Source organism: Grus americana, chromosome 8 (assembly GCF_028858705.1).
Source record: "Grus americana isolate bGruAme1 chromosome 8, bGruAme1.mat, whole genome shotgun sequence".
In the NCBI taxonomy this organism is placed as follows: Eukaryota; Metazoa; Chordata; class Aves; order Gruiformes; family Gruidae; genus Grus; species Grus americana.
The window spans coordinates 16344387-16488565 of record NC_072859.1 but is presented as its reverse complement, the minus strand read 5'-3'; the positions used below and the strand labels follow the sequence as shown (position 1 = coordinate 16488565).

Here is a 144179-nt window from a genome sequence, read left to right as displayed (position 1 = left end):
TGGAAGATTGGTTGACTGATGGCTATTAAAAATGACAGTTGACATGCAGCCCTCATCTCAGGAAACCCATAAATCACTGGTTGCTCAAATTTGGTGAAATAAACCGGAGGAGGGCTCGTGCTCCACGCTTCTCTCCCGGTGCCTGGACCCCCATGACTGACTGCCACAGAGACAGGGCACAGCGTTGGCCTCACCCTGGAGCCGGTGCTGTATGTCTGCTCCTGTGTCCAAACGTTATTTACAGGGTCAAATGTAGAGGTGAGAAGTTATTGTCTCCTCATTTATATTTCAGCTGGGAGCCTTGCAGTTATTGCTAATGTTAATCCAAGCCAGGTTTGCGCTGGCAGTCCCGCTCCAGATGTGGTCCCCCCTCCAGACAGGGTAAATAACATTGCTCCACAGTCTTAAATGTAGCCTCTGCAGCTGAGACATGCACAGAGAGTTACGGCTAGTGGAAATGTACCTGAGCACTGCACTGTATAAATTTTCACTACCCTCAAGTATAAGTTACTTTAGACACATAGTAATATCTATAATTAAAATGCTCCCTTGAAGTAAATAATTAAATGAGGATTACAGTTATGAGCCACAAAGTGACACGGGTGACAGGCTTACCTTAGTAGGACAATTAAACTGTAAATTAAAATTAAACTTCTCCATGAAATTAGAATATTATGTAAGGTAATTATCTAAGAGTAATAGGTTAGGTCTGTATACCGCATCAATAAATCCTTTCAGAGATCTCCAGAAAACACATTTTCTACTCAGTTGTTTTGTGTCTGTGTTTTATAAAATATTTCCTAATCCAAATGGGAAAAAAAAGCCCAAAGTAGATTTACGATGTTCTTTGGCAAAATTGGTATTATATGGGAGATTTTTTTTTTAAATGTAGTAGAGATATTGACCCCTGTGAGAGTGTTTGCTGATGGAGAGAGGTTTGTATGCCTGACCAGGGTTTGGTTATGGACCTGTTCAGCGTTAGAAAGAAACGGTGCCATCTTTGCTGCTTCTCATGTGCTGTGTGAGTGATAGATGCTTCTTGTTATTGGCACCTTTGTGCATGCTTAGAGATTATTTAGTACCAAATTACTTAATTATATTATATATTTTACATTTGAATTTTTAAAAAATTTTCTTCACAAAGTTAAAAGACAAGCTTTGTTTTATTTTGTTTTACAAGAATAAATTTATTCTCCACGTAGGAAGTGACCATAGATCTTGGCAGTTCCTAAATCAAGGAGTTATGAGCTATGCAAAATGTTTTCTAAATGGTACAAACATTTCCCACCCACCCCCACCCCCGGTATTTTTTTTTTTTTTTGAGCAGATCAATGTTGTAGAAAACACTAGTAGTAAACAAAATGTTGGGGGGAAAAAAGGTGTTCTAGTTCAAATTCAAAAGACCCTTTCTGAAAAAAATGCGCTGACTTTTAGAAAAGAGGAAAAAAAATTAATTTATTTTCCAAGAAAACTATGTTTAAAAATCACTGTAAATTAATGCTTCAGCTAAAAATTAGAAAAATAAGATTATTGTATAAATATAGTGAATAGAATGAAATACAAGTTAGCTTTAGACGAAGTGGATTTATTCAAATAAAATTCAGGACTTCTGCAGGCAGTGCCTGGGTACCTCTCATGTTAACTTCAGGGCCCCTCCCGGAGGTACAGAAGCATTTGGCTCTGCCCAAGGGAGGAAGGCAGCGTGACTTTTGGGGTGCAGTTGGGGCTATGCCTGTGTGTTGATGGCAAGATTTAGCACAGCCTTTCTTGGATTAATAGTCCTTCCTTGTGTAAGTACTCTGACTTAGTTCATAGAGTTATTTTTGTGAGTAAGAATGTTCTGAACGTGTAAAGGATCTATGTACTTAGGTCCTCAGCAGCTTACTGGCTTGTAACCTCAGTTTGTGGTCGTCGCAAAGCATGGCCAAGCTGGGCACTGCCTTCTTGGGAAGGCTGCGCTGCTGAGGCTTGCTGGTATCCAAGCAGCTTTGCTGATGTTGCTTGTCGCAAATGTAGAGCTACTTAGATAATCCTTTGTGATATGCTACACTTGCGTGGTGTGGGGCTTTTTTAATTTAAAGTTTTATTAAAGTAAATAATCAGAAATTCTGAAATGATTAAAAAAATCAGATTCTGATTAGTGTCATTCTATATCCTTTGATAAGGTGACAATTTGAATCATGCCAGCCTGTTAAATCAGAGCATCAAAACATCACAAAATGTTTTTCATATTTTATTTGGTCTTTTTATGCTGTAATTTTTAATCTCTACTTCTAATATTACATTTTACTCAATTTATTAAGACGACAAACAAGAAACTAATTTTGATGGCTTTGTTACTCCTCAATTCAGGGAAAAAGGAACAGATTTTTTCATCTTTGAATGTACAATCTTAAAGCCTGGAACAATTTATATTGGTTTTTAGATACGGTACTCTGTTTAGTAAAATATTTAGTGCTATTATGATAGTGTAAACCATTAGACTGCAATTACACTAACACAGCACAGAGACTAATAGTTCTGTTGGAACACAACAGTGATGCATGATTGCCCCATTAGGATTGCAAGTCTTGAAGCACTGAGGTTATTAAAAAAATTAATCACTGTTACAGTCTTGATTTTGTTAGATTGTAATAAAAATATCTTATTTATGGAAATAACTACTATTGTGTCAATCTCTTAAAGAAGCATTAAAAAAAAAATCCTAATAAGGATTCTTTGGATTATGATTATGAGGTCTTTTGCCTTGCTGCAGCTGGAAATCCAGAACTTCATCTGTACTTTCCCAAAAGTGTTATTTAGGCAGGTTGTACTGAGGCGTGTTTTCAGGACTTAAATGGAGCTGTTTTCACAGGTATTTGAGAGCAGTGTTTTAAAGGTTGTGAAAAATTTTAAGTCATATTGCTGTCTAAATATTCTTTTTCAAAAATACCCAAACATACACCCAATATAGTCACATAATTTCAAAGACAAGTATAGATGAAAGGTAGGAGGAAATATTTTCTTTTTTGCTACCTTGTTTAGCTTTTAAAGCATTTAGTAAGAGAGTTTATATACACAGTCAGGTTTTCACAGCAACAGGGGAATAAGAAGCATTTTGAAAATAAAAAGGAGACTCTAAATTTTTTAAAAATGGGATCAGGCACTTAGGAGCTGCATTAACACTGGTAATAACATCTAACAAGTAAAAAAGAAAACGGATTTAATTTCAAATTGCTGGCATTCTTTTACATTTGTGCATGTGGGTGTCAGTAGCATATCTGCCTGTGCTTAATATAATCAGAGAAGAGACTGCAAAATGACTGAACTAGTCACCACTCAGCTAATTGCTGGGGACTAAAAACTGCAAGTATTCGAAGATAATTCTCTCTTCAACAATCCATATACTGAAAAATAAAGCAGAAAATCACTCTCAGCTGACAAATTCATTTGAGAAACTAATTTAAAAGTTTAGAAAGAATTAATTTCTGAGGGTGGAAAGAAAGGCTGAGTTCTGGGCTGAAAATTATTTGTGTGTACTTCAAGAGTAGAACGAGAATGAGTTTTGCCTATGGTGACACACGAGCGATCCTGGGCTTACGCTGGTTTTGCAGGTATGAATACACAGCTAGCTGGGGGACCAGCTGGTGCAAGGGCTGAGCCACCCTCTGCGCACCTGTGGTGCAGGAATGCACCCGTTGCAGCAGCGCTTGGAGAGATCAGAGAAGCCGAGATCAGAATGTGAAGAGTGAGAAAGATGGGCAGATTGAAAGAGTAGAGAAGGCAGGAAAAAGAGAGTGTATGCAATACAGGCAGAAACAGTGTTGTTCCTGACCCTGAATGATTCCTTGTCATGAGTGGTGGATGAAGAAAATTGTTAGGCTTTTGACAGTTACTAGGTATAGTTAGACAGTGTTGTCCATGGTAGCTTGTTGCTCTTGTTTCTCTTCGTCGATGTGTCTTTCACATTCAAAAGTACTTCAGGTCAGTGAAAATACGCTTTAAATTTAGACTGATTAAACATTGTTTAACTTGTATTCTCTGAAATATGTGTAAAACACATATTCTATGTCAACCGTCTGCATTTGCAATTAACCCCACACTTTATGATAAAATTGTGTTTTTGACTAATACTGAATAGGGATTTAAAAATGTGTGGGCATAACTATTAAAACACTGTATTAGTGAGAAAGGGGTGCATTTTAATGCAGAATTAACAAATATGATTCAAGGGTAGGAGGTATTGCTTTAGAGAAATGATACAACTTCAATAAGGCACTTGAAAATAAGACTTTAAAATGTGTTTTAATGTTATAAATTCTTTGAATTGTGTCTGCTAGCTCGATAGCAGTACGTTTGAAGTTAGCTTGTATGAGCTATGGTACAGAAGTGACCTGGACCCTATCTAAGGGTGCTCTGACATGGAGGGATCTTTGAAGTAATGCAGAAATGAGCATGAACCTCTGACATTCGGGGTCACATCACGGTCCCTGGATTTGGACCAGCAGCTGGCCACATCCACCAAGGACCTGCGGGCTTGGGACTCTGCTGGCTGCCACAGAGGACAGCCCTATGGCTGCTAATCTGCTCCAGTAACACCAGTTTCTTTCCTAATGCCTGCAGAGTGCAGGATTCTTGATTCTGGTTCTGCAGATCATGTGAGGCCAGGAAAAAAATATGTAATTGGAAATATGGGAATGGCAGTATTGAAGGAACCTACTTCAAAGAGCTGGAAAAGCTTCAGTGTCTTCCTCCACAAATTCTATTTAAAGAATTCCGGGCAGACTACATCAGTGTACACAACACACAGAGCTGTGATGTTTTCTGTGTGTTTTAGAGGTAAGTTGGATGTTATCTTCCCCCTTATTTGGGATGCTTTCTAACAAGACTTACCTGCCCTTGTGCAATTGTCTCTTATCTAGATAATCTGGAAGAACTGCTATATAAAATGAAGCAACAAAAGTGCTGTGTAAAATGCTTTAAGTTGTGTATTAGCAAATGAACGTAAAAGAGCCTGGTCTAGCCTTTTAGGGCAAATCTGGTTCCTCCTCTGTACCATCTGAAGCACTGATAACTTTAAGTGAAGCTTGGAGTGAGTCTGTACTTTGGCAAGTGGCTCTGGCTGCCTGTGCCTTGGCTTTGGCTGCATCCTCTGGCTGTTGTCCACAGTGGCTGTTGCTGGGCTTTGAAGCTCTCTTCTTAACTGGCCTGTTACGTTTTGCTGCTTAAAATGAACTCTGGCTTTGAGTACTGTTGCTTTCTGAAGCATGATCTTTTGTGGCACTCTTGCAGGTTGGTTTTTTTTCCTGGTTTTCTAGAGGAATGAAGCGGATACAGCCATGCTGGTGTCTCCAGGGCACTCGCTAACCATTGAATGTGTTGCTGCATTTCAACCACATTTGATGATGTGGGACAGAGCTTCAAAGATACCAAGTTTCTCAGAGTACAGCTACATAAATACTGCATAACTGCTCACCTTTAACCAAACATTAGAGAGATGTTACACGTGCCCAATGGGGAAATATTTCTTAAGATGCCAGAAAAACTCAAAAAGGAGCAAAGCCGAAGGCAGCCCAGCTGTTAGTGGTGCTGCTGAAGAGCCGCTGGCTGCCCCGTGCCGTGGTGCTGGCCCTCGGCCGTGCTGCAGGTCAGGCTGGTGCCCCTCGCCTGCTTCCGCCTTGCTGCTGCAGCATCGTGCGGCATCTGCGCAGTGGCCCAGGGTCTTGGGCAGCCGTTAGTGCCCGTCTTGTGCATCCTTCCCAAACGCAGCTGGGGAGATGGCACTGGCCGCTTTGGGACATGCGCTGGCCTGGCCTTAGGGCTGCACAGGGTCTGGAAACTTCCCGTTTTTGTGACGTGCCTCTGTGCTCCTGCCTGTACATGTGGTATCCTTCCCAGGCTGCACGCCATACGCCTGTCTCCTGTGTCCCTGGGGTACTCCTGTGTGCTTTGCTGGTGTCTTGTACTAGCAGAGCTAATCTTAGCACTGTCTTTCTTGATTCCAGTTTAACACAGTTAGTTAGGATTTTTAAGTACTTTGACTTGTTTTTTCTCAAATGCCAGCTGTCAGAAGAACACATAGGTCTCGTGAAACAGGTGCAGTTTTTGAACTGATTTAAAGGAAGAAGGGAGAGACATTTGGTAAATATTAATTGGCAAGCACTGAGTAAGGACAGCAGACAAAATGGAAAAAAAAAAAGGAGTTTGGGACTGCCTCACAAATGGGACTTCTTATTTTTTATTTAATTTCTTTATTTTTTCCTTTAAGAAAAAGGAAAGGGGATGCAGATACCATTTGATTCTGTTTCTGTGGAGCCCTTCATGAGACTGTATCCCTTTGAGTCATTAAGTGGATGGGAGCATTTGTTAACTAGTTGTGTGGCACCTCACAGGCATCATCTTTTTTTGTCAGTGTTGTTCTTGTTTTTGATTCCTTCTGTCTTCTAATATTTGAGAGATGTAGTAAAAACGCTAACACAGCAAATAAACATGGAGATTTTTTTCTCGAAGTAACATATGTTGCACAAAGCTTACCTGAGAACTATTGAACATGAAGTGAATACAGGAGTCACAGCCAATTTAAATGCTACCTTGGTTTTATGACAATTATATTACAGTTTCCCAATCTATGGACCTACCTTGCAAGAAATATTTGTAGATGAAATTTCATGGATAGAGGTAGAGAAAAATGCCCCTTTATTCTCTGATGATGCTGAAGTCTAAAAAAATATTGCCTGCATGGACAAACAGAAAAAATGTTATTTATGCTGGCTGGTATATTATTACACATTTTTTCAGTGCAATTTTTGTTTATTACTGACTGAAATAATGGAACTTTGACATTGGAAAGAAGAACTCTTTGTGTCCAGAAAGCAAGAAGGATGTGGATTACATCAGCTTCTTTCCCCTTGTGACTTTTCTTCGTTTGCGAACTTAATCCTCTGGTATTTGTGTGCTCAGAGTTTCACGTGGAGCTCTTCAACACAATATGCCTGCTTTGGGGAGTGGGAGGAATGGTGCACTTTTAACAAGTGTCCTTGAGGTGGCGAACAACAGGAAGGCATGTTGCCACGCATTCTCCTTTATTTATGCACCTGGAGTGCAAGGTAACCTGCACCAGGGTCTGCCATTGGAGAAGGCACAGCAGTGTCGTGGAGCTCTGAAAGTTCAATAAAAACAATGAAAGACGTGCAGCTTCTCTGCATCTGCTCTGCATAATGGCGACTCTGGTTTTTGCAGTGCTTGGACGCTCAGTCGCCCTGGGATTTAGTGAAGAACATGAAAAACAAGTGCACTTGCTCTACCTACTTCCTGCTGATAGTCTGGAAATGGAGCAAGTCAGAGAGAAATGTAGCTTTTTAGATCATTAAAAATCCATTTTCATTAAAAGCCAAGTATTGCAGTGACATAATTATTTATACATTCATCCCCTGTCTGTCTATGCCTTACAGATAGAGTGAAAAGAGAGCCTTTTCATAGCAGTTTTAAAGCGTAAGTGAAAGAAAAGCATTCTATTTACCTTGAATATTACTTACATGGCATACTTGTTTGGTTTTTTCACACTGTATTGGATGGCAATTACTCTGCATTCTTTCTTTACCACCAGTTCCTTTTGTCCTATGTATCTATCATTTGTTTATATCTTCCACCTATCTATCTGTTTCCTCTTTGTGCTTAGAGTTGGTTGCAAATTATATTTGTGATGCAGGGAGCTTTCAATCTGACTGTCTTGATATTATTTTATGCAACTGTGACTACCGTAAAAATTTGCTTTACTGCCTCTTTTGTGTTATTGATTCAAGCCCATTTCAGAATTAACTTGTTTGGAATGATCTGGCAATGTTGTGTGCCCCAGGTTCTCTCAGGAAAAAATCGTATCTCATAACTAAATGCAATAAAATGTTCAAATATATCTAAACACAGTTATATTTTGAATTTCGATGAAAACCTTATGGAGTCAATCAAATATACAAGGCATGTGTAAGTTTTAATTCTAGGCTTACAAGTATTGTATTGCAGAAAAAAAAGTATTCAGAGACCAACTTTTTCCTAGAGGTCTGTCCCTTATGTATGCTTTATGAAATGCCTAATCACATCATTCATGTTTCCATCCTGAATTGGATGGACATAATTTTGACATTTTGACTGTAGGACTATTTCTGTAATTTGAGATTATTGCCTTAATTCATTTAGGGATTCAGTCTTTCAAATCTTAGTGTTACATTTGTCCTCATGGTTAGGTAGAAATATTTGTGTGCTGACAGTCAGCAGAAAGTGTTTTACAAAAATAAAACTTGGATTGATTGGTCAATTTTGAGCTTTCTGTTACAAATGGAGAAAATTAAATGCTAGTATAAACAAGGAAAATTATAATATGAGTTAATTGTAACATTAAAATGCCCAGGTGTTAGAAATTGTTCACTGATATCAGATCCCAGTCCCGAATTATCATTAACTGACCCGTAAAACCAGTCGTACCCTGAAAAGCTCATCTCTGATTAGAACTTTTTTCAAGTACGCAAAAATGTGAAGTACACTTTGAATGACCCAATAGTTTTAGCCTTTCTATTTTACAGCGATCCAGACTCCTCTGCCCACATGCCCACCATGAAGAGGGCATCTCCTGAGTTGCAGATTTTGGGTGTGGTAGTGTGCCTTGGGCTGGTGACAGAGGCCAGGGAGCCTCCTGGCACCTGCGCAGCCCTGACCCACCTCCCTTCTGCTGCTTGCTGCCTTGGGTCCCAAGGGTGGCCCAGGTGACACTTCATTCCAGGAGCCGATGGGGTTTTTTGGCTGGTGGAAAAAGGCTGTATGCCAGCCACCCTTTAAAATGTTTTGGCAATCATGGATCTGGAATACAAATTCTCCCTTTTTGTTTCCCTTCATAACTTTTTTCTTGACTGGTCTGTCTTAGTTCTTTACTAATCTTTTTATTATCTTTCAGAGTACCGAGCCTTTCTCAAGTGTGTATATTAAATGTGTGGAGAGGAAAAAGCTACCCAGCGTGAGTACAAAACAGATGCATGTATATCCTCAGATGAGTGCATTATGGATAAAGAACTATTATCATTCTTCCCACATTCGCGTTTCTGTCTACTTATGAGATATATACGTGTGCCTTGTTAGCAATGATGTTATAATGCAAAAGCTAAAGTTTTCATATTGGAGGAAACATATATTGTTAAATGAGCTGAGAACATTCTCCCAAGGGTTCGCATTTCTCTTGTATGTGTGAAACCCTACAGAAATAAATGGCCCTATTATTTTAATTGGATCTTTTGGTATTAGAACATCTTTCTTTGTACTGCAGTAAAGAACCTTCTTTTTCTTCCTTCCCTGAAAACGTGAAATGAACAAACACAGCCGATGCATCAAAACATTTATGACTTCAGTGGTAGAAGACTATACCAATATACACAGATGCACATACATAAATTAAATTTATGTTTTATGATGTATCTCTCTATTCTCTCTGAAAATATGCAAATAGGGTTTCTAGTTTTAAAATAGGTATGATTAAAATTTTGCCTTGTCCTTTTGGCTGATACCTTGTTTACAATACTGAAAATGACCAAGATGCTTTAAAAAAAAACCCCAAAACCCCCAAAACACCAAGAAAAAGAGGTACTGGTCTTTAATCAGAACATAGTAGAAATTTTTCAAAAAGGATTGGATCTGTTTAATAAATGAATTCATACATGGGTTCTAATGCTCCTAACAGTTGTGAATAGACTTCAGTTCTTCAAATGCTTGGACTATGTGCTTAATTTGCTCCTATGAGTGTGAGGGATTATACAGTATAATAGATTAAACTTCCATGGACCATTCTAATCTGTTTTGTAGGAGATCACAGAAGTGAGGAACTCTGTTTATCACATTGTGATCAGAAGCACAATAGAGTAGAAAATTTTGTGTGAACATAGGCTTGAAAACTAATTTGTTGGTATGTTTGTTTCCTCTCTTTTCTGCAGCTGTTCAATTACAAACTGTTACTGCTGGTCAGAAAACCAAATATCTATTCTCTAGGGTAGCTACATTGTACTCCAATGTTTGAAGATTTGGTTTCTTTTATAATTGGAATGAAATATTGATTTTATTTTTTTTGAAAGGAATTCTCCCACTCCTCGATGTGAATACTAGTTGAACATGCTCATGTATGTATGCACTCAGTGTTTAATATATGGATACAGTAATGATATAAACCTGAAAACAAAATTAATTGCAATTACAGAGGCAGAACAAATTTTTACCATATAGAAAAGATCAAGGAATGAGCAAAATGAGAAAGTTATAGGGTTAGAGTTTATTGGATTTTCTTGTTTGCTTTTTACCGGGTCTGTTTAAGTTTTATAAGGACAAATAAGCTTTGAGGGGAAAAATGCTTAGAAGTCACTAGATATTGCTGTTCAGCCCTCCACTGAGGGAGGATCTTGTGGCCATTTGTGGGACGAGGACCATCCAGCTCAACTTCAGCAGCTCTAATGCAGGATGAGGGTCTTTGCAGGCGCCAGCCATGCGCAGCTTGCGGAGGGATGCTGGCTTCAGTTATTATTATCACATGCACATGTAACTAACTATCTACTGGTCATATATTTATTACCTAGGAGAAGAAAATACAGCTGCAGTGACAAGCACTGAATTGTCTCAGCTTGAGTGTTTGTCCCCTCAGTGGAAATGATGGATTTTGTTTTTCATCTCTTCATACAGAACGATCTGCTATTTTGAGCAAATTAACGAGATAACTTGCTACTTACAAACAAAGTAGGTCAGAATTGCTCTAGCATAAATTGCAGTAGCTCTCTGGGAATTAGTGCTGCTTTCCCCATTCGCTTCACCGACAACCTGTTTCAGTGTGTGCACACCTCCTGTTGGGTGCTGCTCTCGCTGGGTGCCGAGGGCTGCCCGACCCGAGCCCACTGCTGCAGGGCCGTGTTGCCAAAGCATGGGGTGCCTTGCGGTGCCTAAGCCTTGGCACAGCACGTTGGAGCAAACAGCGTCTTGCAGCTGTTTCCATAACAACACACTTGTTAGAAAATAAATATTTGCTCCACTTTCACAATTGTCATGTTGCTAAGAATTAATTGATATTAATGGTTTTTCCCTCTTTATGTTTGAGAGCATTTTAGAAATAACCCAGAAGTGTTTATGGGACGATGCAGCATCTGAGACCATTGCAGCTGGCTGTGCCTTACCATGGACTCACCCTGTTGAGGAGTGGGAGCTGGTAAAAAGCGCTCTGGTTTTGGTTAAAGTTGGATCAGGTCCTGATCTGCTCTGTAGAGCAGTCTGGGGAACAGCCATGCTGATGGGACTGGGAGCAGCGAGCAGTACAGCCAGTGGGAGAGCATGGCAAGAGGTGGCTGTGGGGTGGGAACGGCTTCAGATGGCCCTTCACTGATGTCCTCTGCCACCACCCCGGCTCTCTGGTGTTCTCTAAACTCTTACTGCCACCCCATGTGGTGCTGACCCATGTCAATCCTCACAAGTGAAATCCCAAGAGTGGGAAATGTACTGTGGTAGTCCTGTAACAGCAAGTGTATGGTGAGCTATATTTTTATAATTTTGGGCTATTTTGGAATGGATAATTACGGATAAATGTATAAAGGATAGTTATTTCTTGTAGTAGTACCTTCTCATTTGAGCATTTATGGACTGTTATTTCTGAATTTTAAGAAATCAGTTCCTTGAAAAATCTGGGAATGCAGCCAGTGATGCAATCATTCAGATTTATGAATCTTTTTGGAATATATGTGATTAGTATTTTAATAGGAAAATTTTCTTGGAGGAGGAAATTTTTGGCTACTTGCTACTGGTTTTCTAGCTGTGTGAATAAAGACTGGTAGAACACTGGCCAGAGGTTCAGCCATGGCAGCATTAGCAACTGCAGTAACTACTGTCATGCAGCATGTTATCAGCTCAGCCATATTTTCTTATCTTGATCTATTCTGCTAGCAGGTCACACTGGTATTACCCAAAGCCCAAATGTGTTTACCTGCTCTGTTTGGAGTCTTTTATATTGTGCCCACCAGGATGGCATCTGTGTGCCATAAATACCATGAGTAGCATCTCTCATTTGTCACGATTCGTGAAACCAATGTTTGTCACCGACGTAAATAAGGGACCAAACACAGCACAATTACCAACACAAGACCTTGTGTCAGAGCTGAGTGCCGTTGCAGTTGTTATTGCATCCCATTCAAAGCAGGGATTACTGGAGTGTTTGAGTCCTTGTCTAACCGTGGTTCATCTTTCAGCATTATTAAAAGTCTCTTATCTCTCAGCTGTTAATCCAGAGTGACACAATACAAGAGCAGCTCTAGAGCAAAACTTCATCCCTAGGAGATCAGGAATAGTTGAGCTGACCCCTGCTGCTAGACAGGCAGTAGTATTTGGCCACTGATTTAAGGGAATAAAAATATGTAAACTGGAGAAAGAATTAGTGACCGCAGAAAAATAGGCCCATTTTAAAGAAGTAGGGCCTTACAGTCTATGTGTGTTTACATTGAATAGGTGATTTATGTAAAGATCAAAGGAAAAGACTTTCCTCTATTTTTTTCAAATCCTGGAAGCTTGTTTAATGCCTAGGTGTGGCTGTTCTTACTGCAGGACTTTTCACTGAAATGCTGTAGATCTTGCAAAAGACAGAGGAATTTGGCTGGAGGAGAATAGGTCTTTGTTTTTGGGAGTCACATTGTTCATACTGTGCAAATACTTTTTGAAGATGGTCAGAGACATTCTTGTAATTTAATATACATAATGAGCTAAGTGAATACTGACCAACTGAGGAAGGTGAATGAAAAGGGCACAGATCAATTTGATAATGATTAATTTGCTTAATGTCAGTCTGGTGCTTTTAAATCTGTTCATAGAGAATTTTTCAATTACATTAGGATTTCTGCAAGAACTAGGATTAGAGAAGATGTATTCAAATTGATGAACTGCCTAACATGCATGGGGCCATCTTTTGCTCTTGTTTCCACTGTCATATGTTTTATGTAGGCTGAGCTTGTAACAAACTGTGCTTGATCCAGAGGGTCTTTTTGTATATGGTTAGAACAAGCCTGAACAATGCTATACAATTAGGCTGGTAAATCAATATGTTGATATAACATAGTAAGATGACATAACGTTAATCTTGCAAGAACCTAAACATAGCTTCTTCAGCACCCAATGGCTCTATCAATGGAACAAAGGAGTTCTTTCTTTAATAATTAGCCTGCTATTTATATTGCTAGTGTAACTGCTAGAGAGAGACAAGGCCACATACCTAAGCTAGTAGATGTTGTTGAATATTGACTTCAATACTGATGTAGTTGGAGGTTGGGGTTTTTTCTGGCCTTTCTTTATATTTGTGTTTTAATTTAACAAATTAAGAAGAAAAGAATGTTTGCATCCTTTCAGGACTTATTATGAACATGAAGCATGGAGTCAAATGGGAGTATCAATAGTGATGAGTGCCAGATGGGCAACAGAATAGTGATGGGATCTGAAGGGCAGTACAATTTACTTTACAAAATGAAGTGCACATAAGGGGGGGGTAATGAATTCTTGTGGTAAAGTGTGGGAGTTTTGAGAACACATTTAAAATCTGTCCTGCAAATGTACTCCTTCCAAAAAGTCTCTGAAAAATGACTAATGTTATATTCCTAGACCAGTTGTGGACATCATACTCTTTTGTCTTTACCTGTATCCATGCCAGAATTTTCCTTGGGGCAGAATCTGTGTCTTTTTCTTTATCTGCCTTTTGATGGAGCATGCTGAAAAATCACATTATGGATAGTGTAGGGGCTGGATAAGGTCAGAACAGGAGGAAAGAAGTATTACAGCAAGGTACGCATTGAATCAAGCCAGATATTACAGTAGGGTACATATTGAATCAAGCCACACAATGCATGGAGAAAGAAAATAAACCCTAAACCATAGGAGCATAGTGTTTCGGAAGGGCCTGTTTGGATTGTCACACCCAGATGCACCCGGGCCACACAGCATCTCAGGCTGGGAGACCCGGGGAGCCTCTGCCCCACTCCCCCAGGAGCCCCAAAGTGCACACCCCTGGCACACCTGGGCTCTGTCATGTGCATTGCTGGTGATGTGGTGGTGCCTTAAAATCCTCACAGTGAGTGTGAAGAATTCCAGCAGGCTAAAGGCCGCCTGGTTGAACAGGTACTGGAGGAGCACCCAGGGGAACCGCTGGACCCACAGGTATTGTAAATGCTGGGAGTGTGAAGAGTGGCCAGGCATTGAGCTGCACTGGGGTCTCTTGAGGCCACACGGCTGTGTTTAACTTTCTCCTGCAGGCCACACTGCCATGTTTAACTTCTTCTGGGGAGCACAGGGACTTCCTGCCCGTCTCCTGATGTAGACGAGTGTACCTTGCCTATACTCAGGCCACCCTGCAGGACGCACTCGGGCCACTCCCACGGGAGGAGAGTTGGTAAGACATGGCTGTGCTGGGCATCATTTTCTGCCCGTTTAGGGACCTGGAGCTCAGACGGCAGAGGAAGGCAGGTGGTAGTCAGGCATCCACCCCAAGGGAGCAGACAATGGGCAGCAGGACAATCGAGAGCTGGCTTATTGAAAAATGAAATGCAAGGAGGGATGGTAGCCCTGCGGGTATGTGCAATCTACGTCTCAAGCAGCAACTCTGAGGGTTATAAACCAAGTCCCGCTGTTGTCAAAGCAGGTTAAATATTGTGTCAGATGAATTGATGGACTCTCAGTAAGTGTTTTAAAGAGAAATTGTGGAAACTTTTCTGTAAAGCACATGAGGCCAGCTTTGCTTATCTCTTCAACAGTGATGCATAGTTGAATTGGCTTGTTAGGGAATATCTAGCCTGAATGTTATCTTTTCAAAGGCTCTTTATTTGGCTTCTAATTTTTATTTCTGTCTACTTGTTTATTCAATTTTGTTATTCTTTTCATCTAATACCTGGATTGTGACATTGGCAAGGAAAAGTAGTGGAGACAGCAAATGAGGTTGATTTGGCATGTATAAGGTGACCTAGAGAGGCAGATTTTGGGGACTGAAATATTACTTAAATATCCCATATTGCACAGTGAGAGCTTTGCTCTTGGCTTAACAGAGCACAGGATGGATACCTAAGCACAGGGCTTTGACTAAATTGAGCTGTTCATGGTCCTTGATAAACCAGAGGAAAAGGTGTGACCTCCACTCTCCCAGGCCTTCTCTGTGCCCAGAGCTGACCTGGCATCAACTTTCTATATTTCAACTGAAATTCATGGGTGGAAAAAGTTCCGCACGTGGCAGGCAGTTGAGAGGACTGTGGAGAAACGTGAGGGAGACTGTTTCTGCAGGGGAGCGCTGCTTTGTCGGGAAACCTGTCTCTGCTCCGCCTGGGACGCCGTGGGCTGCCAGTGCTGCTGCTGCCAAAGCGTGATGGCAGTGCAGGGAAGGTGGTTTCACTTTCTGTGGAAATAAATAAATGGTGTGTGTATTTGTTTTGGGGTTGTTTTGTTTTGTTTTTAGCAGTTCATTGGCTGTGCAAATGTGTGTTAGAGCTATATAGTTAATTCATTTTCCCTTACTGCAAGTACATGTTGGAAAATTAATAGAGAGTAAGTAAAGCAGCAGCTCTCAGAAAAAAGATTAGAAGAAACAAAGGGCATCCTTAAAAGCAAAACATTAATGTTAATAATATTCGAAATGTGCATTGCATGAATTTACATATTTAAGTAATGTGAAAAACAAGGGGGTTTTTTGTGAATTCTTTTGGGTCTATACTTTCTTTTGGTTTATTTTGCTTTTAACTTTCAAAATAATAGGTACCTACTTTCAAATGGGGGCCTCTAAAAACTACTAAATTTGGAGGTGTCCAAGCTTACTCCAGAATGTGTAATTTCTGTTCACTTTTGCTGATTCAAATTTCTGAATGCGGGATTCTTTGTCTTGTACTTTGAAATCTCCTCTTAAAATCAAGCCCTCTGTGACAGTTTCCTTTTTATGCCCAGGATTTGTGCTTAGAAGCACATCCCGACCTATCACAGACATAGGTAAGACAATAATTTAAGTTTAATGAGCCAGATTTCCCCACCTCCCCCAAAGCAGAAGGATACTACTAGCAGGTTTCTATTTTATAAGATGCACATGACTTGTTTTTAACTTGAAAGTGCCCACTTACAAAAATCTTCTATCTTATTCACTAGTGATTTTGTTCCACTGTGCACTGTCATTTTCCTCTTTCTTCTTCTTTGCAACTGCTTTTCTCCATCTTCCTCTTCTTTCTTTTGTTCTACACCCTTTTTATATGTTGTATAGATTTCCCTTCCCTCAGACATTTTTACCATTTTCAAGCATAAAATAGGGCCTCTCTTCTCCTTCTGCAGCTGCGACCCCATCCCCTGCTGTACCAAATTGACACTTCTGCGAGCAGCAGCTCTACTCAGTCACTCGAAGGCTGCTGCTTTCACAAGTGTTGATTTAGTGCAGCAGGGGATGATGTGCCAGCTGTAAAACTCAGACAAAAATAATAATAATAATAAACCCCTATGAAAAATCTTATAATAAGAAGGAAAAATAAAGGGTGGGAGGGTAGGAAGGGGAGCAGAGGTCCCTGGGACGTGGTGGGGTACCTGGCTGCTCAAGGACTGTGGTTACTTAATCTTTGCAAATGCAACTTTCAGACAACAAGATATTTGATATTTTAATTCTTAAGTTATATATTGTATGGTCCATGGGCGTACAGGCTGAATTTCTTAGAAATATACAAATAGTGTGTTGTTGTTTAAAGCACGTAAATGGAGAGTTCCTTCTGAACCAGCCCTGATTTACCCTCAGTAATGTTCCTAGAGGAAATCATTTACAACTTATTGGTGTCAAAGTATTTAATAAGAAGTTGTATTTCTGCTGTAGAACTAATAGGATTCCTTAAAGCTTCTGATGGGCTAGCATTTTCTAACACAGTCTCCAAGCGCTCAGAGTAATGTCTGTTCATCCCTATTGATTTATTCTTGCTACGTTCCTCAGGTATTTTCATAAGGGAAGCAAAGCCCTGGCTTTCCACTCATTCACGGGTTGTGTGGCAGGTGCTTGTAACGTCTGCTCAGGAATTGCATCTGTAGAGATGCCAGCGTGGCCAGGGCAATGCGCTGATATAGCACATCTGCGCGGCACGAGGTCTGTGCCCTCCACCGGTGCTGCTGGGCAGCATCAGGCAGCATGCTGATGGCTTGCTGTGGTGGGAATCTCCCCTCCCATGCAGGACAGCAGCTGTGGCGAAAGGCGCGGGTTTGTCCAGCCTTCCTTAATACCTTGTTGCTGCACAAAAGGGCAAACCCTAACGAGGGGGCTCAAGCTGCTGGATTGAGAAAGGCTCTTACCATACCTTTGATACCTGTGATGCTGAAGCAGCCCTTCGGCAGTCACTAAAAAAAAAAGGAAGAATAACCCTTTTTGATTCAAAATGGAATGGCCCCGAAGTTTTGTTTTGACAAGAAAATGTTGAAAAAAAAATTATTGTATATTTACTGATTACTTTTTTAAAATTTTAATTCTCAGCCACTGACTCATCAACTCAATCATTTCCATGGCTCTGATATTTAACTATCCATCAGTGATCTGGAGTAGTGAATGAAATATGCTATGTGCTAAATATTAGCATTGGTAGTGACATAAACGTGTAAGACAGGATGATAGCAAGATGGACGTGCAGAACATAATTCAGCGTATACTTCCCAAAGTAAGTTCAGCATCTTTTTTTATTGTGTACAAGTCAATATGACAGACTGTAATATTCATTAACACTGTTCACAGTGTCAGGTGGGTTAAACTAAATAGGAATCAGTACTGGAAGATGTGTGGTTTCGACCAGTGATCAAGATCGTAGCTGAACTAACATAGTCTGTCTTGTCAGTGGAGGCTTGAAAGTTGCTAATACATGTGTAACAAACATTATTGTTTGTTTAAATTTGATTATACATGATATTTGCCAGGTATGTGGTGAGAGTGTGGAAATTTTCAAAGACTCCTGGGAAGCCCTTTTCTTATAACTTTTATTTCAGATCGTAGGTTCGGATTGTCTTTACATTAATGGGAAATAATGATATACTTAAAATTAAGCATGTACTTGAAAACTGGTGGATTGAGGTTGTATTTGGAAGGTCTTGGGAAAAATTTCCATCGTCTGAAAAGCAGCTGCTTTTCAGCATTTAAAGATGCTTTGTAATAGACTTTCACAATGATCACCTTTGTAATCTTGTTGTTCATCATATTAATTGAAGAAGCTCCTTTCTGGTAACCTTTGGCTGTTCAGGAGCATCAAAGCACCAAAGGCTGAAGAAACTTAGAAAAGACGTAATAGACCATTCAGTCCATTTTTCTGCCAATGTAAGATTATTTCACAGAGAACATTTTTTAGTGTTATGTCAACTTTCGTTTTTAAAATCCCAAGTGAAAGCTTCCATATCTCTCCTTAAGAGACTATTTCACAGGCTAATACATCTTGCTGTCAGGAAGATTTTCCCGATACTCTATTGAGCTTAAGCTTTTTCTTTCTGTTATTTCTACTTATATCCCTTTCCCTTGATGGCTTTACACACTTCAAATATTTATAGATTATTATATTTTTCCCTTAAGAAGTTGTTCTTGAAACTTTCTTCAGTTTATCAATATCTTTTTGATTTTGAAAAACCCACCTAAGACCTTCTAGGCTGAGAACTACATTTACTATCAAACCATACTACAGTCAGACGCTCACCACAGCATTTTCTTCAGGTCCTTTTTCTCAAGGTCCAACAAATGTAGGAGATTCTAGCTAAGAGAAATCTGACAAGTAGAGTATTTTCACCTGTGATTTGAGAAAGGTCTCTTTGCTTTCTTTCTGCTTCTCAACACACAGCTCCTCTGGCTGTTGTGAATGAGGACCCTCGGCTGCTACTTGGTTCTTAATCTCCCACCTCTTGGTGCTCTGCTTCACAGAAAGCCTGCATCCTTCTTAGTCTTTATAGTTCTGCAGCTCACACACAATTCACTTCATTCTTGTGAAGTGCAACTGCTGTGGTCAGGGCTCAGGATATTTCCAGGGAAACAGAAGGCAAGAGAAGGAGGGTGATGCTCTACTCTAGTCTGAGGTCTGGTTTGGAAGTCCTGGGTTGAATTTTAGCTCCATATTCAGAAGAAACTAAAATACGTCCATGCAGAGAGCTGTAACCAATTCTCAGGTGGGCTTACTAGCGTGGACCAGTCCCATGTTTGCATAGTTCAGTGTTGCAGAAGGGCGGCAGCCTGCGCCAGCTCTGAGCGCAGGCAAGTCAGTGCATCACTGGCACCGAGAGACAGGCTCCACTTCTCTGCACGTCCTTTTCCTGCTGCAGAAGGGAAACAGTAGCAGTCTCCTGCTGTGTGCTGATGGACACTGGTGCTATATGGACCACCTACTCTAGGCAGCTGGAAAAATTTGCTTTCTTTTTAATGCAACTTAGATTGTTATTAGTGATGAGTGTTCTGTCTTGCAAAAAAGGGAAAAAATCTGAAATGGCTTACATGGTATTCAACTGTCATTTCTAGCCTGGTTTTCTAAGGAAATGCTGTCTGTCTGTTAACCTTCTCTAATTACTTTTGAACACAACAGACATTTTCACAGTTGAGTCCAGCAGTGGTAGAGGTCCCAATGGGCCCTGTGTGGTGGCTTTGAAATCAGCCAGGGCACTTTTGGGTGCCCTGACTAGCAAGCATGGTGCACGCCTGAAGGCATCATGGCTGGGTGGCACTGGAAGAGCCCAGGAAAGTTTTGGGGAGGCACTGTGGGGAAGGAGGGCATGGTAGGGAGTTTGGGCACTTGTGGGTGAGTCACAAGGCAGAAAGTAGTGTTTTTCTGTTCAAAGAACTCGAGCCTTTCCTAAGGATTTTTCAGACTGTTAGACACCCAACGCTTGTCTAATTGTTCTACCAGAATCAATATTTAAACTCACATTGATTTCTGCTGACATGCAATGCTTAGGATTCCAGCTGTATTGCTGAACTTGAGATCTCCATGTTTCACAGAGGCTTAGCTGCCACAGCTGTCTGCTGCCTTCTGAAGTTTTGAGCACAGAGTTTCCCCGAGAAGCGTGCAGGGTGGAAACGCCACTCTGGGTGCCCTCGTAGACTTTGTAAGTGCTACTACCTACCAGGCTGCTGTTTCTCCATCTGTTTCACAGGGAAAGCCTGTGCCTAGTGTGCCTATTCCCAGGCCTGCTTTCTACTATCCTCTTCCTTTTGACTATTTCAAAGCATTATCCCTAGATCTTTTAGCTTATTTTATTCCTTTTTGTGCGTCTAATTTCTGGACACTGTTATGTATACTTTCTGCTTATGCTTGCAATATTTTCCAGATTTACATCTTGCACAGCTCTTGACAATGAGATTTGCTGCCTAATATAGACAACTCAGTGCCTTTATTTCTATATTTAATCTTAAAGAGATTGCTTTCAAATGTATTTCTAAAACAGGTATAAAGAACAGTGTTTACTAGCAAGTGTACCTTAACTTCTTTTCATTGAGAAATGGAAGAAAAAGAGTAATGATTTTGCACTTCTGCTGACTACTCTGCTTGACTGATTCACAGGATATTTGCTCTTAACATGTTGTAAGAGTTTAAAAAAAAAAGTGTCAAACTTTTTTTGGCACCCAGCTACAGTAGATCCTGTTAGAAGAAACATATGGCCTCACACTAACAGTGTTAAAGCACTGCTAAAGTATTGCATGCATGACATTGACAAATTTCCTCCAAGCTTTTTGTTTTCTGTGCTATTAAGCATTCAAAGTCCAGTATTTCATTACCACTGATGATACGGAGAGCCTTACTGACATCCTATCCATCTGTTCATAACATGCATTATTAAATGTGAAGCAACTAGTAGGTAGGGGTGCACTTGCCAGCTGTGCAATGAATTCTCAGCAGTTTGGTGCCCTCTATAAATTTTCTAGTATTCTGCCAGTTATTTACAATGGGGATTTTTTTGGTGCTACACATTGTACAGAGAAAAGTTGCTTCAAAAAAATCCTCTATTTTGTTATCCTTAATGTGCAATCTTTACATATAGTTTCAAAAAGCACAGGAGTCTTTTAACATACAAAGACTCTCTCTGATATCAGATCTCACTAACTACAGTTTGGTTGTGTGGGTTTTTTGTGGTGGTTTTTTTTTTTTTTCCCCTCCCTAGGAGCAAATCTGCTGCATTACCTATGAACAGGACAGTAGGGCCCCAATGAGTCACCCTACTTGTATATTTTTGGAACCCAGAGGAATTGGTTTGACTATTTACAGATTATAACAGTTGGTAGTTGAATGTTTTATTTTCATTCCCAGTTGGTACAATATGTTCACAGCTGATGCTAATGGCTTGCCCATTTGATATCACATATGGTCCACTGTTTGGGTCTCCTAAAGCTTTCTTTTGTGGTCAGGCTGCTTTAAAACTCTCATATATTCAGGTTTGTTCTGTCTGCTGGGAAGATGACTATGAAACTCTGAAACTTGGCAGCTGTAGAGAAAATCAGTAATTCTCTTGATAAAGATCCAAAGAATTTGGGTCAAAGTGTCCAAGAAAGAATATATAAAATTGAATATAAACAAATGCCTTAGGTCACATGAAATTTAAAAGAAATATCCTTTTGTCTTTCCTTGTCTTTGAAGCTGTGATTGAGTTACCCTCCAGTGTTTCAGCACCATTGACTGTCATGAGGACTACTTTCAGTAGGTTTTCAGTTGCATTGGAAAACAATTTATGCAGAATTTGTATTGCTCAAATCATTATTTGTGTTTTTATTTGGATATTACTTTTATGGTAACCTTTTATGAAAGAAGATGATCTGAAAAGGCAAAGTAATTTTTCCTTTTGTTTCTAGAATTAAGAGCACAGGAAAAGTGAACTAAACCACTATGAGAACAAAAATTAAAATTACAAGCCTGTCTGAAGTTCTTATGATACACAAGTGTTTATACTGACTCTAAAACATAGCTGATAAAGTCACAATCTCATAAAAAGATTATTTCCAAAACTATTGCATTACCCTCTGAGAGCTGAAATTCTCATTTATTCATAGGAGTAGATCGTAATAGCTCTAATTCCCTGAGAAGTGGGCATTGTATGATAATTGAGCAGGCTAGTACATTAATTGTCCTCCACTTCACCTCTAGATGTTTAACTCCTTATCTAGTCAACCAGCAAATAATAATGCTCACTTATTTGTGCCTTACTGTTCAAATAATTTTTCTGACTGGTTAATTTATTTAAAATAAATCAGAATAAGCCTATTCATGTGGAAGGGACATTGAAATCATGTTAGATTAACATATTAAATGCCATTTATTGGTAGGATAGGCGTTTTATGATTGTATTTTTCAGTCATACAACTTTAACTGAATAACAGTGATGTGATTTTGCATGCAGGAGTATTTATCTAACTAATGGGACAGATTTAGCAGTTCTTACCGCATAGCTACTGCTTTCTTATGGCCTCTCTGTTCTCTGTCACCAATGCTTGTTAGGAGAGTGGGTAAGTGCATGTTGGAAGTGGTGCATGTGCCCACGATGTCTGGTTCCTGTTGCTGGACTGAATAAGGCAACTGGTGTTAGGAGAGAGGCTTTGGCTTGTTTAGTTTAAGATGAAGATGTGAGTTTTGCTGGTTTAGAGTCAGCCCCTGGAAGCAGATTGAAATGGAGCTGAAGTAGGAGCCTTTTCCAAGTGACTAAAATCAGCATTCATCTTGGAACACTCCAGAGGAAACTGATGTGTTCTCTTCAGGGGAAAAAAAACCCCAACAAACCCCAGTGTTTTTGCAAGTGAAACTAGTAGATAAGAAGTAAAATTCTGCTCTCTACTGTAAGCAGTCTCAGGGACTCAGAAAATGGCAGTAACACTTTTAAGAAGTTCACTGACCTTGAAATGTCTTAAAAAAAGACTGAGGAGCTCAAATTATTAATAATCTCAGCAAAGGACTGGCTGCCTGATGATATGGTACAAAGCATTTGTAAGACAAGAGTTGGTCGAAATTTGGAGAACTGACAGTATCTAAGAGAGCTTAAGAAGTTAGCAACATGTTGCCTCTCACAACTTAATAGATAGAAATGGAAGATTATGCAGGATTTCTCATAAATAGCAGAACTAAATGTTAAGAACTAGAAACAATACTGTTGAAACATTATTTTCTTGCTGTTATGTAAACAAATCACAAGCCCACAAGCCTCCAGGAGCAATGACTTGTGCTTTGGCTGGTGGGTGTCTAGCAAAACCAGGGTATCACAATATAAAAGTGGGCATAACTTGGGTATCCTACATACGTGAGCATGTCCTCGGGGTCCATACATATCATGGTTTGGGGTGGCTAAGCCTGTTTTGAGGGCACTGTGGTAGTCTTGGCATGGCGCTGGGGCTGTGCCAGAAGCACTTGTACGTAGCTAGCTATAGAAGAGCAGCAGGGTAGTGTGGCGGCAGCTCTACTGTACTGCTCGATATGGAGGTGGCGTGTCTTGTGCCCGCTCTGACGTCATACTATCAACACCTTGAAGGCAATCACAGCATGTCCCCTGTGTGCTGTGCAGCCTCTCCTTGCCTCTGCTGCATCAGTTCTGGCCTCACTGCAGCCTTGGGGCAGTAGTGCAGGAGGCTCATGCTGAGGTGGGTTTTGCAGCATGTTGTCTGTGCCAAGAGGATCCTGTTAGAAAGAAGGGTTATGCTGACTATGGTCTCTGGCTAATGAGACACAAATTTAGTGGTGAGTGCTTAATAACATTCACCCTTAAGATTTCAAAGCAGCTGAGGACCTGTAATGTTAAAGTTGACACCAAACCTGTGTGGGTTGCCAGACCTATAATGGAAGAGCATGAGCGAGAAGAAACCTCTTGCCTCTGTGTGTTAGTGTCATAGGCTTGGATTGTAAACCTGAACCCATATTTTGAGAGAGAGAAAACAGGGACATCAATTGGGTGTTGTCTTACAGTGCATTTATAAATTATGCTTTTTGTTTCCATAGAAGTTTGTTTTACACAATTAAAAGCCAAGTCATTCTGCTCCAGGCAAGCTCCTCTGTTTAAGAAGTCAGAGTTATCCTCACCATTAAACCACTGGCATTTTGGATCACTCTTCAAACATTATATATAATTGTAAAATCCACATAGTTAATCTCATGAGAAGGAAAGTTTTGCTGATCTATTTTTATTTATGGCTGTCTAATACAGGCTTTGCAGTGCCATCCAACCAATTTTAGGAACGTATGCAAGGACAGGATTATTTCTGATTGGTACTTGGAGAATTATGTGTTTCCTGGGGGATTTTCTTCTCATTTGTTAATATTAATTATTATTAATAATTTTTTTTTTACCGCCTAAACCATGTGAGTGCTCCAGCAGAAGCCTCTTCCTGTGATATTCCCTTTCTCTCTGGAACCATGTAGTGGGTGAGTGGCAGCGTTAGGCACTGTCCTGCCGTTGGGGGCTCCTTCCAAGCATGGCAGCTGCCAAAACCCCTGAGTCCCAGCACTGATGTTTCTGCAGGCAGCTTGTGCTTCTTGTGCCTCCTTAGCTGAGCAGATCTTACCCACCCCAGGCCAGTGCTGAAGCTGTAGGTCAGATCCCTCAAACAGTCACCAAAATACCGTCCTCACTGTCCAACAAATTATTTCCTTCGCAAAGCAATGAGATCTTTGGAACTCTCCAGTAAATATACTTTCTCTTTCTTGTGTCACCAGAGGAAGGACCTGAGGCTGGGGCTTGCTCAGGAGGGGAAGACCATGTGGAAATTGTTTGCTCGACTGCCATCAGCACGCTGTAGAAGGTGAGGGATGGGATGGACTTGATGAAGGCAGCCTTGTCTTGGGAAACAGTTGATGAGAAAAATAGCATCAAGTTATAACTTATCAGCTCTAGATATATTTTGGGGAGTCAGCTCTCCTGAATGGGATTAAATTACATATAGTGTTAGCGCAGAGTCTTCTGCAACAATGTAAATGAGTTGTTAACATGGCACTTCATTGCAATAATAATTCAAAGCTACTAGCAGGCCTGATGGGTCTGCAATAAATGTTTTATTATTTAGGAAAATATACTCTACAAGTTGCAATGTGCCATGCTCATTCATGCTGTAAATCAACAAAGATCAGCAGACTGAATAGCAAAATGAAAAGCTTATTTAGGAACTGACACAAGCTTTCAGATGAGCAGGGATGGCTGAAGTTAACTGCATTCATTTTTCTTTGCTTGTCACAGTTGCCACTTGAATTTCATTGCTAAAGATTGTGGGTAGTTTTGCTTTATGAAATTATATCTACAGAAACAGTATTTGCATTTATATAGGCTTAGTTATAATAAAGTTAAACCTAACACACCCCCTTGCCTCTACAAACAAACAAACCGACCAGCCAACCAGAAACCTCAATGTTAAAATATTTATCCCTCAGTTTTCATAGATCTGAATAGGATTCAGCTAAATGGTTCCCACTGTCTGCTTTAAAGGCCTGAAACTGGTGACCAGGTGAAATGTAGAAGTGCAGAGCTATGGTCACCCCTCCAACTTCAGCTCTCCTGTAAGGCTACCTCTGTCTTCATGTGTATAAAACCAGAGTTTTCTTTAAAAATGTGCTTGATGAGTGGAGAGTGAAGGCACAGATTGGGTGAAAGGGGTGGGAGGCTGGAAATTAACATGGTCCTCATGGCGTGGTGATGAAGTGCCTGAAATTGGCTCTGCTACCATCCTCTCTTGTCTCCTCCAACACCTGAAGACCCTCACTTGAAGTCTGCAGCATGGAAAATGCAGGTGCTGAATGGTTGTCCTGAAAACTGTACATGTTTGAACATGATGTAAAACCCTTTGCAAACTCTGTACGTTGATGTCCTTAGAGAGATGTGACTACTTTGCCTGATCCTATCAGGGGAAGGAGGAACCAGGACGAGAAGACAAGTGAGTCATACCTATGTAGGCTTGAAAAGGACAAGGTTTTCCAAGCCAACTTCAGAAATTATTCCCCCCCCTCCCCAAGAGGACAGAAGAGAACATGAAAATATTTTTGAAGCATTTGCCTGATGATGGCACACCCCTGGTCATGTGTCTCCAAAGGGACGAGCCGCTTTGTGGATAGCAATTCAGTTGGACCTGCCTGATGAGGATGGCAGTGGGGACTGGGCATAGGAGGAGGATGTGCCTGGACCAGTCTGGGACAGAGTAGAGCCTGCCCTGACAAGTGTGCACAAGCCTCTGACCGCAACACCATCCTGAGCAAGCTGCCTGTGTATGGAGGAAACAGCAGGAGAAAAGCCAGCAGGTCTCTGTTCAGGTTTGTGCCCACTGCTGCGTGTGTATTTGAACGTGTATTTGCATGCATGTGAACATTCATGCGTGTACATACACACACAAAGCAATTTTTGGTTTGTTGTATTCATCTGGGAATTTCTTCCAGTTTGGCAGGTGTGTGTGTGTCTGCCAGTGAATGGAGGTTTTTCACAGTGCTCTTGGTTGTGGAGTTATTTAGCCAGCTACAAGGTTCACTGACCATCTCAAATATCAGTTGGTTTGCATCATGTAAATATACCATGATTTTGTTGCGGTGCCCTATGTGCCTGTAGGAGAGGAGCCTAATCCTGCAGCCAGCAAAACTGCCTCTGTGCTGGGAAGGCTGCTGAGACTAGAGCTTGCAAATGATGAAAATAAAATAGTTTTGCTGTGGGAGGTTGTTCCACTGACTTGGTCTTGAACCTGGTGTTGGGCTGTTCAGATGGCATCTCTGGCGTGAGCATCCTGTGGCTGGAAGCAGTCTCCTTGAGGGAGGTTGTCTGTGCTCCAGTGAGTGATCCTGGGTTGGGTATGTTCCTCCAGCCCCCGGGAATACTGGTAGAGGCCCTGCTGCTGATGCTCACTGCTGCTGGGGCGCCATGAACTTCTGCAGCTGGGCAAACCTGAGACCTGAGCATCATGTCCTGCTGAGGAGGCTTCAGGAGCGTTAACGTGAATTTTCTCACTTTCTTGAGTTTTAAAAACTGCACTTTAACTTTTCAACCACAGAAATATTTTAACGATATATGTGATGTGTGAGAATTCTGTGGAAGTGATGTGTTACCTTCCCCAAACTATTTAACTTATTTTGTCAACCGGGAAAGTGCAATGACTTTACTCCTTTGGAAATGTAATAATGAGCGCATTGTTTATAAGAATAGTATCTGCAAAAAAATTTAATTTTGAAAGCTGTCTTAGACTTACTTCAAATAGAATTATCTGAAGCTTTTATCATCATGATCATTTGAAAAAAGGCAAATATAAGTCAAAGCCTCAAAAAGTCACTGAGTCCATAGTGTAGGTTTTGAGTTTGTTTCACAGAACAAAAGTTTTCCTTCTTGAGCCAGCCATTATATGCTAAGGAAAGTCCAATTAAGATGACTGAATTGTAAGTGTCATAAAATAGAGAAGGCAAAGACATTTAATTATAGCTGTGCTGCCAGGTACCAATATAACAAAAGAAAAAAATGTTCACCTACAACGCAAAGCACTGCCTAATACATTTGGTGTAATAAAGAGACAATGTATGGTCTAAACATGCACTTCTAAATAGCTCAAAAAGCTGTATCTTCTGATTTTCATGAAGCTGTTTTCCAATTATCAACACAGTTTAAGTAAAAGCAATACTTTTTAAATATTGAGACCTTTGTTCAACTTTGTTCACAGGTTGAAGAAAAAGCATCATGCATTAAGACAAAAATGTTGCCTAAGGAAATGGATTCGTGACCCAGAAGAATGTATAATTGATGTGTGTGGTTGTCTGGATGGTAGAATAACAATAGCAACCATTAGAGATGAGAACTGGAACCAGTCAGGCAGTGAGACAGGATTGTTTTATAGGTCATCTGGGCTCCATTCAGATCTACAGGTTGCTATTCCTTCTCCATACTTGAAAGCATTTAATGGATTATTATAAAAGGAAAAGGATGGTATGCAATAATGTTTTAAATTGAAGCTCTGTATATATATCACCACTGTGTGACTTCTAAATGAATGCTTCGTTTTTAAAATTCTCCCATGACATACTTGAAAGTTTGCCAGAGCATCAAGGAATTAAAACAATGACTTGACCAGCAGCAAGAGTAAAGGACACTGAATAGTACAGTAGAAACAGTTTTTCTCTTTCATGACATGGACAATAATAAGTAAGAAAAATTCACGAAGAAAGATTTTTTTTTTTCCAAAAGCTGCTGTCTAGCCTCTTTGAGGCAGACAAACTGGTTTTGTTCTGTGTTGTTTCATAATATTAAATTAAGAAAAAAGAGAATTTTGGAAAGAGGCTTAACTGTCAAACAATCAAAGCCAAAAGTGCATAATACTGAAGTCAATTTCAGAATCCCTGCTTGCCTGGAAAATGCTTCTTTCGTATAAAATTTGATACAAGTTAAAGGGTGGAGAATCTTTTCTGCTTTGTTTCACGTGAACATAAAAGTTTTATTCCTGCTTTTAATGGGTAGTATTTTACTAATGTAATGGAACATAATTTTACCAGGTTTCCCTAAGGGAAAGTCATGGCATGATTACACAGGCAGTCCCATCTCATTTAGTATAATGCTTACAATATACATGCAAATATACATAGGCAACTCAAGTTAGAGGTAGATTGAATGGCATTCAGATAATCATAGAGCAGTGCAGATGCTGAAGTAAGTTTTGCAGGAGAAATATGCATTGAATGACTGGTGCCTTGCAGCCACAGAAATAATGTTTCTCTGCGATGCAAGCAGATTCGAGCTGCACCGGACGGAAGTACCTGGCACGTGTACATTTGGTGGTTCAGGCTGAACATCTTAGCTTGACCTCATTTCAAGCCCCAGAGAGAGATGGATCAAGGGGATGGGAACCTTGTGGCTTGCAGTGTCCGCAGCAGCAGGGGCGCCTGGAGAAGGAGCCATCTCCTTACAGGAACAGCTCTCGCACTGTCCCTTGGGATAACTGGCTGCAGGGTGGTGGGATGCAGAGGGGCTCTGTGGGCATGGAAGGAAGTTCAGGCCAGGTCAGATAGAGGCACAGGGTGACAGAGCTGGGAGTTTCAGGCTGACGGAGTTTGGTCTCCAAACTCCTTGCACAGGGAATTTTTCAACTAGGGATTAAATAAATCTTTAATAATAAAATAATGGTTTAACACAATGCAGTGCATATTGCAATTCCAGCGTGTTGGGTGTAAAAATCAAGTAAAAATCTGTGTTATAAGCTAGCATGACAGGTCTTGTGTTTGTGGGAGTTGTAGGCGTGCTTTTTCTGGGGTGGCTTGTGCATTTATGGAGGAGGGACATGTAAGAAAAATGTTTTGAATCTCCTGTTTTCTTGTAGGGGATGATTGAGCAATTTAAAAACAGTCTACTAGTACATGTGAGGGTAGCATATCCCCTAATTCATGAACAATACATAGTCTTTTGCTTCCAGTTTAATTGTTTTTGCTGAATTAATTGCAGATTCCCTTCTCAGATCTGGCTCATATTTAACCTGACGTAGATCACTGTAGCATCACAGAGATCAGAGAAACTGTCCTAAATTTTCATTGGTGAAGTAGCGTAAAAGTCTAGTCTACATGAACCTAGCCTTGACACTGGTTATTTGGAGATGCACGGAGGCGGCAATCGTAACCTGCTTGGAGCCAAAGTGACAGCAGTTTCTAGAGCTCTCTGCAGAACCGCTGGCAGCAGAGCTGCCGCCTCTGCACCGGGTGCTCAGAGCTGCTGCTGCAGCTGACATCTGGATTGCAGGTGTGCGGTCAGCAGTGGGCCTGGCAGCTACTGCCCTGTTTGGGCAGGCAGATCCTTTCTTATCCTTTTTAAGAAAGGTCGAGGAATAACAAAGAAATAATAACAAATGAAGTACAGAAGCTGTCTATGTGAGATTTCTCTGACACTTTCCCACTCTCAGTGCTAGTAGCTCAGATCTGTAGGGAACAGCAATAGATAGGTTAGTGCAAAATATGTTACAGATATATGCCTATGTCTGCTGTGGAGAAAACAGGATAAAGACAGTATTTTAAAAATGAGTTTCTTTTTTTGTATTGTACTTAGTGCTCTCTGCTCCCTGACACATTTGAAGCCAAATGCTTTTTAGCAATCAAGAGGAATGTTTGTTTAATATGTTTTAGCTTTATTTTCTTTGCATTTCTATTTGCTATATCTCAATTACCTACCAATACTCGGGAACATGAATTGTATCAATTTCCTTTTAAGTGTAAAATTTATCATTTGGATAAACTAACACCTGAGTCAGACTGAGAAAGTGTTTGCTCTTCCTTGTTCATTAGTTAGCATTTCATCTGTGAGCCTGGGATGGGTAAATTTCAGAGTGCACCTTATTTAACCTCTGAAAATGTATCCTCTGTTTGGTGACAAGGGGTACCCCAAGGCTGTGCCTGCCCAGCTCAGGCTTCTAGAGGACAATGTTGCCAGATGCTTTCCATCACAGCCTTGTCCCACAAGACTGCCTTGTTTGTCTGTCTTTTCATGTCAAAGGAGATGTTTTCAGATGTGATGTAACACTGAATTCAAGTTTGGTTTCTTTATTTGTTTACTTTTCAAGATTAGCAATAGCTTAGTACAAGCACTGAAGTCGGTGATCCTGTCGGGTGTTCCAGGCTCTGTGCCTGCTGCTGTCATTTTCCTCTGCAGTACAAAGGGATGGCTCTGGTTCTGCTATTTGCAGAACAGCTTTAGCTGGTTTTTACAAGACATTTGTAAACCAAATGAACTGGTAATATGGTTTAATATCAGCCAGAAATACAGTAGGGGAGATTTTTGTTTAACCAAGGCTTGTTCCAATTGCAGGAAAACTAAGACAAATGAAGGAAGAGTGTGAAATAAGTGTACCAAAGCTAGAGTGCTTTAAACTCCTCTGTGGATGATCTAATTCAAAAGAAAAATGGCCTTAGTTCATGGTAGCTTAATCCTCTTTTACAGTGAAGTCAGACCACTTTACGTCTCGGTGAGAATATCCACGCAGAAATTTAACACATTTTAACTTACATACATTATCTTCATGGGTTTAGTTGATTTATCTTAACTTTCCAGAATGATCTTTTGTAGAAAACCCCATAAACATAGATATATGGTACAAGCTGTATTTAAAGCATAGTCATGCCCTTAATCTCATATGGGTTTTATGTAACCATGTTAAGTGATAGGTAAGAACTGCTTTGTAAGTTGTTCATATACATCCTGATCCCACAGGGTAAAGTGAATTCCTTGTGACTGCATTTCCCAGAAGTATTTGGAAAGCCTCAGTATAAGGGCTTGGCATCTGCTTGCATGCTGGGCACTGCAACACCAATGACTCTCCACACACAATTGCAAATTTTGGAATTTTGGGGCTGAGGCTCAACAAAAATAATTCCTGTGATTACTCTTACTTCAGTCTATCCACTATGCTTTTTCAAAGGCCAAAGATAGAAATGATACTACTCACTTTGGAGGAACTTTGCCTAACGTGGTTATAACATCAGTAGAATGATGGAAACATCTCTCAACTTGTGTGGAGAGATTTGATCCATACCTGATGGGAAGGAAGGGAAGAGGAAACACTGAGCAGCCTTTCTTTGGAACAGTTTTCTTTGAGGGAATGACATTTTTAATGCCAGACAAAAGATAATGCCCAATGGGACAAGATAGTGTTGGAGGCATGCAATACTGCACAGTGTCAGCAGAAACCAAGATTTCAACCCCAAGCACAATTACAGGCTGGGCAGAGAATGGATTGAGAGCAGCCCTGAGGAGAAGGACTTGGGAGTGTTGGTGGACAGTAAACTCAACATGATCCAACAATGGGTGCTTGCAGCCCAGAAAGCCAACCGTATCCTGGGATATATCAAAAGAAGCGTGACCAGCAAGTTGAGGGAGGTGATTCTGCCCCTCTGCTCCGCTCACGTAAGATTTCACCTGGAGTACTGTGTTCAGCTCTGGAGTCCCCAGTACAAGGAAGACATAGAGCTGTTAGAGTGAGTCCAGAGGAGGGCCATGAAGATGACTGGAGGGCTGGAGCACCTCTCCTATGAAGACAGGCTGACAGAGTTGGGGTTGTTCAGCCCAGAGAAGAGAAGGCTCTGGGGAGACCTTAGAGCAGCCTTCCAGTACCTAAAGAAGCCTACAAGAAAGCTGGAAAGGGACTGTTTACTACGGCATGGAGTGATAGGACAAGGGGGAATGGCTTTAAACTGAGAGAGGGTAGAGTTAGATTAGAGATTAGGAAGAAATTATTTACTGTGAAGGGTGGTGAGGCAGTGGAACAGGTTGCCCAGAGAGGTTGTGGATGCCCCATCCCTGGAAGTGTTCAAGGCCAGGTTGGATCGGGCTTTGGGCAACCTGGTCTAATGTAGGGTGTCCCCACCCATGGCAGGGGGGTTGGAACTAGATGCTCTTTAAGGTCCCTTCCAACCCAAACCATTCTATGATTCCATGAAGTCTCCTTCTGAACAGATTCTGAACTGACCACCAGGGATGTCCCACGGCAATGAGAGTCCTTGTTGCTGCTCAGCTGACTCAGCTAGCCACCATGGCAAATGGAATGGAAGATGTCACCAGCATGATGCTTGCTCCCTGGATGGTAAGTACCAGCTGTTTCAGGACACCATTGGTAGCTTTGTGAAGCTGCTGTGATCAGGCAGCCCCACAGCCACTTCTTGGCCTTCCATAACCAGTCTTAGTGCTCAGCAAAAGAAAGCAGTGTTATGCTTAGACGATGTTAGGCTGGTGAGTCTCCATGGGCTGTTAGTCCAGCATACTCCAGAAAGGCTGAGTACAGTGGGCTTTTCGTCTCTGTGGATAAAGAATTCCATTACTAGAAAGCTGGGAAGGAGGAGGTAGATATTCAGAAAGATAGCGGGTGCATGAGAAGTGCTGAAGTGGCTGCTGTTTCCCTGGTTGCTGTTCCCAGCAGAGGGGAAGCATGGGCTGTGTGGGCAACATTGGAAGATTTATACTGCTATGCAACCGCTACTGCTGCAGCACGTTGCCTTTTATCTGAGTTCCTCTTGTTGTCACACACAGGAGGTGCAGCAAGCACGAGGAGCAGAGCTCCCCAGTACACCACAAGAGGAGTAAGGAATTCTTTGCAGATTGTTTAAACCTTTCTTTCTTTTTCTGCAGCCTTGCTTGAGCAGTTTATTTCATAGTGACTTTGGCCTGAAGCTGAGGGTACTAATAAAGCTGCTATATAAAAGCATTATTGGTATTTGAGGAATTAAGCCTGTATTTGAGGAGTTAAAGTTTGCCCTGTCTTTATGTTATTTTTTATTTTAGCAGTGTTTGCGTACCATGCCTTTTTGAGTTAATGCCTAACAACTCAAGTCGGCTAAAAGTGTATGGCATTAATGAAACTGTGAGCCACATAAAAGACTAAATTGCTTTTTCTCTTTCTGTAATTGCCGCTACAATAAAAGCTACCTTTACTGTAAAATTTTTCAGGGTTAACCCCTGCAGAGCTCCCAGCTTGATGAAGGAGAAGTGTGATTAGAGGTGTGCAGGGGAGGAAGAGGGGAGAAAACAGCTGGCTAATAGTAATTAGGGGTGCTCAAAGGCTGTAGGCAGCAGAGGGCAAAAGTTGCGACTGTGCCCTCCAGTTCCCAGATGAATTGCAGTGTAATGAGTGAGGGTCAGCCGTGGTCCTTCAGCAGAGCAGCTTTGACAACCCTGCCCTGCTTGCGTCCTTTTCAGCAACCCTGCTCAACATGGCAGAGCGCGACGGGAAGGGGATGGAGGGGCAGTTGTGGCTGAAAGTCAGGAGAAAAAGGGAATGGAGGCTTTTGTATTCTCTATGGCCACTGTTTTGAATAATAGCATACATATTGTGGAGTGAGAGGGCAGGTGGGGCAGTCCCCTTCATATGTGGGTGGGCAGAGGTTTCAGCCAGCAGAGCAAGGGAAGGATTTGGTGGATGTGCAGTATTTCCTATGGGATAGGTATGCCTCCATCCCAGTAATTATGCCATCCCTATATTAATCCTAAATATAAACAAATCTCCTTTTACAGAAACATCAACAACATGTGCTTAAGTATTAGATAATTCACTGCATATCAAATGTTGGCAGTGTAATACATTGCTGAAAGTTAGGGTATATACCAAAGGTACACAGGCATTGGTTTTACAAATCTACTTTTGTTTTTAAAAAGGAGTAAAAATGCCATATCAATATAACCTGAAGGACTGTCTTTGCTAGAGATTGAGCACACTCTTTGTAATATTCCCATGGTCAGACAATGCAAATGCTAACAAACATTGGTGATGAATTCTTGCCCTGCTTTCAGGATCCTATATGATTTCTTCTGTTTTGTTGTTTGGTTTTTTTTTCCTTCCTTTCTTCCTGTTAGAACAGAAAATAATTTTGAGAGCATGGAAAATACAGATTTTAAAAAATGTCTTAAATACTATTTCATCTGGAAAAAGGTTTAGAATAAGTAACCTGCCGTGTTAAAAAGGTTGCTAATTATCTGAATTTCACTGTGGTTTAATTAGCAGCATCTATGGTAGAGCGTGGGAGGTGGTGCTTATCACCTGCCAAGGAAAATGTTGTCTTTCAGAGGAGGGTAAGTGATGTCAACCAAAAACCAGCCTGATTTTAGATCTTCAGTAACATTCCTTTTAAAGTCTTTTGATGGGCAGAGGTGACTGGGCCTTAAGCAATTAAGAGTGTGGAGAACAGAGAGGTACTAGTTCTCCAACTGTCTCTAGCTGGGAGCCTGGGCAGGTCTGAGAGCCACCCGCATCCTCCATGCTTGCTGTGAAAGGAGGTGGCTCTCAGGGTGCAGCTGGATGGGGCACATTGCAGCCAGCAACTCATAGCAATTAAAGGAGAAATTAGAACAAGTGGGAGTGTCAGTTCAGGTGTATCAGACTAATAGTTTGCTATCTGTGAACCAGATGCACGTTAGCAGAGGCAAACTATTTCTAGTAAAGTGTGCTCTGTCTTGATGTTATGCTTTCTTTGTTGTCCTTGTTAGCTGTTTTAATAAATGCAGTCTGTAGTTCTCTTTGAATGTATCTTATAGCGAAGGGAGTTGGACACAGGTAGTGGTCATTTGTTATAGAGAGCTCTGCCCATAGCAGCTGAGTGCATGGAAATGCTGGAATCGTCTTAATGAGGTGACAGGTCTGAGCTGAAAGTTGCTGGGGTCAGCAGAAAGGTGGCATTTAATGTTCACCAATCAAACAAAACAAGGTTGAATCCTTACCTTAGCCTAGACCTAGTAAAGTTTCTGTAATCTAAGATAATAATTTTCTTGCCTGCTCTGTGTTTCCAAACATTTTTATTCTTCCTCCAGAGGTAGAGATGTGGAAAGCTGGTAGCTCGGGTAGGCGCAGTCTGCTGAGATACGTAGTAGTTTGTATTTTAGCAATTATTTCATGTTCCTGAAGGTGTTCTGGGCTGTTTGTTTTTAGAAATGGTAAGTAGTGTACTTAATGTATTTCTGCTTTGGAATGGAGAAGAGTAAAATGGGACATTCATCTTCCATAAACAGGATTACAGACTAAAAGATATTTTGGACTTCTTTATGATGGTGTTCACAATGATTTTGAATGTATTAGGCAAAGCAGAAAAGATAAAAAAGCTAATCTACAGATCAAAAGTAAATTATTTTTCACTGATTCAATCCATGAATGCTAAGCCAAAAAAACCTGAAAAAACTTTTGTGATAAGCACACAATTTTAGTTTATGTAGCGGTACTGCATAGTCTTGTTGTAGTCCAGTTTATTTTTCCTGCACATAGGTACCGGTACTGTGGTAGGCTTTACCTGGTGTACCAGATGGGTCTGTGGAAATGGTGTGAGTGAGACTCAATGAGCCCTATACACCACAATTAATTCCTTCAGGCAATCAAGGAGGTACAGAAACACTATTATCACAGGATGAACTTTTTTTTTTTCCCAAAACCTGTCTGTTCTGACATTCTGATTTTCAAAGCACATTTACAAAACAAACTGAAGAGAAAATCTGCAAATGAAAATTCCTTGTTCTAGGAGATACTAAAGAGCAGGGACCCAACAGAGAGGGGCTGGTTTACAACATTTTGTAATTTTTATATTCCCCTCTTGCTACGTTTTCCCTCCTGTCCGACTATCTGTGTTTCTTTCATTGCTGTCCCACCGGGGTGAGTGACTTCTGTGTGGCTCCCTGTGCTGGGGCCGCTTGCTGCACCGGAGGTGCTAGTTCTTTCCTCTCATATCGTCTAATTGATAATATAACAGCTTCATCCCAGAACATATCTTCCCAACATATTTTTACTGCAATTTTCAAGCTCTTTCTCAGACCTAAAGAATGGCTTATTTGCTTGTGTATTTTTTTCCCCCAACTCTAATAGTTAGTCTCATAAAAGATATTACCTCTCCCCATAAACCTTGGCTCTCTAGCCTGTATATATGTTCCTTGGGGGCAGCAAGCAAGAAAACAACCTCCTCAAGCCTGGAGTTGCCTTGTTAGGAGCAAATTGTAGCCATTGAATTATAGATATAATCATTAAACTACTTCTCTGACCCCATTCCACCCAATTTGAATATGCATTGGACTTGAGAATGGAAGCAAAAGGATTCCCAAGATTTTCCAGTCTGCTCCTGGTTTGAAGGACCCTGTCCTGCCTGAACAGCCAGAAGTCATAGCAGGGAAGGACTTGAGAGCTTTGGCCATATTTTAGTGGGAGGCTACAGGTGGCATAGGAATCCTGCTCAGAGGCAGGAGCCCCAACACCAGCTGGGCAGGAGTCCCATTGTGGCGGTGCCAGCGATGCCCCAGAGAGGCTGGAGGCGTACGGGGACACAAGAACAGTTTGTGCAGTGCTGGTGCCCAGCCCTTCCCCCAGCATGTCACCTGTGGGCGGACGGGGGCAGAGAGGGGTACAGCAGGGCCGTGCCCATGGCTGTCCTCAGGGTCACCATTTATGAGAAGCATGGCTTTGCTTTTATAAATGTATTTATTGTGGGGGACAGGGTGCCCTCCATATCTGTATTCGCGGGCATGATTTTCTTGTGGGAAGTTGGCTGTGGTATCGTTTGCACAGCTCTTGGCCTTTGGGTGGAAATACTTGTGGGGGTTTTCCCCTTACGTAAGTTGCATTGACTATTTCGAGCTAGTCAGCCTTGCCAGGTGAAATGTACCTAAGCTGTTTCTTAAACCAGACAATAAAATATGATGCAGAAAACCACAACAGTGGGTCTGACCCCATGCTAGGGCAACCTTCTGGGTCGTTCAAAGCAGTCAGACCTTATAGTACTGAAACTGGGGGTTTGGAAAGTGCTTAATCTATCCGTATCTTTTGGAAGTGGCTTCATCAACTGTTTGCCTTTAACTTCTGACAAGATATTGATGTAAGAAATTGGTAAAGTTTGTAACTCATGGCAGTACTTGCTTCACTCGCTTGTAATTTCTAGTGCAAATGAGTAAGTCAGCCTGCACTCAGCTGAGGAAGAAACAGCAGTGTACTAAGTAGAGCAGATTAATTAAATTGGCTGTTCTTGTTAACTCTTCCTGGTAATATAAAAACTAGTAACATTGCATAAGATTAAAAGGCGACAAGATAAAAGGATATAATGCATCATTATCTCTCATTGCCCCCATGTGTTGTTATGGGACAGTCTAGACTCATACTTAGTTAATTCAAAACATAATTAGACATTTATATAAATAAGTGTCCATTATGTTAAGAAGCATTAAAACATATTTACATTCTTCAAGTCACCAGCCAGCTGCACAATATAGTTTGGACAGTTACTCTTCGGTGCGTAGTTTTCTTTGTAGGTTTTCTAGCGGTATCTCTGGAGTATGTGATGTTGCCTGATGCGAGGGTGTGAGCAGAGAGCCCCCAGCAGTGCAGCACAGTTCTCAGCACCCTGTGCAAGGGGCAATCCTCACACCTAGCTCTGCTGTTGCTATTTAACATCTCCCCGTATTTATGTCTGTTATGTAAAATTCATGAGTATGTTCCTAATTCCACAAGTTTGCTGACTTGCACTTCTCAGAGAAATATTTCTTGGCACCTGAAGCTGATGAGAAAAGCTGATTTAGGGCACCAGGGAAATCCTGTCCTTGCTCCCAGCTGCAGCAAGGATGCTCTGTGCCTTTGCTCACACTGGCCCCGCTGAACTGTGAAACACAGGTACAAGCGGGCTGATTTTCGCACCTATTGGTCACAGGGAAAGAGAAAAAAAATGCAAAGGAAGGTACAAGATGAGTTCCTAGCTCAGAGCTGGGCAGTTTTGCTGTCTCAACCCCTTGCTATGGGGTCCTGAGCTATTTGGTGCCTGTGGGACACATCTGGGCTACCAACCCCCTGTGCATCAGTATTGAAACTTGACCCTTTCCAGCCTTTCTCCTCCCGTGGCCTGCACAGCAGCTCCCTTCCCGGCTTTCTGCACTGCTGGGACCAGGAGAGTTGAGCAGGTTCAGTGCCAGGTCTGGGTGCAGATGGCAGGGAGGCACAGCCCAGCCCCTGCCCCAGCCCAGCTGAATTGGGGAGCAGGTGTGGTGCTTAGGGACACGGTTTAGTGTTTGGACTTGGCAGTGCTAGGTTAACAGTTGGTCTTGATGATCTTAAAGGTCTTTTCCAACCAAAACAATTCTATGATCAGGTGTGTTCCAATTTTACTGGGCTGCTGCAGTTTCTGTTTCTGCTCTGAGATGCACTTTGCTCTTCTCCCTGAGCCCTGCCACTGCCTGCACAGGGGCTGTTGCAGGCACCTGGTCCAACCATCATTGTACAGATGGCTTTGCCCCCTTGTAGGATGTGCTACGAAGTAGTGCGGGATGTGACTAAAAGCTCAGAAATCAGCTTTTTTAAAGCTAAGTTCTCTGCCATTGCCCAGGCAGTGGCGCAGGCAGTGCCATGTACAGGCATGCACTTTCTGGGGCATAATGCTAATTTTCGTCTGGCCTGCGGACTTTAAGTACAGAAAGACCTTGTCGTGACAGAGTTCCCAGAAGGTTGGAGGTGGTTGTGGGGAGCTGAGGAAAGCCTTGCTGTGTGATTACGCTGGGTGTAAAAGCCGGTGCCTGGCAGGCGGCAGTCACTGGCAGGGACAATCGCAGAGCTGGGAGGGAGATCAGGTATGGAGCGGAAACAGCAGTTGGGATCAATACATCACGTGGCTTAGCCGGCAGCACCAGCCAAGGCAAGCCAATATTTAAGCCACGATGGACAAGCAGCAGGGCTGGAGACAAAGGGAAGAGTGGGGAAGTGTGGTGGCGTGGAGGCGGTGAGTGGGAGGCAGCAGCAGAGAGCAGCATGGAGCTGCGCTGGTGCGGCCAGCGGGCGCCCGAGGTAGGGCCAGGCCAACCAGCGAGAGCGTGCAGCAATAGCAGTAAGCTGGGAGCTCCGCTTTGCTTACAGGCGTGTTTCATCTCTTGGCAGTAAGTTAGTGAGGATGCCAGGCTTGACTCGGAGTGTGCAGGGTGGCATTTCGGTGCTGGAGGTGCACGTGAATTGCTGCACTGCAAACCATTGCTGTTCCCACCACCCAGCACAAGGGCAGCGTGTGTGCCGCAAGGTTTGTGATAGAGGTACCCCCATGCCTTTTTGTCCGCTTTTGTTTGGATGCGTCGTGCTGCTGATCTACTTTGTTGGGTTTTAACCTAACCGAAGAAAAGCCTTCAAGCGCTGCTTAGAAAGAATAAAATTACAGTTGTACTTTAGGGAACAAAAATGATCTCTTTTGGCTTTGCGCTGTTATCGCAAATGCATGTGTGTGATTTATCCTAATTAAAAAAATGACAGACATAAGCCAGAGAAATGTCTGTAAATGACACAATCTGGTCCTGTCTTTGTTTATCACTATCATAATGCATTGCTGGCCTCCTAAAATTATTAGCCTTTGTTACTTGCTATTAGCCACAAGCTTGTGCTCGTGGAATTAAAAGGTGTGCAATAGTAAAACAGAATGTGAGCGTTTCAATGTGAAATCAGTGTTTCGCTTAGTTATGCTCGATCCTTCTTTATTGCTTTTTTTTATTCGTTTTCTGTCTGTCTGTTTAGTGGGCAGGACACAATTTTTCTAGCCTGTAGTTGAAATGCAGAAATCTGGAGTGGTGATCAGAATTTTCCCTTTCTTGGAGTGAATTAAAGGGTTATCCACTACATAAGGCCACTTCTATCAAATTAACACTGGTCATTTCCCCATGTGTATTGAGTAAGTTTTCAGATCAAACCAGACCTCTGAAGGGATATACACTGGTGCATTAAAGAAAGATGCTGCGATATTCTGTATCAAAAAGGTTAAACTCATTGGATTCTATGTAAACAGTCATTTTACCCCAGCTAACCTGTAAAGATTTCATTTTGCTTCATTTATCTTCTCCCTTACCCTATGCTAAACCATCCCCAGCTTCGATGAAAGAATCATGTCTCCATTCATTTCCTATCTTGCTGAATTGCCTTCGCATTTCCTATCATCTGCACATAATCCTATTCTCTCCATTATTGTCTTAATACCAAGTACAGCACAAGATAATGGATAGGCACTGTAATAACAGTGTGGCCTGTAGGAGCCCCTCGAGGGAAATATCTTTGACGCTGGTAGAATATTAATGCATCCCAGGTCCCTGATCTTCCTCTTTCACTTCATCTCCTGTTTTCTAAACTACATAATGACTTTCATATACATGACAAAAGCATTAGAACAGAAAAAGACTCATTGATGAGCAGCAGGGCTGTGTGATATTAAGAAGCACTATTCTCAGTTCTTTGTACAATTTTTGACCACCATCAGAGACAGTGTATGCAGGTAATTTCTGATTTGAATAGATACAGGCATAAAAGCAGCATTATCGTACTCTGTTAATCCGAATGCCCATCACAGGCACTGCATGAAAATAAATTGAAATGTAATTCTTCAATAATGCATCTGTCTACAGGATGATTTTCAGCAGATTAAAAACAAACAACTTGACATCACTTAGAAAGGCTAGTGGATTGTTTTTGAGAAGCTTAATCATCAGCAGATTATGAATGGAACAGTAAATCAAAGCAGGGTATGTTAAACAATGTAGATTGTGTTGTAGCGGCAATTTACTGTACATAATTTTTTAATAAAAGGGGAAAATTGATTTTTGTGAGTGTAAACATTGGATCCTGTGAGAATTTAGCTGCTATTATTGAAAAGAGGAATGCTAAAAATGCTATTCTTGTCATGTAGGAGCAATAACCTTTCGTTCCTCTTACGAGAAACAGAAGTTTGCTCTCTCCAGGGTTGCCTTTGCACATAACTCCTTTTCTCACTTTTCTTTCCTTTTTGTGACACACTCTGTCTTTTGCTATAGCATTTTGCTAATGTGTTCCTGATTCCTTCCCCCCCAAACCAGGACGCACACCCTGGTGAAGGGCAGAAACCCACAAACTTCGTTTTTGTGCTGGAAGGAGCTCGCCAAACTCATGCTGTCGACTCTCGCTTTTAAACCTGGAGATCTGCTGACAGACACCCCTCGCTGCTTGTCTTCAGGGTCTGGTTTTAACTGTTCCTGGTGCTGGGTTTCGAGTGAAACCACAGGTCGGGGCACTCCGCAGCAGCCCTGCCTCTCCCTGCCTCCTGCCAGCTGCCGTAGGAGCAGAGCAGCTACTGACCATCAATCATTATAGATAATATCTGAGGAGAAAGGGAGAAATTATTTCAAATCAAGGAAACTGAGTTAGGAGCAGGAGGCGAGCAGCAGTCTGGTGCTGGCAGCGTGCTGGAGAGGAGAAAGACTAAAGTCTGGGAGAATCAAGGGTGAGAGCTAATATATATAAGTCCTGATGGAATGTGTTTTTGAGATTAAAAAACATGCTTGAAAATTAATTACGTATTAAAACAAAGATTAAGAAAATCCTCATGAAATGCACAGATATCACATGTTTTAAGAATGTGGCTGTTTTTCCCTTGTTTCCTGCTAAGTAAATGCTAAGAAGCATCTTCCAACTACAGAGCTCAGTCCTGACCCAGGCTCGCGAGGGGCTCCGGGGAGCCCGAGGAAATGTCAGGGCAAGTGACTGAAGCCATACTAAAAGAAATCGGTCCCGAGAGGAAAAGAGGAGACAGTCTGTCTATTCCTGGACCTACTTTTGTTTTATTTATGCTCTAATTTTATTTTCAGATAATTCATTTGATTGATTTCACTGCTTTTAATGTTATTTCTTCTGTTTTGAATTCATGTGGTACTGTGAAATAGTCTAATATTGAATTATGCTGCTTCTGCATTTTAAACTGTGCTCAGCAGGGTGGAAATAAGAAAAACACGTGAATCTAAGAGACATTGTACTGTACATCAGAAAGCTGAAGTTGTCCCTTTGAAACCTGGTAAAAACTATGTTAGCAAGTTCTGTTGCTGTCATTATAAATGCAATGCCTTTTCTTTCACATGTGTTTACTTGCCAAGAGAAAAAATGACATCCTGTGTGACACTGGTAGTGTGGGATCCCAGTTTATGAGACTGTAAACAAGAAGAGGTGAGAAAGAACTCAGTTCGTTACTTTGAGAATTCACTTTAAAATTGTTACAGTCTAAATTTAGGTCTGGAATCAAAATATTAAGTTGGTTTTTTTCACTTCCTCTTCAAAAACATGTCTGCTGTACAGCTGCTGTTACTCTTCCATAGATGTCCTAAAATAGAGAGAGAAATTAATTTAAAATCATATTCTAAAACCCAGCCCTCCCAAAGTCTTCTGCACCCTTCTCACCAGCATTTGGGGGGCTGCAGCCCTGGGGCAGCCGTTCTCCCTGGGCTTTGGGAAGGTCCCTGAGAGCCTGACAAACCAAAGTCCAGCGTATGTGCGGAGGCCCTTTACTGCTTTGCTTGTATTTATTGCCCTTACTGTGTCTGTTGCACCGCTGTGATGTTTGATTTTCCTGCTGTCATCACGTTAGTAATAATTCCTACCTTGCTGTATTACACGAAAGACCCCTAGCAAAGGCTTTTGAGACCCCGTGGTTTTGGTTTTGCAGGGGCTCGGAGCAGGGGGCAAGCGGCTTTTCATCTGCAGAGACAAAAAACCAGGCTGGGAAAAAGGAAAGAATGCCTTTCCTCCCCCCGGCCCCGCCCCGCAATACTGGAAACCCAAGGACATCATAGTCCCAGTCCTCAAAAGAGCTGTATGTTGTACCTTGGATCAACTTTATCAAATGAAGAAAGACTTTGAAGAAAGGTAAAAATGTCTGTATTTGTTTTCAGGCTTGGTTGTAGGTGAAGCCAAGCCAGGCAGGACAGGAGTCTGTAGCTGTCAGGAATTTATCCAGGGTGCGAGAGCCATTTTGGGGTGAGTGAGTGGGTCCTCCTGGGGATGATGAGTTGGGTGGTCACGAGTTGGGACGTTGTGGAACTGTGTTTAAAGAAAAAATACAATCTATCTTCTAAGGGGTTGAATGAACAGATTTCAATTAACCCTCCTATTTTCAAATGTATTTCCTACCACGTGTGTTAATTAGGTCCCTGCGATCTGTTCCACTGTCAGGTTGTAAGGCTGAGGGTGGTGGGTTTTTAACTGCTCACAGTTACTGTCTTCTGCTTGTGGGGCCTTTTGTCAGAGGAAAGCGCGCCATATGCGTCTTTTGGAAACCCCCGCTTCGCTTGGCTCCTGTTTGTTGTTTCTGACTTACTAAATGCTGCTAATTATTGCTGGGTTTTTTCCTCTTACTCAGATTCACCTTCAGGTTTTTGACGCAGGAAAAAGTACTGTCTTTGTAGGGGTGAAGTACAACTTTGATGCCTTTGGTACACTGGGTCCTTCCTGTAACCTCTGGCATACAGCAAAATCATCTTTTCAATTGACTTCTAACAATTAAGGTCAATTTTATCATTCAAATACAGTTTTATGAAATAAGATGAAGTCTGCTTATGACCCTTTTGTCTTTTTTTTAAAAAAAAAGATTCTGAATTTTGTAGTTGAACTTTGAAGTTTAATTGAAATATTATACATTGTTTTACAGCTTGTTATGCCTCTTCTTTTTAAAAGTATATTGCTAGCAAGAAATCTAAGTAACTTATCATAAGCCATTTTCTCTATTCTATATAGCTGTATTTCTACTCTTAAGAAAAAATGCCCTCCATTACAGTATTTTTGATACTATCATTTTTCATATTTTAAGAGATACTGCATGGACTGTGTGGGAAATACACTTGAAAGGATTTTGTTTGTTATAGCAGTTCATGTTGTTTCTAATCTTAATCCAGGCATCAGTAATTTCATGTTTGCAAGTAAACATGATAATGAATGAGAATCCTCCTAGAATTGTAATTGGTGTTGCTCTTTTGTATTCCGGGTTTCAAATCTGTGTGTAGTTGTCAGTGCCCTATAGAAATGCTAATTATCTTGAATAATCCTGTTTGCCTTCATCAGGCTCCAGCAGTCCTAATCAAAGAAGATGTCACCCAGGAAAGTTAGAAAGGAACATGGCATTAAAATGATGCAAGGAATCAGAGAGGTACAGTTGCAGCTAGGTCGGGGAATGCCATGGGACTGGAGAAAAAAGGAGCATGGGTTGGAAAAAGTGGAGTGGGTTTCGTTCGGTACAAATGGAGGAGACCACCTGAAAGAGTGTAATTTGAAGCAGCTGCAAGATGGAGAGCTGTGGCCACAGAATAACGTCCCCTGCCTGCCCTGGGACTGAAAGGGGTGAATGCCTATCCTTCTGCATGTGCACAGGCGTTCTGTGATGGCGCAGAAAGGAAGAAACATGAAACGTGACCGACTATTTTGGCATGATTGCTCCTTGAGCGCCGTGCCGTTCTGGGTACTGTGGTAACTAGTAGAAAGCGGTGGGGCGGACGGGGAGGGTGCAGCAAGGAGGGACTGGAGGAGCAAGGAGCTACACTGGCTCAGATGCTGCTGCTCAGAAAACTGCCTTTCCTACCGAGTCCGTTCCCATTTAACTACGTGGCTTCCTTGGGCTTATTCCTGTTGTTGTAAGTAGAGAGAAACGTTGCTGCAGTATCTCCCATGGCATTTGGCATTTGTTAATGCAATCAGACTTCTTTTAGCGATGGTGATTGCAAGTAAGAGTAGGGTGGCTGCAGTGCAGTTGTGTCGGTATGTTTGGACAGTGTGTTGGTACACCAGGCTCTGCTATCTGTCGGACACGTGAGCGTGCGCTTGGTGAGTGGGATATGCAATCGAGTATGGTGTAGGCTCCTACTCAAAATGGCTATTCTCAGTCGAACTGCAAATTTAGAAGTCAATGTGCAAAATCTAAACTTGTCATAGCAGTAAAAAAGAGCAGTCTAGATAAATAATACTCATCTGTTTGCACAGGGAGAGGGGGACTGGGTGATCTGTTATCTCAATTACAGAGTCCTCTGAGCTTCCTTGAAGTGGAGGGGGCAGTCAGTGAATTTGGGGAATAAAAAACTCTGAATGTTATAATCCTCTGAAATCGTAGGAAACGGGATGCTTGCTTTGAAGTTTGAATCAACATTTGTGAAAACTTTGAATCAATGTGTTCATGATAACATATACAGCAAGATCCATATTGTGCTGAGAAAGGAAAAATTACTGCTCTAGAGCACAAAAATGGCTCTGGTTTAGAATGACTTTTTTTGTGTTGATGTAATTTTTTGGTTAGTTGATGCATATTCAAATTTGGACTGCAAAGGCATGGATTTTTGTAGGAAGACCTTATGTAAATAATTTAGAAAGTTGTTGAATAATTTGTAACGTTTAATGACTAATTTATGGTTCATCAGGCATGCTTGCCAACTAGTATTTTCCCTCTTTGTTATTTATTGATCCTGGGTTACACAGTTTTGGTTCTTGGGGATTTCTGTGTTATTCTTCATATGATGTTTATCGTTACCATATCCTGTATGGTACAGATTACATGTTATACTTCACTGTGGTGTCTGCTCTTCGATCATCCATTTTACTTGCTGGAGACAGTGTCTTGGACAGCAAAGTGGAAGCAGAGATGTTTCCAGTGAATTCAAGCAACCCAAAATGCTGCTGTGTAGCAGTGCTGGGCCCATTTCAAGGACTTGAGCAGGTACCTGCCGTTATCAGGGGCTCTACTTCAGTGAGCTCATTTCTGCCGTTGCCCTATCAGCATCCTGTTTCCTTGGAAATGCAGGGTGACTGAAAGCTCTCCCCTCACATACTGATGCAGGAACATTAATTACTGTGGTGCCTTCTAATTTCAAAACTGGAATGCTATAGTTTTCTCCTTAATGGACTTCCAGACTCTACTCTGTGGAGATTAAAGTGAATTAAAAACCTCTGCAAGAAATCTTTTACGGACACCAAATTTTGCACTCGCGTTAAGCCTGTTCTCAGATCACTCCCTTGACTTCCTCTGGATAAAGTTTCATATTTTTTCAGAATGTGATTGATCTCATTAGAAGGCATTAACACCTCTTTAATCCCATCAGCAAATTAATCCTGTTGATACTGTTAGTATCTTTGTAATGAAATATAGAGGAAAAATAAAACTGTAACTTGGCCTTTTCAGATGTTCGGTGCAGCTGAACCGACATGCCGAATTGTACCAGCCCTCATGCTGTCAAGAGATGCCCTAAAAAAGCTCTTAGCCCTGATTATCTGTTGGAATAATGGCTGTCTCTCTAATTTTAGACAGCCACAAGCAGGGTGACTCTCTGCGAAGAAGCAGGACATTTTGTGCTGCGTTCCCTTCTCAGGAACGTGAACTCTTCTCCGCCTGCTTAAAGCCCTGCTGTTTACAAGCCTGAAATCTTCCTGTAAACACGCGCTTCTGCACCGTGCCCTTGAAGGGCTTCAGCATTTAGCAGTGTCCTATTCACAAACACCACTACTATACCCTTGCCTCTCTCGGCACTCAGTGCCCTACTGTTCACACCTCTTAAAGAAAATTCCATATTTTTATGTAAAAGCTGTGGCGTCTGACTGTAACTCGTGTACTGCTGCCCTCTCCCAAAGAATGCCTCATGTTATCATATACGGTTTTCCTGAATAACGTTTTCTTTTCTCAGAAATTCAGGATATAAATATTCGCTTATAGCACATCTCCTAAATCAATGATGTACTGTCGACGGGAGTTAAGCTTTCATAAAAATACCATTGTCAGGCAAGGTTTTGTACAGCAGCTATGAGCTAGATGGGGAAAAATTTGAAAGTGGATAATTTGTTATCTACATATCCCTGATGGCTGAATTGCACACCTGTAACTGTGAACACTTCTTCTAACACTGCTTTTGAGTGGGAAAGTTACTGAATATACCAAAAAACCTCCCCAAAAACCTTAACCATAAAAGAAGTTGAGTATAGATTCAGAAGAGGGGATATGTAAAATGCCTAATTAAGAATAAAGAAAAACCCTGTGTCGAAGTTTCAAAACCCAAATGAGCATTGTGTGTGGAGATAAAGCATTCCCAAAGGCAAATACTGCAAGAAAATTATTCTTGGCATTTTCTATTCATTTCCATTACCTTGATTTTAAAATCGGCTCTTCTAAAATACATACATTTCAAGCAGTTATCTGCAGCGTGCTGCTATCTGCAGTGGCACATCGTACCAGGGCACGCTGTGCTCTACTCTCTTCCAGGTGACATCCTTGGCACTGTTTTAAATTGCTCTGTCCACCTAATGGAAGCGATGGCTGGGAGTAGATGTTCATGTCTCTTAGCTACCCACTCATTGTCTTCTGTTATGATTCTTTAACTTCTAGAGTGTATTTTGGGCATCACTGTTACACAACCATCTGGTAGCTCTTGAATTTATGGAATCTGCCAGGGGGACATGTGCTGACATTCAAAAAGAGAGTAAAAGAATGTTAGCCAAAATATTCCCCCTTTTGTTTAATAGATAATATTTGGCTTGTACTTGGCACACCAGAAAGTTCTTTAGAAGTAAAAATCAAATTAAAAACATGTCATAAAATCTGTAATTTGCCAAGCTGTGCTCTAACTGCTGGTTGACCTGCTTTCATATGGATATTCCTATCACCAAACAGAAACAGTCAGCTTTGCCTGCAGTGAAACCTCTGTGCTACACATTGGTGGTGCAAACCCTTGAGTTGTGCATAAACTAAGCTACACCTATTATCTACTTGGCTTTCTGTATGAAGGTTTTAAACATGTCCCATTAGGGTTTCCATCAGAGAGCACCCTGCAGCAGGTGCTTCCAGCCCCTGTGCAGCACATGGCATCTCCCCACGTACAGCTACCTCGGCAGATCTGTTCTCCTTCCCTGCTGCCAGCAACCCCCAGCCACCTGCAAAAGGTTTGCTCTTGGTGTTTGATAAGCAAACAATCAATATGTTGGAAGGATTTCCTTTTACTATGCAGAAGGCACCAACAGAAACTGTTTTGTCTAATTGCACATATATATTTACTTTATGAATTTTCTACTTCTCTTTATGTTTTGCTCACTGCACCACTACACATCTACATAAAAGTTCTCTAAAGCCAAACCCTCCACCACTGACATCAAACTGGATTTTTCTGAGGTCTCTAATGGAAGCACCTGGAGAGCCTCCCCCATAATTCTTTCTCCTGCTGGTATCTGTTATGGTTACTAGAAAACAGTTGTGAAATCTTCCATTTAGCGCCAAATTATTTTACAGATGTGTGATTGGGTTGAGTTTTCAAAAATTTCTAGAAAGCAAGTTCTGAACTTTTTAATGTTAAGTAATCTTAACTAAGACTAACAGAAAATGTATATCCAACTGTCATGCATTACATAGAGGGACTGTTTACAAATGCCTGTTCTAACCTACATGCATACATGTATTGCAAAAGCTACAGTGATTCTAATGCTACTGAGGTTTTTACTATCAACCCTAAGTCATTAGAAAAATCATAGGATCTTGTTAATTCTTTCCATAGTAGTTCTTGCCAGCAGAAGATGACACTTCAGCTAAAATGAAATTGAGTCTAAAGGCTGTTCAGGAGACAGCAGAACAATGCCATGCGTGGAGCCATTTCCCTTTTGGAAAGCTTTAACAAGGGCACAGCACCTCTGAGTAAGCAATGGTCTGCATATGACGTGACCATGTTCTTTTATGGCGGGTGCTGAAACAAATCAGTGCTTTCTGCTAAAAATACCAATTGAACAAATCCCTGCCGGGCACTTGGTTGAGGTGGATTTTTCCACCCTGTGCTTGTAGCAGAGCGCAACGCACCAAAGCTGCACTTACAGCAATGGTGGTGGGAACGCAGCGGTGCAGGTTTCGAATGACCTGGTGAATCTGGGCAGAGAGAGGGGGGATCTGTTTGGTAACCAGACTCTTTGTGTGCAAGTCCAGGGAGCTGGGATGAACACACCAAAGGAGACATGTTGACAGGCTGTGGTAGAGTAGCATGGGCTTTACGGTGTCTCTGACTGACCTCCAGTACCCATGGACTGGAGTATATTGCCACAAGCCTGTCAGTACAGTTTTAAGAAGAGTAAATAATTTATCTGAAGATTATAATACGTTCATATTAAATGCTTTGGCAGACCGGGGCTGAGGTAGGATGGCACCGTGGTGGGCGGGCAGAGGTGACTGCTCAGACACTGTGTGGGGTGGGCAGCCCTGGGGGCCATCCCCCCCGAGGGGCACAGGGCTGTCACCCTGCCGGCAGCTGTGAGATTGGGTTTTTCCATTCCTTTTACACTGTTTCCTGGTGCGGTTTGATTTGTGAGTCTGATTGTGAAAAAAATATTTCTTTTAAATAGCCACTTTATTATCCAGTTGCCTTCTATTTTGGTTTAAAACAGGCAGAAACCTTAGCAAAGTACATTGAATACAGTGCCTTCTGCTGAGACAGCATGTGTGTAACTGAAAGTGTGAGGGTCTTCCTGTTCCTCAAGATTACAAACAGAAACTTCTTTCCAGTATACCACTCCTATAAGGAATAGCACGTTTGAACTCAAAAAGAGCACTTTAGGGATGCTGGACTGACACATCTGACCCCACATACAATTACAGACTTGCTGTACGTACTGGCTGCGAATTTTTGACAGATTTAATTCAGCTGCAGGTAAGCATACCTTGAATAATGACAGAGGCTGATGTCCTCAGCACTTCGTATTAACATTGTAAAATAAATTATATCTATCTTTATATCTTTATAGACAAAGAAATACTTGAACTATCCATCAAATGTATTTTTAGCATAGGCAAGATGTTATGGGTTTTTCTCCAGCTCATATGCAAAATTTTACTTTCAAACTTTTTTTACTGTGCTTTATTTCTGGACAGCCAGTGGTCAGCTAGAAGAATGACTCCATGGTGACTTTTTAATAACAACTTTTTAGCGATGTTCCTTGCATTATCTTGGTGCAATTAATAATTAATTAACAACACAAGTTAGCGGCAATCACAGTGAGAACCTAGGGGAAAACAATGTCAGGCTCCCGTTTTAATTTAAACAATGCAAAAACACAGTAGTACCATTAGCATCTCTGGTAGAATATTCTAGTAATTATGTGATAACTGCCAAAGGTAGCACAGTTAATCCACATACAAGTATTAGCTCCTGCCAACACAGGCCATGTAAAACATGGATGAAAAGACAGAATTATTTTATAGTGTGATAGTCAAAAAGACACCTTATGGTGCCTGTCAATATTATTGTAGCTATTTGGGGTGTTAAAGGTAATAAAATACTATGCATTAATATGCAGGATAGTGATTTTTACAGAAGTCAAATCTTTTGTACCAGTCTCTGCTGTTTAAAGGGCAATGGAAAAGGTACTCTTTGTTTTACCTATGAGCATAGACATGCCAAAATCTCCAAATACATGTGTGCTAACGAAGCTGTGCAAATGGGGATATATTGGCCAGAGTAAGCGGAGGAAACTCCAGCTTCCTAATAGCCTCAGGATTTGTTTGCTTTTACTTCCCCTCCAGGTAAGTCGTTGGCAAATCCTACATAGCACTAAAGGAAAAAAAGACACTTTTTTTCGTTCCTGGGAGAAGCGATATACGATTTCTGTGACTTCTGTGGCAGGGGCGCCCAGTGGCTAAGAAGCTGCATCCTCAAGTTGCTGCACCTGCTGACAGCAGGGAAGTAAGGCTGAGCTTGTCTGGAAGGAAATGCCCTTCTCCAGGACATAATGCAATCCAAGCGCCTTTTGAGAGAGCTGCTCCAGGAGAAGTGCAATGCTGAGGTGGTCAGTGAGGCACGTTCAGGCGGCGGTGGGGTGTACAACACAGGATGTTGCCGATACAGAGTTGCACAGACAGTGCAAACCGTTGGGTGCTGTGGTAGGCTTGTCCGTGAAGATGCTGCTGTCATTCCAGGACGTTGTTCGGGGCATAGAAAATATTATTTAAAATGTGCTAAAAGTAGATGGCACGTGAGTAAATTGTGATGTGTTGAGGTGAAAATGAGATAAACTATCACAGAATCATAGATTACTACTCTTAGCCTTTGACAATACTCTGTGCCACTTCAATTCTTGGAAAAAATGATAAGCTTCTGATAAAATAATAAGAAAAACAGAGGGAAACACAAGCCTATCTTTCATCTACTTCCATCTCTTTAGTTCTCAGAAGCAAATGCTGTACAGGAGCAAGGGGTAAAAGAGGGATTGAGGTGGGAAGGATTGTGATTATACTGAGAATAAGGGATATGATCAAGTAAGATAATAATCAAGATTAAAGAAGAAAGAATACTTTTACATAAAGCTTAAAGGGGAAAGAACTTGGTATGTTGCAAAACAAGAGAAGAATAAATAATTGTTAGTCTATCATATTCCTCCTGGAATTATATACATATAATGTAAATATAAAATAAATAAAATGTATTAGTCTTTCTAGTGGGGCTGCAGTGAGACTGTTGCTAAGGGATGAGCTGCCAGAATAATAATGAACACTGTTGCTATAAATTCTCCTAAAACAAAGAAGCTTTTTTGCTTTTAAGAGTAATTTTACCAGCGTAACATTACTAAGGAAGTTTTGAGCAGAACTGTTGTTTTAGAACAATCATTGCAGGTTAACGTGACCATGTTGAAGGCAGAATAAGCAATCGTAGTGTAGCGGTTAGATGTGAACTACTACCAATATTCAAACTGAGTGCTAGCAGAAATCCCAGGGTAAGTAGAGGAGATGAGCATTAACAGTTTCAACTCCCCTGTTTCTAGCTTTTGGAAAGGCAGGAGGAGAAAGCAGTACTATAGAAAACAGCAGAAAAAATAACTTGATGGAAATGGTACCAAGAGATGTATAGAACCTGGAAAGACCTAAAGGGCCTATTCCTAATCAATAATGTCTTCAAGATACTAACAGTGCAAAAGACAAAGGAATTATTCACTATCTGCGATAGACAAGAAAGAGGGCCTGAGGCAAATGCAGAAAAAGTTTAGGATAAATATTAAGCAAAGTTCTCAATAGTATGGTTTGCTCCTGAAATTGTGGCTGTGCTCTGTAATGTGCAATGTTTTGATAAAATGTAAAATTCACTCTTGAATGCGTTTGGAAAAAAGATCATGTCACAGCAATACACTGAGGTTCTCCATCATCCTGTGCTCAAACTCTGCTTGGAGACCGAATATGCAGGATAGCGTTTCTCCTTACAGCGCAGGGAGGAAAACTTATCCCTTTCCAGTGAAGAGCAGGATCGTTTTTGGGGGATGTAGTTGAGTATGGAGTATTAAATATACAGCTCAAGTTTGGAATAACGGGGGGGTTTTTATGCAGGGTTTGGGTAACACGCCTCCTGTGGTGATGGGCTTTGTGGAAGGTGCACAAAGCACCTGGTAGAGGCTGTGAGACTTCTACTGACCTATCATATTCTATGATATGATTAAAATGCACTGGAGAGACACAGTGCTGTGTTAGACAAAAAGGTTAGGTGTAACCTGGAATTCATAGGCTTAAAAGACAGGCAAAATGAGTTGAATGGGAAGTATTATCCTTCTTTCTTTTTCCTCTAACCTGTTAGTTTCAGGGTCTTCAGAGAAATCCTTTCCTGGTCTAAGATCATTCAAGCTGTTTCATTCATACAACAAATTGGTGGTGGTCTGTGTGGTGTGCAGAGTGGAAGAGGCATCTAAGAATAAAAAAAAAAAATCATTATTTTTAGGTAATATCAGCAGATGCTGACCCAAACCACATGACTTTCTGTAATCTGATGTAATGCTCTCTGTTTAGGGTCGTGGAACAAGGACCTGTTCTGGAGGAATTGCTCTTTTTCCCACGATGAAGAAGTTAGGAAAAATGTCAGTCACTATTGGTAGGGTTATTTTCTTTTCCTCTCTTATATGTCGCCCATTGGGGATGGAAGTCCCCACACTGCACTTCTGTGGTGGCATGTGAGGGGAGCGTGGCTGCTGTGCAGTATGGCTTTTGTCCCATGGAGCATCAGCCTCTGCAGTGGCTTTGGAGGAGCTCTGCTTTATGTCGCAGTGTAGGGAGCTGCCAGGAGAGGGGGGCAAATGGAGGAAAACGATGTTGGCTTTATAAAGCAAACTCACCTCTTGAATGAGGAGCACCAGCGATGTATCAGTGACTGTACCAGGCTTTCAGGTACGTAAGATCTGGCTGTAGGGCTGTACATCCTGAATTGCGTGTTAAAGATTAAGGAAAGGCTCTGATAGCCTGAACTGCCAGGCTCCCTGCATGTATTCCCGTGAGCATCGGCTTGTGCCATGGGTTCAGGTGATGCTGTTTCTTGTTCAACACAACCATCAGCTTCTTGGAGCATCTGCCTTTTGCTCGCACCATGATTAAATCGTACAGGGAGAACATGTGTTTCTCAAATCTCCCTGCAGCCCTTTGGATATGACTGTGTTTTAAGTTTGACAAGAGGAGGCGAGGGCGCACATGAAAGCGCGTGGTTCTGATTTTGTTCTTTTTGGTGCTTTCATATTGCAAAGATCAATAATTTACCTCCTGTCAGGTGAAACCAGAAGATTAGTTGCATTAATTTTTGAATGCTTGCATAGTGTGTCTAAACTGATCTTACCTTGCTGAGTTCTGTTTGCAGCCCTGCCATGTGTTGTTGGCAGGGGAGCTACATTGAGCTGCGCTGGCTGCATGTGTGGCTTATAAAGCACTATATGTGAATAAACATTGCTGTTAGAACAGGAGGCAGGGAAGAGGGGGAATCATCGACAAACTGGTGGTTTGGTGGGGCTGTGTGCTGTTTTGGTTTAGGCTGCTCATTAGATTGGATTTTTCACCCAAGATAATGTTGGGGTTTTTTACTGTTGTTTGTTTACTTCTCAAAGACACCCTCTGCTCTTGGTTTAGCTCATCACCTATACATACAGCACAGAGCTTTAGGGTGATTTCCAGCGCTCTCCAAAAGGCCAGTCAACCTTTAACCAGCTTTCTGTGATTGCCAGTGCTTCCTGTAAACAACATGGGTGCAGAAATGCTGTGCCTATGTTCTGGTGGGATATGTTTTTGGCTGAACCTGGAGCAAGTGTTGCTGTTTATCCTGAATGCCTTAGTGCAGCAGCACTGCAGTGGCTGAGGCACCATGTGGCTCTGACCTGGTCGGCGCCCGGCGTGTCCCGGCCCACTCCCGGCCCTGCCATGCTGCCCGACGTGGGGACATGGTCTCCTGTGACTCCTCCCAGCTGGCCGCCTGGGTTTGGGCTCACCTGGCACTGAGGAGCACTTGCTGCAGGAGGGATGTGATGCTTGCCCAGCATCATCCTTGGGCGGTGCAGAGGTTCCTCAGATATGCATTTTGCTCCATTATCTCTTTGCAAATACTATGCCTGGTGGATATTATAGTGCTACCTAAAATGTTGCTTACTTACATTATTCTGAAAAAATGCTGGTAATAATCACCTAGCAGCAGGCATTGGTTTCCTCTGTGTTCAGAAGCATCAATTGCCCACTGCAGCGCTGCTCTCGTCGGTGGCTCAGGAACTGCCTTAGGTCCGTGGTGATGCTCTCTGTGCTACTGTGAATAAATGTAATTCTCTGATCACATCTCTCACTTGTGCATTGATTTTGAACTAATGATGTGTTTGTGTGTGCATACCTAGGGAAAAAAAAAAAGTATTATGTGCTAGAATTCCTCCTCCGTTTTGGATTGTATAGCTCAGGGCTGTCATGGAAGTACTGTGTGTAGCACTGCTGCTGTGCCTGGATTTTTATGAAGTCCTTGGAAAGATTTAATTAAAACTGTTTTCTAGAGTTCATCTTCTGCAGGAATGGCCTTTTATAGGTTCTACCCATGGGGTATTGTTTATCCAATTTAAGGTATTTAAAGGCAGAATATTATTCTGGTGTATTTATTCTGTGGAAATCTAGACTTAATTTTTTCCCAAGCTGTTTGCTGTTATGTGGAGCAGATGCAGTCCACATCCTGCAACTGCTATGCAGGATGAGATTGAAGTGAGTTTGGCTCTCTTCTGCATTTTGTCAAAAGCCTGCAGGTAACTTGCCCTCACTGTGTCTAAATATCCTAAGTATTTCTTATAGTTCTATAAAACGCTTCCAAACGTATCACTGTAATTTATCTTATTCTGTATTTAAACAAATACGTTTTTCTCCTTGAGATTTTCTCCAGGTTTGGTCACTGTACTTTTATTCAGCTTGTCTGTACAAGCTATTTGCTCAATCTCTATTGCTTGCTTACTTGCAGGATTTGCTTATGAATTGAATATTATGTTTCCAGGTGTTGCCATGAATGCAACATGAGGGCACATCTTTTGCACTAGCACTCAGATTCCTGAAGTTTCTCAGCGTGCAAATCTTAGCAGGCAGTTCAGCCATACCATGAAGTTACTTCTGCCAGCACTGGGACGAAAACACCCACCGCTCTCTTGCACTGGAAATCCCCTTGTCAGACTTGGTTACCCACAGTGTTTTCCCCCATACATCGTCATGGTTTTGCAGCTTCCTCTGCTTCAGCAAAACTCTCACCACAGACACAATTGACTTTTCTTACTGAAAATTGAGCCACAGCAAATTTCTTATATGATCAATTCTGTTCACCCGCAAGATACGACCGACCTGTTTCCTCAGACCCCAATCAATGCCTCCTCCCTTTGACTTGCTACTACTTTCAACCTTACAGTTATTTATTTATGCAGCTAGATACCCAGGTCATTCCTCACTCTGTTCAAAGAGATCAGGTTCGTACCTCTCCTGTGCAGGATATCTCCAAAGTCAGAAATGTTGCCTTTGAATAAAATTCAGTCCTCATGTCTTTGCAGACCTTTTCCCATGCTGGAAGCTCAGCCTGTTCAGGCACCTGTTATAGTCCCGGCTTGGTCCAGCCTGTCCTCCTCTCCATCAGGTTCTTCCTGCTCTTGCTGAGCCCCGGCTCTCAGCAGGCTCTGTCCTCCCCAAATCTCCTTCCAGCTTTCGCAGGCAGTCGGGCAGGACCCAGGGGAGACTCTGATGTGGGGCTGTGCTGGCCACGATGCAGCTCCCTGTGGGGAAGTGATCGGAGCGACTCCTGGTATGTATCTACTTTTGAACTTGTCTGTTTTTGAGTTATACTGTATGAAACCATAGAATAGCTCCTAACGCTTGCAGTATAATTTCCCCGTTAGTTTTCCTTTTCTAGCATGGTGGTAGTTTTGTATTATTATTCATTTTATGTACCCTCTATCATATTTGTCAGTAAATCCCCAGCAGACACAAAGCAGTGGGGTGTGTTTGCAGCACTACAGCTACCAGAGCTTGGCAAAATAGCAGTGTAAAAATCATTTGCATTAGAGCTAATAAAGACAGCTGGAATGGACCCCAAAATATGTTCAATAAACCAATAGGAGTGACTGCTGATTATACTCCTACTTTAGTAAAAGTAACTGGTTTTCATTCAATGTTTAGAGTACTGTAATTGTGTAGTGTAGTATTTTACCCGCAATTTAAATCTAATATAATGGTCAATGCCTGCCTTTAAATGCTGACACTTTGCTAACAATTTCCAGCCTCATGCCTCATGCATTTTATTTTCTCCATATAAGGGTAGGGTGAATGTCTCACCACGCAGTTTGCTGTAACTCCTGGTAAATGCTGATTCTGTTATTGTGACCATTATAGCTATCACTTTGGGGAATAAAGGCGTGTTGGCTTTTTTCCACCCCAATTCCTGTATTCAAGGTTTTCCTGAAATCTTCTGGAGGAGTAGAGAGATCATCCTTAGGAAAAGATTTACATGTGTTAACCAATTAATAGAATTATTTGAAAATCTAGATGCTAACATGCTGCTGTAGATTCTCTCTCCATTTCCCCCTAGCAACTTCAGCTTATCTATCCCATGGAAATGATTTATTTAAAATAGAAGTGTCAGACCTTGAGACAATAATATCCTACCAAATCTGCATGTCTTCAAAATATGTGCTTATTCTGAAACATGCACATATTGGCTTTCATAAAAGAACATGCCTGTTTTTTTCCTTGTTTGATGCCAGTGATTTTTTTATCAAGAGGATAACTGATAGACATTCTTAATAATAATGACAAATAAATAACATCTCTTTCCCACAATGCTTGACAATGCAAGGATTCTGTGCAGGATTCATATAGGCAAAAATAACAGCAGAATTTGCCTGTACCCTGTGCCATACATGAAAAAATAAATCAGTCCATACTATGTTCATTTAGCCATATTTTACATCTTCTAGAACTGGAATTGTGTAGCCTACAAAACAATTTATATTTTATCTGTACCATCTAATTAATTAAATGGCCCCAGAGTACCAGACTCACAAATCTCGTTAATAGCTGAATACTGAAATAAAGGCTGTTCACCCCTACTAGAATAATATTTGCATATCTCCACCTGCGATGGGTAATAAGTACCTGCCACAAATCAGAATTATGAATTTTGTACGCCTAACAAAACCGCAGGGGAAATTATACCTCAGACATTCCATAATAATTGCAGCTAAGCTGTTTAGTGCCATCCACTTATTCTGCCTGAAGTGTTTAAAGCAGCAACAGTTGTAAATGAATTCAGGCACACATTCAAGAGAAAATGTTTTAAAAAGTTTTTCTGTCTTGCCATATGTAATTATCTTTATAGAAATGTTCAGCTACAAGTTATAACATGCTCACATTTAAAATTGCAAATTAAAAAGTAAGTTCCTCTGATTAAAGTACGTTTTATAAAAGCATTTTTTTAAGTTTACTGTGATGATATAGGAAACAGCTTGGGCTGTGTTTATCCCATTGGTCTCCCAGAATCGGTGATCCAGTCTATAAATGACTGCAGCGAGGGGCCTGCTTTTGCAGTGCTTCTTTCCCCAAAAATGTGCAATTCCTGGGGAAGAGTTAACAGTTAGGGCTTGGACAGAAATATACGGTGATGTAGCTAGTCTTTCATAGACCAGGGAATTGGGACATTAAAGTACGCATGCATTGCCTCTGTGTATTTGGGTGTTGGGTTTTTGGTTTTTTTTGTTTTTTTTTTTTTTTTTTTTTTAATTTTCATGACAGAAATGGAAACTGCATATGGAGCAGGGCTGGGAAGGAAGAGCGGTGAGGTGCTGGTGGTCCCAGCTTCTGGATGGGAGCGTAAAGGAACAATAACACCTGAGTTTACACTTTATATAGTGGTTTGACTTCCAGAGAGCCCCAAAGCTCTTTATGAGCATGGGCCCTGTTCAGTTGCCTGCGTTAGGATGACTAAGAACCGGGCCATCCTTTCCTTTGGGAATACAGGGTGCTCCGTGAACGTGGTATGAACCCGTCCTCTGTGCACGCGTACCTGCTGCTTGTGGCACTGTGTGACAGTTCCCAGTTTATCAACAGAAGCTAAGAGACCGGGGCACAGGCGGCGCTTTCGAAGCCGCAGCAGCGCGTGGTGCATGTTCCACCTCTGTCTCCAGATGAAGATACGGAGACACGGGATGGCACCTGTCCCTGTGGGACCCCGGGTCCCAGCCTGCCTCTGCAGGAGCTGGTGGGGGACAGGTCTTTGTTACTGCGAGTAGGAGGCATTAGGCAGCAGACTGGTGACAGTCCTGCCACCTCTCGTGATGTGAATGCAAGAATTGTTACATTACAGATTTTAGAGAAGGCAACAGACCAACAAAAATAAATCCTTCAGCCTGGTTCTCGCTGAACACTGTGTTTTGTGAAGAGCTAGGCTTCCCCTCTCTGCAGCAGAGGAGAGCAGAGCCAAAACTGCAGTCTGAGCGGTATCTGTGATCACAGAAATCAGCTCATCGTTTTAAAGCTAGTCTTCTGATTTTGGGGACTGTTCTCTTAGTAATGCACAGCACGGGGATGCATGTTTAGGCTGGGGGTGGCAGTACGCTGGAGGGAAGGGAGACGCAGGGAAACCCCATTTCCATCAGATGGGAGGGCAGAGGCAGCCCAGAGGAGGGCATGGGGTGACGGGGGGGGGGGAGAGATCAGGGTGTCCCTGCGGAAACCGTGCCCTGGGGGGAGGCTGGCAGTTTGGGTAAGCATTCAAATGCGCATGTTAGTACAGATAGCAAACCTCGGGGCTAGGTTTAAGCTATTGTAACACCATGAAAATATAACCTTGCTGTAATGCTTGCTGCCCCTCCAGAAGAGGAGCTGGAGAAGCTAGGAGAGGACCACTCCTGCAGAGGTGGGGTACCCTCTGCCCTGGGGAGGGATGCCCTGTGGCACTGCGGCTCCTGTACCTGTGAACGTCCACATCTGTATGCCGTGAGGATAGCAGTCATTTTGCCAGTGTTCTAGTAAAGGATTAAAAAATAATTAGGATTTATACGTGTTCAAAAGGAAGGGGCACAGTGCGGTGAGTCACAAGGAGGTGATTAAGTCAGGTTGTCTGGTTGTCTGGCTCTGCCTAGACTGACAGCAGTGAGTCTAAGGGTTTAGGAAAATAGCTGATAGCCTATTACCATGATGAAGTGTAGCTTAAAACTACGTTTTATATTTTAGAGGACTAACAGACGAGGTCCCTGTGGAATTTTTTTTCATATTACATAAAATGGCTATAGAAGCTGAACCATAATCTCTCGCTAACTTACACATTAGCCCAGGGCAATAAAGATGTTTTTATTGGAGGCAGATTTCATGAAAAGTTGTTCAGTTTTATCTCTGAATATTGTACTATGCTGAAGGCATTTAAGTATCCTGTTGGGACACTCTGTCCTGGAAAGCAGTTACTCTCAAAAGGACAGTGAGGTCATTGGAAAAGCTCTCCTTTCTGCCGGAGTGCCACAGGATCCTGCCCTTTCCCCTCTGCTCATCTCCCGCTCTTTTGCCTTAGCTGCAAACAGAGGCCAAGCTGCACTTTTAGACTGCAATCCCTGCAGCCCCCTGATGGATACGGGTCCAGCACCGACAGCCGAATGTGGCCGAAAGGGAGGCCCTGGTCCTCCTGCCTGCTTCCTCAAGCCTTGCCAAGTCCTCCTTCCTCGCTCCCTGCCAGCAGTGCAGCATCCTGCCTCTCCAGCAAGGTTGTAGTTCTGCTCTTTACACCTCTTGCCTGGGCCATTCCCGAAAACAGCAGGCTGGTTCCCTGCCATAAGCTGCCACTTTTCCCATCTTGGCTGGAAGCAATTAAAATGCTTGCCCTAACTCTCACCATCTTATCTTGATTTTCCACAACATGCTTTTCTCTAATCTTGGCAAAGGCAGCACTAGTTACCACTACCCATCTGGAGCATCATGGCAACCACTCCTTCCCTAACAGCTCACGCTGGTCAGGCTGCCTCACTGGATGCATCCCTCCCTGCTGATGCCCTTGATTGTGCAGATAGCGTAACCCGCTTGTCGTCAGGCCTCCTCACTCATCACCCCGTATCAGCCTGTGACCATCTCTTGGCACTTGCTGTCCTTACAGGACAGTTAGATTTTCTCTCAAGCCCTTCATGCCTTCTCCTATTCCTGCGCTTTCTCTCCCTTCGGTTGGCAGCGGTGCCTCCTAAATATCCATAAGCCTGGCTTCTAGCTGTGATTCAGCACTGCACGTTTGTCTCCGTGGCCGGTACGTTTGGAGGACTATTGGCAGTTCCGGGGTCCTCTCTGCTTCTCAGATGGTCCCTGTGTCCTCGCAGACACTCCATCTCTCTCCTGGATTTTGCTGTCCTGTTCGGTTCTTGCAGAAGCTCAAATGCACGCAAAAGGTGGGAGAGTATACTCTCTAAAACCAAAGGCTTTAGAGCCCAGACTAGACTGCTAATGGCTAATAGCATCAGAAACTGCTCATTGTACTGCCTTGTAAATGCAGCAGTGTATGGCCTTAGCAGCGGCGTTGCTTGGGCTTAGTCCCTTTCCAGCTGTATTTGTATGAGCTTGCCTCTGTCTGGAAGGCAGATGAGGAGTTGGCGTTAGTGGTTTCTTTCCATAAACTATTATGCAGAGGATAATCTCTGATTGATGAGGTCGTGCCCCGCTACCTTACAAAGAAACATGTCTCTCCTAGATTTAAACCTAAGGCTGTACTTGGCAATCAGTCAGCAGTTCCTCATTGATTATGACTGGCAGGGATTTTTATTATGCTTATTTTTCATTTTATTTCCTTCATTTATCTAAATCTACCAAATATTTCTGTTTAATCTTTCAATCTATAAAAAGTACAGATTTTGTCTTATAAGATGCTTTAGTATGTATGATAAAAAGATGGTTTTCCCTTTACCTTGCACTTTCCATTCATATTGTAATTTTTTGTTCGAGCTTAAGCAGTCCACATTTCATTAAAAAAACCTCACACTATTCATATTTCTTTCATCCCTATAAGATGGTAAAAGCAATGTTGCTTTGATGAAATTTGGCAGGTAAGAGGATCTAGTTGAATCATCTCAAACCCCTGGAGTTTTGGGCCTCCAGCTATTATGGTAGAGCAGCTATGAGTATTCAAAAATTGGTCCTTTGTTTGCACTGAATTTCCAAGCCATCTGTAGCACACAAAAGCCACAGCTCTCTTTATAGTTCAGAATGAATATTTAAAAGTTCAGTTTTAGATTTTATTTGTAGCACTTCAGATCTCTCTGTCCCATCTGTCTTGTGTCTCAGAGCAACTGCATTAAACTACTCAGCAAAGTCAGAACTTGGTCTTAGAATTGAAGGTAAACCCTGGTTCCTTTTAATTTGGTATTGCAGAGTATGAACACACATGATCAGGGTCTACACAGAGGACTGAGAACATACAGTTTTATTTGTTCACATGCTGTAAATTATTACTAGAATATTAACTGCTGCAAATATCAGGTCATCCAGTCTGAACCTTGCTGTATGCTCTTGTAGCGTGGCAGAAAACAGCAAACGTCTGCACGAGTGCTGCTGGCTCTGGATGGGTGGGATGTGGTGGAGGAGTGTGTCGGCAGCACCCGTCCCAACCTGGGCTGCCCCTATGTCAGGAAGCTGTCTGCTAATTTACCCTGTTAGAGTATTATCATCTGCTCGAATCAGATACAGTATTTGGTATCTAAACCTTTGCTGCATCAACAATATGCATTTTTTTTCTTTTCTGTGTTTAACCAGATACCCGAAGTTACCTATTCGGAGTCAGCGGTATGAAAAGAGCAGCACCATATCTTTTCATAAAAGGTGAGAGTCTACCTCTCATTAAGGCATTCTTCAGTTCTGGTAAATCATTCATCCTTTGTTTTCGTTCTGTGCCCTGTCCTGAGTTGTATTGGGATGTTTGTTAGACTCTTGAGGTGTTAGTTAATTACTGCCCTTAATGGAGCTCTTCTCTTTAATACTTTTTTGTATATAAACATATATTTTTATATATATATATGTATATATGCGCATATGTCCATCCCTTTCTGGAAAAAAAACGAGCGAAAAACATGCATTAATACGTACTACTATGAAAAACTTCTCTATCCCAACGAGATCTTAAATCTAACAAGTTGCAATTCACCATGTAAAATCTGTCCTAATGGCTGTGTTGTCTTCATGTGAAATGAAATGAATGAAGACTATATGATATCCCGAGCTGAGGTCCTGGGATTAACTGAAAACCTGGAGCTTGTAAAACCAACGGTTTACATTCTTAAATTATATATCGTCATCTCATCAGTTAAACTTAGAAGGCTAAGAATTATTCAGGTTATTGTTTGTTACTGCTTAATATAATGAAAAATAGTTATTTTAAATACAAGCAATTCTGCACTATTTAGTAGTAATTTAAAGTAGATTGTTATAGTTATTTAGAACTTTAAAGAAAGCCATGTGCGAGTCTGGTAGGCATGTGTTTTCATTGTTTCTCACTCACGTCTTCCACGAGGCCAGATTCTTGCTTTTCCAAAGATGTGCATTTTATATAATATTTTAACTAACTTTCATGCTAATCTGTGCAGGTTTATACGTCTTTAAAGAATAAACGGAGTAATGAAAAAAGTAATACTTTTTTGCTGAATTGAATAAACCACAGGGAATTAACTGTTGCTTCTGGTAGCGCTGCCTCTGACATGGAGCTCTGAACCTCACAGGGAGTCGTAGCAGAGCTCTTCATGGCTGCATTCCCCTGAAGAGAAGGGGTATTTTTATAGTGGTGAGTTGTCTTTTTTTGTAATGAATGGCTTTGCATTTCCTTACACGTTCCTGTATGAGGTTTTTTTCTTAGGCTTTACAACAATGAGCTTCTCCCTTTCACAGACCTCTGTCATCTACTACTAGTGCTCCCTGGAGAATAGATGGTCACAAAAGTGCACCGTGTTTCTAGGCACATATGGCATCAGACACTCGAGCCCATGCGCTGCCCATGCAAGTATTCCCATTACTTCAAATGAGCGGCCTAAAATAAGTAAGTATGAGAACTTGACTCCAGATATTGTTTTGAGTATTTATTATTTTGGGAACTTTTGTCTGTTATCACTTAATGAGAGACTGAAAACCATAGACAAGTAAAATCATGTAATGTGCCTAAAGTACTTCTTTCTGAGACCAGCTCAGCTCGCATGGCTGCAGCAGCGTCACGTGGATGAGAGGAGCAGGTGCCACATGCTCAGGTACTGTTTGGGACTGGGAAGGGGCTGTGCCAGAGGTGAGGAAGGAAACGTCTTGGTAAAGGCATTTATTGATGGTCAGTTGCTTCTTGTCAATAGGCATCTATTCCACAAAAGCTCCACCTCACTGTACTTTTGTATGGAAATGGGGAGTTAGCTTTGATCTTCAGATTGTAGACTCTAAGCTAGAAAGAATTTAGAGGAAAGGCGAAAAAAGAATAATTCAGCTGTTCGTTTCCTTTCCTTTGGGAAATGAGTGGGGTAGAAGAAAGAATTTATGGAGGGTGGGAATGAAAGCTCTTCCAGCTGATGGCCTGATTTAGTTTGTTAAAGACAAAATCTGTGGAGTGTTGTTCGCTAACACAGGGCTAGCTGCTGTTAACTGAACTTCAGGGTTTGGAAAACTCTTCAAGTCAGGGAAATAGTGAAAAGAAAGAAAAATACCGTTAATTTTCCAGCAATAAAATCTCTAAGTGGAAAACACAATGGAGCCTCAGACCAAGTCTTATGAAGGAAACATGCTCAAAACCAAAGACAACATCAAAAAGTCTCTGGGGAGCTCTGTACCCTTTAGGCTCCAGCTGGCCTACCTTGCCCCCTTGGAAAGGCTCGAGCTCCCTGGTGAGCAGCCAGGGCTCTGGCAGCATCTGGCAGCTTTTGGTCTGACTAATAATACTTTGAAGTCTCTAGGGCTGCTTATAGTCTCAGGAAATATATATATTTTTTCATTTATTTTTTTATAAAACCTTTGTTCCTTCCACAGAGATGCGTGGCCAATCCATAGTAAATCCTTGTTCTATATGGTATTATTAATTCTTTTGCTTTGTGTGTATAAAAAGCCGCATATTTCCTGTGCTTTGCCCATCTTTATCCTCAGCAGCGAAGCTTCTTCCACAGCAGTAAGTCAGCGGCGTGGGATGGCTGCTTCTGCCCGGCTGCAGCCTGCCCATTTGTGCAGCTGTCCAGGCCTGTTCACCTTCTTCTGCTCCATAGTGCACTTAAATATCAAGATGGGTTTGGTTCTAGTCCAGGATTTCTAAAAACAGGAACCTGGAGTTAAGTACCAAAGTGCATCCAAAAATACTGAGTGCATTAAAGTGTCGACTGGCCTCAAAAAAGCTTTCTCACACTCTAAATTTCGCAAGACGGTTATTTTTCAGACATCTCAAGCATTGATTTAGGAACCTAGTTTTAGACATCTAGTTATTTCAGATCTGGCCCCACAGTCCTAGAGATGCACGGTGGGACACCAAGCTGTAGTCTCTCTAAGCAGAAGGATGTTGGAATAGGGCTCCTCTCATCCAGGTGGATGCGTGCTCCCCTCTCCTGCCTCGCACACCAGGGACACGCAGACAATAGCGGTGTTTTTTCATGGAGTTCATGCTGGCTGATGGCATAATCCAGCTGCTTCAGTGTAAATCAAAAAAGATTTTGAAAATGTGCAGGTATCAAGCGCTGACAGAACAAGCATTTGCAAATACAGTGACTGTAAGATCCTAACAGAACATCTAACCTGAATTTTTCAGTTAATCCCACCCATTTTGTCCTCTCCCACAAAAAGTGAGACCTGTGGCTGGGGGATGTGCAAGCTGCGGCTGCTGCGTGCTTGGGGTAAGAAAGCAAGCACGCTTCTCTGAGGGCTTTCTGAAATCATTACCTGGTGTAATTATTCTTTTAACATGAAGTAGTGTAACCTAGGGACCAGTTTCTTTAGGATAGCTAATTCTGAAATCTTCAGCACATTTTTCGTTGTCAAACACATTGCATTTAATATCCAGCAGTGTGACCAGTTAGGGCAAGAGGAGAAAGATGGCTGGCTGTTAAATCCCAACCCTACGAGGCAGCTGCTCTTCCTGCCCAGTCTTCAGCACTGCAGTGCTTCGAGGAGGGCGGCTTTGGAGAGCGAGGCAGACAGTGTTTGGCCGTTTCGGCAGCCTGGGCTTTCTCCCACAAAGGAGGGGGCTTCCCTGGCCCCAGCTCAAGTAACCTGCTCCTGCAGAAGAGGATGGGCCGGAGTGTGGGTTCAGCGGGGCCACGGCTACAGAGAAGGTTCAAATGCTGGTTTTTTCAGTGTTTTGTCAGGCTGGCACACACTCGCTCTGAGTGTGTAATTGCACTCCCAAGCCTGGTGTGGTCTGTGCTAAGGCCTGGAAGAGAAAAAAATAAACTAAAGAGAGCAAGGGCAAGGATGAAACTCCTTACTCCAGATTATTGGTGCATTTATTTTTTAAACCATCGTAATTTGTGAATGGGCAGGGCAGGTAGAAATGCCCTTCTGTGCAGAGTCGCATAGCACCCTGGCTTGGTGCTGCCAGCCTGGCTGTTACCTCCTCCTGTGTTAGACACTTTTAAAGGTCACCTCAAAATGAAGAGGAAGAGAAGCATAGTGACAAAAAGGTACATTTGAAGTCACAGCATTAAGGTGCAAAGGAACTAGAGGATTTTTAAAATTTTTATTTTTTTAACTAAATTTTCCCTTTTATAGCGTGATCACTATTTGGTGCCCTGTACCTGCAGTTTAAATGAATATTCATGCAAATTTTGAGAAAGCATAAATGATAGACAATGGGGGGTTGGTTGGTTGTGATTATGATTAACGCTGAAAACAAGAGCATGCACCTCAAACCACATGTGTGATTTTTATAGGCCAGTTTATGAAGTTGCAGAGAAGGAGGATATTCAAATATTTACTTGTTTTTCCACATATTCACAGAACTTCCAGGATTCCATCAGGCTGCATGTATGCACTTGTTAGTCCTTAAACTAGTAAGATGTCATTAAAACATTCATTGACACAGCCACCGTCTACTTTAGCTAGACCTTCAACATTACTAATTCAGGTCTTCCCGCATTTGCATGCAGCACCTCAGCTACATGGCTTTAATGCTGTTCTTTGTTTTGTTCTGCTGTCAGGTATTCAGCTCTAGTGTCTTCTTCACTGAAGAATTTCTATATTACAGCTCTGAATACAATCTGTTTTGTATGCTCATGAACTAGCTCTAGGACTTGAAAAAAACCTATTTTATATTCTACACTGGTTAATTTTTCATTTCTCTGGCACCTTGGTGAAAAGTAGTCAACACAGTTAACAATATACGTTGTGCAACAATAAATATTTTATTGGATATATAATCTGCACAATTTATAAGTTGATTTTTCTCTAGGAGTCTGAATAAATCTGTAATTTTGAATATTTGGTGAAAACTCATTTTTTATAGTATACTACTCTATAATCACCATGAAATGGATGATCGGCTTTTTAATGGGAGCTATAGACTTTTTCCCTAACATTGCTAAACTCTAATAAAGCTATTTTATGGGGAGGGTAGTCTGGAGCAAGAAATATGGAGGTTTCATCCTGGGAACAGTATATAATTCATATGCCAGTAAATTATAGTGTATTCCTTACACAAGATAACTTTAAGGAGGTTTGTAAAAATGTGTGTGTCTAAATACTTAGATATCTTAGTTTATATATGAATTTGATGTACATTGGTTTGGTTTTGTTGTGTTTTCTGGTGTATTCTGTTGGAATTAATCGATTTCTTTATTTACGTCTAGCTTGTGGTTCCCATCCTTGTCTTAAGCCTGTTGTAATAAAGGAAAAAATTCTTTTCTACTCCAACATTTCTACTCTACACCTGCAGGTTCATGTTTCTGTTCATGGTTTCATAGACAGGAATGTTGGGCTGGAGATTATTTGTTTGCTTTATATATTAATAGATTAGGTTTTTGCTGTTGCACACACCTAGAAACTGTACTTGATCCAGGAGACAAAAAGATAAATTACTCCATATGCAGGGTATTGAACTCCTATCACTATATTGTGATATATTAATTCTTCTTTAATGTATTTATCCTCACTGTGTGCCTGTGAGATAGGGCGACTAAGTCATACTTATCTCAAAGATGGGGGATTAAGCCACAAAAAAACCCTGAGCAACTTGACTAAGGCTGCACAGGATGTTTGTAGCAAAATAGTGAATGATCACAGCTCTGAGTAGCGATGTTAAGTATGGGATCATTTGCCTTCTGTTCCAAGGCTTCAGCTCCTGCCTCAGAAGCTGCACTTTCATTTTGCTTAAACAAAATTCCATTTGAAATAAACCAACAGTTGTAATTGCAAGTATTGTAGACTGCAAGCCAACCAAGGGATTTTGAATACCATGTTACTGGGTACGTAATTCCGCATCCTTTTCCCCTGGTACTTTTGCTTTTTTGGAACTATTGACCAAGTCTCTTGACGGAGCACAGCAACGTTAGTGCCTATTTGAATATAAACAAGCTTATGAAAAGAAGATGTAGCAGCTGACGATTGTGGATGGGTTTCAAGCATGTAAAGAGAAAAATATTTTCATGTCATGCAAAGGATGAGCCAAAAAGGAGAAAACAAACAATACATATCAGAGAAAAGTTACCCAGCGTAGCTGGCTGTGGTTAGGTTGGTGAATACATTCCAGAGGGGGGAAGTGGAAGCTCAGGTGCTCAAACAGTTTTGAAATTAGACTGGTGAATGTGTTCAGAAAACAATCTGTGATTAAAGCGGGTCTGTTCTGAATCTAATGTTTGTTTCTGTGAAAGAAACTCATATTTGGTAACGCATTTGTTCCAAAACTAGTAACCTAAACATTGATGCATGTTTGCAAAATTGTGCTGTAGGTGCACGGATTAGCTCAAGGTTTAGAATTCCCTCAGGTAACAGGAACTGTCAGTTGTTTCTCCAAGATGAAGATGAATGTGTTTACTGTTGACAAAATAGCCGTCTTTATTCTTGTAATGGAGAACTTTAAAACTGCTTCTTTTAAATGTCATCCGCCTTCCCAATATCTTTCTTTTCCACCTTATCTGCTCTCAAAAACTCAAGACAAAGTAACCTTACTGAACACAAACAGTTCTTGAAGTTTCATTAACCTCCTTTTGCCTCTTTGTGTGCGCTTAGTGACTGGAAGATCTTTACAACCACTTTAAAAGTGATTATTGTTCTGACAGTATCCTCTGCGAGGCTTGCTGTCTTGCCATTGAACTGAATGGGCTGTGCGCAGAACATTATCTTGTGTTTTAGCTAGGAACAGTAAGCCACAGATAAAGGAATTCAATCATCTCGCTATGCTAAGTAGTACAATTTCTTTAGTTTCAGGCCTATGGATCTTTGTGTAACACTCCTCCTGCAATTTCTTCTCCCTTTGCTATCGCCTTTTTCGTCTCCCATCGTTCTTTCCTGGTTCTTCCTTTCCCTTGTTTAAAGATATGGCTGTCACTGAGCTGCCTCGCTTATCATCAGCAAACCCACCTTTCAGAAAGATCTACCTTTTTGCCATGTCTGAAGTCAGTAAGAGTTAGCCTTGTCATCCTTTATGAGAGCCCCATCATTGACTGTAACCCCATGGTTGACTGCTGTGTTATGCAGAACGAGGCAGGCTGCAAGGATGTCAGATGCAGTATTGAGTCTGTGCTTTGACAATTGGAAAAGACACTGAGAATGAGATTTCACCATCCCAGAAGACCTTTGAGTGATCAATGAATTCTGAGTAAGTGAACTAGTAAGTGAACTTCTGCTGGTATAAGGGCAAAATCAAATTAGATCCATCAGCTGTTTCTGCCCTGGATAGCCACTGTCGCCTAGAAATTATACAATAAAAAAGTAACTAAATCTGATGTATGAGACAGGGGATCAATGATGTGTTAGAATAAATGCAATGTAGCAGTAAATCAACCACCTAAAATACAAACCATATTCTAAAAATCTCACCAGTAGAGAGACATTTTCTATTTACAAAATTCATGAAAATTGGGACTCAGCAGTCAGTTTGGGGAATAAATCTTGTTCAAAGTTCGCTTAGTAAACTAGCAATGTTACGAGTCTGAGCTTTGATACACTAATATGATACAGGCTCATCACATTACAAGGCAGCGTTCTGATGTGAAAATGCTTGTCTCATTATTAATAATTGACAGAGCACGTAATGTTATTCACTACAGGAGCCTATTAACTGAGCTTTGGCAGCAGGATACGGTTGCAGGGAATAGCCCGTCCTTAAACATAAAGCAAAAGGCATCAACTAACCCGTGTAGTTTCCATTCAGCTCTTGGGACAGTGTCCACCTGCCCTGATGGGAGTAGATTGCTCAGTCTGGAGAACACCTTCTCAAAGTCTGGACCAGCCCTCGCGGCTTCTCCACTGTCCCAAATTTTGCATTTAAGGGGAGGAATTGCTGCAGTTAGGATTGAAGTGGAGCCACTGACTGTAACTAGCATTTATTAACTTGCGTTAAGGTATTGCGGAGAACGCCCACCAAGGACCAAATCTGCTTGTGCTTGGCTGTATGCTGATGGTCACCAAGGTAGCGCTTTCTTCCCCCTGTGCCTGATGTGCTGATGACAGGGGTCATGAAAGAGGCAGCTGAGTAGGATCTGCTGACAACTATGGTTTGAGAAAGTTGAAGGCATAATTCAACACTCAGATCTGAATTATCAGCTTCACCCACATCATAAGTTATTATGTAGAGAGGTAGGAACCAGATTTTTTGTTTTTCTAAGAGAAAGAAATAATATTTGCAACTTATAGCTCTAAGGTCCTCAATTTGTTCACAATCAATCTGCAATTGTTCTTGGTTCTTCAGGGACAAGAAAGCCTAAAATATCCTGGTTTATCATTAAAATTAACAGATTTATAGAACCAGTATTTTGTAATCAGTATAGCCTGTTCTCCCAAGTGGCAGGCAATATTGATGACATGTCTGCAAAAGGCGGGGGTTAGATGTACCGAACTGCTGTATAGTAGCAAGGGTACTGATGTCGGTGAAATGGAGTATTCTGTGCTAGGAGGGAGCTTGGGAAGGGATGTGATCTTTTCACTTGGCAGTGGGGGGCAGGGAATGTTGTTTTCCTCTTTTAGGTTAATCTTATTTATAAACTATTAACTTTATGTCAGCTAACTGGCAAGATGAAATTTTTTCCTAATAATAAAACGGCAAGAGACTTGTAGACATACTGAGTTACAGCATCTATGGCATCTCATTATGATGTAACAAGTGGTCCCTAGATGCTATAGTATATTCAGACCAAACATATTCTTCTTCACTTCTGTTCTTAATTAGCAACTAAAAGATAAATAATTTTGCTGTCATTGCAGCACAATAACAATCAGGGCAAGGCAATGCCCAGTGAGCCTTGCCCTAAATCCTGTAGCACTAAATGTTCAAACAAACAAATCCCCCTACCCCCACTCCTTACTTTGATTTATTAACTTGAGATGAATGATTTGGCTGTCGAAGTCTGTCAGTGCCATGCAATGAAAATAAAATCGGTGGCAGTGCCCCGTGTGCGAAGCCACTCATGGTATCTAGCCTTAGACAGGAGTACTGAAGCTCCAATCCTAGCCTGCTCCCCACCCCCATTCATTAGCTTTCTAAATCCTCCTGTCTTTGTGGAATCACTGCAGCAAGTTGAAAATGATATATGTAATGAAAAACCCTGTCTGCCTAGTGCAGAGAGGGTGGGGGAAAAAACTGTGCTTAGCAGTTGCTGCTGTGCTGATTCCAGCAACAATTAGTGCAGACTTCGTTAGGGAAGCTCACCAAGAGCGGAATATTAAGGCACAAAAGGGAAACTCATTGTTTCTGAAGATTTGCGTCTGCCTGACTGGTTTTGTTTCCTCTTTCAGCGCTATAACCAAATGCGCTTAGAGCCTTCAGTGGGAAAGAAATGCAGATGTCTCTGAGCTTTTGTTATAGTTTGGGGCTATTTTCAATATTATGCTATAAATACATCATTATCTTTTCAGTATGGGTACCTGAAGAGCAAGAACCCATACAGGTTCTGTTTCAAGTGCAGGCAGAGGGAATGGCACTGCGTTGTTTTGTAATATGGTTTACATATTGTAATATGGTTCAACTCAGTAAATGATGAGTGTGGGAAAATACCAACAGATAAATATTTCTGAGGTTTTGTGAACTATGTACACACAACAATATGTTGGCTATTTAAATAATGTTTCATACTCTTCTGCATGACACACAAAAGATTTGATTTTTCAGCAGCACTGGATTTCACAGTGCTAATCTAAATCAATGACTGTGGGTGTTCAGCATCTCTGATGATGTGAAGCTATAATTGTACTTGATAAGCCAGGGTAAGGAACCTAGATGCTTAAAAATCTTGTGCATAATAGAGGACTCAAGCCCATCCTGCGTCGCAATGTGAAACAAAGTCTATCTCATAACTATACAGCAGTGTCTGTTTTCTTGGTGGTAATGTAAATTTATTATAGTCCAGATGTAGCATAAGCTAAGAGGCTAGCAACGCAGCTTTAGGGCTTGAACCTCTATGGCCATCACTTTGGTTTCAATGAATCTACATACAAGCTGTTGTGCTTTGAGCACAAAAGGTTTGAGATATTTGCATTCGCACATAGATCACCTCACTGTTCCTTCAGGTGTCTGGACAAAATTGTGTCTGTTTCTGAAGCTCATTTGTGTCGCTGGACGGTAGAATGTGTCTTGGAGCCAGATGCTATTCTTGACTGCTGGACTTTATAGTCAGATTGTGTCGTTAAAGATGCTTTTTAATTGACTTGGGATTTGCCCCACATACAGCATATAATCCAACTGTTGTTTGTAGCCTGGTGTACCTTGAGGTGCCCATGGAGATAAAAGCTTGTTTAATGCCCAACATGCTGGAAACTTGTATTATGAAAAAGTCCTTGCCCCGAAGTGTTTTATATTTTCAGCTGATGTGATGTGAAAAACAGGAGGAAGGCAAATGGAAAGCATGGGGAAGTGAAATGAGTTGCCCAAGTTCTGGCAGCTGGTTTCCAGCTTGTAATCCAGTCCCTGAGCAATGAATCAGACTGCTTACCAAAGGCCAATTTGTGAAGGAATGAGCTCCTACTGGGAAGCAACAGGCTAGTACATGCCTATTGACTTCCCTGCCAGATCTTCCCTGTCTTGGCTCTGCGCTGCACTTTACCACTCAGCACAGTGTCCAAAAATGTTCACAGCGTAGCTCAGAGGTAGCAACAGACTCAGAAAAAGCCACAGATGACCCTTTTGCGTGTGTCTGCGTTCTGGATGCGTGCGTACAAACTCCTTGGGATGGCAGAACATGAGAAACAGCTACTACTACATTTGATTAATGTCTTTCTCAAAATCCACTTTGAAAAACAGCCTCGGGTATTAAAATGATAGACACGTAGTGCTAATCAAAATGATGCATATTTTTAGGATGTAAGAACTCTGGGCTAACTGTGCTGAGTCTAGAAGTGCTTGCTTTTTCTCATACTCCAAGATAGGCTTTTACTGCTGCGATTTCAGCATCAGACATCCTGAGCACATTGGGCTCTCGTTAGGGTTTATGGTCAGATATTACTGAAGAACAGACGGCTTCTCCTTTTGAATTGAGTAAATATGGAGATATTTTTACTTTCAAGTTCTATGTCTTTCAAGCTATTGTGATGCTCAACACAGATTCCTTTAAAAAGATTTGTTCTTGTCAAAGTAGTAAGTGTAAGAATCCACTATCTGTGCTGTTTGCCTTCTTTCCCAATATGATTCCTTCATTGCATATATTAGACACTGAAATTTTTTTTTTGAGTGAAAACATCAGAAATGTGTTTATGCCAAATGCTCTCAAGTTCTGCATCCTACGTTCTGCAGACCGTAGGATGTGCTGCTCTGTTGTCTTTTACCTTTCTCCCTGTGACAATTTTATTTAAAAATAGCCAGAGAGAAACAGACGCCGCCTAACAAAAAGTCCACACTGTACCATGTCTCCTCCTCCTCCAGCCTTGAGCCTCTTGTAGCAAAACTCCTTTGCTTTTTCCCCTTTGATTCACACAAATCTACCTTCAGAATTTTTCAGACATTGCAGTGCATTAAACACTACAGCAGATGGTGCTTTTTGACGATGCCTTTCTACATGAAGCAACATTTTGTAGTGTATGCTGCATTATCAAAAAATCAAACATGTAATTATGCAAATATGTATGCCTTTATAATAATCAAGTTTTATTGTAAATGGTTGATGCACATCAATTTGATCCTGTAGTGCTGCTTTAAGTGCAGTTTAAGTGGCTTTTCAGTGTACCCAGAGGCAACACAAATGCATCTCTGGAATATTAATAAAATCCTGAATCTTTGAGACACCAACTGGTACAGCATTGCTTATACTGATTGAAACTAAATGCTAATCCTTTCCTTTATTTAAAAAAAAAAAAAATCCCCTTTGTTATTTAAAACACTGATATTAGTGCGATATGAAGGGCCATTTTATTTTAAATTGTATTGTAATGTAGTTGTTAAAATAATGCCTAATCATACTATATTCAGATTCCACAATGTAAATTTGATGAGACAAGAATCCAATCATTTTACAGCCATGAATACAGAGATGTATGTTAATATGTCCAGTTTTTTCTAATTCTTTAAATTCATTAAGGAAATATCTGTTTTCAGGTTTCAATCCGGAATACCAGAGCTTCCAAGTAACTGGTTCCTGAATGCTCACTGGAGAGGGTTTTGCTGGTGCAATTCAATAAGCTAAATACTCATGGAAAAAAAAAATATCAGCAAGGATTTTGACATCGATAATGAAGTGTAAACTTTATTACTGATCTGATCCTGGCTTTTATATGTTGGTTAACTTCATTGGTCTAATGACAGCCATCTCTCTGAACGCACACATATGCATTCTGCTGCGGTTCGAGTCAGCAGATGGGCTGTGGATACAGATAAACCAAGACTGTAAATTATGTTTTGCCTGTTTGTTCCTCCTGTTCCGAAAGGCAGGGCACAAAAGGAGAAGAGGGCATTGCTCGTGGAGAGAAGACAGTAGGAACACCATGTCCCCCTTCCCAGTTCTGATAGACTGGATGTTTATTTTCTGGGGTTGCTATAAACAGAGGCTCTGTTAACCTGAACCATGATTGAGAAGGTAAAGAAAAGCATGCGCTTCCCTTCTTGCGCTGCCTGGGCTTTCCCCAAAATTAATTTCCTGTAAACTTTGTGAAGCTTTATAAGTTGGGCTTTCACTCTAACCCTTTTGCCTTCATTTTGGATCCCTGTTTCAAATTTACCTTCTTCACCGTCTCTCCCCCCTGCTATTTTTGTTTCATGCTGCTGGTTCTTGTCTCTCTGCCCTTTGTCCTTCCTCTGCCTCCTTTCACTGCTATTTTTTAGCTTCCTGCCTGTGTTTGTGTTACCCCCCTCCACTTCTCCCCCTCACAGATTTTGCCTCCTCTGTCAGCCTTCCGCTCCTCAGATTTTTTTTTTCCAAATGTTTCTCTCAGTTTCCCCATTTGGCTCCTTAGTCCTTCCACACACGTGTATTTCCTCGCTCCTGTTCTGCTTTCCACGTTCCCCTTCCAGGTTTTACTCTGTCTGATTTCTGTGTTTATCTTTTTTTTTTTTCTCCCTGCTTTTCTCAGTTCAGATTAGTTTAAAATATTGCAGGAAAAGCTGCTCTTGTGAAACTTCATCCAGATTGCTCTGGCAGCGGCTGCTGTCCTGGCATTTCCAATACTGAGTCAGACCTGAGCCGAGAGGATAGGAGGTCCTTAAAGGATCAAAACTCAGCTTCAGAATACTACCCAAAATACTGGCAAGCAGAACATGAATATTAAACCACAGCCGATAGTATCTGAAACCTCTTCCCACAGTTTTGACAGGATCTAGTATTTTAAGGGCGGTGGTTGGTTTTGGGTTTTTTTCCTGAAGGAGGGGATTTCTCTCTCCTTATTTAGCATTCTTGTGACACCAAAGCAGGGAAGAGACATCATGCATCTTGAGCAGGCACTAGAGCCCCTAAAATTTGTAGTATGGTTTTGCTTATTTTCTTAACGTATAAAACCACATAAATACTAATTTTTGAAAAGCTATCGCAAGAAAATTCTGGGTCAATAAACTGCCTTCTCTTAATGAGAGAGCGGCTTGCTTAAAGTAATCAGAGATGCTGAAAAACAACAGAGAGTTTTTTTCTGAACTGAAGAAAGCTCTCCAGGAACTTCAAATTAACAGGAGCATTTTCATAAAATTATAAAAATGAAACATACAAAGAAACAAATTTGTAAAAGTAAATGATTATTGCCTTCAGGTCTTGCAATTTTATTCTCATGTATGCAAACCTGAAAGTAAAATTGATTAGCAACAAAAAAGAAACTTGCTGACTTGACATTTTTATCAGCTGTGAATGTTGTGAACTTCATTTATTTTTTACACTATATTTTATCTCATTATCTTAAATGACGCTTCTGGTAAAGTTACTTTGTTTTTAAAAAGTATGCCTTCTAACTAATAGTGGCCCTTTAAATATAAATCCTGTATAGCTGTAGCACTGAACCAAAGCAGCTGCCTGAGTTAACTTATTTGATTGTTCACAGGCGAAACCATCCAGATTTTTGAAGCTCAATGAGCAAATGGTTTTTATCAGTTACATAAATCTGTTTGTACAAGAAAAATCTATAAGTACTATTACCTTTTGATTGCATTTAGTATTCAGAAACCAAACAATACCCTGCTCTGCTTCTGATTTTTATTTCAGTTGCATGGCATTCCAAGCTTAATGTAAGCACAATAATAACAAAATCTACATCTGATGCCTTGATTTCATTTGCAGAGCCACCTAGATAACCACATGCTTTGGGAGGTTTCTTCTTAAAAGGTTCTATGTCAGGGAATGCTTCAGAGATGCTTTGCCTGAGTCTTATGTGGGGCAAAGCCTTAATTAGAAGTTCATAGTATTTTAATGTGATTTTTCACTGTTTAAAAAAAGAAATAGAGATCAAAAAATAATTTTATAAATGGCAGTTTAAAATACATTACTGAAGATCTGTAGACTTGTAAGAAAAATGAAAAAAATCTGAAAAAATATTCTTAATGGGTAAGGTTTGAGATAAATATATATACACAAAATATTAAATGATAGGCAATATTCTGTCTTTAAAGAAAAGATTGAAACTTGCGGTCAATTAATACAGTATTTCATAAGATGGTTCACTTTCCAGGCTGCATTGGTCACATAACAGTGAATAAACCACGGAGAAAATAAAGCTCAGTATTTGCCTGGTGTTTTGTTCTATATATGCAAACATCTGATTACTGGTGCGGTTAGCAATTTGATAGAAATTCTGATGCAAGCAAAGAAGCTTGGTTCAGGCACAAGTGATTTTACCTCTGGCTTATATTCGATGGTGTATAGGCTGTCCGCATCTCTTGGTTTACCTTCAAATGTGTCTTCAGACTGTATCTGCCATTCTGCCTGCTCTGGTGGTCTATATTGGACTGCAATCACATCTCAGTTAGAGCTCTTGATAAGACTGTGAACAAGGTTTCAATGTGGTTGGAGTTTGCAGAGCCAAACCCCTTAAAAGCCACCCTTCCCTGCTTGGCCCGATGCAGAATCGGCTCTTAACTTTACGGTGAGGATATCTGGCATCTCTCCAGTGAACCCTCCTCAATAAGCTCAGTTGCTGAATTCCCCACAAGATCTTCAAATGAGCACCCGTTCTCATAATCATGTCTTCTGGCGGGCTGAAATGCTTTAGCTCTGACCGTCTATGAATATATTTACTCTTTGGGGGATAACTTACCTGAATTCAAAGCCTAAGCTGTGGCAGTGCAGGTGTTTTTATGTGAAGGTGGCAGGCTTAATGACTGCATTGAAAATAAATCTATTATTATAATACTCTTTAGAGCAAAAAAGGTAAAGACAGACACTGTTTATGTTTTATTTTTTTAATGAAGCCTACTAACTCCCACCTTTTACCATTTCCCTCTTCCTTTAAATTTCTCCACAGAGAAATTTAAGTGTTAAATTTAACAGAGATTAAGAGAAATTTAAGTGCAGGAATACATTGCTTTGTACTGATTACTTTTATTCTCATTTTTTATACGTTATTTACAGGTGCAGTGTAAGAAATAATTTGTCATTAAAATGCTCTCTATAAAAACATGAATAAAACCATTTTTTCCGCACGCAGTTTTCTGGTAAATTCATCTACCAGCAGAAGCACAGGTGCCGTCCTCTGCTGTGCGTTTGTCCAACTTGCAGCACGACGTAAAGCCTGGAGTCCTGGTCTAAGTCCCAGCCGTGAAAGCTGTCCTTGCGGGGCAGACCCAGGCACAGCCCACTCCTCTCTGTCATCCTGGACGCCCCAGCTTGGCTCAGCTACCTGCAGGATGGACACAAGGACTTCTCCTTCCGGACTTGTGAAGTCAGTCAGCACCCTTCAGGTGTTATGGCCAGGGTTATGGCACTGTCTGGGTTGGTAAAAAGGCACAAAAGAAAGCTTTTGTGCACTTTTTAACTATGCTGTTGGGGTCGTCTGTCGTCCGTCCGTGTCCGTCCCCCGTCCCGTCCCCCCCAATCCCCCAATTTTATCATTTGTTTTTTCTCTCTTTTCCTCTTAGGGAGGTAATAGAGGACTGTATCTTACGATTTATGGGAGCGGTTGCAACCATTCCACGCACCTCAACTAATAAGGAAATGAGTAAACCAAATTTATAGGAATGAGTTAAATAGTCCTGAAACAACTTCTGCTCCAGGCTGTGTTCGGGAATAAGCACGCTTGGTTAGTAGGATATTAATTCTGCAATTTTCGTGTAAGAGCGAACTTCTGAGATCTGCAAAGTCCTGCTGAGAGCCATGAACTTGCCGTGACATTCTGCCCACATAGAGAAAACTGTAGGATCTGGTTTTCTTTAATTATGATTAGAGCAATATTTTTTGAGAATTATTCAACAAAATAGCTTTTCAAAAGAAAATCATTGAAACCAAAGTTCCTCTTGCACGTATCCCAGGACAGCCAGCTGTGTGGTGGCTGGTGTATTGGCTAACGGTGTAATCCAGCCACGGTTACTCCAGTCACAAATGGATGGCTCTGCGGTAGGGTTCCTGGCTACTGAGGGATAGGTGTCTCACCTTTTTTGAAATTTGACACCGAAAGTGACTTTTCCTCTCAATATAGGTCTGAGAGTATTGAAATGTCCTACGGAACAGAACTCCTATTTTCAGACTAGTCCAGTGTTTTAAGTCTGGATTTTCTTCTGACTCTGAAATTCTGATGAAATTTCTAAATATGTGTGTTACTATGTTCTTAAAAACTGTAGGCTCAATTTCAAGGAAATTTCCATTGCTACTTTGTTCAGGAAGGACCTGTGCCTCTGGGAAGCAGTCCTACAACAATTCTTTGGCAGGGTCTCACTTTGCATCTTCAGATTTTAACTTTGAATTTGGCAGGAGAGGCTTTTCCCTCCTGTTTCCAAGCAACATGAGACCTGTGTGATTGAGCTGCTTTTCTTTGCTTCTCTTTTCCTCAAATTTAACCGCTGAGCCAGGTGACCAATTTCAAGCAAGTTTGGTGGAAAGAGAGAGCTGCAAGAGAGATGAAGTTTAGGAAGAAAACAGGTGCTCGAATATTTCTGAGGGACCCAAATTCATGCTTCTACCAGGAAAAAGTGATCCAAAAGCCAGGAGCCAGCTCACCAGCCAGCCCCTAGACCCTGCACCAGCCTCAGCAGAGGCTTTTACCTGCCCCAGCAGAGAGGTCAGGGAGGGATCCTTTGGGGAACTGGCACCTCAAGGACACGGGAGGGACCAGGGGACAATAGTACAGCACGCTGTCAGGGGATTTGCAGTGAGATGTTGCTCAGGAGCAACTTGTTAGCTTGTGCTTGGGACTTTGCAGCGTGACGGCAGCCATGTAATATACTTTACAGGAGGACCAAGGAACATACCTACCTTGGGGTGGCTAAGTTAGCCAGAACTGACAATCAAATGTTAAATAATTAAATTGTTTTAGCTATTAATTGTAAGTGAATGTTGTTTTTAATTGCACTTTAATAATGCCATGCCCTTTATAACCAAAATTAATGTTTTCTGTCTCTCTATTTTTGAAGTACATGTCAGTTTAATTAAACTATTAATGGTAGACAGATTTTTAAGTACTTTATATTCTTCATTAAATTGTATCTGTTCAACAAGCATAAACAGGAAAATAGACTTGGTTAGAAGCAGACTCACGTTCTGCCTGATAAATCATTCATCATCAGATAAGATGATGAGGCATGCTTGTTTTTCTGTAGGCTCACAAGGATAAACAAATCCACTTTTATATTATAATATTTATTGAGTTCATAGAAAAATAAACAAGATTGTTCACTTTTATTATTAACAACAGGCCTGAAAACTGTTGCTTGTGTTTATGACTGGGCAGTGAATGGAAAGCACTATCTTGATGGTCTGAGGGTCAATGTTAGTTCATTTTGTCTGAGGTGCTTGTTAGCAGAGTATTTCTCTGGTCGAAGATACAGTTCTTTCCGGGCCATTCAACTGCAGTAATGCTGAATATATCTGCTGTTCCTGCAGTGTTACCTAATTCTGTCTGGAAAGAATTAAAATATCTTTTCATTTGGCAGAAGTGACATATTTATAAAGCAAATGTTGAGTAGGTCTCAATCCTTGTAGGACCCAATGCAGGACGGGTGATGAAAACAATTGTACAAGGCAGAATTATGGTGAGGTCGTTTGTTCTCTGGTGGTAAAGTCTGCAAATCCTAATGGGCTGTTAATGGGCTAACAGGCAGAAATTAGGAAACAGTGCAGCAACTGCTCATGATGCATTCCTGTGCATATTACACAGGCAGACAAAGATGTAACTGGTTATAATAGAGACAACAACATCCTTCCTTTGTGTGGCAGATCAATCAATAGCCAGGCATGTGATCTTGTTCACTATTATGTTAGTAATGAAACCTTCTTGTGATGTGACAACTGTGGAATAACATTTGGTCACAAAGCTGGTGTTAACAAGCACAACTGGCACTCTGGTAATTAGACTGATTTCTGGTCTACTTTCACAGATTGTCGATAAATGCAGTAAACAACAGGCTGCTTTCTTTCAGAACAAGTTATATGAAGTCGTCATCCATTTGGCGGTATGTACTGTACTCTCCTTCAGTTTTTTATCAGACTGTGGCAAGGTGGGGATGTGCATGTATTTCCTTATAAAATCATGTTGCACAACAGAAATTTTGCATGCATTGTTCAGTGATCACCTAATTAACTTTAGCCTTTTTTCTCTTGGGAAGGATGCTAATTTCTCAGTTACAGGTAGGCAGGTAGATGGAGATGTTCTTCCTCAAATTTCCAATATTCTCCCCTCTGATAAAGCTGTGTCTGCTATGGACAGCCATTAATATTGTTTGAGGATACACTGAAATCTCAGAAGCCATAGATTATCCTTGGTTTTAAAGGCCAAGAATATAGAGCATATCCAATTGTAGTATAATTTGTTACCTTAAAATAACTAAATTCAGCCATGGATGTGCTAGCCAGCTTTTCCATCACCAATTTAGGACTGTTATGTCAAATTTCATTTGCTGTGTTTCCCTCTTCCCACAGACCTGCAATAGTGGAAGGCTGAGCTGTAGTTTGGTCTTTTCACATGCATGGCAGGATAAGGAGCGAGAGCTCCTTCCCTAGGTCCTGCACCTCTTCTGAGCCCATAGCCTGGCCCTGCACATGGGAAAATGTGTGAGTGCCTTAGTTCTGCCTCCTCCCTTTCCAAAGCAGATGAATCAAGTCAACTGAGACATGTCTGGGGGCAGCTGCTCAGTTTATTTTGCATTGGCTACATGGCAAAGCTTAAGCTGGAGGCACTGTAACGTATACGCCATAAACCAGTGCGAATTTCTATGCTCACTGTACTTTCACAAGGTGCGTTCAAAAACTGAACATAGGGGATGGCGAGTGGCAGCAGTGTCGTGGTGTACATGGGCACTGGTGCTACCTGGCACTTTGCTCAGATCTGTCTGAAGCTGAAGTCCAGCTCCATGCTGATCTCAGGGCTCCTTACTGGTACAATTTGACTGAGAAGGATTTCTTTCTCATGCTGGGCTATCTTTTGACCACTTGCTATAACTAAGTTCACTTTATAAGATCAAGTGAGCAGTGAACATCTCTTCATGGCTGTTATTGATAGTTGCCAGATCCTAATTCCCTGTGCAATCAATGAAAAGCAGTAGAGAGGAGTGTTTTACAGTAGGTACCTAATTTTATGCAGGATTAAGGCAGGAAGATGCCTCATTAGCAGCCAGTGAACATGAAAACTAAATCCACACTTGTAAACCAGGGAGAGGTTTTGGACAAGTTCACTCAGACATAGGTATCGAGAAGCTAGAGAGTATAAATAGCAGTGAACGCAGAACAGTAATCTGAACAGTTGGAAACGAAGATCAGAGGTGTCTGTTGCTGTTCCCTTCAGAGCACTCTGTTCTGACAAACTACTGAGAAAGACCAACGAGGCTCGCTATGGCCTGTCGGTTTGCACCACTGAAAAGCCTACAAGCTCCTAGAAAAGGAGGACTATGAAAAGCAAGATAGGAATACGTGAGGTTTTGTCTGATAGGGCAGAACAATGTGTAGGAAGGGATTAGCAAGAGGTCTGTGGGCGTACCAAAATACCATGTGCTCGGGGAAGGGGCAGGGTAAGAACCTCTTCTCAGACTTGTGGCTGACTGAAGATGACGGTACAATTTTGCATGAGACCTCGTGTCGCGCAATCCCAGCTTGGTTGGGAAGGGACTGCAGGAGGGCTTAGGTCCAACCTCCTGCTGAAGGAGGCCAGACCAGATTGTTCAGTTTCGTTCAGTCTGCTGTTGTGAACCTCCATGGATGGAGATGATACAGCTTCCCTGGAACTCTGCTCCACTGCTGTTCCCCTGTCCTGAAATCAGACTTAAAGTATAAATGTGTCGTTTCACAAGTTTCTTCAGTTCCAACATGATTTTGTTTGGAGCCAGTGTTTCTCAGAACTACGCATAGATTTCTATGGCTAAACCTATTGATAAAAGACTCAAATCTGCTGATGATGCAGCACTGAGACTGCATTCACCTGTCAATGGGACTCCATAAGCAATGAATCTTTTTTGCTGCAGGAAGTCAGAAAATAACGTCTTAGTTCCTAGAAGAGACGAGGTTCAAGCACCGCTAGCTGCAGTATATAACAAGACCATATCATTTAAAAAAGAGATGGTTGGTCAGAGCACATGTGAAAGCATCACGTTTGGAGAAACAACCCTGTGCGCTTGGAAGGTAGCTAAAGAAACGAGACAAGGAGATGTTTTGCCATTCGTATCACTTAGGCTCTGCTGTTTCGAGGTTTTACCACACAAATGATTTTGTTAAAGGACAGCAGTGTAGAGTGTTTCCAGCTACGTGGGTGGAAGATAGCCATAGCTGCATGTATTTAGGCCTTCCCAGTGCACTCTCTGTAGAAAAGGTTTTTGTCGGGAAGGAGCGCAATGTTCTCCCTTCTTAAGTGTGTATTTCACATTCTAAATCAATTTCTTTGGTAAGATTGAATAAATTCTAGTTCACTAGCTTTGATTTTTAAAGAAATGGAAGGAACAGAGTACAGCTAGTGACAGAGAAGTTGCCTTGGCATTCTATGTTTATTTGCCATCAGTTACTTCCATATTAAATTGTTCCACTTACAAGCTAGTATAATTTTTTTTCTAAGTGTCTGCTGCTCTGTCTAGTTGCATAAAATGAAGCTCAGTTGTTTATGACCTGCACTGTACTTCATCACTAGCCTTCAGCAAGTGTACAAGCTCTGGAATGAGAATAAAGCTTCACCGGTGGTGACACAGCATGAGGCCAAGTATAATGCATATTACCGTGGCACACCTGCGCTGGCTTTCCCTTGCTTATTGTGACAAAAAGTTTGCTTTGTTAGCGGGCAAAATAGGTATAGCTTAAGGTATAGCCAATCTTTTCTGATTGGCCTACTTGGTTCCCATTAACATTAATGAGTAAATGGACATATATGGACAAGAGAGCAGATGCTTGAGGAAGCAGGTAAGTGCAGGAACAAGGTGACATTTTTATAGTCACTTTTCTGGCTATAACCACTCTTGAACAGCCATAAAATTGAACTTTTAGACTCTCTAAATATAAAGATTGCACAATGTTTTTGTATTACTTTATAGCTGGAAAAAGTCTAGCAATAATGGCGAGGTCTGCTCTTGACTTTTGAAAGAACAAGGTGCCAGCTTCACCCCACCCTGTGCTTGTTAGGCCCATCCTCAGTAAAACACCACTTGACACCCTTCCCACAGTCTTAGCAGTTATCTTCCAGTTTTTGTCTTCCCTGTGGAAATGATTAGTTAAAAGTTCATTAAGAAGGAAGCTTTGTCACTATCTAGAGACCTCAGATTTTTTTTGCACCTTTTCAGTCTGGTTTTGAAGGCTGCAGACACATGAAAGAAGGTGGTCAGGAGAAGGATGATGATCGTTGGTTTTCTTCTGGCAGTGGACAGAGGTGTTGTGACTCTCTGGGATTCCAGCAGCCCTTCGTGTCGCAGCCCGTGGCGTCTGAACCTGCTGTCGGGGCGGGGGGGGGTCAGCGATAGCCGGAGAGAAGGGATCAGCTCCAGCTGAAATGACAGAAGTGGCAAGTGTTTCCCCAGTGTTTAGTTTAGGTGAAGACAATTAATTCTCTCTTAATTTCTTTCTCTTCCTTCAGACGTACAATACGTCTGTCTTTCCAATTTCTCACTGAGTGTTAGATCCTGAATTTCTAGCTTGACTGGATAAGGCAACTACCCAGAAGAAATAAGAGATCAGCTGAGGAGGTTTCTAAACTAGGTTTACTGGGGAGCCTCAGGCTCCTTCTGGCTTTTCAGGCTGCAGCAGTAGCCAAGAACATTTATTCCCATTTCCACTTGGCAAAGAAGATTCCCCCCCCCCCTTTTTTTTTTCCTCTCTTTCTTTCAGATATGGGCTTCATTGCAGTTACTTCTTTTCTCTTTCCCAAATTCAATTACTGAAAAGCTACTTTTTGGATGCCTTTAGCTAATACTCTGAGCATCCATTTAAAAGAGCTGGACACAGATATGATGTGTAACAGCTTTTTGGTTTAGTGGCGAAACTGAACCCAACCCAGTTGAACCTGAATCAGACAGTTCAATAAGTTTTTTACAAAGTTAACAAAAAGGTATTTTTATGCTACATCCAAAGCAAAATGCTTAAATATTTGATGATTTTTTCCCTCTTTTTTAGTAAGTATTTTTTTAATCATAAAACATTTTCATTTCATAGTGGTAAAGTTTTTTTTAGGGAAAAAAAACCCCAACAAAACAAGCCACTTTGGAATCTCACTTTTAAAATGCTAAAATTGTTTCAACATTTAAAAAAAAAAAAAATTCCTCCTGCTTTTTCAGCCAAAGCTACGTCCTGTACTGAGCCCAACAGCAGGAATTGTCTCCGTTCCACTGTAAGTCAGACAGTCAGTGAAGGCAGCCCTGCGGGGTGGGGGGCTGCGTAGCCCTGCCTGGAGATGGTAGTCAGTGCCAGACACTGCCCTAAGCGCCGTCGGCGGTCTGCTCTGTCCTACACGTGTTGCTGCTGTGCTCCACAGACTTGCTAAATTGATTTCAATCATTTTCTAGGCTCACCTCAATGTGCTGCGTTTGTATCTATGAAGCGTCTGTGATTACGGTCTAGGCAGGGCATGATTAAAGAAGAGGTACTTATGCCCACAGCTCCTCCAGTGATTTTATCAGACTGTAACCTCTTTATTTAAAAATGTATCTGTAAAGAAAACCTTAGTTAAGCATCCCTAATGCCGGTGGTGTCTGCATAAATATGTAGCCGGCCTGAATCAAGAGTTCCAGAGAGGGCTGATGGCCCCGTGAGTGTTGAACCTAAGGCGTGTGCTGACGGGAGGACTGCAGCCTGAGCAGGCAGGGACCACCACCACCACCAGCGCTGCCCTTCAGGGAGGACTGCCGCCGCTCTGCGGTGCCTAGCAGAGGGCCATGTGGCTCTCCTGAGCCGTGGGAGGTGATCCTGCCGGCTGTCCTCCGCAGCCCCTGCGCGACCGTGGCTCTCGCCTAGAGACGTTGCAGCCTGCCTTCCTGCTGCCCAGCTGAGTCTCGCGAACTTCTGGGTAAATTCAAAGCCTGGTTACTTTTTCAGTGTTTCTGCTGGGGAGATGGCTTCCTGACGCATTTGAGATCCTTTGTCATTTGGAAACATTGAGCCAATTTAGTTAACGTTTTAATTTTTGTTGGATTTATAATTGTTGTCATGTGTCAAGAGGTCAGTTTAGACAGCTTGGTAAGCTGGAAAAGCTAGCAACAAATCCAATCATGTGAATATCCTTTCGTTTCAATGGCTTTTCCTCTCCTTGTTTCAAGCCCAGGAGGAGGCCTTAAAGTTGATGAGAAGATAAATTCAATTATACTTAAAGCTGACTTTGGCTCTTAGCTCTCATACTACCTTTCCCCATCTTTGCCATCCATCCTATTGCAATCGTTTAAATTTGCCCCAATAGTAGTTTGCCTATTAGCTTTGCTAATGAATTTACTAGTGCAAAAGACCACTTGCAGGGCTGTCCTAAACATAATGAATGTAATTATTTAGCACAAAACCAGGGCAGCATCTTTTTCTCTCTTGACAAGAATAATTCTTTATTCTCTCATTAGCTATGTGCCTTGGTCTCAGTAAACTAGTTATTGACCTGCTCATTTAAGGAGCTTCACTCTAAATGCTTCTTCCCTTATTTAACTCAGACAAGTTCCTATAATTTCCCCTCACCATGCAGTGCTAGCCGGTAAAATGTAACCATTGTTCATTTGTTGTGAAGAGAGCTGGAAGACAGGAAGCTATTCTTAGATGGATGCTCAGCCTCCTGAGCCCTGCTTGCTTGTCCCTGGTTATAATGGATACAAAACTGTATGGGGCTTAGTAGACATCATGTAAACTCTACAGGAAATCTGAGCCAATGAATCATGGAGACAGACCCCTACTGAGCATTGTGTGTCTGAACAGACTGCAAATAGATAGAAAAGCAGCTTAAGCAAGTGGCTTTCGTATGACAAGAATGCATAAATTAGAAATGAATTGAGAGTATCTGTTGTTTTAAGGCAGTTGGATTTTTACTTTCTGTACTGTTTCCCTGTTGTAAGAAACCACTAATTACTTGGACTATGCTGAAGACTGATGCAGGGTTTTTGCACGTGCATTGTTTTTGTCACTCTTTAAGCATTCTCTGCTGGATTGTGCTGGCTCAGCCTGGCAGCGCTGTCCCACGCTGCCTCCCCGCAGCTGTACAGCTACCCTGTCCTGCCCAGCAGTGTCTGCTGGGGCATCCTCGGAGCTTCCCACCTGGAGCATGACACAGAAACCTGGGGAAAGCAGGACTCCAACGGTGTCAGTGCTTTCCAGGCTCACCTCCCAGCCAGGGCACACAGGTCTCCAGCCCTGGCCAGGACCACCGTACCAGTTGAACTGGGATTATCCCGCAGCAGAAGCAGCAGCCTCACATCTCACCCTTGCAGTAGTCAGCGCTGGGCATCAGTCGGTTGCCTCCTGCTCTCCTTGGGCCATTCGGTACACAGGACTGCCTGTTCCCACCCTGAGCATTAGGGAGTGGAAGGGAGCATGACGTTTCCAGGCAGCCTTCTCCTGCAGTCAGCCATTGGATGACCAAAGGGGACATCCCAGGGTACCGAGGAGCAGAGCCTGCTTGGTCTGGATCTGAGCTGCCCTGAGTCAAAGGGTGGGCTGTGGGTAGAGAGGCTCACCTCCAAGATGATGGCCGTGTAACAGAGGCAAGGATGAGGAGAGGGTAAAATCTCAAGACCTAGCCTTTCCCCAGCCTCTTGGTAACAGCCTTGCCCCAAAAGGGATTTTTTGGTTAGGGGTTCAGCAGGCTCATCTGAGAGTGATGGTCCCTCACTGCATCTGTGGTCTGCAGGTATGGTACAGGCAGCATTGACAAACCTCATCTGCTGACCACACGTTACCACCCTCCGCTCAGCGACAGCAAGCCAGCCACCCCAGAAGCAGCTACCATCTCCCCAGCTTTGTCTGCAGCAGCATCACAGATCAAAGGCCAGGAGCGGTAAGTTTTTGTCCTCTCCCCCTGCCTTTCTAGCCGAGGCCCAGTGCATCGTCTGTGCTGTGCCTCTGGAGCGCGCTCTGTCCCGCCGCAGCCCTGTGTGATGCCCGCGGGGTGCAGCTGGTCGGGGTGCAGAGGGCCCTCTGCCAGCAGCAGCTCCAGCATGGCACAGGGGGTGAAGGATCGTGATGGAGCAGGCAGAGGTAGGGCAGCCTGAGGAAGGGCTGGCAGTTCTGGTGCAAGCTCCACTGCCAGCTGTGAAAGAGCTTTGGGATATTTCCCTCTGAGGCAGTACCGTGTTGACTGTAACTGCCCTCACGCCTCCTGCACGCGGCGAGCTGGCTGCAAAGGCAGGGTAATGGTGCTCTCAGATCGTGGCAAGTGTGGTCAGGAGCGCGCGTTTGCAGAAGAAGGGCTGAAGCTGGCACCTGCTGTGGCCTCGGCAGCAGCAGCAATCGTCTCTGCTCTGGGGCGGCTGATGTGGTGGGTTTGGGAACGAAGCGCTGCTGGGTTCAAGGGCTGGCAAACAGAGCTCCGTGCAATGGCTGACCGCGGTTTTGTTGCTCGCTTTTCGATTATTTGCTGGCTTTTTTCAGTGTTTTTTTTGTTAACTTTGCCATTTCTAAGATGAAATATCTTGTCTATAGTTGTTCACAGATTGTGATAATAGACTGCGGGCAGATGGCCCATAGTCTGTGGTCCAGCAATCGTATGAGAGAGACAGATAGCAGCCCTCAGTTGTGTTTATAAATACTGGTGCCGCAGAGTCGCTGCTTCTTGTGGCCCGGTATGGGCCGCATCACCTCCTGCTGTTATGATGTAGGTTTTTCACCGAGTCATTTGTGCCAGAAGCCCGCATGAGGTCCCTGGCTATATATAATCTGTACGGCTTCCAGATGGGCCTTGGGAGTAATACCACATTGCCTTTGGGGAGACAAAGGGGTCTGTGTCTTTTCAGGTGGGAAGAAGGCGACACCTGAGCAACTCCCCTAAGAAGGGAAGGGAGGGGAACGGCCGAGAGAGCCCCTTTTGGGGGGCTGAAGCCCTGCAGTGAGGGCAGGCAGGGAAATGAAGGGGCTGTGCCTGTGGGCAGCCTTTCAGGCTTGGTGTCCCATGGACACCTCACCTTGTCCCAGCACCTCTGCTGACGGTATGGCCGGAGCCCGTGCCATGCCTACCACTGCCCCATCTCAAACGGAGTGCAGCTTCACCTGAAGCGCTCGCCGGGTCCTGCAGTTCCCAGCCCCTTTGGCCTGGGGAGCTGCTCCGGGGAGCAGTCAGGAGCGTGACCTGCGCCGTGTACACCCAGCCGCAGTGTGTCTGCATTGTGCTAACTGCAATACATCTATGGGAACGGGGCTTGCGCAGCATAATGTAAAAAAAAGCATCAAGTTTTGCTTTTGAAGTGAATATAAAATCCAAACTTACCCACTGCATAAAGTCAGTGCCGAGTTATTCATATTTAAGAAGGGAAAATAAGGCACTGCATTTTAGCTGCCTGGCTTTCTCAAGATTATTCTTAAAAATCTAATGTTTTTAATAGAAAAGCTTTTAGGCTAAGTATTTGATATGAGGCAGCTTACTTTCAAGGTGTTTTTCCATTTCTCCTAGGTAGATTCAGGAAAATAAATGCTTTATTTTAAGCTAGCATTTGTCTGTTTGAATGTAATTGTGCTGCAAAAACTTAGCAATAAACACCTTCACCTTAGGGAAAGCTGGTTAGCATTTTCATTGCATTTTTATGTTTGAATAAGGATGGTTTAATATATCTTTTTCTTGACTCTAATTCCCACTCATAAGGGTAACCTGGCTTGACAGCGCATGAATTCTAAGCTAAAAATGAGACAAATTAGGAAGAAGTCTATTGGCACTGGAGAACGGGCATCAGGACAAGGTGGTATGACTAAAAGTATTGTTCAGAACAGTCTTCAGCCTGAGGTTTAGAAGGTTGTGTACCTTAATTCTGTTCAAGACTGTTTAATTACAGGTTCTGTGGGTCTTATTGGTGTGTGGGTGTGTGTGTAACTGCAGGACCAAGTCTCAGTTCCTCAGTCACGACTCATGGAGCTGCCCACTGTTGTGTGGCTCTGCAGAAGGTGGGAGTTGTGCAAATGTGAAAATGGTGAGCCAGGCACTGAACTGCTCCCTGATGCTCTGCAGTATCTGAAAAAATTTTCTTCAGGTGTTGCCGAGAACATTGCAGGGAGTACTCACTACTTCTTGGCTTTCTGTACTCTGAAAGGCAGAATTAGTTTTGGATGACAGCATTTGTCTAATGGCAACAAGTTTCATTTGTAATGGCAGCAGCTGGTACAAAGGTAGTATCTATGTAATACCAACGCTTCCCAGTCCTCAGTAGAGTGAGCGTGGTCCTGCGGCATCATGTTTTCCCAGTCGGTCGGTACATTTCTAGCTGTGATAGCTGGTCTTTGCAAATCCTTGTTAGTTATTTCATGTGAAACATGGGTAAGGAAAGAAAACGGTGATTGCAGTCACTTAGTTCTACTTACAGATCTTTCTATTTCTTAACAGTCACTGTTTTTCTATGAAAAATGGTTTGGCACTGAAATATTATAGTGTAAATTGCAAGAGGAAGATTAATTTGTCTCCCATCTTGGCAAGCTTTCCCATTATGTCATTAGTTCTGAGACCTTAAGTTTAGCTTGTTTTTAGAGGTTTGAAATAACTCAAAGAAATTTGAGGTTAGTTTGATTTGATGTACACAATCATATTGGCTCTTTTCTTCTACTACCAGACTGGTCTTTAATGCAGGTTTAGCTAGATTTATTTATCTGCATTTTAACAAAATCAACTGTGTATCAAGCGATTATTTCTAATATACTTGCAGCGCTCCCACAGTTAAGTAATTGCTAAAATGAAGAGCAGGGCAAAACATGATGCGTGCATGTTAGGAAACTGTGCTGAATTACGAGTTCTGCTTTTGCAATACAGAAATGTGATAAAGGTAAGGGGAAAATGTATTCCCCAAGATTTGTATTTGAAAATGTGAACACAAAAGATGAAGGGTCTAGGATCATTTTTACTTTTAGAGGGAATGTCCTTTTGAGGGTTAAGGTGCAAGCTGTTTCTTCATCTCTAGCAGTGGGCTTTGCCTCCCACCCACTAAGAGAAGAAAGTGCCCTGCGACACTGTGCGGACCTTTGGTGAAGTTCCCTTTTTGAGTTGCTCTTCAGGAAGCCTTTTCTTGTTCCAGCTTGTGAGCCTCTCAGGTAGTCTTGTCAGAGCTTTTATTTCCAGCCTCATTGTCCACTTGTGGTACGGTACCTGAGCCAGGACCCTCCTGTACCAGCGGAGAGCACAGGGACACGCGTCCCCTTGTCGCAGACGTCACACTATTTAGCAGAGAGTGGAAAGGGAGATAAAAAGCCCTGTAATCACAAAGGCTTGTGCCGTGTGATAACCTTCAATCTGTGATTTATTTTTCTTCTCTGCAGATACATATTTGTATCTAAACCCATCCTTTCAAGCTCCTCTCACGAGACTGATCATTTCTTGGCATCCCAAGAGAAGGGGGTCACTGGTGTTTGGAGGAGGAGCTGAAGTAGCAGCATTATACAAAGCATAAACACTTTAAGAGTCAGTAAATGAAAGCAATGTACTTTGCTCCAATACTCATCAAACAGAAGGAAGAATCTGTCTCAGCATGCTGTAGGATGATCATTAATTTTTAATAGTGTTAATGTTTATTAGTGACAGATGATTGACTTTAAGTGCCTTATGAATAATAAATAAATGATGTGGATTTTGGGCATCTGCCTTAGATTTGTATGCAAAGCCAGTGGGACTAACCTTCAGGGTTTCAGAGGAGTGTAGCTTCGATTCCTCGACATGTGCCATAACGCAGGCTTTAAGACTTCTCGGGTTTTAGCTCCGATAAACCTGCAAGGCCTTTCTGGCCCCTTTCTTAGGGCACATCGATTGCTCGGGGGCCTCAGGGTGAGAGGGGAGCTCATTGCAGCTCTTTTGGCTAAGGCAGGGCTGCTGGAAGGTGCATTATTCACTCCGAGCCTCTGCTGGATTTCATAACACTTAAACACCTGTGTCCATCAAACAGAACACACAGGATCGCAGCTAGAGCTGCTCTTGACTTTGTAATTTCATTGACTGACAGTTTAATATCTATTTATTTTCACATCTGACTCCAGTAGAGACAGGCTGGCATCCTGAATGTCAGGATATTATGCTGACAACTGTGTTTTTTCATTACTATAGGAAAAAAAAAAAAAAAGAAAAAAGAAAAAAGGGATTCTTCATAAGTAAAGAGGTTCTTTTCAAGCACAGCAACTGTAATAAAGACCAAATTATACTTCATATAAATTTGGTAGTAACCAGTGATAGGTTATGTGTACATATTTATATAGGAACTAGGGCACAGTTTCAGACTTTCTAGTAATCTGTCTCTTCTACACTGTGAAATGCTATGTAATTATATTGTTTAAATAGCTGGAACAACTGCCTTTACCATGGACTCTCATAAGCAGCACTATCTTTGCTTAAATTAAATGTTTAAAATTGGCCTCTCATTTTGATCCAATTTTGTTTGCTTTCTAAACAGAAACAAGTGGCTTATCCCATCAAAATTCCACAATATTGAAAGTACTTAAGAGAACGTTTCAAGAAGAGAAAAGAGAAATACGCATGTTTCGGCGAGGCTGTGCTGATGTTTAGAGAAAAGAGGGTAAAACTGTTGCCATATTGGGCACCGGCCAAATGGCTGATGACTCTGTAATAATGTTCTCCAGATGTTAGGCAGTTAAACCGGACCAAAATGGCTGTTGCTAACTTACTGTCATTCAGTGCTTACTACATAAACAGAAAATTTGTATTTAATTCCACTTTAGTTCAATGGATTGTGATTAATATTGTAATTACCCTGATTCAGAGAACTTTTTAGACCAGACTCTTCTGGGTTTTCTCAGAGTGTAGCACTATACATCAGCCGTGATTACATGGTGTATCCGACTGGGAACTGCCCTGTAATCACATGCCCTTGCGTTCCCTGAACCACTGGGTGGTATGGGAGTGAGAAGGAGACACAACTGCACTCTGTAAAATGTTTCAAGACACTGAAATTAAATTTCACCTTATCCAGGGGGAAAAAAAAGAAAAAGAATTGCTCTCAAAATTCACAGCTTTCAATTGGTCATCGGGTGACATGAAATCACTCAAACTTGTTTGATTTCTCAGCAGTCACAACGTTAATTACTGTCATTAATGCAAAGCCTTGAATTTTTGAAACTTTTTTTTATGCCTAACAAATAAGCATCCTATCTCAGTTTCAGGGTGTAGTCAGAGCATGACAGTGTTGCACGCATGTGGTCAGAGGACACGACACTCTGCTGCCAGGACACAGGGCATCATGGTCCTTTTTCAGGCATGCAGACACTAACGCAGCAGTGCCCCTTACTGCACCATGTCTGGCCTCCTTTGCCCACTTCTGGCTTGATCTGTGCACCCATCCTCAACCTGGCTGGCTGCTCCTGAGCTCTTGCTTAGAGGGCTGTGGGCTGGGATGTCTTTACAGGTGGAAATCTAGGCTCCTCCTGTTCCTGGCAAGGCACTTCGGTGCCCACAGTGCGTTTCTGCATTGCACTTTCAGAAATAATTGCACAACCTGCACCCTAGGAGAGCCTTGGGTGTCATGCATCCCTTCATGAACCTGCCTGAGAGTGACAGAATAGAATCATAGAATCGTTTAGGTTGGAAAAGACCTTTAAGATCATCAAGTCCAACCGTTAACCTAGCACTGCCAAGTCCACCACTAAACCAAGTCCGTAAATGCCGCATCTACGCATCTTTTAAATACCTCCAGGGATGGTGACTCAACCACTTCTCTGGGCAGTCTGTTCCAGTGCTTGATAACCCTTTCGGTGAAGAATTTTTTCCTAATACCCTATAATAACCTCCCCTGGCACAACTGAAGTCCATTTCCTCTTGTCCTATTGCTTGTTACTTGGGACAAGAGACCAACCCCCACCTCACTACAACCTCCTTTCAGGTAGTTGTAGAGAGCAAGAAGGTCTCCCCTCAGCCTCCTTTTCTCCAGGCTAAACAACCCCAGTTCCCTCAGCCGCTCCTCATAAGACTTGATCTCAAGACCCTTCACCAGCTTTGTTGCCCTTCTCTGGACATGCTCCAGCATCTCAATGTCTTTCTTGTAGTGAGGGGCCCAAAACTGAACACAGTACTCAAGGTGCGACCTCACCAGAGCTGAGTACAGGGGAATGATCACTTCCCCAGTTCTGCTGGCCACACTGTCTCTGACGCAAGCCAGGATGCTGTTGGCCTTCTTGGCCACCTGAGCACACTGCTGGCTCATACTGAGCCAGCTGTCGACCAACACCCTCAGGTCCTTTTCCACTGGGCAGCTTTCCAGCCACTCTTCCCCAAGCCTGTAGCATTGCCTGGGGTTGTTGTGACCCAAGTGCAGGACCTGGCACTTGGCCTTGTTGAACCTCATACAATTGGCCTCAGCCCATTGATCCAGCCTGTCCAGATCCCTCTGTAGAGCCTTCCTACCCTCAAGGAGATCAACACTTCTGCACAACTTGGTGTCATCTGCAAACTTACTGAGGGTGCACTTGATCCCCTCATCCAGACCATTGATAAAGATACTAAAGAGAACTGGCCCCAGTACTGAGCCCTGGGGAACACCACTTGTGACTGGCCGCCAGCTGGATGTAACTCCAGTCACCACAACTCCTTGGGCCCGGCCATCCAGCCAGTTTTTTTTACCCAGCGAAGCATATGCCCATCCAAGCTGTTAGCAGCCAGTTTCTCCAGGAGAATGCTGTGGGAAACAGTGCCAAAGGCTTTACTGAAGTCCAGGTAGACAAAATCCACAGTCTTTCCTTCATCCACTAAGCGGGTCACCTTGTGATAGAAGGACATCAGGTTGGTCAAGCAGGACCTGCTTTTCATGAACCCATGCTGACTGGGCCTGATCACCTGGTTGTCCTGTACATGCTGTGTGATGACACTCAAGATGATCTGCTCCATAACCTTCCCCAGCACCGAGGTCAAACTGACAGGCCTGTAGTTCCCCAGATCCTCCTTCCAGCACTTCTTTGTATGTGGGCTGACACATTTGCTAACCTCTGGTCAACTGGGACCTCCAGGACTGCTGATAAATGATGGAAAGTGGCTTGGTGAGCACTTCCACCAGCTCCCTCAGTATTCTTGGGCACCTGGGATTAGCCACCTTGCTGCTGTTAGCCACCTAAATATCTTCAAAAACCAGTCTTCTGGTGGATGTTGGACGATTTGCTATCGCCGTACTGTACAAACATAGATGTGCATAGACCCATCTCGGTGGTCAAAGGTAAAAATAAACACAGTGTTTGCACTTTTTTGAGTACATAACCAGCAGGGCAAGATTTTGCATGCTAAAAGCAAAAAAGATGTCTGTGTAGCTAATCAAAGGGGCAATATTTTAAGCCCTGGTAAGAGCTTGGTGCTCTGCTTGAGTTTACAGAAGTGTCAAGAGTATAGCAAGGACAAATGAGAATCTCGCATGATCTTAATGTTCCTATTTATATACACATAAAATAGAACAGGGGTTTAAAAGCTAATGCAATTTTCTATTATAACGATACCCTTAATAACAATATGGTTTCACAGCAGAGATATAAACAAATGCAATAGAAAATGAGATAATGCTATAAAATAGATGCATTATTTTTGGAATTTGAAGGACACTTGTCAGAAAACATTTACCAACTTACACAGCCCACAGCAAATGAAATACAAACTTACCTTCTGCTGTTGCCTGGATATAATGTATTTACTGCATGGTTTTCTTATTGCTGTGGATTTCTAACATAATTAGTCATTTCTGTTGTTGTGTGTATCATATCTGACCTAGAATTTACCAGAACTCACTAAACAAATGTTGAAATCAGAAAAGAGACAATACTTTTTTTTTTTAATTCATTGGAAGATGCAAAACTGATAAATAGTGTGTGTTTCCACAGTACAGCTATACACCAGCTAGATATGCTGTGATTATCTCAAGCATTTTATTGAAGTCTTCTGTTTAGATTTTGCATATACTTTGCTGCTAGCTCAATTGAAATGAACTGTAATATCCAATTAAAAATTAGATGTCTGCTTTAGATTGCTAACATTAAAAATATTGTGGATGAAATAAGAGCTGACCTGAACCAAAACACATCCTGTGAGCGCATTGTAACTAGCATTTGCTTTTAGAAAATATTACAGATTATATTTATGAAATTAGCTGCCTTCCTCTTATTACTTAATTCGTCCCTTCTATCTTTCCTTCTTTAGGTTTTGCTGAAATCACAGAATACTAAAACTCTCACAAGAGGTTGGTTTTCTTTGTAGCTTCCATTTCAGTTCTTTGCTGATTGTGTGTGTGTTTCTTTTAATCATTTAACAGTGTTTTGTCACGTAAATGACCATTCCTTTCTCTTTCATTATGAAAGACTATAACCAGGAGTGCCGAAGCGGATTACTGGGTGGCATTTATTGTTGTGCATTACTTTACCGTGTCGTCACTTATCCACGTTCTTGGCATGTCGGCAATCTGCGCTGATTTTCCCTCCTCTTGGAGCTGAAGGATGCCCGGAGGAAAGGACCCTTCTCCCACCAGATGCCGAGGTAGCTGGGCTATAATGTGCATTAGCCGGGGGCAGGCAGCCCCCCCGGGGTGGAAAGTGATGTTGCAGAGTAAGAAAATGTAGAATTTAAAAAATGAAGGATGGCTTGTGCCTTCACTGTTGCTGGGTGACCCCTCCTGCTTTCTGCCCAGTTTAAGGGCATCAGAGCTTGAACCTCTCTCCTCCCTTGTATGGAGGACAGAGGCAAGAAGAAGTCTTTGTTTCTTGTTTCATCAAGCATGGTTTGTGATGCTCAACACATCTGGAGGTGGGCTTGGACTGCTTGGCAAGGGAGGGAGGACCCGGAGGAGCTGTCTCAGCAGTGCAGGAAAATCGGGAGCGTGGCTCTGCAAAGGGCCGGACGGGAGGACGGGTGATGTGGCTGCGGTGGGGAGGGAAGTGGGGTGTCAGGGTGCGATGCCGTGCACCCAGCCCTCGGGGCAGCCGCCGGGGCTCTGGCACGCTAACACACATCGCTGCCCGCCTCAACCCGCTGCCCTAAGCGGTGGCCTGCTCGTGCATGGCCACATCTAAAACGGGCCCTGGGAGATGACTGCAACAGAGGCAGAATCAATACCTCTACCTTTACTCGAGTCCCACTGCCTTTTCCCCTTCACACAATGGATTTTTTAAATTTTTTTTCCTGGTGCTCCCAGTTGTCTTCATTTCACAGATTATCAAGGCTGTATACCACAGATGCTCTTCTTATTATAAAAAATGCAGTTAGGTATGTAAAATGTCAGTTTGAATGCTTCCTTTGCCTGCGCGACGCAGGTTTAAATCTTGAGCAGGGCATGTGATTTCAACTTGCCTTGAGCGTAATAAGGAAGTAATTACTCAGCTGTTGAGAAAGGCCCTAATATCATTACAGATAACCTGAATGTCCAGGCAATATCTGCCTATTATTTGAAATGGTTTCAAAATATATTTAAAAAAATAAAACCCTCACATTCAAATCACATGGAAATAATACGAGTTATCATAAAAAAAGTGTTATGAGATAATTCTAAATGTCAGTTTAGCATATTTTAGCCTATTGGATCTTTAAACAGAGTTGAATAAATCTTTCATGAAGTAAATGTCTTTTTGGTAAACTGAAAGGGACAATAATCTTTAAAGGTCAGTTAACATGGAGAGTTGGTTCTAGTCATTATTATTAAAGATCCAGCTGTATTACCTTTACACAACATTACCCCACAAATCCTTATTAAAACTGCAAGAGCAAACCACGTCTTTCCCTCTCTTCCTCTCTCCCTCCTTCCTGCCACAATCCTGAGATCTTTGATTCTGCCTTCTCTTTTTTTATGTGTAACAATTTCTCTAGTGAATAGAACTGAATGATCCTCACCCTGCTTCTGCCACGCTGCATCCAAAAGAGTCATACATTATAGCTGCTGTCAATGCTGCCAACTAGAAAAAACCTCTCATTTCTACATTACATTTCAGTCTCCCACGTATGACATGAGCTACTCTGCAAACAGTTGTTTAATAGTTTTGAGCTGCTTAGGAAATGGTAGTTGATTTCAATTTTTTATTTAAAGAAGAAGTTGCAGTAGCGTGTTGTACAACTGCTACTGTGTTTAATTGAAAACAGGCAGGCTGTCTGCCCATCTAACTGCCCACCCGTCCGTGACCAATTGGTATTAATAGTCTGCGCAATGCAATGATTTATTTATGCACAAGCACCCTCCAGCCCCTGAAAACTGGCCTGGGAAGGACTCTCTAGCAGGGTGCGTGCATCCCTGGGGGCCTGGAGGGCTTTGCGGAGGCGTGCTGCAGGCTGGCAGTGCGAGGTGGGTGAGATGAGGGGTCTGTGCCCCTCTGCACCGTGTGGTGATGGCCGTGGGGGCATGGCTGTGGGGCCGGAGGAGGATTTCTCCCTGCAGCCCTCTCTGCAGCTAGCTCTTGCCTGGCCCAGTGCTTGAATTGTGCTCTGCTTGGGTAGGTTTGCCCATTGTCTTTTAGCCACCTACTCACAGATGTTAATTCATGGAAAGGAACAGCAATTAAAGAGCAGCTAGCCGCGATCTACTTTTGAAGCCTGCAGGAGCCAGTATGAGCTGTAAGGGAGGTCTGGTGTACGGGACAGAAGAGTTTGCGCTGTGTTTGTGTCTGTGTCCGGACACTGCTCTCTGCTGCGCTCACAGTCCTTTCGTTACCAAGCCAGCCTTGAACAAAGAGGTGATTAGTTGTTTTTGCTGAGGATCCCTGATCGGAATTTGCTGTCAGGGTTTGGCGCTGCGGAGGAGGGTGTTGGCACGAGCGGGGTGGGAGGATGAGGAGTGAGCGGGGCTGCAGGCTGGGGGCTGCGGTGGGAAGGGAATGGGGGCCACATACCCCATGTATCCCTGCTGGATCCGGGTGCTGTTCGCTCTTACCTTAGGAGCAGAGGTGGAAAAATAATGGCCAAGATAAGGAGCTGGGGTGATGCTTTGCTTTCTTCACTGTGCTGGGTGTGGAGAAACCAAAGGGATTTGGGAGCCCTTTGGGTCCGGGTGGATACACAGCAGGGCTGGGGCAGGCTGTTCCCCTGCTCCCAGGCGCCTGCAGGATGAGCAGGGACAGGGTGTGCTGGGCGCTGTTCCTGATGGCCAGGTCAGCTGTAACCGCCCTATTTTAACATACAGACAGGGTTTAGGTAAACAGCTGTGAGCTGTGCTGTGTCTGATGGTGCCGGGGAGCTGGGTGCCCTTTTCAGTAGTGGAGATATAACCCATCTGCCCAGAAATGATGAAGGAAAATTTCCTGCTGTTCAGTGCAGCGAGTGCTTCTCTGTGCTGAACAAGTCTACCAAATGCAATGTGCAGTTGGTAAAATGGCTTCCACGGAGAGACTGCAAAAGCTGACTGGCAGATTTTTTTATCCTAAGAAATCTCAAAAAAAGTCATAGTTTCTATCTTCACAAAAGCAGAAATGTGATATTATGCAAACAGAATAGTGTTCTCCAAGCTGTGGCTTTGATGGGACACACCAGTGCCAGTACCTAATCTCTTGTTACTGCTAACATGGACACGAGGATTTGGTGGGTCGTGCTCCCATGAGCATGGACCCCAGGGAGAGGTGTTGGTCAAAGCAGAGCAGCACTTTGACTATAAACTCTGTTTGTCCAGAATCAGGCTGGATCCTCGGATGCAAATTAATTACCCAAAATACCTGGTGGTGCCAGGCAGGAAAATCACCCACTTGGAGAAGGACCCTGCAGACCTAGTGTGGATCTTCCACACAGAGTCATCTGGCAGCTGGTCATGGCTTTGGGAGAGGGAGGAGGGCTGGGAGCTTCCAGGCTTTGCCTCTGCTTCAGCAGGTGCTTTGGTTCCCCGAGAGCTGCCTTCGGATCTTAGAGCAGTCTGAAGGATTTGGTCTCTCGTACGTATTAGCTTTTGAGTGTTAGATGAGCACAGACAGAGCTCAGAGCCACAGATCTGGGTCACACAAGGAGTTGAGTGCACGGATAGCTAACAAATACGTCATGTCACCTCTCCAGCCCGCCTGCTTTCTCTGCGCTTCTCAAGTCGGTCCTCCTGGCCCAAGCCTGTGCTGCAGTTAGGGCAGTCGGGTTAACAACAGATCTGCGGGTAACGGCAGTGTGGGCAGCTGGAGGGCGTGGAGGGCAGCTGTGTTGGGAAGTTGCTTGCCCTCGGTTATTTTTGCAACCCATTAAGGCTGAGGTTGGAGAGATCCAGAAGTAGTGCTAATGGGGCACTGCAGAAACCTCCCCTTTCCATCGAGATGGGAAGCTCCAGAGTGCTGAGCCCAGCGATGCTACTCTAGTAAACAGTGAAAACACAGTGGAAGTGTTCAGCATTCTGTTTTTCAGCGCTGTGGGCTTTCTCATGAGCTATATATCTATGGTTACGCGCTGTCAGAAATCGTGCCTTCCTGTTTGTGTTTTTCAGGGCTGTTTCCAATGCATCCTAACTTCCTTTTGTTCTTTGTTTTGTGTCTGGATGAAAATCCAAAACCATGCAAGCACTTAAACTCAGAATTTATGTGTCCCTGCTTCTGGTGTCCTTGGCTCTCCCTAGGCGAAAGATTTTAGAAGTGCTGCTTTCTGAGCTCAGTGTTCTCTCCCCTCTGGCGCTGGCTTGCTGATGACCTCGCTGGTCTAAATATAGACTCACCTCCTCCAGGCGCGGGGCAGCAGGACCGCCCTGCAGCTCTGGAGGCGATGGGAGTGTTGCCTTTCCTTTTAGCAGCTCTGCCGGCTTCCGTGATTGAAGCCGCATCTTCTGCAACACTGCTGCAGCCCGGCGCTTGGGCAGCGTGGGGTGGCTGCTCACCGACAGCCGTGGGGCTGCACAGGGGCCGCTTACCTTCAGTCTTCAGCAGTGCCCCTGCCCGGCCTCGTTGCCCTCACTCAGGGTCTGCAGGAGGTGTCGTTTTGGAGCTGGCCAGAATGGCTGGGTAGGGCGTCTAGGCAGGGCTGAGGGCTGGGACACCTCCATGTGCTGGGGAGGGAGCCTGGCCGCTGCACAGCTCCTTCGGGAGGAGGTTTGCAGTGGAGAAGGAGTTGGGGGCAGCGTCTCTGGGGCCACGGAGGGCTCCACTCGCTGGGGAAGCACAGAAAGCTGAAAGATGCTCCATCTGTCCTTTACCCCTCCGATAAATATTCTGCCCTGTGCCCTCTAGATGTGGGGAAGAAAACACGATTAAAGAGTTGAAATGTTTTTATTTGTGAAATATTAACTTTCTGTAATATATATTCAAAAGCAGACACTCATTTAAAGGTTATATTTAATATACCTGTGCTCCAGTTTTTCTTTTTTATTATTATTTTCTTATACAGCTTTCCACTTTCTAAGGCAATGCTCCAGTGACTACAGCAATATAATAGCTGCTTTCTCTCTCAGTACACAATTTGACAGCATTTATTCTTTCCTTCAGTGAACATAATTACTTCACATATGGAACCTGTGATAGCCTACAGGCATCTGAGAGAAACCAGAATCATACAATCTGTCCCCTTTGTGAGCTTAATTTACATTCACAAGTGTCATTTTAATAGTGCTGGCAACATGTAGGATAAAAATTACAGGTCAGCTGCAGCATGTCACAGGGAACTGTGCTTAAGTCAATAACATGGTATTATTACATTCTGGATAATTTTACAAGGTAGATCTCACAGGAGGAATTTGACCCCTATTTCTTTAGTTTTCTGCCTTTTGGTTTCCTCCATAAGGTAATTCATTTAGAAATGGATGTTGCAAAGCTGCAAACGCATTGACAAAGAGGTTAGGCTCTAGTAGGCATTTCCAAATCTGAAAGCAACACCTTTCCCTTGCCGTAACTTGTAACGGCACTTACAGTTACCATGCATCTGGCATATTTAAAATTTTCCACTGTTAATTCTTGAATTTTTTTTTCCCTGATATATGTAATCAAAATACTGAGGGGCATAGCCTTCTGCCTTCTAATTTCGTAGAGTTGACAGAAGTTTCAGCTTTTGCAACTGATTAGTTTTTAGCCAGCTAAAGTAGTCTCAGGTTAGGCATTTTAGACGTTTTGTACAAGAAAAATAGTGAGCGTCACAGAGACATGTTGTGTACAGAGCTATATATAATACCCAATTTAATTTATATATTTATAACACCTAAAATAATAGCTAATTTCTCATCCTGGCATCTGTAATATAAATAGAGGTGCAATAAAGAATCTAATAAAACATCAGGTGATTGGTTTTAGTAAAATTTTTGCTTTGGGTTCAGTGCTGAATCCAAATATAAAATCAATCTCAGTTACCATTACTGATTATTTTCTATTTTTACAAAACCCATAATTTACTGCGGTTTAAGTGTTCAGATTTTGTTTAGGGGAATATTCAAGGGCTTGTACATTTTGTCCATAGTACTCTGCTATTCAGAAAGTCCATATATGCACAGGCAAGGCAAATACACCCCCAGGTGCCTCCCCCTGCACACGCATACCCCCACACATCCATTCTCTGAACCATGCATTCATTCACTCCCCCTGAAATTTGCATCCCTCTCTTGCTGTAAGCACTCTTAGTCGTTTGAGCAGCACAAGGGGAAAAAATATCTTTTATCTAATGATTCATTTTCAAATCACCAACAGTGTTGGAGTTTGAGTGGTTTTTTAATTAAAAAAACCACAAAACAAAAAGCATTTTGTTCCCCTGAGGAGGCTAGACAGAACATACTTGAATCTTTAGTGAGAAGTGTGACAAACTAACAGCAAGGAATTGGAATGACCTCACTTGTATTTTCTTGGTGAGCCTTCTGCTAGAGTACTCTGTCCAGTGAAAGGATGGTGAAAAATTCAAGTAGGTTCAAAAGAATTGAAAGAATGGTCTGAGGTCTGGGAAATGTGGGTTTTTTTACAATGAAAGCTGGGTCAGTTTATTAACTCATCAAATACTTGGATACATAAGTACCTAGGTATAGTGAAGATGCCTGCTCCCTGAAGGCTTGTAGCATAGCCGAGGATGTGACAAAAATACGTATCAAAAGACCAAATAATGGAGTTTAAAGCCAGGAAAATTAAAATGGAGCAAGTCGCACATTTTTGAGAGTGGAGGTAATTAGGCACTGGAAAGGATTGCTGTGGAGGCAGGTGTATTGCCTGTCAAAACTCCATGGCTTTCCAAAGGATGTGTGCCACTCAGCCAGGGGTCTGACACTGGAGGTCAGTCAGTCCTGTTTCATTGTCCACGTTTAAGTCCACCCAGGCCTTGGAATCCTCTGAAACAGCACAGCCAACCTCGGAAGCCTTTGGCCAGCCTTTACTTGGAAAATGCCCATTTGGAGCACTGGGAGATTTGTCTGCGTAAGGAAAAAGTCACGCTCTTCAGAGGCTGGCACAGGAAAGGGTTTGCATTTCAGATCCTCTACGTTAGCAGAAGGCTCTGGTTTTGTTTTCAGCTCTCAGTTGCTGCAGGGGTGTAGGCTGGGAAACCAGAGCTACAAAGGGCAGGCTGGAGATACTCCTGCCACTTCTGGAGCTCCCTCACACACCCATCTTAGCATAAAAACTTCTGTCACTGATGTACACAACAGCATATATGCAAATATTAATATTTTATGTGCCTGATGACCTATTGGCTAAACTGTTTTACTAATGAAATATTCGAAACATAACAATTCTCATTCTTTGTGATGATCTTGTATGATCTACAGTTCAGTTGCAGAAGTAGTATCGTTTGTTCCTCGTGAGATGTCCGCCTCTCTGTAGCTTCTGTCTTCCCCGTTGGCTGGCATGAAGTTTATTACTTGCTTGATTAATGGTTGCCATATCTGGTTTTCCTATTGTGGAGAGGAAAAAATGAAGAAAGAAAAGGTTTACAGGAGAGACTTTGCAGACAAAAGCAAGCCAAGTACAAGGCTGCCTATGAATGGGTATTACTTCTGCTTTTTAAAAGATAAGGGACATGGTCAAGTTTTTGGCAGGAGATTCTCTTCTCACATGTAGCATACAATTATGCTGATAACTTTTGTGAGAGAAGGCTGAATGCGCAGTAGATGAATTATGTACTTGGGCCTGGGGCTTGAGTCTTGTCAGCTTTTGATGTCAGGCTTTCTAGAGGTCCTTTCACTGTCACTGCCTGTTGAGTGGATGTTTATTGGTGGAAAAACTTATCTTAAGAGCTATTAAGCTGGTTTTGAAAAAAGGTTTTGTGTTTCATCAGTACTAGTTTTGAAAAAAACGTATAGTCTTTGCTGGCTGGTTTCAGAGAAGTCACCAGGCAGCCAGGAGGTCGTGGTGCCTTGTGGTTACACCTGATGGGCTGTGGACGTAATCTGTTGGTTTTGCTTTAGCAAAGTGAAATAAGGAACTGCTATGGTGATGTTGCCCAAAACAGTTTTTCCCGTGTTAGGGAGAAGTGTGCTTGGCTTGGATCGCGATGCTTGGCCGTGCTTGCCCGGTGGCACCTGGAGCTACCTCCGTGCGCTGCAGGCAGCACACCGTGCCCCAGCGCGGACTCTCTCCCCCGGTGTATAGTGTTATGACAGATGCAAGAGCCCGGATTAGTACAGGCAGTCTTTCATATTGTATTTTCTGAGTGATGGATAAAGAAAAAAAAAATCTACGGATTGTGTGTGTGCTGTTTTAATTTATCACTTAGAGGATGAAGCTGAACAGAGTCTGTGGTTAATATAAATTTTAAAAAGATGATGAAATGCTTTTTTCTCCCAAGCTGACATACAATCTTATTTCCCTTACTCTTCCTCCTCCTCCAAAAACCCCCCACCAAGCTCTTGTCTCTGATTTGTTCATAAATACAATATCAAACACCTCCTCTGTGCCTCTGATGTATGTTTGAGTCCGCGTGCCACTGTGCTGATTCATCTGGAGGATGCCCTGCGTGTGAGTGGCTTGGCACAGTATGGGACAGGGGAGGAATCTGATAGTGAGAAAGGCAGAAGCAACGGCATAATTATGAAGGATTTTTTCCCCTCATACCGCTGCTTCTTATTTGTTCTGCTCTCCATGTTTCCCTTGGTTATTTCTCTTCCTGAAATGAAAATAACCTGGCAAGAAAACAATGTTTCCACTCCCATCATTTTTTAGGAAAGGAACACCAGGCGTGGGGTTTTTTAACGTGCTAACTGATGGATGATTATTCACCAATATTTTTTGTTGAAGCAAGCAGGCTTGTTAACTGTGGTGACATTTTTAGTGATGCCATGATATGCCCGTGTCATTGTTGCTTGATTTATCAGTGTCTAAAGGAATAATTTGTTGAAAAACTTACTCTGGATCTTGTGTTCAAGGCTGACTTTATATGTGTATGAGCATGTGTGAATTTGTATGAAAATAAGGGACAGAACTGTTAAGACGCTTCTGTTTTGGGTTTTTGACTCTGCATTATGAAATACAAACTGTAGCCTTGAATTTCTATGCTTTAAAGTGGAATACTTAAAAAGAGAAATTTTGTAATTGAGAGCAGCTCAGCCACAGCCATCCTACGGTTTGCATCTATTTACTCCCTCTCTTCTCCAAACTCCTGACTCACATTCTCTCATCCCTGTACTTGCACAGGACTGTTACTTGCAACCCTCCGCCTCCCCAGCCACCCTCCCGCTGCAGACACTTGCCACACTTGCCCTCCCTGGCTCGCTCCCCACCACCTGCAGTGCCCCCCAGCCAGCAGCCTGCTAACCAGGCACCCCGCACCCCGGCACGCGCGTTTTGGTCCTGTGCTGGGCCTCTGTCTTTGGCGTGTGGCTGTCATGGCTCTTTGAAGGGTTAAAGCCAGCGCGCCGGTGTGGTTGGAGGAGCGGGACGGTAGTGATGTTGGGGAGTCCGTGGGGTCACCCTGGCTCTGGGGGAATGAGGACAAGTGGGGATCCCATTCCCTTGGAGAAAGAACACTTGGTGAGAAATGCCCTGGGGAAAAGCATTGCTGAAGGGTTAGGTGTGAGGAGCTCAGGAGCACCGACATGCTCCAATCGACCCTTGCACAACGAAGGGAGGGGTGCAACTCGGACGGCCAGGAGCCTGAAGCAGTAGGTATGATAATGTGATGCAGCTACTTGGAGATGCAGCAACCCCAGACAGTTTGCCAAAAAAATATATTCAAAATTGAAAAGAAGTGACCTTGATCCTTTCTAAACTCAGTGAAAGCAAATGTGCTTAAATTTCCTGGGAAAGATACTATTGGAAATTCTGTGTAAGTATAAATGCATGAAAGCCAAAGGAGGTAAAGTTTTCTCTTAATTATGATGATTAAAAAGAAAAGCAGCCTGGAAATAGAATGCCAGCCACGGCAGAAGACCATAGCTCCTTTGCTATAGCAGGAACAGATTTACTAATGGGGTGATGTGCCCTGTCCCTTTTCCCTCCTCTGGTGCCCAGGTTGCCCTCCCTGGGTGAAACACCTGTGCCCCAGGCCGGGCAGCCAGCTTGGGCTGTACAGCCCTTCACACACGGCATTGCTGGTCCAGCCAGTGTGATCAGATTTAGGGGTTTTTTTTCCCCCCAATTTTAATTTGACAAAGGCGTGTGGTGCTAGAGGTCTTACAGGGGCTCAGAGGTGCAGCTCACCCATAATCTCTGGCTCCCCCAGAACTCTCTGGGAAATTCAGGTGCTTTCCAGGTCTCTGAATCAGGTCCGCAGGGGCTGGTTTGTTGTATTAAATCCAGACCACAAGGTTAAAGTTACATAGACAGAAGGGACAAAGCGCCTTATTGAGGGGTAGGCCCTCAAAATCAGATCGACTGTCAAAAAATTGTTTTGTCCTGAGGAGAGAGGTGGGGGAAGGGGAAGACAGAGCACATTTTAGGGCCACTCAGGAGCCCTTTATGAGGGTTGTGGCCATTTAGTCTTCAATAAAACATGAATGCTTACCATAGCAACCACGGCAGCCACCTCCGAGATAGCCATCGCTTTAATAAAGACGGACGTTCGCTGAAGAAAGTCTAACAAACACATGTAGACCTTTTACGGTGCTGTACAAGAAAACAATCTCATTTGAAGAAGCAGTCGTGTTTTCCCAGGAAGGGTGTAAGAGTTAATGCAATACGCTGCCAGCTTTCGCCACCTCTGCTGCACGCTGGCTCCTGGGAATTGGTGCTGTTGGCGTGGTGGGAGCCGGGGGACGGCGGGGTGGGCACCCCGCATGGCCCTGCTGCCGGTGCTGCTGGGAGAGCTCGCTGCCCGTGGCCAGGACAGGGTATTCTGAATCCTTTCCCGTTAAAGCCTGTCCCAAACTCGCCGCGTGCACATTGAGCCACTGTTTTCCTGAAATCTTATGCCTGGCAGGTATTTTCCTGAAATGCGCCCTTTCGCTTTAATCCCCGCATACAGAAAAATGCAAACAATTTTGCAATGTCTCTTTGCCTTGGGAAGTCTCGGGCATGCTCAACAAAATCTGTAGCTTTTTATTCGCTTACCCCAAGAGCACGATGGGGTCCCTCACAGTGAGCAGGTTTGGATATGAAATGCTACTAGATCAACCTCCTGAAAAGAAGATGCTCTGGTTTGTAAAATTTGAAACAAAATATTCATTGAGGAAGTATTAGATTAGTCACAGATTAATTACAATTGTCAAGTATTATTCATCTGTAATAAGAGTGAATTCTTCACTCAAGATTCATAGCGAAATAACATTATTTTTCAAATAGAAGTAATTTAAATCGAAGTAAGACCTTCTAATACCACCATCTGTACAAGTAAATTACTTTCAGAGTAATTAAATATGCATATCTGGGCTGTGTACTGTACTGATGAACCGAGTTTTATGGATGCAATATGCTTATAAATCCCTTAGGTATTAAAGATGAAGAATCCATGGCATTTTGCATTCATATAACCACGAATAAGAAAAAAAATATTTTTTTGTTGCATAATTTTGGGGAATATATTTTTCCTGGTTAATTAATATTTTTGCCAAATAGCAAATATGATCACCATATTTATTAGGCTGACATTTCACGGGGACTTAAAGCTCCGTAAGAAATTTCAGCGTTGTATGCGTCTGAATTTATGATCGTGACACAGTCACTCATCTCCTGCAGGTTCCCAGGAAGCAGAGCGGCACAGTGAAACTGAGATCATTATGTTGACTGAATTTCTTACCGCCGGACTTGCCCCACCATGAAATAGCACTGCTCAGCCAATTGGGATTCATGGTCACAGCCCTTCATGGGATCATCAGGGTTTATAGTCCATAACAAATACAAATACAGAAAGGAACAATAACAGTATGATACATCTGACCTGTTATTCCGCCTTGCGAGACTTTGTGGTGAGTACCAGAGTAGTGACTGGCTGCGTGTTTTCTGTCGTGCAGACGAATGGGACAGTCACGTAGGAAAGAGAAACCGTGCCTCAAACACAGCGCTGTTGGCGTGGGCTTCAGTGACTAAAAGCCGTCTTTAGGCTTACAGCACGTTGTTCATGATTTATGTAAAACACTGGCGCGTGGGGGAGCTTAGGAGGTTTGCTGGGAGCATCTGAACACTGCAGAAGTGTTTGGTTAAAGAAATGACTGAAGTCGGTTCTGCAGAGCGCTTCAGAAGATGCTTGAAATCCCAGCAGGTCACCCCTTTCAAAGCAGCAAATTCGACCATCTACATACCACCAAAATGCAAGAGCAAACTCAAGCATAAAGACAAACAGTCAGCACCACCTCTGTTTGCAAGTCAGCTGCTCTGTGCTGCACAATGCGACTGATCCTTACGTACTTTATGTCAATATAACATGTCTTATGAAACACAGAGATTCCCTGTCATCGAGAGATCTAGTCTACCTACAGCACCGTCACGGTTGTCTGCCCAGATTAATCGCAGGGGCTGGCGATGGATGTAGGACGATAGATCAATTCTTTCTGTACCCCAAAGGTAAAATAAGAAATGGTGACCTGAAACGCAGACGAAGAGGAAACGATGAGGGCTCGATGTCTCTAAGCCCTGTGCTAACCTGTGTGAACCAGCAGATTGTGTCACCTCTTTGGGACCTGCTCGTGTGTATTTTAGATCATACTTTGTGATAGGTGGAGGTGGATGTTTATGTAGGCAAGAAGAAAACTAGTACAAATCTGTGCCAGTTGACAATCCAAAAGGTATTGAAGTTTGAATGACGTTATTTCTGACTTAGTATAAGGTAGTAGTTTGCAGAAAGATTCAGCTACACCCAGTGTAATCATGCATACGTATTATGTTGACTTTCTGCATGTGCTTTCTTAATCTTTGGGTCTCGCTTCTTTGGGTGTCTTGTCACCTTTGTCTCTGTTCTGTCCCCGAACCCCAGTTCACGCCCAGCCTGCAGACCCCAGCATCTCCACATGCTCTGTTGCCAGGCGTTCATTTTCTGGCGCTACCACTGGAAGACTAAATACATATTTTAGCAGATTTTCTCGCAGTCTTGAGGTTTGAAAGAAAACTAAAGCGGGAATTTGGGTGTGGATGTGCCGCGTGAATCCTTGAGAAATGGCCTTTGGCAGGTAGCTGTGTGGGATTGCTCCTAGAAGGGCTGTACATAAAGGACTTTTATAGTACTCCTGAGCAGACCTGATTTTCAGGTCAAGGTTTTGACCCATAATAGACAATATATACAATAATACTTATTGCTTTCAGGCAGCAAAGTACAAGTTGGAATTTAAGAGAGCCCTATAGGGACAGCCCTAGGACAGGAAAGCATGCAAAAGAAACTCTACATATTGAAAAAGGGACGCAGCTTCTGCGTCTTTGCATGTTTGTGACCTCTTTGCCACGCTTAAGTCCAGATTTATGCTAAAACGTAATCAGATCAGCATTATTAGCATAATGTAGCACAATTCCCAATAATTTGGAAATGGACCTTGCATTGTGTTTGAAAATGCCATGTCAGGACAAGGACATTAAAATCCTCTTGTCTTCCCATGTCACGGTGTCTTGTGTTCAGGATGTCTCTGGTTCTCACAGAGGCTGGAGCATTATTTTCCGTACCCTTTTCCCCCCATTTAGCTTCTAGGTACTTAGACAAAATTGAGTAAAGAAGCCTTTACCTGAGAACCTTTTTACTGGTTGCTGTGCTTTTAAAGCTTTAAAAGCTTTTGCTGAAAAGGTACCTATTTTCTTATCACTTTTTTTTTTCCCCCTCTCCAGAAAAAGGGCATCATTTGAAGTTCTTTTTTGGCAGCTGTATTTCATCGTGATACATTATGTCAGGGCACATCAGTCGCATGAAGATTTTATGGAAAAAAACATACCCTTTTTTAGATGTCCCTCTCTGCAGCCCCCTTCAAAACACAGTGTTTTTTCAAGAAACTCTTCAACTATCAACAGCATTATGATACTTGAAACATCGTGGGTGTAATGGCTTCATCTTACTCAATTATATAAATGCTACTTAAAGAAGGAATATAGAGTTCGATGTGATGAATTTAGTAATTCTAAAAAAATTGACTATTTTCACCTTTTACTGATGTTTACTTTTCAGTACTGGGGAAGGGCTTCTTTTCTTTGTAACCAAGCTAATCCTGTGCTCTTCCTTATTTTACCATAAAATGAGATACATTCTGAATTCAGATGAAAATGAGGTACCTTGATGAAAGTGGGCTTCAGGTGTCACACACTAAGCATTGTACTTTTCTATCTGCTCTGATCCTCCAGCACACATAAGATTTCACCTCTTCACCTTTGAACAAGATTGCACTAACTTTGATCTTTTCAATTTTGTTCAACTCCAGGGAAGGAGAAGCTACTTGAAACATGTTATCATTTAGACGTTCAGAGGAAAAAAAGAAAAAAAAAAAAAAAAAAAAAAAAAAGAGGCTGGGGGGGAATTGAAAGCATGAACTAAAAGCTGTAGATTTTTAACTTGAGCATCAGCTTTTGTAGCTAGTGTGTTATGCTTTAACATCAAAAGCTGCCTCTATACGTAGAACAAAAAAAAATGTAGATTTTAAAAGTACACAGAATTATTAGACACAAATTTCATTTTATGTAAGCATTTTTCCAGAGTAGCAACGTGGTTATCCTTTCCCAGGTCAAAGCATAAGCTTTGTGTTCTTGCTGCTTTGCTTATGGCCTAAGCCTGTTGTTTGAGCCTCTGTACTTCTGTGATATTAATTCCTGATACTGACAGTTAATCTATTTTTATAACTGTTGTTATCTGAGCAAAATAAGAAACTAGGTTCTTCATTTTCTTTTCAAATCTGAGAATATGTAACAGTGGGAGCAAAGTTAAAAGTATGATATTTTCAAGATCTTACATGGTTCAGCAATATTCTTGTAACGATTTTCACCATGTGCCAGTATGGTAGGTTTTTTGGTATTATTTGGGGTGTGGGGGGATGGGTTTTTGCTATTAGAAGCCAGATTTTCACCCAAATACTTAAGAGTTTTAAATCACAGAACTCTGTTTCAAACTGTCCTTCACCTTCTGAAGAACAGCATGACTGTAAGGTCCTAGGAAGTTTCATAAAAATTCTTATGTTAACAATTGCTGAAAGTTTAAATTTTTGTCTGTTCGTTCCTTTTTCTTCTTGCCTAGTTTACTCAGACTTGCTTTGTTTCGTCTCTGTCTTCTCTGCTGAGCCTGCAGTTGTTCAGGGATGCTCATGGTAAGTAGCTCTTTGTGTCATCCTCTTGCTTTATTTTGAGGTTTGCTTTGCACAACGGTGCAAATGGGGACAGTTTCCCCCTTCTAGGATGTGCTGCTTGTTGAATTCACTTCCATTAACAAGCAGTTGGAAGCAAGTTAATGCCACATCAATTTACTCTAACATCTGATTCTTCCTGCCTATTCTAAGGGTTGCTTAGACAACAGATCATCTCCTAAACGGTATCTCATAAAAGGTCTAAAGTCCCCTCACTGAGAAAAGTGTAACTATGATTATTAATTCAGAAGAATAATTTCTGTAACACTAAAATACCGGCAACAATAAAATAAAGTAAAAGATGTTGTTGTCATACTATATATAGTTAAAATTATTGAGAGCTAATCTGTACAGAGATCCTTGAGGTTGTTACTTACAGGGACCAAGTAATATACTACTATTCATCAGCTACTTATCCACTCTCCTCCTTCTTCCCAGTTTTCTAGGTATCAGACAATTCCGGAATCAAGGACCTCAAGTCACGTTTCATCTTTTAGTTTCCCTGAAAACATTTATTTACATGTTGAAGTTACTGGATGTATGTTCTGACAAAGGTATTTGCCTAGACACTCCTTCTTAGGAGCCTTTGATCTCTTGTGGACTGAAGCTTCATCAAGACTTTGGTCTGCTACTTTTCATAACTCCTTTGGGCCTGATTTTTCTAGGCTAATCAAATAAGTTATTTTGAAAAGTACTTGATTTTCTAGCCTCACCATCACATGCTCATTTTGCAGGTGAGCTCCACTTCTAAGTAACTTCTACAGTGGCCAGCATCTCATGGTCACCGATTGACCAGCACCTTCTCAAACATCACCTTGGGAGGGCCGTGATGAAGCCACCTGGGCTCTTTGGTAATACAGGACATTGGCAGCTGTAGCAGAAAACTCTAGGTTCTCTAGCAAAAGACAAGAACAGGGGGTAGTGCCAGTGTGAAATCAAAGTAAGTGGAAATGGCCTAAACCAGAAGTACTCCTGAAAGTACTCCTGATTGCTCACTGTCAGTTTTGGGGAGAAAATATGCTACAGTGTAAGAGTTGACCGTCTTTGCCCATGTACCTGGTACTACAGCGTATGGCCAAAATAATCTGTGAGTGAGACACAAGCTATCACTTGCAAACCTCAGGGCCAAGAAAATCCTCTCGTATCTCAGCATCTGCTGGCTGTAGTCCCAGACTCTGTCAGTGAGTATGGGAGCAAGCTGTCTGAAGTCTCCTTCTCCAGGAAGTTTCCTGCTGGGAAGCACCCCCAGGAAGCACTGGCATTTCCAAGGTACTCAAGTAATGAGCATTGGTGACAAACTCGTCGTTTTGTCCGGTTTTGAGGTAGATGTCTCCATCTAGGCTTAATGACATCATTCTATTCCACTTAAATGCTATTCATCTTTCTTTCCATTTTGCTAATTTTTCCAGGAAAAAGTGCAAAACCAAATTTTCAGTCTGCAAGACAAAGATTACTCATTGTAGCACAACACAGAATTTTTTTAAGTAATATGTGATAGTTTTAATTTTCCTGAGTATATACAAGATAGTATAGCATAGTATATAGGACAGTATCTATCTTAAAGGTGCTATTATCTAGATATATTTTTTTAGAGTAGTCGGTAGTTAAAAGCTGCCCTTATTGCACTGAGGAAGTAAAATCCACACTTGTTAGGCTCTTATTTCATCCTCTTTCCTATAGTCTCACCTTTTTGGCCCTGCTAACTTTCATGTCCATAATGAACTCCATTTAGCTTCCCTGCAGTAGGACCTTGTCTTTGTTAATCACTGACCCAGCGGCATGAAGCTGCATAGGAGAGTGGGTTATTTTTTTTTTTTCTGGATTTTCTCTACTTCCTTCAGCAGTTGTAACTTCTAAGAAACTGCAGAACAAACAAGTATAAAAGATCAGGAAGAGGGCCTGAAAAAATAATGTTTAAAAGATGTCTCGCTCATTGTACTCAGTTTTCCACTAGCTGCTGACTACAGACTGACGGCTGAAATCTTAGAAGGAGTTAATGAGATTAGGTCTTTGGCGATTGATTGCTTGATGCTGTCTTCCCATGCAGAGGTGTCAGTCTTTTTTTCTTTTTTCTTCTTTTCAGTAACCATATATAAACTTCTCATGGAGATCAGCTGGGACTTCGTGGCAGAAATCTCATTTAAAACAACTGGAAATGACTTCACCTTGGCCCAAGTCACAGCGTAACAGCCACCTCCTCCTCCTCCAACCCTGCTGTGAGTCAAAGACATTTTCTGGGCCGTTACTTTTCTGTGCCGAACGACCTCGAGCCTCTTCCTGTCGCCCCTTCTTTGCTTGGCTCAGCGTGCACATCCCTTGCTCCTTGTAAATACACCTCCATGCTCACCTTAGACCGCTCAGGTTCCCTTTTCTTAGCAGCTGGGGGTCCCGGTCCCTTCCCAGGCATTGCCATTCCCACGTTTTAGTTCAGAGATGCCTATAGTATTTTTGCATGCTCTTGATTGTGAGGATTTTTCCCACCCGATCAAAAAACCCCCGTTAATAGGTCAGACATATAGTATGCATTTCTCAGGGCTACTGGTGCATTTCTCAGGGCTAATTCCTTTCTGCCTGTGCTTGCAGAGCGAGTGCAAGTCAGGTTGTCGTGGTTTTACCCCAGCTGGCAGCTGAGCACCACGCAGCCGCTCGCTCGCTCACTCCCCCACATCGGGATGGGGGAGAGAATTGGAAAAGTTAAAGTGAGAAGACTCATGGGTTGAGATAAAAGTTTAATAGGTAAAGCAAAAGCCACGTGCACAAGCAAAGCAAGGAATTCATTCACCACTTCCCATGGGCAGGCAGGTGTTCAGCCATCCCCAGGAAAGCAGGGCTCTGTCACGCGTAACGGTGACTTGGGAAGACAAACGCCATCACTCCGAATGCTGCTGCCCCCCCTCCCCTTCCCCCAAGCTCCTTGTAAACTGAGCATGATGTCATATGGTATGGAATATCCCTTTGGTCAGTTTGGGTCACCTGTCCTGTCTGTGTCTCCTCCCAACTTCTTGTGCACCCCCAGCCATCCCGCTGGCAGGGCAGTGCAAGAAGCAGAAAAGGCCTGGGCCCCGTGCAAGCACTGCTCAGCAATAGGTCCATAGAACAAAAACATCTCTATGTTATCAATGCTGTTTCCAGCACAAATCCAAAACATATTCCCATACTAGCTATTATGAAGAAAATTAACCCTCTCAGCTGAAACCAGGACACAGGTGGAAAAGTAAAGCAGTAACATTCCATACTTGCTTTGCTGGGGCATAAATGACTGCCAGATTTCTGAAGCGGGAGAGAATCAGCCCGCTGCGACTCTCAGCACAAACATAGTGCAGTCGGGAGAGCCCCGCTCGGGTGGTGTGCCTCCCTACGAACTGGGAAAGCTGAAATGCTAATAGACCCTGGGATCTGCTTCACGTCGGGTAACAGTCATCAGACTGCTGGAAGCTGTTAGTCCTTTCCATGGAAGCTTAGAGATCCCCTAGGATCCTGCAAAGACAACCAGTGTGTCTGGTTACGTGGAGAATCTCTTGCTGGGAAATAGCTGGCGGAGTGGTGAGAGAGGCGTGGGGATGGCAGCGGCGTCAGAGGGGCACTCAGGCACTGGGAAACCTTCTAGGGCAGAGTCATTACCCTTTGCTTTTTCTTTTTCATATTAAATACCATGGAAATACTCCTGTGAAACGAAGCTGCTTACTCTTTGCCACCAATTGTCTCCTCGATCTTTAGTCTCCTCCTAAAGGGCTGCATCGGCCTTTCCCAGCGCTGAGCACGAGGTTAGATTCGAGCACAAGCTGAAAATAACGGGGTGTAAGACAGGGAGGATGCGATACTGAGCGCAATTTCTAGCCGATGTAGCAAACCCAGTTCATGCACTCAGCAAGGTAGTCTAGCATGCGCGTAACTTAAAAGCATGTCCTGCTAAAATATAGGGGGCTCTTTGTGCGTATAAATACGTGTGCGTGCTAAAGAGCTCTGCTGGGTCGAGGCCAGGACGTTCAGCAGTGTGCGGGCTGAGCCCTTCCAGATGACTCCACAGACAAAATGAAAAGAAAGCGACAGTCAGTCCCGGTTACGTGGAACACAGTCCAGGTTTTAAAGGCATACTTTTGATAATTAGGTGTTTTGTGTACTGTGGCAAGATGTGAATTATAAACCCACTAATAATAATGTAGTTCAGTCAGGGTAGCCTTGAAATTAGACCCCTAGCAGAGAGGTTGCACTGTCTAATGATAGTACCGTACCATTTGTTTCAACACATTTAGCACTTCAGAATGGGATTTTTTTTGTTAAACACCAGATGTTCTAGCGACCTGAGTGCTGACTTTAGAAGAAGACACAATAGAATAGTGTGTCAAGGTCAACAGCGCAAATTAATCTGTATTATCGTGCTGTCATATTATACCGTATGCCCCAGATGAGCAAGATCTATGGCTAGTGCTTTCTTTACATGCAACTGTATGGGGTGTTGCAGTATAGAGATTCTGAGCTTCCCAAACCCTCAAATTTCCCCTGAAAGACATCTGATTCTTGCTTTGGTAGTTTAAATTGTAAATGTAGCATCCTTACGGAGAATGTGTGGGAATGTGACTGTAATCTCACAGAACCAGAGGCACACGCAGCAGCACAATGAAAAGTACATCTGTTAATTGTAAATTCTGCATCTAAGGACTTTAAAAAAATAATCTGGGTAGCTTGGTTGTCTTCATTTTTCTCTTGACTTAAAAATGTTATAGGGCACAGATGAATAATCATTTACAAACATTTGAAGTAATAGTTTACCTGAAATAGATGCTTTTGTCTCCGTGAGTCCCCCGTATCCCTCCTCTTCCCTGCCCTGTGACTTTTAAGCTATTGCTGCAAGATGGCAGGATGTCAATGCCCCCAAAATTGAACCTGTGATTTGTTTTTCTTTGATTTATGGGCTTGTAGTCAATAAACTTTATAAAGGAAAGTATCAGACTGAGCAATCAATCAAAGATAAGCAGATTCTTGTCCTTTAAAAGCATTTCACCCCAGTAAGCAAGGGCCTCATTCATCTTTTACAACCACTCTTGCAGCTTTCAGCTGAGAAAGGACTCGTTGCTGACTACAGCCCCTTCTGCTGAAAAGCCCACTATTCTTGCACCTGAGCTGAGATTGTTTAAATTCATTGCAACAGTATGCTTCCCTTCTGTATTATTTGCTCTCTCTGAAAGGGCAGATTGTTTGCATGTTGTTACATAAGGTAAATCTCCTTGCTACGTAGGCTTCTGTATTAAACAGTCAGAGGCATGGACTCTTGTTTTGCAGAAACAGTATTCATTTTCTTTGTTATTTTACAAAACAAAACATAAAAAAGGGTTCCCATTTGTTCTTTTAGTAGTATCTGAATTTCTGTTTGAGTAAGGCAAATGTTATCCTGCATGTTTTGCTTCTCTGAAGCACAGATGGTGTGCATATGCAGATTGGTGATTTTCTAATCAATACAGTGACACTTGGGAATATATGTAAGTATTGTAATAATGCATTAGTCAGGAGTGATGTTGTAACACACTGAGATCATACACATAAATCTAAGACACCATGTCTAGACACCCCAGGGAAGATGGCATGCCATGGGTTAGAGCAAGCATTAAGGAAGTGCAATATTTCAAATATGATGGGAAAATAATGCAATTTGCAGACTTTAATAAAACCATTGGGGAATTAATTTCACTAAGGGTGCACTCTCTCCCAAAACATCCACGTTCCTACGTTTGCTTCACGGATAATAAGAACGAGAGACACTTTACCTGCTATCTCAGGCATAAATACAGTACGATATCTATGAATTGTACTGTATCTTTAACATGCTGAATATGAAAATAATCCCTTTATAGGTAGTGCTTTAGTAGTATAAAACTGCATTATGCAAACAATGCACAGACAGCATAAACCTTGGAGATTCAGAATTTGAAGAGCTTATAAATTAATCTCATAAGTGTTGATTTGAGCATGCTCAGGGAGTGCGCTCAGCTGTAAAACTTGACCAACCTAACCTTGCCAGTTTTAATTATTAGCTTTTTGATGATCAAATATTAAATGAAGATATGCGATTTATGACTCTCTCGCTTGTATAAGTTTCCTTTCTCTGGAATTTTTTTTTTTTTTAAAGACTCTTTGCTGCCTTTGGCTGCTTTTGGTTATTTTGTTGTTTCTGTACAGCTCTTGGCATATAATTTTAATCAGCCAACCTCCTTTTAAATTTTTGCCAGCTGATAACTACTCACAAGCAAGTAACTTGCAGTACCATGCCAGGAATGTTGTGATAAAAATGTCAATTTAAACCTGGCCAAGGATGACAATCATAACTATTTCCAAGTGAGAAACTTGAATGGAATACATAACATGGTAGTACTTTTTGCTTTCTGCCAGTGAAATACGTGCTGGAACTCGAGAGGTTCCTGTAACAATAACCATCGTAGTCAAAACCCCACTTAAAAGTTGGCTGCATTGCTAGCTCCATCAGCCACGTCATCTCTTGTCATCTGAAAGGCTGATAGTAGAAAATCTTTAATACATCTGCACATTTTCAATTAAAATATAATCAAGTCAAATGCTAGCTGTAATCAATCCTATTAATTCTGCAGCTATGGAAATTAGTGAATGAGGGAGCTCAGGTTTTGCAAATAGTGACCACGGTTTGTATCCTGACTAACTGAACTCTGTTTCAGAAAATGAGGTGCATATGTTAGCATGGAGTAAACCTGAACAGTTCAGGGTTTTGCCCTCCCCTTGTCACTTTGTTCCTCTCTGCTCTATAAAGACATTGATCCAGAATCCTGTGTTTGGTCAATAACCTAACGCGAGGATACTTTGAAACCAAAACCTGAAAAGTGATGGGTTGAGACGTAAGTGATATTTTAAAATGCACAGAAGATTCTTGGGAAAGGTGGGTTGTCAGAGCTGAGACCATGGCATGGCAGCAGCGCTGCGAAGCCTCTCCGCATATAGACCTGTAGCTAGCCCACCTCCTTCACAAGGTTGTAAAACACCGCTTACGCTTAAGCTCTTCCCATTTCAAAGTTAGGTTTCATCTTCTCGGACCTTCAGGAAATCTGAATGGGCCTCAGGGCTCGTGCAGGGGTAGATATAGCTCTGCAAAATAATAATAAGGAACAGCTTTCATGAATCTCCATGGAGATTTCCTCCCTCTGAGCATCTTCTAAGGCCTTTGCCACAGTCAGGGCAGAATGTCTCTGTTATTAGACCGATCTTCCTATTGTCCTCTGCCTCTTCCCATCTAGCTGACACTACCCAACTATTATTATTATTCTTTATTATGTATTCATTTGCACAGTCCTCATTATAACTGTGGAGTGTTGGTAGCACGTTAATGATCATCCTTTAACCTTATTTTTGCCCTCAGGAAATGCTTTCCAGTCTCTTCCTCTTTCCTTCTCTTCCCCTTACTCTGGCACTTGATCTTTGTTGAATTTCTGCTGTGTTTCTACCAGTACTTCATCCATGTTGATTACTGTCATCCTTCATGTTACGGTATCCAAAGTCCACCCGCTTTAATCACTATCACATAAAAATCCACTAATGTTTTAATTTAGAGATAGTTTTGCTAATATCAGTTCTCATGAAGGAAATGCATCACAGTCAGGTTCAATAAATATAATTCTCACCATTTGCTAGAATAGAAACCAATCCTGGAGTCTTCTGTGGAAGCTACTGTAGTTTAATTTTAGCATTTTCTCCCTATTAGATGGATCTTTGCTGTATCTCTTGGCATGCATACAGCTTCCACAAGTCATATACAGTCTCGTTTATAACTCCTGGCTGCATCCCACCACATCTGCCCTTCAGCAGCACACTTGCGCTCCTCCTCCTCATGGAGTTCTGCAGCAGAGGGGATGGGATGAGGAAGCTGTGCTTACCTTCTCTTCTAGTTACGTATCCATGTATGTTTTGGATCAAAACATCCTATAGATCCAGTTCTGTGAGGGTGTAAACAATGGCACTGCCGTTAGACCCGGCTCAGCAGAGGGTCAGCCGTGGCTGGGAACGGGTGTGATGGAGGAGGGAGGCTCTCGGTGCCTCCCCGCTGCAGCCTCTCTGCCCGGAGAGCACGTGGCCCTCACCGGACTGTTGGGGGTGATCATTAAAGCTGGTCATAAAGAATAACTTGTCATCCTGCAGGAATATCAGACACTAGACAGAGCACTTTAACCTTGCTTGACCTTTCCCTGTGCTCTTTGACTAATTAGATGAATGGGAGTTTTATTGGTGTTGCTCGACCTAGATCTTTTACATGACAGTTCTGTGTACCTGAGCAGCCTAATGCCTTACATTTTGTAAATCAATATAGTTTTATCTATTTTTAAAAAGCTAGAATTTTTTTTTTTTAGGCCTGCTATCACATTCTATAAATAATATTGATTTTGTTTAGCCTGAAAAACCATTTAATTCTGAATTGGTTCACCTTGTTAGTCAAATACAGTTCTTGGGTAAGTCCAGGCGTGATTCGCATGCATCGCACTGCTTTTATCCCCTGTGGTATAGGCAAACCTGATGTCAATAAGTTGAGAATGGGATCTCCTGTGCATAAACTGCATCTAAATTTTCACTTTATGGAAGTTTTTTCAGACTCTGGGATTTAACTAACAAACGCAAGAAAGCAAAGTTATAGCAGATTGCGTAGCCTCAGCTGCAGATGTTATGGGACAGCGATGGGAATGTGCAACATTAAGCAAGACTTAAATAGTGTTATATGAATTGCACTGGTTAGGCTAAAAAGAAAAAGTTAAACATTGTTTTCACATTTATGTCTTGATTATACACTTTTCCGGGTCATTATTTTCCTTCCACCCTTCCACCGTTCCATTGCTGGAAGTACAAATACTCTGCCATTTGTGAGGTTCTGAAATGAAGATTTTAAGACAAGGTAACAAAATAATAATAATATTCAAGGTTAGGGTCATTGCTCCATCTGTTGTCTGCTGCATTTGACACAAGTAAAATTATACTGCATGTACAGCTAGAAGGGACCGGTACAGTGATGTTCCTTGCAGGTGCTTCAGACACTTCTAAAGGCACTTTTGAACAGAACTTCTGCAACTTGTTGACATTTCCTTACCATGTGTTCCAGACTTCTGTACTAGTATTTTCTCAGTTTCCATTCTGAACACATGCTTGATGTAAGTAATCCAATTTTCAAAACCAAGTCCAATGAGACAGTGTTTCAAAATACATTTGTCATTATCCAGCTCCATGATAAGACTCTTATACAAGTCTTTGGATTGTATGGTAAATAAATTCCTATTTAATCTGTTTACATATAAAACAGAAAATCCCGATTTGATTATCCTCTCATAGCAAATGTTTGACACTTTAGGTACCAAATAGGTTATCTGAAGATTGACTCTATTTAAGTACAGAATTAATTCATATACAAATTCAGGTGTGATTATGAATTTCAAGGCTCATTTTTTATGTTAGTCTTATACAAATGCAACTGAGAAAGTGATTGTTACGTTTCTCTGTTGAACTTGTGGGATGTTAGTTTGCAACTAGCTTTTTAATTTTTAGTATTCTTGGCCTTTCTCAGTTAGCAAAGACAAAATATCAGATTGCTCAATTACATTTTATGTGGGAAGAATATAGGAATTACAAGAAGGTCAGTGTGTGAATTTTTAAGGAAACCACACAGAGAAGCTAAACAACTTTAATTCCTAGTTCCAGAAATTAATGCTTAATATTGTTTTCCTAACATACAGCATCATCTCATGGCTTTAAAAATGACTGTGTGAAAAGCACACAAGCCTATTTTGTATAGAAACTAAACAGAAAGTATTCATTTCTTCTTGTCAAGGGGATGCCCATAAGAATTTGTGAAAGGCGTCTAAATATGGAGGTAAGTAATAAGCAGGTATTGAATTCTATTGAGATCAGTATCGAGATTTGTTGACCCAAAGAGGTTACAATTGACTGAAGAGTGGGGCAGTAAATCTTGTTATTGAACAAAAAGCAAAAGTCAATATATGTATTATTATAAACATTTTTCTTTTGGAAGAGATAATAAGGGTGGAGTGGTTTAAGACTTTAGATTTATATGGCCATGATAGCATGCAGCTTCTATTATTTAGTCAAAGGATAGAGAATGCCTGTTGTTCTGGTGGTGGTTTTGTTTTTTTTTTTTTAATTTATTTATTTTTAATACAGCTTCACCAATCATGCCAAAGCAGTAAAGCTTGCATCAACTTTCACATCATAAACCCTTATTCTCATTGTTTTATAACTCAGCTATAAAGATTATTTTCAGATTGAAATTTGGCCTGCAAGCTCTTTGCCTAAGAATCATTTTTTCCCCAGAAGGGGGAAAGGAATAAAGAAGATCTATTGAACTATTTATTGAATTTTAGAGGAGCACAAAAAAGACATGTTGTGATTTTTATATAATTCAAGATTTAGATTGTATTCTTTATTGAATATTATTTTCTGCATAAAGCAAGGATTTACTTGATCATAAAGGTGGAGACAGCAAATGTTCTTTCAGTACTTTCAAACACTTGCTAATATTAATCCATGCCTTGTATTGTAAACAAGTATTTTTATGATTCTTATATTTTAGTCTATTCCATTACGCTCTGGTCAGTGCATTATATTTTAGGTTATTGCTTGGAAAAATAAAGAGGAGACAGAGCAAAGAAGAAAATAGAAATCCATCCAGCTGAAGATATTAAGGTTATTAATTAAAATCACATACATCCCATAGTGAGAGTGACTATGAAGAAATAACTGTTGAATTACTATTTTATAACATTTATATCTGGTAGTATCTTGGCTGCCAATAGAAATGATCCTTCAGTACCTCCAAAATTCTCTCTAAAAAAAAAAATAATAATTTGTTATTTTCCATTGCAGAAACCATCTGCCTCCTGCCTTCCTTCACAAGACCCTCTTACATTTCTTTAGGATCCAGGAGCTTGTACTGATTTAGGACGCTCACTGAATCTCTTCAGCAGCACAGGCTATGATAAATGCATCAAACATCACCTCTACTCTTTGCACTGGCTTGCTGTGAAATTTAAAACCAAACTCCGGCTTGCAGTCCTTATCTTGGAGACGCTTTGCGGCCCGGTCCCGGTGCAGATGAAGGCTGCTCAAAGCTTGGCGGTGGAGACCCTGCCCGCGGCACGTTGCCTGTGTGGTGCTAGGCACGGCTCTGCCGGCAGCACGACACGGTTTGTGGCAGGGGTGAAGCTTCCTTCTGCAGAAGGCAGGGAGGAATAATCGCCCCACCCAAAACCTGGATCTAAGCTCTGCTCCCTGGTGAGGTGCTGCCTGGTGGTGGCACTTTGATTCGGTTGCCTCCTGCGCTTCCACATCACTGGCATTGCTTGCAATGGCATTAAAAGCTGTGAGTTACTCCACTGTGACCTAATGCCGGGACCTTTTCCCTGCCATGCTTCTCCTTATCTCTCCTGCAGCACCTGGGGATGGCACAGGACTAATTTGGAGTTTCTTCTTCATTCTCCTGGTGGGTGATGGACTTGCCCCTCCTTGGAGAGGTTCTCTCCCTGACTCTGCATAACCTCAAAACCAGGATCATCATGGAAATTATCTACTCTTCTGTCCCGCCTCAGCATCTTGAAAGAGACCTTGGAAACTGTATCTCCCACAAGAACGGTATTTCCAAATCCACTGCAAAAAATGGCTTATTCTGAATTGAATACTCTCTCCTCTATTTATGGATGTTCCGTTCTGGAAATGTATAGGAGGGAAGGGCAATTGTGTCATCCCCAGTTTTGCCTCACAGGAAACATGGATGCCCATAAACTCTTTTCCTCTGATGAAAATGATGTGACCTGGAGACCTCAGCTATCCACAAGGCTGACCGGTGTTTAAGGTCCTTTGACTTTTGTCCTTGAAATAGGAAAGGGTGAAAATGCAGAAAAAACATTTTACAATCATGAAAACCATCATAGTTACTTTTTTCTCTGTAATATAGAGTGACCGTTGGTACTTATGGCATATCAATAATGCATCTGGCTGGGGATGCTGCTCTTGGCAGACACTGCGGTGGCCTTCCTCTGAAAGATAAATGAGAAGCTCAGCTTGTCTTACCCAACATGGACAAGCAGACTAGGACACTTTTCCTTATTTCACAGTAAATATATAAATTACTGTATTTGAGTTTGGCCAGAGAAGGTTGCTATGGAGAAGTTTGGCTTAGAGTATCTTGGGCTCCAATCGTAGTCAACCAAATTAATGGAATGTCCCAGTATGTCTGGTTCTTCCCATTCCTTTCAAGATAATGTACTTCAAGATTGTCTGCTAAAATATGCAGAGGTATAATTTCTTTTCCAAAGTAAGCACGTCCCTGGGAGCATGCTAGGCTTTCAGAAAACCACAGAAACTAACCATATTTTGACCACTTTATTGCAGTTTCTGTCTGTTGACTCTGATGAGTTTAAATCAGTTGCCATTTCCGAGCTATTATAAAGGCTGTTGATGAAAATCTTCTGTGGCTACAAAGTGCTCACAGATTTATTCAAACCTACTGAAACTTCATTCATTTCTGCTCGCAAGACAGTTCCCAGACTTTTGCTATGGATATGCATGCTGTTTAATGGCACAGGAATTAGCATGTCTGCTTGTTGGTACCGACGTGGTAATGGTGGCAGTTGCTGACACAGGTCATTAGATGGAAATAAAGGATCTCAACTAAGTTAATGGTGAAAAACATCTGAATTTAGTAGGAGCAGGTCTGAGGATATCAAATGAACCTTTAACATATTGAGCTTCAGCATTCTCAGGTTCTGGGTTGTGACTTGTTGGTGTGGGGAGAATTTTTTAAATTCTGTTTTTATGTATTTTTGTTTTAGAAAATTGTCTGCTTTTTGGTGTATGAGCTGTCTAAATGACTTTGTGTTTGCTGGTCTCCATTTAAGATGTGCTTATAGCAAGTGAACTGTAAACAGGATTTGCGTAGTAGAAGGGAAAATCTACTTATGATGACATCCTTTTTCTGAAGCTCAGGCAGGCCAACTCCGCTCCTTCTGAGAGACACCTTTTTGAATAATAGAGAATTTAAGTAGAGATAATACAAAAATACTTATTAAACTGCTAAACACTGGGCTGAATGTCCCATCTGAAAATGACAGCTTATTTTCTAGCTTGAAAATAGTGTTTCTATACTCATTTTCACGTGAGTAGAACATGACCTCCTTTGGTCATAATGAACTGTTTTTGTTTACAATACAAGGTACTGTGGTATCGGAGTGGTGCCATGCAGATACATGATGTGGGATACATAACGTGGCTTCGAGAAGAAAGACACTAGGGTGGTTTGTATGAGGTTTATTAGCATTCACAAAGACAACCAGATTTGTTTTGATGATTGTTTTGATCACAATTTGCTCTTCCTGATTTTCCACTGTTCAAAAATGACTGTGCTTAAGCTAGAGATGTGCTGCTCTCACCATTGTTTGCCAGAGTGGGATTAATAATAGAATAATGTCAAGCCAGACAAACTTAAACTGACAAAGTAACTTACTTTTTTAAAGAGAGGTGGGCATAGTGGGTTGCATGGCTGCACGGCATCACAAGGTTTGTAAGCCCAAAGGACTTTTTTATTATAGTCAGTGGGGGATGTTCAGAAAATGAGAAGTTGAAGAGCAAAAATGTGATTCTAGCTGATTCTTGATCTTGCTGGGGGAGGCTGTGCTTTGATTTCTTTCAGGAAAGCACAGCGCACACCTATGGTATTATATAAAACATTACATAATTATGAGAATAACACCCTGAATTCTCTCCCTCCAGCTCTGGCCCAGCCCACCTCTAATGAAGCAGCAAGTGTGTGGTGACTTTCACTCAGATCTGCCTTTGTGGCTTGGCTTGCAAGCGTGTGAATCTATACTTGTTGCCCTTGGCATGTATTTTCTGGTGTTGCTCTTGGTTATTTTGTGGAGAAAGACTAATAATGCTCCATTAAAACAAGTTCACTAGTCAGGCCAGATTGTTGTCTTTTCTTTCCTCCCACACTTGCAGCCTTATTGTATATAATAACACAGTTCAGGGCTTTCCTCTCTCTGCTCCTTGTCACTCCGAGGTATTTAAAAGAGGATTTAAACCAGCTATTTTTTGTGCTTAATCCTTGATCCCTTCTGCCCCCCACCCAAGCTTGCTTATTCTCTGGAAATAACAACCTAAGTCCACATTTTACAGCTCTAGTTTATAGTAATTTTGTCTTATGCCTTTGGAGGATAAATGATTGTTCAATTCAGACATTCAAAATTAAAGTGAAGTTGCCAGTGGAAACGGGTGACTCATTATACAATGAGTGAGGACAAATAAAAAGGTGCCTGCATATAATAATCAGAAGATATTGACTTTTGTTGAAGTCAGGATCACAATTTATTAACCCAAGAGGTAAATATTGACTGAAACTTTGGGCAGCTTTTTTTTTTTCTTTCTCCTTTTCTTATAGCCCAGAGAAGACTGTAGAGGATTTACTAAATAACTCCATCTGCCTGCACAGCGAGATGGAGACTTTTGCATTTTGCCTGTGGTTTTATGCTCGCCTTTTGTTCTGGCTCTCCCAAGGGCAAAGCGATTTATAGCATATTTTAGAGGAATATTTAAAATCATGCTAATTGCTGTTTCTTTGTCATTGATTCTGCTCTTGTCAAACCAGAACCCTTCTCCTGAAACAGGTTTTGCTTCTGGTGTGCTGGTTTTGTCTGGGACAGAGTTAATTTTCTTCATAGTAGAAGGGGCTAGGTTTTGGATTTGTGCTGAAAGCAGTGTTGATAACACCGGGATGTTCTCGTTACTGCTGAGCTGTGCTTGCACAGAGCCAAGGCCTTTCCTGCTTCTCATACCACCCCACCAGCAAGTACCTGGGGGTGCACAAGGAGTGGGAAGGGGACACAGGCGGGACCGCTGACCCCAACTGACCACAGGGATATTCTATACCATATGATGTCATGCTCAGCATATAAAGCTGGGAGAAGAAATAGGAAGGGAGGGGGGAATGTTTGGAGTGATGGTGTTTGTCTTCCCAAGTAACCATTGCGTGTGATGGAGCCCTGCTTTCCCGGAGATGGCTGAACACTTCCCTGCCATGGGAAGTGGTGAATATTCCTTGTTTTGTTTTGCTTGCATGCATGGCTTTTGCTTTACCTGTTAAACTGTCTTTATCTCAACCCACAAGATTCTCACTGTTACTCTTCCGATTCTCTCCCCATCCCACTGGGGGGAAGCGAGTGAGCAGCTGCGTGGGGCTTCACTGCCGGCTGGGCTTAAAGCATGGCAGAGGGCTTCTCCAGATGATCCCAGCACCAGCCTGCCTGTCTGCATTTTGTCTCCTGGCCTGGCCATCTCCCTCCCTGACATCTCAGAGCACACTGGTTTTGGTCTAAAAACACCAGGGTATTGCAGCAGCCCTCAGAAAGATGCCCCTGGGAACAGTAACTCCTTGTGTCACTGACATCCTGGTCGCTCTCCAGAAAGGGCTTTTCAACTGAATGATTTGCCAGCTGCAGAGCGCCTTGTTTGGCTGCAATGAGCACCCAAACCTGCTATTCTGCTATCCTACTTGGAACACCAGGCTTTGCAGGCTTCCTCCGTCTTTGTGCCGTCTTTCCAAGGGGCTGCCATGTAGTGTCCATCCTCAGGTGCTGGTAAACGTGCAGTTGACGCAGGGTGACACATTCCTTAGTACAACTTCCCCTACTCTTCTAGGACAGTTTGTGCTAAAAGATATGTTTTGAATTCTGAGGCATTTATGAACCTTTCCTGAGCAGGGCGCTTGCCTGCTTTAAATGCAGCCACATTTTTTGTTTGTGTTTACCTGTTGGTTTTGTTGTTACCGGCAATTTGTGGGTTGACAGTAACGTGGTCGGCATTTTGCAGGAGGGACCTGTCCCTGCCCCAGGAGCCGCAGGCTGCAGGGCTCCGGCAGAGCTGCCCGGGGACCGGGAGGTACCACCTCGCAGCCACCACGTCCCTGCCAAGCTTGTGGCCTGTGACCCTGCTGTTTTCCAGGCCGAGGGAGATGGTGCAGTGAGCTGTAGCGTGGCTTTCTGCTCTTACAGGCTGATTTCTAGATTTGCTTCTCATCTGTGCTCCCTTTCCTCCCTCTCCTTCTCTTTCCCCAGTCTTGTATTTTGTCAGATAACCTGCTGCTTCTTTCTTGGTGTCCTCATTGCCCAGTGGCTTGTTTCTTTGCTCCCATATCCTCCTCAGAGGAAGGGTTTTTTTGTTGTTCAGAGTTTGACTTCTATGAGGCAATGCCAGACAGGATTGGGTTTCCATGCATTTTTAAACATTACAAAATAAGTCCAGTGAGTTTTTAGCAGGTGAGGGCTGCTTAGTGAGAATTGGAAATGTGCTTTGAAAGCCATTTCAGTACCTGCTGAAAAAAATCCACCTGTGAATAAGGAACTGCAAAGTATTAGCATCAAATTGTTATATATAAAAGCAAAGTCTTAAATCAAACTTTTTTTATCTGTGGATTTCTAAGAAAGCTTTTGGTTGAGGTGTGGACATCTGCATAACAAATATAAGCATCCTAAAAAAAAGCTTTTCCTCATTATCCCTGCAGAGCCTTCAGAATGAATCCACAGATCCCTGAGCATCCGTGGACCCCAGGCTAGAAACCACAGCCACCATGCAGTTCAACGCTCTGTGGGGTCTAGGAGGATCTTTCCTGCTGAAACCCACATTAGGGCTTCACTGAGACAAGGAACCTGCCCCAAATGGTGACACAGGCTGATTTAAGCATTGTTTTAATCGCTCTGTTGGGTTAGAGACTGAAGTGCAGCTGCTGCATCTCGGAGACTCCAAGTCTGTTCTGCACGCTTCGGAGTGAGTGACTTGTGTCTGGTGTAATGCAGCCTGCGCGACCTGATCCGCAGACACCCGTCACCTCTGCAGATGAGGCCCATAAAACACTTTTGGGCTCAGACCAAAGTAAAAGGGCCAGAGGAAATGAGTTTAAAAGCCTGAGCATATCTCCCAATGGACGTAACAGTCCACATCACAAAATTTATATACATAATTTGAAATAGTTTGCAACTTTAGGAAGCAAAGCAAAGAACAAAGTGGAGCTACTTTAGCTGATTATTTATGGCCACCTTTTGTCTCAGATGCTTCTGTAAGGAAAATCTTGCCCGTTTGGTAGTTGAAATCATTAATGCCAAAGCTAAAAAACTCTGTTCTCTGCTCTAAATGTGAATCACACAGTCACTGTCTATTTAACAAGCACATTTGCTGTATTTTTAAATTTAAATGATTTGTCTCCCTTTATTTCCCAATGCTCAGATGAAGACTCTTTCCCTCCCCAGACTCTGCTACCTCTCAGTTGCCCTCTAAGTATTTTGTATGAAAGGTCATGGTCTCACAATACTGACTCCTTGCAGAGTTCAGTCGGCTCTCTTTTGTAGGATAAAGCCATTCCCCATCTCCGCAGCAAGGGAGGTCCCCTGGCAGCAAAACAAATGTGGTTAGTTACGTGTGGCATGAACCTCAGCTGCACTGGGAGCTGAGCTCCGGATAACGTGTAATGGTAATGTATCTAGAATTACAAGGCTAACCCATCAGCCCCTCTCAAGAAATTTAACTATGAAATGTTTTATTTTGCCTAGGGAAAGTCTGTTTGGGTCTATCATCTAGTTTCCAGCAAGGTCCGGTGCTCCCTGCTCCCTTGTTCCTTCGTAGGATGAATGACATATAAAGAGGTCAAAGAGACTACCAGTGTCATGCCATAAATCAGTGGTTCAGCTTCGACGAGAGCCCAAAAGGCTTCTGCTCATCTGGTGTAAACTGACTCATTCTGCTGCAGTCAACAGAGATCTGACAGCAGCAGATTTGCCCCAAGAGCTTCTGAATTCCCACTTTAGATTTATCTAACTGGTATTTCAGATACCACGTTCTCTGCTGTCAATGAGGGAGATTTTATTAGTATCCTCCTAATAAATATTTTTCAACTACAGCTTCATAGGATATCCGTGCTCCCCCCGCCTACAAATATTATATTATGTATATGTGATTATAAAAATGCCAGTAGCCAATTTAGTTTAATTTAAATTTAGATTTTGCCCTAAACAAATACTGATGTGCCCTGTATATTTTTACTGCCAGATCATGATTTACTAACTCCATTTTGGGGGTTAAAGAGAGCATGACCTTGCTCCATATGAATATTTAAAGATTACCTTGCACATGAAATCAGATGCTGACACAAGTCTCACAGGACTAAGAGGTTTTTAATCTTTTGAAGAAGCAGTGCCACACTGAAATATGTATTACTACATTCAAAACAGAGCATGTAACAAATGTCCCACTAGCAGGCATCGGAGACTGCAAATTTCATTCAGTGCAATCTGGTCCACAAATATCAACTTTTTTTCTAGAAGGGAAATTGCAGTGCCACGAAGGCCAATGCTTGACATCAGAGTAAAGGCCAGCGGCAGCATCTCAGACATTGCAGTAAAGAGAGCTTGCCATCCTGTCCTAAATGCAGGAGCCATTTAGTGCCCTTTTCAAAGCAATACATAGATTTTACTCTTTCAAAAAGGTGAAAGTTTACTTACATTTCTGTAAAAATGCAATTTAGAACAGTTTAGGAACCATGTGATGTTTGTTTTTACAACTGCACAAGCTTAAGCTATGAAACTCTCCTGAATTTCTTTTAATACAGTTAGTGAAAAAGAAAGCCAGAGCTGTTTTAATAGAAAACAGAAACAGCTGATGTTTACCATAAATGACTAATTTTAAGTTTTATTTTTTTCTAGAGCATAGATATTTTCTTAAAAAAAAAAAAAATCAAGCTTAGGCTATCAGCATTTTTAACTCATTTCTTTCCACTGCACCTAAGCTTCAAACAAAAATACGAGCTGGCAAGCTGTAGAAGAGACTAAGTAATTTTTCATTGCATTTTGGACGTACTCAGTTTATATGATATTGCCATAGATGAGGTCTCTGATTACAATAGTTCCTGTGTTTTGATAGCATTATGGAGGTTTTACGGGATTTGAAAATGATGACAGAATGGCTCTTCCCAGTCTCTTTTGGGGTAGAGGGCAGAGATGGCAGCCTGCTGCTCCTGGTCTCTTGTGTCCTATTTCTGACAGGGCATCGCAGAGGGTCCCCAGCTGAGCGGTGCCTCTGGGAGCTTGCTGTAGTGCCACCAGAAAGCACTGGCGTAGTTTGGAGGTAGCCAAGATGTTAGATCAATGTGGAAGAGTTTGGGTATTGGAGGATTCCAGCCACAAGGAATTTGTAGCCTGTGAAGGTGCATGTTCATTTCCAAATCACCAGCTGAGAGTCACCCATAAGTTTATATCCAATCGCAGCAGTCACTGAAAGGAAGAAGAGCTAGACGTGTCATTTGGGAGTTAGGGAGGCAGTGCAGGAGGATTTGGCGCAAGGAGAGTAAGCTCTTCCCTTCTTGGAGATGCAGCTCTGCTTGCCGTGGGGTGCTGAAGGCTCCCAGCTGACCTCTTGGTGTTGGCCGTGCTGTTGAAGGTAGTGTCGTCCTAACCTGACTCTCACCTGGACGTTTCACAAGCAGGGTACGTCTTCTTTGTTCCCTTTACAACCACGAAGGCCTTTTAATCTTCCTTTTCCCCTAGCATGTCCTCCCCAGACCCCTCTTTCTCCCATCTGTCCCTCCACCAGCAAGATAATGAGGAACGGGAGCAGATGCCAGAGAAACACGTGCACCTTCTAATTGAGTGAGGACATAAAAGGGGACGGTAAAAACCGCATGGAGACTTTTGCTTTCAGTGCCTTCCAAAAATTCGGTCTTAGTTCAACACATTTGCTGGTCAGCTAATCTATTTCCCTCTAAATCTGATTATCTTCCCGGATTTTTGTGGACACAACATCTATTAGAAGTTTTTTGGTCACTGTAAACACAATTTGATCTATTTTATCCTAAATGACTGTTTTTCTCAGTGTGACTGACTTAGAACATCATACTGCGAAGTCTCAAAAAAAGATTTTCAGTGAGTCACAAGTGCAGCGGGATGGCATGATGCCCTTCACAGAAATAACAACTACAGATGCATAAAAGCATTAGAGAGAATTGGAGAATCTGAAGTTCTTTACAAAATCTGCAACACTTTTATTATCAACATTGCTGATAGTACAAATGGGACTGAACCAACTGATAAGTGTTCTGGTCCAATGAATTCACTTACTGTTTATGATCCCTCCGGTCATATTTTTAACTGTTTTGGCATTCCCATTAAATCTCCCTAAATATTCTTCTTGCTGGTTCAGTGCTCTCGACCAGGAAGCCTGTGAGTTTGTGCGGATTTGTACTTGATCATGAATGATTCATGAAACGAGCTTAGAAAACTAAGTTTAACATCTTATTCAATGCTGAGGAAAAAAGAGCATCTTCTCCCATACTTGTAACAACTTGGCTAAGAAGGAAGAGTCTCAATGTCTCATTTTAAACACTGAAATTCAGAGCATCTGTTGCCTTTCCAGCTAAACCTCGTATCTACTAAGAAGCAAGAGGAAGCATTTTAATTTACTGCCGTAGCCAGGCTAAAACCGAGTTTTGTTTTTCATTTTGCTAATACATTTTAGCATATACCTAGCAGCGTGGCATAGCCAGGCTACCGGGGCACGGCTGACAGCCCGTAACTGCCTATCTTGCCATTTCTCGTTCTCATTTAATCATGTGTTATGGTTTTCTCTAAAAGCTGTGTCTGAAATCAGTTGGTCTGGTTTTTAATTGTTTGTGGCTGCTTCTATATTGCTCTTAGGAAAACAGAAAGCATATAACCCAGGGCGTTGGGGACTGGTGCCTCTTCTTCCTTCTCCTCTCTTGACCTCTTTGTGCACAGCAGACAGAAATGCCCTGTTCTTTCCTACCTCGTTTCTGATGTACACGTATGGCGTTCGTAGCCTGGGAACTTTGAGTGCTATTTCCCTGCTGCGCATATTCCATACAGATGATGTTTGAGTCTTGGTTTTCGCACTAGCGAAATGGGGATAATTGTGTCACTTTGATGTACTGATAAAAGTGCTTTGTGAGAGCTAAATATTTCTTTGTGGAACATGCCATAGCGTGTTTGGAAGCTCTGTATAGCAAGGAGGAAGACAGAGACATGGATCTGATGCAAAAAAATCGGGACAAAACAGAGAAGGAGGTCCACGGTTGCTCCCTTGCTGTTCTTTGTCTCCTATACTACCTCCGCGAGAGGATGAGGATTTTTCCTCTTCCTTTGCTGAATGAAAAGATGACAAGACAGCATATATCTAGGGACACCTGCGGAGAGAATAAAACACAATAAACATGAGCATGCTATGGTGAAAGATATATTTTGCTTGCACAATAGACATTTTGATCCAGAGTTATAAAAAGTTTAAACATAACCTGTAAATTAAAATAAATTCAAATGCTTTTGTTATTCAATCTCAGGGGTTTTTTTATTGTGCTTTGGGGTTTTTTTTAAGCTGGAAAAATTTTGATCTTGTGTTTAAGAGAATTATAAAAAAAAAGAAATAGAAGTACTTCTAAATAAGGTCTCCTAAGGTGTCCCCTAGGACTATGATTTTAAACTGGCCTTGCATTAATTGCAGTTTCTCTGGCTGTTTGTTAGGCCATTGCCATGCTGCGTTAAGGTCTCGATGCTTTTATCTAGCCCTCCCCTATTCTCTGTTTGTTCTTCAGCGAGGATGAGAGGAACCCTTACAGTATGCAAATATATAATGCTTTCTGTGCTTCTTTCTTTAGAGACATAAAAGGCTTTTTTAAAAAGGCAAGTTGAATATATGGCAATAAAGACGTAAATCTTCAGAAGCAGGCGAGCTACACTCCCTCTGCACTTCACAAATGAAGCATGGTTTTTGCAAAGAAAGAGTTTGTTAGGAGAACCACAGAAAGCAGGATTTCCATAATGATTTGCACGAAAAAATTCTGTAACACATGGCACCGTATTTCCTTCAGATCTGCAATCCTCTTGGGACCAAATTCTTTACTACTTAATCACTGCAGTAATTAGAGATGATGTTGGCAAGTGTTCATTGAACGTGTCATTTTACATCTTAAAACATTTTGGCGTTACTTTCCATTTCCTTTATTCGGTGTGTTCTGGTCCATCCCCTGGATGATTAGACACAGCTGGCCTTTTCTTTGGGACTAGGTCAGTTTTGCAATTAAGAGCTGTGTTGGTCTGCACTGATAAAAACAAAGACTAAATCATTCTATTTACAGTTTATACATTAGTTTTCTACCAAACATTTTTTATAATGGCTTGTACACAAGCGACACGATGTGAAACAAATCTCTGAGTGAAACAGAGGATTCCAGCCACAAAAAATGGCCTTATCCTGCAGCGAGCCTCCAAACACGGGAAACTGCAGTACCGAAGTATGAATAAACATCAGTCCGGGTGAAGCAGAGCCCTGTAGATGGAGAACAATGCCCCGGGGAACGCGGGCGGCAAGCAGGGGCTCGGTCCTGCAGCACCCAGGGACCCATCAGCAGCACCCTCATAACGCTGCTCCTTCCCCTCTCCACTGCTCAGCACCGACCTGCGGAAGTGATGTGAGGTGAGGAGAAAGGGAAAAGAGAAGGGGCTGTTCAACCCCCAGATCTGTCATCTGAAACATCTGTCAGTGAAGATCGGGGGGATTGTTTTTGTGTTTTTAATAATAGCTAAGAAAGTAGTGTAGCCTGGCTTCTCTGCATTTCAGATCTGTGCCTGTGGCTGCTGCTTCAGGAAAGTAGGAAGGAATCCTCTTACAAGAGATCATAACAGCTGAAAACTACGTGAGTACCGTTCGGTTTCCTAAAATCCAAAGGTCAAACTATGTTAACTGACTTATCAAGGCAGAAGTGCACAATGGAAGATCTCTGCACTACTCTTGTAGGCTTAGTCTGTCCTTTTATGCTCTAGATCTTAATCTTCATCTTTCAAAACGTTTGTATGTGTGCATGTTACTTTTTTAAATAGCATTTGATGAGACGCTGGAGCCTTTCAAAGGTTAGATGTGGAGGGTGCAGCAATGGTGTGCTGTGATGGACACTTCTCCCCAGCCCCTTGTGTTTGAGCGTCCTTCCGGCTGGGCAGACAGTTAAACCCAGCTGAGGTTTCCCTCGCAATTTGCTTTGGTCTTGGCCCAAGAGTGGTTCTAATTTCCACTTTCAGTCTCATTTCTGACACGCTGAAACAGAAAATCATAGAATTTAAAGTTCAACTTAAATGACAATTTGTGTGACTAATGACCTTTTATAAAACAAGGTGGTGGATTATAATGTCTTTTGAAATGCTTTCAGAGGAGAAAAATACACAGTAAAAATTATATGACAAATATAAAAAGGGAAAAGAAAACAAACTTGGTAACATAAGCAAGCACTAAGAACCATTATGCTTTTAAATTATCTCTTCACAGCCTACAAATCTTTGCTTTGACTCACGCATACCATACATCTAGCAAAGACAGAAATAATATTTTTTACCACTCAATTATAATTGATATACTACCGTATCATTTTAAAATGTGTGAAAGCCGAACAGTACACAAAAAAAATAACAAAAAAGTGTAGGCAAGGAGCAGTGTACAAAATGTGATAGAACTTTCTAAGCTAGTTTTATATACATCCCTCTACTGCCTTATATACATCTATATGGAGAATCCAACTGTTCTATCAAGGGCTTGAGGGCAATTGTATACATATAATTAGAAACATGTTCATTAGGCAGACCAAAGAGGTAATTATGGCGTAGTACACATACTCTGCAAGGCATCAAAACTCTTACAACTTAATAGGAGTCCGATGAGTTTAAGAGTTTCTATACAGGTGTATATCTCAGGCTGCTGACTGTCCCATGTGGGGCCACGCTCTGCCAAAATTCCATGGGCTGATACTCAGGCAGATAAGACGGGGTGATAGCACTGTGGTGGTACTCATCAGCGTGTGTAAAGGCACATGGAAGGAAAAAAAGTTTTAACAAACATATCTGAGAACTGTAAAACACAAATTCCTCTTTATATAGGTAAACGATGGAAGTTTGGGGATGTGAAATCTGAGACAGGCTATAATACTAATTCTAGACTTAACCTAGCACTGTATGTTCTAGGGGCAGACAAGAAGTCCTAATGAAAATTAGTAATCCTCTACAGCTCAAAACTGATTAAAGAAAATCACCACTCCTTCTAATTCTGCTTACAAGCCTTTTCTGCAATATTGATTGTTTTTCAGAGGTAAGTGATAGTATCTAGTCTTTCTGCAGTTAATCCATACGTTCGGTTTGCATGGTGTTTTTAGTAGTCCACTGAGGTCCAGAATTAAAAGGATTCTGATATCTCCAGAATAAAGCGAGTTCTGTGAAAGTTTCTGAGAAATAATCTGGCCTAAGGCTGATCTCTCTGCTACATGATGAAGACATCTATTATTGTATCAGTGGCCTGTTAGACTAGAGGACAAGTTCTGGAATCATTTGAAACTAGAATTCAGATTGCATCTGGCCAATTGCTTCCTTTCTCCAACACTCTTAAACTTTCAGAGCCGTGGCTAATCAGCAAATGTGTGTGACAAACCCACTATTTATGATTTTGTTTGCTACCCTAAAATGCTTGATTTTTCGTTTTCCTTTCTTTTCAGAGTCGGTCACATACATAAATCTTCCAAGAGATGATGCTAGTTTTGTGCTGAAAGTTGTACCTCTCATTTTTTGCTGCATTTATAACATATGCTATACTAATACTGAGGAGGAGTATATTTTGAAGGATTTTTATGTGACCAATTAAAAATTCAGATGCCTCAAGCCAAATTTCTTTGTAACGGCTCTGATTATTGTTTCCTAGGTTCCCATGCTGCATACTCCAATATCCCATTATATACTAAACCAAAAAAATATAGGTATAGTTTGCACCTTTAAATTTTAAGCGTTACTTCCTTTTCTCTTTTTCCAACGCAAATGGTGCCAAATGACCGTGGGGCAGTAGGTATTACCGCACGCACCTTAACCAGAGCGCTGAACCTTCATAGTGTGGATGGGAGCACAAAAGCACTAGAAGTTCCCAGATCTAGTAGCAATGATGTAATACAGACAAGTTTCTGTATCTTACTTTGCCTTGCTTTCCATTCCGTTTAATGCTTTATACATTCATTTACTGGGTTAATAACAACAGGATGTGCCTACCCCTTCTGTTCACCTTCTCCAAGATGACCACCTTTCCTGTTGTTTAAAAAAAGCCTTCAAAAAGCGTAACCTGTACATTAGGCAGGCTTTTGCTCAAACTGCAGTTGCAACGTTGTAGGCACAGCCCTCATGCGAGGGAGGCTTGCTCCCACGCGGTGCCAGCGGGAGCCAGGATCCAGCCGAATTCAGCCGCAGCGTGGGCAGCCTCCCGGTGCCGGGGACAGCCTGGCGCTTCCCTCCAGGGAGAAGAGCAGGCTCGCACTGTCTTCAGTGCTCTGCCATGAGCTATTAGTTTTTTGGTAACAATAAGAACCTCCTTGTAACATTTGAAGGTTGAGTTAAAAATCAGTCTGGAAAGACAAATGGTGGAAATACAGCATGAGGATTCATTTACTTCTGACCTCACTAAGCTCTCTGCTTTTAAGCTGAGGATGCAGTTTGTTACTAGCTGTGGAAAAACAAAACAAGCCAAAATGCATCCTTTTCTCATTGAAATAGATGACCTATTTTCTCTCTTGAGGCTCACAGAAACCCTGCTGCAGCCCCCAAAAGAAAAGAATTTGGGTTCTGCAACAAAAGGAAAGACAATCATAAACTAGCCTCTGCTTTTGGTCACTTTAAATCCACGTGGTATTTTGCACACTATTCTTTGTGCTGTCAGACAAATAGGAATTCTACTGTGTGGCAAAAAAACTATATGCCGTAAAAATGAGCTTTAGTTTTTAAGTCATGTCACAGCAAATTGCCTTTGAGTGTGTTATAAAAATTGCTGTACTTCCTGTGGGAAAAGAAAAGTGGTGGAGAGGTAAGTTTCCTGTACTATTTTTTGAATTTCTATCTGTTGTTTCAGAAGAAGGAAAATCTGCAAAACTTTAAACGATGTTTATCTATAAAAGCAGTAAATTCAGAAATGTTCTCTGTATTTTAAATGTATTTTACATGAAGTTATAAGTTACAATGGTGGCACAATTTCCAGACGTGTTTCATGTAAATACGGATTAAGGTAAATGTAGCAGGTTGAGCTAAAATTACCAACCAAAATCCCAATGCTTTGGATTACTCACTTTCTGGATAACAGCTTAAGTGATACATGCTTTTAAGAGTTATAGCCCGAAATGAGGGATGCGTATGCCTTCAAACCCGGAGACCAAGAGCAGCACGGGTGAAAATCAGCAATAATTGTGCGGTGGGTTATGGCTACGTAAGAGTTATTTACGCCCCCGTACGTACCATCGCAAGAGGTGCCCCTCTGGTTGGGGGCCTTTGCAGAGGGGTCAGGGGCTCTGGGTGGAGGTGGGCTGAGTTACCTTCTCAGGCTTTGAGGGACTTTGCCAGGTCTGTCTGTGTTACCATAGTTTCCATTTTGTGCTCTAAACAAGAAATAGGAGCGTTTCAGTGTGTAGTTCACAGGCGCCTTGATCAGTCGGTTGACACAGGGTCCCTGCCCGTGGTGAGGTTTAAGGGAATGAGAGGTAACTACGCAGAGGCCTGTTGTGTGTAGGTAAAAATCAGTCTTTTTTTTTTTTTCTTTTTCCTTGTTTGCTTGCTTTTAGCCATATCCCCATTTGCAGAAGCTTGGCGCGGTACATTTGAGTCACCGGCTAGCTAAAGGATACCTTCAGCGCAGCTTTATAAAAAGCATTGTCTAATTATTGCGTATTCCAGAAGCTCAGCTGTTGCACGTCCTTTGGTGGGCTTGTGGAGCTCAGCCCCTTTGGGCTATGGACACTTTCACTGGGCGTCCTATTAACATCGCTCTCTTCTCACAGCTGTTCCCTTTCCTTCCTTGGGCTTCCTGCACTTGCAAGTCCACTCTCACATTCCAGAGCAGCAAGGACAACATCTTTACTGAAGCACTAAGAAGTTATAAAAACAGTGGCTGCAGTTAAACACTAATACTAATATCTCTTTCACAGAAACAATAATTGCCTTCAGATATCTTCTCCCTCCCTAAAATCACCGTTCCTTCCAGCAGAAGAAAGGCAGGGACAAGCCTTCACTGCCCGTCACCTTCCCTATTTTACTGTCAGCGGCAATTTCAGATCACTTTATTCCCATGCCGGCGTCATTCTCCCTTCTTTCTTCATCTCTGGGCAGTGGCCAGGACTTCGGAGTTAATGCAAGTACAGTTGTGCAGAAGCAGTATTCTCTGTCACTGTTCCGTTTACTTAATAAATAGATACAATCTGCAAGAGAAGAAAGGAAGTATGTGTTTTCTTTTAATTTATTTTGCAGGCACTGTTAAAAGGTAGGGAACTCATTATGTTCCAGCCAGACAGGAAGTTTTATTTACAATTTCTTACCTCAATGCAGCCGTGGCAAATTATATCAGCCCTTCGATTTGCGCATTATCATTACTTCCTTACTTTCGTACCCTTTCCAGAATTACACTACCACTGACCTGATGAACCCATTTTCTTTTAAAATCACTCCTATTTTATGTTAAGAGATTGCTTGGGAAAACTCAATGGCAGCAGCTAAAAGAGCAGGCAAGTTTGCTGTGTATAATCAAAAGGTCAGAGTCTATTTTCAGGTGCTTGCTTGGGACCGCTGCTGAAGAAAGCAGGGAGCCATCTGTACCCATACGGGTGTCAAAAGTCTGTTCCTACACACCACGTAGGCCAAAGCCCACGAAAACAGCCACTGACTCTCCTGATGCCTCCTGTTTGATCATGGACGCTGGAGAGGGCCTGAGAAGATACATGTCCCAGGACACAACTGTTTCACCTCGCACCTGCCTGGAAGCAGCGATTCAATTTTTGTGCCATCGCTCAGAAGGAAAGGGACTCTCATCCTTTCACAAACACTGACAGCTAGACTGATAGATGAGCTGAAGTGGATGGGTGACAGTACGATAGGGATCAATAACTCTTTGAAGTTTACTTACTTTTTCTGCAGAGATGAAAACTTTCATTATGAGCTGCCAACACACAGCTGCTTGCATTTTACCCTTCTGTTCAACTATCACTGTCAACTCCATCAGCGTGGAGCAGTAGCCAACGTCCTGCTGGGACAACAACCCCAAACCTCAATTCTGTGTTGGTGAGCTACATCTATTGCCCTGAGCTCCAGCACCACAGGATCACTTCCCTTTCCTTGAGGCTCCTTTGCCTGCTTGTCTCTCTGCCTGGAAAACAAGCTTTAACACAGTTCCTTGGCCTTTTGCTCTGCAGCGCGGTGCAATGGCATCCCAAAGGCCACTCTAATTACAAGCTCAGCTGCCTCGTGCATGGGGACGAAGAATGGTCACTGCTGGCACAACCTTACAGGTCAGCTTAACACTCATCCTTATTACCTGGATTAACAAGGTGGCACTAAAAGCTGTCTCATACCTGTCTTTTTCCCTTAGAAGAATGACTAAGAGCTTGATTAGTTAATCCTAATTATCTACACTATCTAAGCATGCTGCCAATAAGGAAATAGGCTGCTATTATACAGCAACTAATATGGTAAATTATTAGAGACTGTACAGAAGAAATGTACTCTCTTATTGAGTACGCTCTGAATTGCTGCTGCTCAATTTGCTATGAGTTGTGAATTTGCTCGGAGTTATTTTTACCATTTGAGAATTGCCAGGCTTTATACCATGTTTTGCACAAGAACTCAGCTGCCCTTTCGCTGTTGTGTTTGTAGTTCCCTTCCAAGGAAGCTGCCTGCTGTTCCCAGGTTTCTCTTTCTCTCTCCCTCTTAGTATCTCCTTTAGCTATGAGAAATGCAAATAACTGATTTAAATTCTATGTTTTGCGGGGAAACTTCCTGCTGGGACTTGACTCAGGCCAACTGATGTCTTCTCCCTGCCTGGAGAAAACCTTTGTCCTCCAGGCTGATGACAGACACTGAAAAGGAAACCTGCTTGGTCTGGCCCCATTAGCCAGCAGTAGGAAGGAGAAAATTGCCCTTTCCACGTGTTCTCCGCTTGCACAGGATTGGGACTGTTTATTTGAATTGCCTTCTTCTTTGGTATCATCCAATGGGACAGGCTGAGTCACAGCTCGATTCGCAGTTCTCTTACATGTGAAGGTTTCATTTCCCTTGGATTGCCATAAATCCCAAGCAACGGTCGTGTTCTTTTCCTGACAGCAGCCCTCGTGTTTACATTGCACCTGCTGGATAGGAAGCTGGAGAGAATATTTGCCTGGGCTCTGAACTCCTCTGCTCAGGATGATGGTGGAAGGCATCAGCACAAGCTGCTGTTTGGCACCACCCGGGAGAAGTTATATTACTTACTCATTGTGCTGCCCTTCTGGCAAGAAGGTCAGCCTTTGGTGCAGATAAGGATGTATTAAGTGACTGGTAGACATGCACTGGTCCCCAAAAAGGTGTCAGTTCAGTGTTACTGTAGATGAGAGACAACTGTTCTCTTTACGTCCTTAAGCCTGAATAATTTTTATTAGAGTTGCTGATGGTGCTTCTTTGCCAAACGGGACCTTAGCATAATGCTAAAGGGAACATTCTGTTTAATATTCTGTTTCCCAACCCTTTGTCTTTCCTTCACCCATGGTAACTGCCACCAAGTTTGTGGGTTTTTCATTTGAAAGAAATTTCTCTCTAGCTGTGGGCAAAATATAGAAAAAATCAATAGCTATTATGACACGTAATACTGCAGGATATGGGATCCTATCCGTAGAAAAAGTGAGGACCCTTTATTTATTCACATTCCCAAGTGCCAGCCTTCATTATCGGACCTCACTGCCCATGTCCTGCTCTGCGCCAGGTTTTCAGCTGGGGTTTTGTTGCCAAAAGCCGAGCAGAGGATGTTTTGCCCATTGCACTCTGCTGCGTTCTGTGCTAGTTCCTTGTGAAAGTGCCTTCAGGTGCTTTCCCAGGGCTCACATTTTTTGTTCAAGAACAAGTTAAGAAAAAAGAGTTACTGGAGGTTTTAAACCCCATTTTCTTTTTATCTAGCATTCTGTTAAAGCTTTCCTCCTAAGCAGCTTACAATAATATAAACAACCTGCAGAAAAAACTCACTGTCAATCTGCTGCTATAAATTCCTACAGGTCCAGGGGCTTCAGGAGCTGGATATTGCACCTACAGGCCTTGGAGTCAGAGATAAGTATCAGATAATTCACTTCTTTAAAAAATACTGCCTTACATTCAGAGCGGAGAGCGGGAAGGGGGAAGAGAAGAAGGTGTCTGTGCTGAGAGTGGAGGCAGGAGCGGGGGACCCGGCGTGCGGGATGAGGATGGAGGCCTATGGGACTCACAAGTCCCGCAGCCAGCAGAGACAGCAGCCATGTCGGGGGCCGCAGCTGAGCGAGGCATCGGCTGGGGGTTTCTCCCCTCGGCTCAGGGTTTCTCCCCTCGGCTGGGGTTGCTCCGCCGGGTGCGGGCTGACGGGGCTGCACCGCGGCTGCTGGGGCGTGCTGCACCTGGCAGCGCCATGCCGCTCCTGCTTTCAGAGGTGCTCGGGAATAATGAGCAAAATCTAGTTAAGAAAAGTGAAATACAGCAGGTTCAGTCAGCTGCATCAGAGTGTGAAATGGAGCCGTTACAAAACAAAACAAAACACCGTACAGCGGCATCTCGGGAGCTCCGCGGCCTTACGGTGATGCTGCCAGACTTCCCTGGCATCGGAGGGCGGACGCGCCGGCAAGAGCTGTGAGTGCGTTGGCCTGTCGCTGACCATGGCGGGGCTCTGCCGCTCAGCCCAGCTCCTGCTCGAAACGGGGCAGGAGGGGCGAAGCATGGCCTGGGCAGCGCAGCGGCACGCCAGCCTGACCCTGGCGGGAGAGGAGGAACGGGAAAGGGTGCGATGAGAAAGCGTTCGTTCAACAGAAAGAGGAGGGAATGGAAAGAAAAGCTGGGCAGTGAAAGGGGGACATGAAGGGCAGGTGTGGAGCAAGGCTGGGCCTTTCTCCCCTGAAGATGAGAAGCTCTGCAGCTGTCAGAGCACGTGTTTATCATCCGAAAAGCTGAGCTTGGCCTCATCGCTGGTGATGGCTGTAAGAAAGCGGCTCTGCGCGGGTGGCAGAGGGTGCCAGGCTGAGTGCAGGCATGGGGCCACCGCTTTGCTCTGGGAACGATTCAGTGGCTGCACGTGTGTGCAAGTTTGCCTCTTCAATATTATTTTTTGTTTTGTAAAAAAACCAACCCCACAAACCGACAAAAACAACAAACCAGCACCACAAAAACAAAACCAAACCCCCCCAACTTTTTTAAGATTGCAGCCTTCTGAGATCAACAAGTAGAACTTTAAAACAAGGAAATCATGTTCTTCATGATGCTACTATTTATGAAATGGTAAATTAATTCTACTATTTGAATTGAACTTCAAAAAAAACTCTGCAAAAATTTTGATTTAATCTTGCTGGAAAAGCTTCTTTTGAAACAGGCAGTAATAGTTGCAGAACCCTTAAAATATTTTTAAGTTTTCGCAGTTCTCTCTCTCTAGAAGTTGGAGAAAAGGCATCTTGAATGTATGACAGTAAGTTCAGCACAACTGAAGCTGCTTTCAAATAGGCTGGAAAGGATATCCACAGCAACAGGATTAGTACAAAAAGAACATGTTGTCTTTGTATCTGAAGTCCTGAGGCTAATTTGTCTTGGTTCCACCCCTCCAAAAACTTTTGTAAAAAATTACTTTTGTCAGGAACACTTAATGATGTTTTGCTGTTAAAACTCTCACAAGAAATATCTAATACCTGCTGGGAAAATTATCTGTAAAGGTTATCACAGTAAGGCTTGGATGTAAAATGTCAAAGGACAACTTTATCTCTTTCCCTCCTTTACCCTCCCGTCCCAGCTAGAGGCAGGAAAATTGGGGGAGCTTTTGCAAAGCCATCAGACAGGCAGGTGTCTGCTTCCTTCCAGCCTCCCTCCGCTCTTGAGAGCACCCTGGGATGCATTTAAGCTAACAGGTGATCCGAAGGTAGAAAACTGAAGGCGGAAGAAATTAATAATTGACTAAAACTTTGCTGGAGAACAGTCTGACAGAAGAGCTCGATGTCTGCCGTCACTGCCTGAAGGACAACTTAGCAGTGAGGCCACGAGGCACCCGCTGCTGAGAGCTACGCCGTGCTCGTGAGGAGCACAGCACCAGCCGCGGACCCTGCTGCCACGGGGGCACAGAGAAGGATTAACCTCCAGCTTCAGCACAACAGCATGTTGGCCACAGTCCCTTTTACTTCAGGTGTCAGTACTCCACCGTTTCCCTACTCAGGCAAAAATGTGGCTAAGCCCATCACACTGCCACCCCCGCAAAACCCAGCGTATTTAATGCACCAGCTTTAGTCTTAGTGGTATCTAGTAGGCTTTCTGATCCTGACCCCAAAACCAAGACACTGCAGAGCAACTTTAAGATCAATATTTCAGTAGTGATTTTTTTTTTTTTGTTATACTGCACCCTGTTATTTCAAACAGATGCAGCACCCTTGGATGTTAAAAATTTTTGTTTGATAACTGCAAATATTTGTCAATGTACTTTTTCCTGTAGATGGGAGACCTACGCATTTGATCAAAGTCACTCACGGAAGAGTCTTTGCAGGATCACGTCTATGCCGTATCCCAGCCCTCTCCAAAGCCGCAAGGACGAAAGTCTCTGTATTCTTCTGAGACCAGCGTTCATTCTCCAAATTAGTCTGGGTGTTGATTATTAACATATCCATCTGTAATCCGTTTGCAGGATGGAGATCAGCAGCAGACATGGTTAAGCCTGGCCGCTGTCTTTGACCTTGATTTCTCTTCTGGTCACATCAGATGTGCATGAACCCAGCAGTCCAAGGCTTGACATAGTCTGTTCTTTGCCATGGTGACCTTGACCTGTGCAAGCTCTCC

General features: G+C 42.3%; 1 long non-coding RNA gene across 3 annotated transcripts; it reads left to right on the top strand.

Annotated features, from left to right (window-relative positions):
• The first annotated feature begins 56006 nt into the window (after window positions 1-56006).
• LOC129209341 (uncharacterized) lies at window positions 56007-125484 on the top strand. 3 transcript variants are annotated; one of them, XR_008578046.1, is made up of 10 exons: window positions 56007-56244; window positions 62217-62282; window positions 63142-63237; window positions 63342-63489; window positions 87447-87593; window positions 107708-108753; window positions 111168-111237; window positions 111712-111827; window positions 113357-113489; window positions 122152-125484. It is a non-coding gene; the product is annotated as an uncharacterized LOC129209341 (long non-coding RNA). The 3 variants fall into 3 exon arrangements; XR_008578048.1 differs by lacking the exon at window positions 122152-125484 and adding an exon at window positions 121100-121136; XR_008578047.1 differs by lacking the exon at window positions 111712-111827.
• Window positions 125485-144179: the final 18695 nt, after the last annotated feature.